A 125,365-nucleotide genomic window follows, 5' to 3' on the forward strand; every position below is an offset into this window, starting at 1 on the left:
CAAGAACAGATGGTCCTAAAACAGAAATAATCTCTTTAAAAAGAGAAGGTGGGACAACATCAAAAGGAGAACCTGAGGGCTTCAATTTACCAACAATCTCATATAGACAAGATAGAGTCACCGGCTCAAACTGATAAAAAACAGCAGAGCAGGGGAGAACGGCTAAGGGGTCATAAACAGTGAGAGGTATATGAGCCCTAACATTATTCACCTTATCCACAAAAAAGTGCAAACATTTCTCACATGTCTCAAAAGAGGGTTCCATGCAGGTATTATATGTGTATATAGCTTTGGTCACTGAGTGCAAGGGAAAAATAATAAAATGTAGTCTATAACTTATTAAACAGTAAAACATTAATGTTTTAAGAAGTAAAGCTACATTGAGCACTACTGGAGTGGTTTGGGTAAACTACATTTTAAAGACGGTGTCTATAGCTCAGGGGGAGGAGTAAAAAAATTATAAGTGCTCACTTTGACTTAAGGCTGAAGCACAGTCAGCGTCTCAGAGGCCATCACAGCTATGCACGCGCCAGCTGCTCGAGTTTTGCAGGAAAGGAGACGCCACCTTTTGCATGCACATTCACATGATCAAAAGTCTCCGCGCTCTTTGGAAGTCATTCATATATATATAACTGATCAGCCATTGGCCTCGCTCACTGAGTGCAAGGGAAAAAAATAAAATGTAGTCTATAAGCTATTAAACAGTAAAACATTAACGTTTTAAGATGTAAAGATACACTGAGCACCAGTGGAGTAGTTTCGGGTAAGCTACATTTTAAAGCCGGTATAACATAACAGGTAAGTAGTACAAACAGCAGCTAAAATGTATATGGATCATCTCTCGGTAGTAAATCCCTTTTGAAAGGCGCTACACGACGGCTGTGGTATAGAAATTACATTTTCTATGTGAACGTCCAAATTTCTGCCTGTGGTAATGTGCCTTACCGGCATTACCAGCAATTAAAAGAAAATTCTTTTTGTGTCCTCTGCGGTGTTAAGAGAGAAAGGCTTTGGTTGGGGATAAAAGGAAAAAAGGTGTAAAGAAAGGAAACTTGCCTTTTCCTTTAATATAGTGTAGAGAGAGGTCTTTGCTGATGATATGAGCATCGCGGTGGGTTTCGTGTAGACTGGAGAGACGACCCTGCCATTAACTGTCCGGGATGGCACTGTCAGTCCTCCACTCCTGTGCGTATCTACATAATCCGACCTGATGACCTCATAATCGTATACATGTAAAAGAAAGTGCGAAGCGCCTTAATATTAGTTTGCCGTGGTCTAGAAGTGGGATCCCATTTGTACAGTTGTCTGGGCTATAGCTCATGGGAAGGGGGAAAAAATTAAAAGTGTTTACTTTCACTTAAGGCAGAAGCGCAGTCAGCATCTCAAAGGCCGGCACAGCTACGCACACGCGCCGACTGCCTGACTTTTGTAGTATTTTTGCAGTGCAGGAAACGACACGTTCACGTGAGCAAAACTCTCTGCGCTCTTTAAAGGTCTTGCTTTCTCTGCGCTCTGTGCTCATAGTCAGTTCACGTGAGCCGCTCGGAGTACATGCATCGAAGCTTCTGAGCTGTGCCTGTGCTATGTCGTGCGATCTTGCGATGTCCACGGCATTATTTAATGTTAGCTAAGACCCGGCACTTAAAAGTTTCTCTCTACAGCAAGTTTAACTCCGTTACAAAGTGATCCAAAGTCTCGTTTATACCTCGTGTCTTCTCATTAAACTTGTATCTCGCGAATAAAGTATTTGGCGTTTTTCTTCAGCGCTTTTTGGGGGCTCTTCCTTCTTTTCTGGGTACTGTGGTCGTAGTCAGTTCACGTGATTACGTGGGAGGCGTGATGATGTCACACGCAGCTTCGCCCCCCCACGGCCATCTGGCTAACGTCCATTACAGTATATGCAGAAAAATAGGTTCCAGTTATGACCATTACGCATAGAATTTCGAAATGAAACCTGCCCAACTTTTGTAAGTAAGCTGTAAGGAATGAGCCTGCCAAATTTCAGCCTTCTACCTACACGGGAAGTTGGAGAATTAGTGAGTGAGTGAGTGAGTGAGTGAGGGCTTTGCCTTTTATTAGTATAGATAACCTCATTATATCCATTATTGCCAATCACGAAAATTTCTGTTTTCTCTTTATTTAGTTTGAGAAAATTACTTCTCATCCATTCAGAAACACAAGTAACACATTGTGTCAGTGAATCAAGAGAGTCGGGGTTGTCATGCGCTATTAATAAGTACAGTTGTGTGTCATCAGCATAGCTGTGGTAGCTCACGTTATTCCCCGAGATAATCTGACCTAACGGAAGCATGTAAATTGAAAAGAGCAGCGGACCCAGGATAGAGCCTTGTGGACCACCATATAAAATATGTGTCTTTGAAGTATAATTACCACAATTTACAAAGAATATTCTACCTGCCAGGTAGGATTAAAACCAATTTAAGACCCTGCCAGAGAGGCCCACCCACTGACTAAGGTGATTTTCTAAGAATGTTGTGATCAATGGTATCAAATGTGGCACTCAGATCTCAGAGGATGAGAACAGATAAACTGCCTCTGTCTGCATTTACCTGCAAGTCATTTACTACTTTAACAAGTGCAGTTTCTGTGCTGCGATTTGTTCTAAAACCCGACTGAAACTTATCAAGAACAGCAGGTTTATTGAGGTGGTCATTTATCTGCATAATGGCTGCCTTCTCTAGAATTTAACTTTAGAAAGGCAGGTTAGAAATGGGTCTAAAATACTCAAAAGCAGAGGGGTCAAGATTATTTTTCTTGAGTAGGGTTTTAACTACAGCAGTCTTAAGACAGTCTGGGAAGACCCCCGTATCTAATGATGAGTTTACTATGTCAAAAATACTATCAATTAGCACGCCTAATACTTCTTTAAAAAAACTTGTTGGTTAAGCACGCAGGTGGAGGGTCTCATTTGAGAAATTATTTTATGTAAATCAGAATTTAATTTTATTAAAATTGAGTACTGGGGTTTAAGTGGCTCAGTATTAGGGAGATGTAGTATATTATTTCTAATATCATTCATTTTTTATGAAAAAATACAGCAAAAGCTTTATTTTGAGGCATTCCATTGAGTGACTTGGATTTAGCAGACGATCAATCGTAGAGAATAAGACTCTGGAATTACTAGTATCTATACTAATAAAAGGCAAAGCCCTCACTGACTCACTGACTGACTGACTCACTCACTCACTGACTCACTTATCACTAATTCTCCAAGTTTCCGTGTAGGTAGAGGGCTGAAATTTGGCAGGCTCATTCCTTACAGCTTACTTACAAAAGTTAAGCAGGTTTCATTTCGAAATTCTACACGTAACGGTCATAACGGTCGATAACGGTCGACAAAGTCCGCCATGTTGAACTTTCTTATTTATGGCCCCATCTTCACGAAATTTGGTAGGCGGCTTCCCTGCGCTAACCAAAACCGGTGTGCTTACTTATTTCGGTGGTATGACGCCATTGTCGTCCGCCATATTGAATTTTCCACACGTCACTAATTCTCCAACTTCCCGTGTAGGTAGAAGGCTGAAATTTGGCAGGCCCATTCCTTACAGCTTACTTACAAAAGTTAAGCAGGTTTCATTTCGAAATTCTACGCGTAACGGTCATAACGGTCAACAACGTCCGCCATATTGAACTTTCTTATTCATGGCCCCATCTTCACGAAATTTGGTAGGCGGCTTCCCTGCGCTAACCAAAACCGATGTACGTACTTATTTCGGTGGTATGACGCCATTGTCGGCCGCCATATTGAATTTTCCACACGTCACTAATTCTTCAACTGCCCGTGTAGGTAGAAGGCTGAAATTTGGCAGGCCCATTCCTTACAGCTTACTTACAAAAGTTAAGCAGGTTTTATTTCGAAATTCTACGCGTAATGGTCATAACGGTCAACAACGTCCACCATGTTGAACTTTCTTATTTATGGCCCCATCTTCTCGAAATTTGGTAGGTGGCTTCCCTCCACTAACTGAAACCAATGTACGTACTTATTTCGGTAGTATGATGCCACTGTCGGCCACCATATTGAACTTTTCAACAGTCTTTGTTACTTATGGGCCCATCTTCAAGAAATTCTATCGATCAAAGAACTGTCACTTACCGAGTGGTTTCCATGCCTGGAGATACCACCTACCTTTTCCATTCTCTTTGTTACATATTGCACGGCCATATCAGGCTCACTCTTGATATCCGGAGGAACATTGTGTCTTATGTATTGAATGACTGGGACAGGTTCAAGGTGTGGACTGATGACGGTACAGGAGATAATTATACTACACAGGAGCACTAGAAGAGTGAAATGCTTAGGCCCTTCACCTATGGTTCTGCATGTAAGTTGATGGCTGCCGCTGAATTGTTCGGTTGTCGCTTTCAAGTGTACCGAAATGGCCAAATATTTTACACCTTTGGACAACCGCCAATGCCTCTTAAACATCTTAGATTCACAGGTGACGATTTCAGTAGTGGACACTTTGATGTTTATGAATGTTTAAACTCTCAAAAGCTGGATGTGATTTTATCGATGAAACCGGTTGTGTGCTTACAACGCTTGACAGATGCCAAATGTCACTTCAACACAACAAATCCTGCAAATACTGTCGTAATTGAAACAAACCATGAAACTCAAACCGATTATGACAGATCCAAGCTGTGAGATTTGAGATAAGATTACTGTTCACATGGCCAACTGTACGTTAAATGCTCAAGAGTAAGCTCAGCGCACAGCTTGGTCATGTTACACCGGAGGGCCGAACTGACAACATGGTATACAAAGAGATCCTTAACAAATAATTATTGGCATATTGTCCCACAGTTTAAAAAGGTTTAATTTTCTTTCTTAATAAAAATTTGAATGCAGTATTCACCGCTGCGAAGCGCGGGTATTTTGCTAGTTGTCATTTATAATTCTAGAGAAATAGCAGCGCCTCTCAAGACGGACCGTGTTATTGTTTTCTGTTATTTTAACCTTCAGTATCTCATAGTGGATAGTTAGTTTAGTTTTTCTCTATTTACGCTCAGCTCTCCGGCATGTTCTCTTTAAATCAGACACTCTTTGGGTCTTCCATGGTATAACAGTACTATGATTTCGATGACAGAGATTTGAGGCTTCCTCAAAGCCTCCCGCTGTTGCGCAGCTTATTTTGCTCTGCCTTGCCTACTGAGAAACCTGACACCGGGTCATTTGCATACTAGCAGTGATTGGATGTTTAGCTGGGGGTAGGGTGAGTGGGGGATCTCTGCCGAGTGCTGTGTGAGACTGCGCACAAACAGGGAGAGCACGGAGGGAAAGAGCGAACAAGAAGTGAAACCTATCATCTCATCTGTGCCTTTTCCTGTGGATGTTTCAGCTACTATAGTAAATCTTGTCCATATTCAGTTTGTGGGTAAATTATTACTTTCTTTCTCAACTTCTAAAAGTTTGATTTAAGGGGGCAGGACGTTTGTTTAAGAGGGCACTGCCCCCTCTTGCCCCAGCGTAGAGCCGGCCCCAGCGCACACGCTTTTTGATATTTCCTAAAGTCCAAAGTGCCTCTATTTGTTCATTAAAATATTTTGACAGTGTATTTTAATCAGAATTATTGTAAACATATTACCCATATTAATTTCCATTTAAATATGTAAAGTTTGATGAGAATAAATAAAAGAGTAACAACACATATACTAGTTACTGTATGTTGCATTGTTTGTAAATAAAAAAACTCGTCGTTTATCTGAAATGTCCTCCTTTGTATTTTTACGTTTGACACTGGAATGCTTAAGTGTACAGTCGATTTATTGCACTTCTGAAGGTGTACATTGTCAGTATTCTCCATTGCATTTGACCCCAAGTGTAAGTGAGGAGCGGCAGACGAACTCACGTAACGGGAGACAAGGCACCTCCTCACCCTGATGCCATGAGGGCTCTTCTCATAAATATGACCATCTTGAGCTTTTTCTCATTCCTTCAATATTCTGTTATTATTATTATTATTATTATTATTATTATTATTATTATTATTATTATTATTATTATTATTATTGGACTACACGTAGAGAGGAAATGTGTGTCTTATTTTATGTGTATAACAGGAAGGTCGGTGAAGCCTTGAATGAAACTCAGTGTTGATGCTTTGGGTAACACGACAGGTGAGGAGCAGGGAACGTTAAACGTGTCAGTGACTGCGGGGGATTGTGGGACTGAAGATGGTTTAAGAAAACAGAAACGACAAAAGCTTAGTCTTTCAAGAATTCTATTTCCATCAATTTTTCACTTCGGAAGATTACTTATTTACCCCCCTTTTAAAAGAAGCATTCACAAGGAAAGAACATTGCTGTCAGAATCTTATGTTTTTTTGAAAGTTTGGCTCCAGATGTGCTTATCCAGCTACTCCTTCTTGTCAGTACTTTAGTGATCTTTAAATTGCAGGCGACGCTGTCGATTGCACGGATTCTGTTTTAAAGACAGTTGTGATTAGTTATGCAGAGCTCGCTTTTCCTCACATTGCTTTTTGGAAATCAATAATACAAATCAGCTACAGATCTGGGAATCACTGAATAGTAAGAACGTTTAATGAGGAATGCCGTGCGATTATACAAGTCGGCTTTGGTGAAGCTTTTCTTAGCCTCTATGATATGATCGACATTGGGTATTAGAGGCACTGGATTGTTATAATACATGCTGCCTTACGCAAAATATGCTTATTAATTTGTTACATATTCTAGGTGCACATGCACGATTCTACATCAAGGAACGATGTGCCTCATGTGAATCGTTCATAATGTCCGCTAAACGTATTTGTTATCTTACAAACAAGTACGACATAACTCTTTTTAAAAAGTCCTTTTGTTAGAATTGGGCAGGGACCATACGCGAGCCCCAACTAGGATTTATATTCGCGTCTGCACATCTTACAAATGCAGCAGGGCCAACTGCTTTTACGCTGAGCCAAAGCCGTTCAGCAGATGAGGGGGCTGACAGCGCAGATATCAATGACGTCACGACGCTAGCGTGCCTCAAAATCACGTGACAGGCGCACTTCAAACAAGCATCATAGCGGCTCTTCGAAAGCTCGACACGTCAGTATCCTTCAGCACATCACTAGTTTGCTCTTATGAGACCCTCGCGCTCCGACTTCTTCACGACCATAGGATCAAGTAAAGGTGCGGATGGTGAGACAAAGTCGAACGTGGCGATCGCGTACGGGTGGGAATGCCAGCAGTGAGGAAGATCGCGACATGCAGAGAGGCTTTAACTTTGAGGAGGTGCCTGACGCCGCTTGGTTCGCTTTTAAGTGTTGGGGATTGGGCGCTACGTGGAGGATGAGGAGGCGACGGCGGCACCGCAAATCGCACCTCCAGGAGTTTACTGTGGATGGCGGGGGTCGCGCACTTTGTTTTGCTACTGCTACGTTACTTTATTTTCCGATCGGCGTCCCGTGAAATGTGATGCTACATCTGACTTGGCGGAGGCGTGTTCAGTCGGGATTGCTTGTGCTCTCTTCGCGCTCGTGCACTTTTCCAATACTTTCCACTTGCAGAGCCACAGCTATGGCCCATACGTCACCGCAATTGTAGACCCGCAGTTACAGACCCGGAAGTGGCGTCTCCGTCGTTTCAGGACAAACATCATAAAATCACTTTTGCAAGGTTTCGGCAGGTCTCGTCAAAGCCAGGAAAGTAACGTCGTGTCTGAGACCCGTTTGGAAACCAAATAATGCGAATCATTGTGAAGTTCAGAGGGTTTCTGCCATCACGTCGTGTCATGTATCAAACTAAACAAAACGGATCGTTTCTGTGAAATACATCATTAACATTTACGTTGTGTTCGGGTCTGTGGGAACCATTTAACATGTCGACAAAATGAAAATCATCCAGATCTGTGTTCATTGAAAAAAAAAGTTTTTCGTTTACATTCATGAAATGAAGTATACAATTTAATTATAATGTTTACACCACGTTTCAGTTTAGTAAAAAGTTAATAATAAAAGTAATTACGTTTTTTAAAATGTACTATGCATGTGCGCAATATTGTTTGTAAACCAATTTAGAATAAACATTTAAGTCAATCTAATATTTTTAAACATATATGTGAAGAAAACGACAATACATATTCTGTGCTGAATTATGCAACGTATTAATTGCCTTATATAGAACTGCTCAAGTTTTTGTCACTTATTATTATAAACAATGGGCCATCAAAAGGAAAAAAAAAATCTATTAATAAGAACACCATTTATTTATGTAGCACTCTTCCTATGCCCAAAATTCAAAAAGAACAACAGGACCGATATAACATTGGCTACAAATAATATCTTCACTAAATAAAGATAAATACAGGATACACAAAACATTCAAATAGAATAAGAGACAATAATGCAGACTAAAATACAACATCTAATACACAAAAAAATCTTGAACAAATAACATGAATTGTGATCAAAATTCAAACCCCGAGTACCTGGACAGACAGAGGGGGTAAACTGAAAGAAGGGGCCGACTGTCAGGTCTGTTTAATGTCCTCCTAAACTAATGAATGGAGTCAGCTGATGTCATTAATTTCAGGAGGTCAGTCCACAGTCAGGGCGCTATATACAGCTGAAAGCCATGCTGTCACCCACAGAGTGCAGGTTAGTGAGGGGCACAGAATGAGAGGACCTTAGTGGGCAGGATTTGATATTCAGTCCTGTAAGACACAGGGAATATGTGCTCCTCTGACACACTCCTAGTGGTGCCTAATAGGGCGGGTGGTCTGTCCACGGCCAAACACCGGCTGATATGAGCTGTACCCATAAATATTGTGCATGGTATTCTTTACCATTAGTGCCCCGTGGTGCTAATCTGGCACTAACCAGTCACATCCAGTATTCTTTATCACTTTCTGTATAATTTCTGTCAGTGTCTGATTGTGTCTCTCAGGTAGTCCATTACCCCAGGGACTGTAATGCTGCGGTGGTCTTTGTTTCAATGTTAACATTCTCTGCCATCTCTCTAATTCCCCACCATTATCACTAAGTAGTTTCTGAGGAGCTTCATGTCCACTTGTTTGTGAAGGAATGAACAAATTGTTTCACAATTTCTGATGGTCTCTGTCTTTACAACACATCCTGCACTGAAACGTGTGAAGGTGTCAATGATGTGAAGACCCCGTCCTCTTGTTTGATGTTTATATTTTTCTATAGCTGCAGTTTCTTTGTATTCACAGGCTAGCGGCAAACGAACAGCTGCTCTGAGTTTGGTTTTGCTGTATTTCAGGCGAGTCTCACAATTCTCAACAATTTATTTAAGTAAGGAAGCCCACTCTGCCTCTTTGAATCCTGAGCAGTGAAGCAGTTTGTGTAATCAGTCCAGTGAAGGAGGTCCACATTGTAGGTGAAGTTTAACAAAGCCTTTTGCTTCTCTCCTGTACTCCTGTTTTCTGAGACTCTTAGAATCTCACGTTCACAACAATGTTCATCATTTTTATTTCTTTATCTGAGATGTTTACACAGTAATGAGCAGAGCTGGTTAATTCAAGAATCACTGGCTGATTAAACATCACTGCTTTGTCATTTTCATTATCTAAAAGTTTCCCTGTCCTTTTAAGGATGTTTTACTGACAACATTGGCATTTCAGCTGGCACCACTTCTGTTTTAGTGCCACATCGTGTCTCTCCAAACTTTACAGGAATTTTCACTCGTTTGGTGGAATGCACAACTTCACCACCTCCAAATATGAAAGCTGTGCTGCTGGAAATGTTTGAGTTCCTCAGCTTTGTGACTTCATTCTGGTCCAGCTGACTAATGTCGTTGTCTAAGCATTTCTCTCCATAGGCTGTGAGTGTGTGTCAGTCTCATTACCTCTGACTTGGAAATTAAGGCGTCCGGCAGTTACTAATACTGGAGTATTATTTTTCAGGCCTTCTTTCGTTGTTGTGATGTCACAAGGCACTTGTCTTTTTTTGAATCCTTAAATTTTTCAAGGTGTCTGTTTTCAGCATGCAGAGTAAGGATCTCTTTTAGCTCCAACGTTGATTATCACCTTAGAATGCAAGCTGCTCATGTGATGGCTGCTGCCTTGGATGAAATGACTACTGGCAAGACTCAGATTATTTTATTTTCACATCCTCACTGTGATTGACTGCTTAACTATGTAATGTGAAGGACTCTGGATGACAATGCCAGCATAGCGATCTGTGCCGCCGCCACCACCACCCGATCAAAGCACTGCAATGTCCCTACATTGATGGATTAAAGGCCAGAAGTCCATATGACCGTCATCATCAAGTTCTTCCATGTCAAGCCTGAATACCATGAGGACTGACTGAGGTCATTGATGTTAGGTAGAATGTCTAGAAGGGGCTGGGTGGTCTCGTGGCCTCTGAACCCCCTGCAGAATTTTTTTTTTCTCCAGACGTCTGGGTTTTTTTTTTTTTCTGTCCTCCATGGCCATTGGACATTACTTTTATTCTATGTTAATTAGTATTGCCTTTTATTTATTTTTTAATATATTTTGTCTTTTTTCTCTTTCTTCACCCTTTAAAGCACTTTAAGTGACAATTTGTATAAAAATGTTTTATAGAAATAAATGTTATTGTTGTTGTGTAAGTAGAATCAATTACTGCTAATCCTAAAGATTTGACCAAAATACTAAATATTTCTGAGTTTGATTCCTTTGTAAATGACGTCATGTTTCATTCTTTACAGTCCTCTGTATTCCAGTCTCCTCTGTTATTGTCACCTGTTTTTATTTTTGTGCAGTCTTTAGCCCAGTGCTCTGACGATACATATTTTTCTAACAGATTATTGACTGGCAATTGTGACTTTTGGCTGCGTTATGAATGCCACCTGTTGTGTTGTTTCTGACTGGTGAAATATGCAGTTTCATGTGTGACAGTATTGCCCATTGTTAACAGACTTGACTTCATCCATCCATCCATCCATCCTCTTCCGCTTATCCGAGATCGGGTCGTGGGGGCAGCAGCTTGAGCAGAGATGTTCAAACTACCCTCTCCCAGCCACTTCTTCTAGCTCTTCTGGGGGAATACCGAGGCGTTGCCAGGCCAGCCGGGACATAGTCACTTCAGCGTGCCCTGGGTCTTCCCCGGGGCCTCCTCCCGGTTAGACATGCCCAGAAGGCATCACCAGGGAGGTGTCCAGGAAGCATCCTGATCAGATGCCTAAACCACCTCATCTGTCTCCTGCCGATGCGGAGAGACTTGACTTTACTACAACAATTGTCATTCTGCCAATTCCTTTGAAGCAAAAGTAAGTGCTATCCCTGCTGTTAATGCCAGCTACCTTTAGTTTGTATCTAAACACACCGTGTCCAGCAGCTTAAAAGCTCACACAGCATCAGGGACAGCCAGGAGCACATATATAAGATAAAGAATATAACAATTTAACAGAATGAAGCTCCCAATGTGCAGTTCAAGTCCAGTGAGGATATCCAGCAAAGCCCTAAATATGACTGCTTTAATAGACCTGCCATTGCTGTGTCCAAACATGATTGTGCCGTGTAGATAAAGTGTTGTGATGTCTCCATGTTGGCACTGAAATGTATGCAAATCCCCTTTAATGAAGGTCTGCAGTGCACTTTGATCACATCTGAATTGTTTGATTTGTAATTTTAAACTGTGAGGCAGAGGAGGAAATCAAGAAAAATGTGTCTTTGAATCAAACCTTATAGAGGGCACTGTGACCCTGAAGTGTGCTCATTATTTTTACTTACTTTATAAAGTTAATTCTACACTTTTATTTTCACAGGCTTTCCCATTTCTCTTGGCCATACACTGAGGTGTCTAATGGCCTCCAGCTCAGGGCTGTCCATGTGAGAAGTGAATCTGAGAAGAGAAGGGCAGACACTTAAAGAGAGATAAGAGTTTCCCACAGAGCATGGCCTCTGCCAAAGAAGATCTTGTGTATGAAAGAACGGTGGACATTAAAGAAGAGGACTGTGAGCGGCTCACACCAGAGGAAGTGTGTATGAAGCTGGAGGATCACGAAGAAATAATTTCAGTTTTTAAAGAGGAGGAGGAGTACAAGGGGGTGACTGCTGCCATTAAAGCTGAGGATTTGAATGATTTCTCTGTTGGTCTTGAACTTCAAAAGCATGAAACTGAAGATATTTTCAAGAAAGATGCCTGTGAAGAATCTCCATCCAGTTTAAAGCCCTGGTCCACTAATACGGGACGACTGGCTACGCAGGAGAATTCTGCAGAGCTGAAAACAGAGTTATCAGAGTCTGAAGAGAAAATCACCGAGGGAAATGAGAGAGAAGGAGAAGAGTCACCTGGGAGTGTTGGAATAAGTGAGTAATGTGATTAAATATAAAAGAAAGAGAGCATTTATAAATTCTCATGGTGGGTGCTTTGATGTTTCTAGAAGATTGAAATGAGAGTGGAAAACACGTTTAATTGAATTTTGATCAAAAAAAAAAAAAAAAACTTGAGTGAATAAGGAAAAGTTTAAAGTGTTAAACGCATGACTTGAACATCATGAAGCTTTGACTGAAGCTGTTTCGTATGTTAGGCCAACAGCACATTTTGTTCAATGAGAACATTTAAAGTCATATTTTGTGAAAGACATGTATATTTTTTAAGTTGTGTGGTAGTTAAGGCAGAAATGTCCAAAAATAGAAATATATTAGAATAAAATCCTCACCCCTGTGCACTAAATAAGAGTGAATTTACTCAAGGCAGTACACACCTAATATGTGCCTCATCCTTTTTTTTTTTGTAATCATTCCATACAAATAGATCAATTTTTACAAAAAATAAGATTGAAAACAAATCAACCCCCACCCCTGAGAAAGAGAGCATGGCCAACTGAGTAAAACTTAAAGGTAGTAAAAATACATAAATTGATGAGTTGAATAGGTGGATAAAGATAAATAGAGAAGAAAAAGAAATGGGAAGAGAATCTACTTCCTCAGTGCTTAAAATGCTTTTTCTAAAATGTTATTGATTAGATCCTGCCAAATTTTTAAAAAGTTCTGCACGGATCCTCTAACTGAGAATTAGATTTATTCCAATTTCAAATAATTTAAAACATCAGTTACCCACTGACTTAAAAGAGGAGAGTTAGGATTCTTCCAGTTTAGCAAAATAAGTCTGTGCGCCAATAGTGTAGTGAATGCAATCACAGTTTGTTTGTCCTTCTCCACTTTTAACCCCTCTGTGAGCTCACCAAACACAGCTGTTAATGGGATAGGATGGATTGTGACACCAAGGCTGTCTGAAAGGTACTTAAAATTTTGGTCCATAATGATGTTAATTTGGTGCAGGCCTAAAACATGTGATCCAGCGAGGTTGGGACTTGATTGCAGCGTTCGCAGGTTGAATCTCGCCCTGGAAACATTTTGGACAGTTTTAAGTGAGACAGATATGCTTGATATATAATTTTGAGTTGAATAATTGTATGCTTTGCGCATATTGAGCTCGAGTGAATTCTCTGCATTTCTACCTTCCACTCCTTTTCTGATATGTTGAGTGAGAGATCCTTTTTCCCAATTTCCTCTTGGATCTTTGAAAGGGAGGGACTGTAAAATAATTGTATATATTCCAGCAATGCTGTCTGAGTCCTCCAAACTGAGCAATATTTTTTGCAGCATAGAGGAAGGTGGGAGATGAGAAAATCTGGCAGGTTCTGCTTAACAAAGTTTCTAATTTGAAGATAGTGAAAGAAATGTGTTGGTGGAAAGTTTAATTTGGAATGTAATTGTTCATAGGATGCAAAGACGTTGTCTATATAAAGATCTCTAAGCAATTTAATCTCAAATGTTTTCCAGATATTACAAACTGCATATTTTTGCGAGGGTTGAAAAAGGTGGTTCTCATGCAGAGGTGCCACAGATAAAAGATTCTCCATCTTTTAAAATGCTTCCTACATTGGTTCCATATTCTGAGTGAGTGAAGCACAATTGGGTTGTTAGTATATTTACGATAAGTTACATTTATTGGGGCACAAAGTAGGGAATATTAAAAAGTACTGCAGGATTTTATTTCTATTGCGGACCAAGCCTGTTTATGTTCATGTATTTGTGTCCATGTCCAGGTTTTTATAGCTTGTATGTTTGTTGCCCGGTAATGGAACTGAAATTTGGGTAGAGCCGTGCCACCTTCTGATTTAGGTCTTTGTAGGGTCGCTCTTTTCATACGTGGATGTTTTGAGTTCCAAATAAATTATGTTATGGTTGAATCTAATTTCTTAATAAATGATTTTTTAATGTAAATTGGAATGTTTTGGAAATACAAAGAGAAGCTTACGAAGGATATTTATTTTAGTAATGTAAATTCTTCCGGCTAAAGACGGCAAAATTTTGTTGAAGAGGTTTATGTTTACTTGTGATGTTTACCCCTAGATATTTAAACTTATCTGCAATGATAAAAGGGAAGGTGTCCAATCTTATATTGTATGCTTGAGAATTCACTTGAAAGATCACACTTTTATTCAAATTAATTCTGAGACCAGAGATCGTTTGAAATTCTGTAAGTGCTGATAAGACTACAGGCACAGAATTTTGTGGGTCTGATATATACAATACCATATCATCTGCATATAGAGAAATTTTCTGTTCAAGTCCTTCTCTGATAACCCCTTTATCTGATAAGCATTTCCACAGTGAACTGCCAGTGGCTCAATGGCGATTGCAAAAAGCAGTGGTGACGAGGGGCATCCTTGTCTGGTACCACATTCTAGTTTAAAGTAGTCTGAATTAATGTTGTTAATATAAACTAAAGCTTCTGGATTAGTATACATTAGTATGATCCATGCACAAATGTTCGGGCCAAACCCTAACTTCTCTAACATAGTGAAAAGGTAGTTTCATTCAATTATGTCAAATGCTTTTTCTGCATCCAACGATAATATTATCTCTGGGGTGTTTGACTTTGCTGCTGAATATATTACACTAGCAAAATACCCGCGCTTCGCAGCAGCGAAGTACTGCCTTAAAATTTTTATTAAGAAGAAAATGAAACCTTTTTAAACTTAAGGAAAATATACCAATAATTATTTGTTAAGGATCCCTTTGTATACCACATTGTCATTTTGGCCCTCCGGTTGTAATATGACCAAGCTGTGCGCTGAGCCTACTCTTGAGCATGCAACGTACAGTTGGCCATGTGAACAGTAATCTTGTTTCAAATCTCACAGCTTGGATTGCTGCTGTCATAATCAGTTTGAGTTTCATGGTTTGTTTCAATTACGTTAGTATTTGCAGGATTTGTGATGAAGCGACATTCAGCATCTGTCAAGCGTTGTAAGCATACAACCGGTTTCATCGATAACTTCACATCCAGCTTTTGAGAGTTTAAACATTCATAGACATCAAAGTGTCCACTACTCAAATCGTCACCTGTGACTTTAAGATGTGTAGGAGGCATTGGCGGTTGTTCAAAGGTGTAAAATATTTGGCCATTTCAGTACACTTGAAAGTGACAAACTAACAATTCAGCGGCAGCCATCAACTCACATGCAAAACCATAGGTGAAAGGCTTAAGCATTTCACTCTTATAGTTCTCCTGCGTAGTATAATTATGTCCTGTACCGTCATCAGTCCACACCTTGAACCTGTCCCAGTCATTCAATACATAAGACACAATGTTCCTCCGGATATCAAGAGTGAGCCTGATATGGCCGTGCAATATGTAACAAAGAGAATGGAAAAGGCAGACGGCATCTCCGGGCATGGAAACCACTTGGTAAGTGACAGTTTTTTGATCGATGGTGATCACCTCGATAGACATGTTAATGGGGGTACGGTTGGAACGATAAAGGAAATGGGTACCTGAACAATGTAAAGTAAGTCTAAAATACCTACACAATAACTATAATTATAATAATTGAACAATAAAACAGCGGAGAAGCCGTGAATTAAATAAAAAGGCTGTAGTTGGAATGGGGGACCCAATGCCGCCTCACACGGTGACCGAGCTGCACGCTATGGACGTATATATGTACGTAAGTAGGATTCAATTAGTGTTGGGAACCCGCGCACCAAATTTCTTGAAGATGGGCCCATAAGTAACAAAGACCGTTGAAAAGTTCAATATGGCGACGACAGTGGCATCATACCACTGAAATAAGTACGTACATTGGTTTCGGTTAGCGCATGGAGGCCACCTACCAAATTTTGTGAAGATGGGACCATAAATAAAAAAGTTCAACATGGCGGACGTTGTCGACCGTTATGACCATTATGTGTAGAATTTCGAAATGAAATCTGCTTAACTGTTGTAAGTAAGCTGTAAGGAATGAGCCTGCCAAATTTCAGCCTTCTACCTACACGGTAAGTTGGAGAATTAGTGATGAATGAGTGAGTCAGTCAGTGAGGGCTTTACCTTTTATTAGTATAGACTAGCAAAATACCAACGCTTCGCAGCGGAGAAGTATTGTGTTAAAGAAGTAATGAAAAAGAAAAGGAAACATTTTAATAATAACGTAACATGATTGACAATGTAATTGTGTTGTCATTGTCATGGGTGTTGCTGGCATATATATATCTATATATATATATATATATATATATATATTTATGGACTCGATTAAAAAATTAATCTAATTAATTAGAGGCTGTTAATTAATTAATTAATCTTCATTAATCGAATGTAAGCACACATGAAAATTTGCCCCAAATCGCAAATGTTGTTTTTTATTTAAAAGGGTTTTAGTGAGCAACAAAATCAAATAATAGACATGGACAGGAATATTGTAAACTCAAGCTGTTTTCATTTCTGAAAAAAAAATGCATTTCATTTCTGAACAGAAACAAAAATAGGATCCCTGGCTAAAATTGGGCAGACTTTAAAAAAAAAAGAGGTACTTTAAGTACATTTTCAGAATGGTATTGTCTTTAAATAATAATAACCAAAATGTCAACATTAAAGTGCAGTTTTTCTTCTTTAAAAAATAAGGCAGAAACATAAAAGGTAATTTGACCAGCCTCACCTTTAAACTGTGAGTAACCTTAGCCAAAATTATTTTGTACATTAGGCTAAAACAGTGTGATCATGGAACATTTCGTAATTAGATGTAATTAGAATTACTAACGGTCATGGAAGTCCAATGATCCCCAGTAAGAGCCACAAAGTCCGCTTCCTGTAATGCATCTAATTTTGCTTGCTTTTCAATGTCATAAAGCTGTTAAATTTTACTTGAAATACGCTAACTGTAGCACATTTTCTAACCCCTTATCTTCCACCACTGTTAGTGGTCTACAGTACAAAGCAATGTATTTTGCGTGAGAATTTGTAAGTTTGACCTATATTAACGTACTAATTTTGGTCCTGAAGCCAGTCATTTCATGAGGTTTGGGCTGCCGACACCTTTTGTTGGTATTTGAACCCATACTGCTAGTGCTAACAGCATACACAGTTTCTGTGCTCGCTGTAACATGTTTTGCATTTAGATGGAACCGTAAGGTTGAAGTGCCTCGGTGGTATGCAAACTCATTTTTGCACAGTTTGCACCAAACCACGCTTTTATCAAGGCTTTCGTCGAGCAGTCTTTTGAAATGAAATTTGCCTCCGATCAGTGCTAGCAGCGTGCTTTCTTCTGACTCTTACATTTTTGTAGCTCTGATGTGTGCATCAATGTAATCGGTGTACCAGGAAATCATGCATTGACAAAAGTTACCCTTTGCTTGGAATGCAAAGTGTGATTAAATTCATTTTTTTTTTTTAACATGTTATGGGGTACATGCATCGAAGCTTCTCAGCTGTGCTTGTGCTAAGAAAAGGAAACATTTTAAAAATAACGTAACATGATTGTCAATGTCTTGTGACCGTTATGAGTGTTGCTGTCATCAAGGATTTGATTATCATTATTTCTTTCTATCAGGTTCGTATTTGGAGGACGTGTTGTGTTCAAGTTTATTCCATGTTTGTCAACCGTTGTAAAGATAACGGGTTTCATTCATCGAAATGTTTACCACCCAAATCGGAACTTGTGAATGTGAGATGTTGTTTCCCGCAGAGGCATTAGCTCTCTTGGAAATGTGTTCTTTTAATATTGTGGCTTATTAAATAATTAAACAATATCATAATATACCATAAAAGGCGATATCCCTCCCATAGTGATTACGGCGGTACAAGAATCACATGAGACAAAATATCTTTTAGCTTACATTTACTGGACGTTTTACGAGTTACAGACGGGGAGGCATATGGGCAGACTTTATCCAGGTGGGAATCTGGATCAACACAGTCAGCCATTTTCTCCGTCCCTACGCTGGGAGGTTTTTCGACAACTCTTTGTGTCGACGCAGCCTCGAAGGGTCTGGCCACTGTCCAGACCTTTTATATGGTTCTTGCTTCATTTGCTGGTCTTCTCCGTCTCCAAACAAGAGCTGAATTCCTCTCCCACAAAATACAGAAATATCATAGTGCTTACATGTCGATTCTCATTCTCCCAAGAAGGAAAGAAGGTTTGTGCTGATAGAGGACAGAAATACCCTAACCTGTGTTTAAGCTGACTATACAAGCCTCCAGTTGTCTTTGGCTATCTAATCCAATGCTTGGTCAGCAATTCTAACTGCTGAGCCCGTGTGTGCCACAGTTAACATGCACATGTGAATAAAACTCATAACAGTACTGTCCAGATACAGTGACATAAAGAAAAATGTAGTATTACAGATGTTCAACAGGCATTCCCGTAGTAAGTTGTGGAAATTGCCTGTGAATATTTAGCGGTAGCGTGTGTATGAACTTAATTTAATCTTTTCCAGTCCTGCAAAGTCAGTTGACGCGAGCCGCTCGGAGTACATGCATCGAAGCTTCTCAGCTGTGCTTGTGCGATCTCACGATGTCCTCAACTTTATTTAATGTTAGCAAAGACCCGGCACTTCAAAGTTTCTTGCTACTGCAATTTTAACTCCGCAACAAAGTGATCCAAAGTCTCGTGTCTTCTCATTAAACTTGTATCTTGCAAATACCATACTCGTCGTAGGCATGACAAACGGCAGCGGGAGTGTGTCTATAAACTTAATTTGAACTTACGGTTCACACCATGCTTTGTTTCCGCAGTTGTGTAATTCGGTTTTTGTTCAGCACTCTTTGGAACTGTTGCTTTTTGTCTGTGCATTGCGTCAGTTCACGTGAGCCGCTCTGTGTACATGCATTGAAGGTTCCCAGCTGTGCTGGTGCCACCTCGTGCGATGTCCACGGCTATATTTAATGTTAGCTAAGACCCGGCACTTAAAAGTTTCTCTCGCAGTTTCGCTGAGTTTGTGCCAAACACCACCCTGACCATCTCATCTTCGTCTGCATAAGCACAGTCCTTCATCCGTGAATATTTAGCGGCAGTGTTTCTATTGGATTGCCGCTGACGGACAGCCTTATATGGGCAGGCACTAAATTACATGGGAGGCGTAACTCCGCCTCCCACGGCCAGCGAGCAGACGTCGATTTTAGTTTATGGATGAAAAAATAGGTTCCAGTTATGACCATTACACGTAGAATTTCGAAATGAAAACTGCCCAACTTTTGTAAGTAAGCTGTAAGGAATGAGCCTGCCAAATTTCAGCCTTCTACCTACACGGGAAGTTGGAAAATTAGTGATGAGTCAGTCAGTCATTCAGTGGGTGAGTGAGTGAGTGAGTGAGTCAGTAAGGGCTTTGCCTTTTATTAGTATAAATTAAACAGGCGTCGAAGATTGGAAGCTAAGTGTTGGCCTTCAATAAATTCAGTTTTTGATCTTGTGATATTACCAAAGGCAGCACTTTCTCCATTCTCCTAGCTAGGACTTTGGAGAGCATCTTCACATCATTATTCAGAAGTGAAAGTGGTCTTGGTCTCATCCGTTTCGAGAGATGGACGTCTAACGCGGAGATCCATTAGCAGCGGTGTAATTTTTTATATTATTTCCTTATTATCCTGAGATATTCTGTATTTATCCAACCCGAGGATTTTACTACAGTATATGCAAGTGTATATAAACATGGGCGGCAAGAAAGGGGCTCAGAAAGACATGGAAAAGAAAACTAAAGCCACATCCAAGCCTAGATCGACAAGTTCAAACTCAAGGTACAGCCTTTCAGAGACTGACCTGGAACAGATGGGCGAAAGTCCAGACTCCTCAGGACCACAGTCCGTTGCATCATCTCCAGTTGAGAGCAAAATAGGGAGCGAATGTTCAAGTAATTCAGGTCACGATAGCTCGCTGATTAGAGAAGATCATTTGAAACTGGAAAATGCCTTGAAGTCCTTTGATTGTCTCTAGCTTCTGTAAATGATGCTAATAAGAGGGGAGCTAGCTGAGTGGAGAATTTATTATAAAATTCTACAGGGTAGCCATCAGGGCCTGCTGCTTTACTGCTTTAAAGTTAATTTATAGCATCTAGTAATTCTGATGGCATCAGAGGTTTATCCAGTTCCTCTGCACTAAAAGTATCAATTTGTGGTATCTGTAATGTATCCAGAAATGCATTAGATTGTGTGTTGTCTTCTTTAAACTCAGTAGAAAATAAGGATTTATAGTAGTCTCTAAATGTGTGCATTATATTTTTATGGTCAATGATTTTATCCCCGTTCGTGTTGGTGATTGCTGGGATTGCATTGCAAACTTCTTGCTTGTGGATTTGTTGAGCTAAGAGCTTATTAGCTTTCTCTCCATGTTCATAGTAATGATGTCTTGATTTAAAAATGAGTGGTTCCGTTTCTTTGGATGTTAAGAAGTTGAGCTCTGAATGCAGATCCTGCCTTTTCCTATGAAGAGCCTTGCTTGGACACCTGGCATGTTCTTCATCAATTCTAGTAATTTCGCTGGTTAGCTTTGATACCTTCTTGGTTTTTGATTTATTTCTGTGGGAAAGATATGAAATAATCTGTCCTTTTACGAAAGCCTTTAGAGTTCCCCAGAGTATTCCTGCAGAGACCTCTGAGAATGTACTTGTCTCTTGGAGGAAACTGATTTGTTTGTATATAAATTCTGTAAAGTCCTCGTCTGCTAATAGAAGTGGGCTAAGACACCATCTGTGAGATGAGTGTGTGGGGCATAATAATTTTAGCTCCAAGATCAGAGGGGCATGGTCGGAAATAACAATAGCGTTGTACTTGCAAGATTTAATCGTAGGCAAGAAATTATTATCTATAAAGAAATAATCAATTCTTGAGTAGCAATGATGCACTGGTGAGTAGAAAGAATATGTTCTTAAGTTTGGGTTTAGAAATCTCCAGGGGTCTGATAAGTTGTGATCAGTTAAAAACTGTGATTGTCTTTGCAGTGTTAGATGTCATCCCCCCTGTGACAGGAGTCCTATTTAAGAGTGGATTTAAAAGACAATTAAAGTCCCCAGCCATTATAATTTTATGAGTGTTCACATTGGGAATGGATGCAAATACATTTTGTATGAATTCCTTATCATTGACATTGGGTGCATAAACATTTATCAAAATTATTTTATAGTTCTACAAGTTACCCGTGACCATCACATATCCCCCTTCAGGATCCAATACTACATCTGATGCTACAAATAAGACTGTTCTATGTATGAGAATTCCCACGCCTCTAGTTTTCTTTGTAAAGCTGGAATGGAACATTTGGCCAGTCCAGTCTTTTTGCAGCCAGAAGTGATCCTTGCTTATTAAGTGGGTCTCCTGTAAAAATAGTATTTTAGCGTTTAAACCTGTTAGATGAGAGAGTACTTTCTTTCTCTTTAATTCGTGATTCAGGCCTTTAACATTCCAGCTCACAAAGTTAACTGTCCTATCATGGAGGCATTGATTCTGAATTTTTGATGTCATTTTGTAGTCTTAACTGGAAATGAAACAGCTTTAACCTTAATTTCCAATTTTCCCACGAGTTATTGCCATGCAGCGTTGTTGTTACGTTGGAAGTTATAATTATAAGGATTTAAAGCATAGATTAGATTTAGCCTGCTCTCTTTCTCTCTCTCTCCCCGTTATCCCCCAATTTTGCCTCCCCACGTGAGGCTGGACATACCTAGAGACAGAGCACATCCAAAACAAACCAAGCCCCCCAGCTACGGCGTTTGAGGATTAAAAAGTAGAGATATCTATTGACGATAAAGTCTATATACTATAAGCATAAATAATAATCTTCAACAAGCTTGAAATATTAAGAAACTAGCAAAATACCCACGTTTCACTGCGGAGAAGTAGTGTGTTAAAGAAGTTATGAAAAAGAAAAGGAAACATTTTAAAAATAACATAACCTGATTATCAATGTAATTGTTTTGTGACTGTTATGAGTGTTGCTGTCATCAAGGATCTGATTATCATTATTTCTTTCAATCAGGTTCATATTTGGAGGATGTGTTGTTATGAAGTTACATTCCGTGTTTGTCAGCCGTTGTAAAGATGACAGGTTTCATTCATCGAAGTGTTCACTACCCAAATCGCTACTCGTGAATCTAAGATGTTTAACAGGCATTCCCGCTCTTAACTTGTGGATTTGCCTGCGAATATTTAGCGGCAGCGTATCTATGAACTTGTGGAATCTCTTGCGAGTATTTAATGACAGCGTCTTGTAACGGTTGTCACATATTTTTTTATTGTGTGCTTTTAACTGTTTCTGCCAAGTGTTTCCTTTTAGAGATTATGTCCCAGTAATTAACTGTCTGTGGGATATCTCTTTAAGAAGAATTGGGGGCCATACTACACCTGTGGGTCCTTACTAAACGTACCATGGTGTGACGTAAGGGGAACTGACTGTAAAAAGGCAATGGAGGCGCGTATTTTGAAGGAAAAGGGAGAATGAAAACTGTTTAAATAAAGAGCTAGGAAGGTGAATGGAAAGAAGCAGCCAGCGGTAAAGCAAAGAAGACTCCGTAATAAGGACTGTTGGGTGCAGGTAGAAGGGGTGCCTGCTAACCTAAACGGGATATTTGGACCTCACAGCTTTACTTGTCTGTTGTGGAGCGGGCGTCGGCCATGGATGGACGGTAATGCTGAGTCACCCAGGTGAGACGGACTTCATTCTTCAATAAAGGAACTTTCGCCGAGCCGGTGAGATCGCTTCTTTACATGTAAATTAAGTAAAAGTGTCCGCGGCGTACATCAGGATTGGTAGCTGGATTCACTGCAGACTTCCCAGGCTGTGTGATTATAAACTTTTAAAAAAAAAGTTCAGATAAAGGACTGGGGAATGTGTGGGGATTGTGTGTGTCTGGGTGTAAGTACATGTGAATATATATGCGCCGTTTATAAATAAGATATTCTTTCTATTTCTTTACCTTGCTTTCTTTCTTTCCTGCTTTCTTGCATTCTTTTGTTTTCTTTCTTTTTTCGCCGTTTTCTGGGTAATATATTATTTAATATAGTGTTTAAGGGGGTGGCAGATTATTTAGGAGTTGTATAGTTATTATAGATTAGTTAAGGATTGTTTAAAGGGTGTTTATTGTTTTGTTTGATTTATAATAATATATATAATTATTTTGATTGTTTAAAGAATTGTTGGGGTGATTATTTCCTTTTCTCCTATAACTTCACAAAATCCAACTACAGCTGAGGATGTCAAACTGGGGCTAAGGTTCTGTCGGTTTCTGTTCCTAATAGAATTAATTTTCCTAAGAGTAGGAGATTTTTGTGTGTTGTGGGCTCCTCATTCAACTTAAGAGGAACTCACTACAGTCTCTATTAAGTTGTGGAATTGCCTGCGAGTATTTAGTGACAGCGTGTCTATTAACTTGTGGATTTTTCTGCGAGTATTTAGCAACAGCGTCACGAAGTTGTTTTCGTCTAGCTGCATCGGAAAATGTACCAAGACGTCTGACACGCCTCCTTTTTACTGTTTTCTCACAGCTTGGATTGCTGCTAACGGATGGCCTTATATGGGCAGGCAGTCAATTACGTGGGAGGCGTGGGGATGGGGGATGCAATATAGGTAGGCAGTCAACTACGTTATTTTCAAATATAATCTTTTGTTTCTGTCTGAGAAGTGCCATTACATTAAGCTTAAATTGTAATCTCTCACAGCGGACAATTAGAGTCCTAGGTTTAGAGGCATTTGATCCACGTATGCGATAAGCTGCCGCTATCTCGGTATCTATTTTAAAGTCCTCTCCAATTATTTTTGAGAATAGTTCAGCCAAGAATTTCACTGGGTTTGGACTTTCATGATTCTCAGGTAGACGTTCGATTCTAATATTATTATTCCTTCTCCAGAGCGTCTGTCTCAGAGTTTTTTGCACTCTGAATTCGCAGCTGTAGCTTTTCCATCGCCGTTAGATGCCAAATGTTCCACTGTTTCAATTCGAGTCGCGAATGTCTGCTTAACGTCTTCCAGCTGATCGGCACGTTCTCTCAGCTTAGATGTATTTTCCTGAATGTGTTTCTCAGTTTTTCACAGCATACTGTACCTTTTTAAAGGTTGCATGAAAACGATTATATACAGTAATCCCTCGCTATATCGCGCTTCGACTTTCGCGGTTTCACTCTATCGCGGATTTTAAATGTAAGCACATCTAAATATATATCACGGATTCTTCGCTGGTTCGCGGAATTCTGCGGACAATGGGTCTTTTAATTTATGCTACACGCTTCCTCAGTTTGTTTACCCAGTTGATTTCATACAAGGGACGCTATTGGCGGATGGCTTAGAAGCTACCCAATCAGAGCATGTATTACATATAAACTAAAACTCCTCAATGCTATAAGATATGCATCCCGCGCGGAGCTTGATTGTTTGCTTGTCTCTGCCTCTATCTCACCCTCTCTGACATTCTCTGCGCCTGACGGAGGGGCTGCTGTTTGCTTAAAAGATACTGACGCTCCTCTAAAAAAATGCCGCTTTATTGCGGTGCTCTGCATATTTAAAAGCACAAAAGCACACGTATTGATTTTTTGATTGTTGCTTTAATCTCGTTCTCTCTCTCTGACGTTCTCTGCGCCTGACGGAGGAGATGTGAGCAGAGGGGCTGTTTGCACAGAGGCTGTTTGCTTAGAAGATACTAACGCTCCTCTAAAAAATGCCGCGGCAAACTTAAAAGCACAAGTATTGATTTTTTGATTGTTTGCTTTTCTTTTGCGAGCACGAGCTCTCTCTCCCTCTGAAATTCTCTGCTCCTGAAGAGAAGAAGATCTATTTGCATTCTTTTAATTGTGAGAAAGAACTGTCATCTCTGTCTTGTCATGGAGGACAGTTTAAACTTTTGACTAAAGGGTGTTATTTCATGTCTAGAGGGCTCTAATAATGTTAACAGTGTGGGAGAGTTTATAAGGGCTTAAAATATATAAAAATAACTACACAAACATATGGTTTCTACTTCGCGGATTTTCGTCTATCGCAGGGGGTTCTGGAACGCAACCCCCGCGATCGAGGAGGGATTACTGTATACGTTTTTCCAAGTCTTTTTATTATCCTGCTGCAGCTCCAGCCGCAGCTTCTTTAGTCTTGAGCAAGCCATATATTTCTTTCTTCATATTTTTCTGAATGTCTTTCTTAAGCTCTCTTATGGCCTTGGCCATGGCCAATGCTGCAATCCTTTCCATCAGTTCTGACAAATCGTTTCGGCTTTCATGCTCCGTGGGTGAAGTGGAAATGCCGGTTGTATCCGATGTTTCCGGCTCGTGAGGAGTAGATAAAAGCATGGACCGTAAGGCCATTTCAAGTTTCAAGTGATCTAGAATCAGCGAGCTATCGTCATCTGCATCACTTGAACCTTCGCCCCTATTTTCGCTCTCAACTGGAGATGATGGAGTGGAGCAGGGGTCCTGAAAAGTCTGTGCACTCTGAAAGGCCGTACCTTGCACTTGGGCTTGATGTCTGCCTAGACTTGGGTGTAGCTTTAAGTTTCCTTTCCATTTTTTTCTGACCCCATTTTTTGTTACTCATGTTTATATACTGTAGTAGAAACTCCTCGGGTTGGCTAAATACAGGATACCTCGGGATAATGAGAAATAGGAGAGAAAATAAAACCGCTGCTAACGGAGCTCCATCTCCCATAACAGACGAGACCAACCTCCTCTGCCTCATCTTTCTAATGTTAATCTCGTGCACTTTGACGTTAACAGTGACAAGAGCTACCTGTATGAGCCATGATGACATTCAGGAGTCTCAGGGTCTTCTTTTAACATCTTGTGTTCTGGTCTCTGCCTGAATTTGCTGGGGCAGCATGGCCTGGACAAGTTGTTAGTGGTGTGAAATCTTCACTTGGAGATGATCTTGGGCCCATTCGTCTCCCACAGTCACATCGGGTCAATTTGTAGTCACCATTCCACTTCACCTGCATGTTTTTGGGGATGAGAGGAAGAATCAGAATAATCTAAAACGCCATTCAGAGCCCCTGTGTAGAACAACTGTGGGCAGGATTTGACCCCAGGGGACCTGACCAATGAAGCAGCTGTGCTAAACACTGTGCCCCCCTAACACAAGCGAATATATTTGTATGCTTATTTTTAGGCCAGATTAGGTTCTAGAGGATGTAAATATCATCACATACATTACCATTTAAGAAGAGACAACCCAAATTCAGACATATTATCGGGTAGGAAGGCTCTGATCGGAGTCTTTAGAGCTGATATTGATCACCCATTCCATTACGATCTGCTGATATCAAGAATAATAATACTGTTTTTCATTTTTTATCTTCATAATAATAAATGTATTTTAGCCGTGCATAAACTTCACATTCCATAATAAAGTGTTACTGCATACAGCATAGACAGAGAACATTTACCCATAATTCACACATAATGGAACAAAAACAAGCTAAACAAAACAAAAGCAAGGCCTTAATCATACTCCACATTTCTAATCAAATAAAATATTCAATTAGATATTTGTAGCCGTCGACTCCGATAAGAAGAAAGCCACACAGTCTTGAACGCTTTAGGTTCTCATCTAAAATTATATTAAGTATATATTAAGTATCTCTGCATGTTCTGAGGACAGTCTGGTCCTCCTGTCATCCACGACGTGTGCTGCTGTACTGAACAGACCCTCGCTATCCTCGCTTGTATAAGGAGGGCACAGGTAGGACGACGACTTTTATTGGTCCTCCAGAAAGCCAGTGGCCCAGCATCTCTTGTGGTATAAGGTTCACAGAGATAAAGATTCACCCCTGATGCTGCTGACTCAAATATCGTTTTTATCTTTTTTGACAGTTTCTTCATGCATTCTGCAGTTCTGTTGGCGGGGAGTTTCTTTGGATCTCTCGGCTGTCGTCTGTCACTCCGAGTGCGTCTGTGTGGTCGAGACACCGGCACTAAGCAGTTTATATGTTTGAGATTTTCAATCATCTGTGAAATACGTGTCCTTGTACAATTGTTTAATTTGGGTAAAAATATCATTATAATATTTGTTACAGAATTTGTAACTGTATAGGGATTATTCACACTCAATGCTTATTATGTATAATTAGTATTATTTAGGTCTAAAAACAAGGCTCGTACCATTTTAACCAACAAGCCAATATGAGGGCTGATTACAATTTCTAACTAATCCACCTCCACTTGATAACGATTTATATTTATGTACCAGCTCAGTTAAACTCTGCATCCCTTTCCTCCCATCTACCTACACAGTCACTGAAAGGCTAATCAAATGGATTTAAGTCAAAAAATCTAATGCCTAGGTAATTAACTATACAAATAAATCAGTCAACAAACACTCACTGGCAGATGGAATCGTGGATCTAAATGATCTAGAAGGTGACATCTTCTATAAGTGAAAGTAGCTGGTTGTCCAGGCTTGCGAATTCCACTGTTTTTGTGTCACAGTAAGTCTTTGGCGTTCTTACTGTCAGTATTATAAGGTTGAGTTTTCTAAGTGCTGCCATCATTGGAGGCCGAGTGAGAGTAGGCGACTGAGCTAGACTAAGCTTGCTGGTCGCCTCAGCCTTTGAACATCTCGTTCTTCACACCAGTCCCTTTTGTGTTTACTTCTCAGATGCTGAGTAAGGTTTGTATTGTTGAAAGTGTTAGCAGAGAATCCTCCATCACTGACTTCTTTTTGCGCATATATTACAAACCGAAAATTTGTTATCTCCCGTAGGAAGGCAATAAAATCGTTAGACTGGCGAGGACGTGTTTCTGTATTTTGGTAATGTTGGAACTTTGTCTTGCATGCTTTTTATCATTCAAGATCAGATGTTAAGATCAACTAATTTGCTGATCACGGTCAAGTCATTTGGAGTGAAAATTGGCTGATTTGGATTTGTGATCGATTGAACAGATCAGGCCTGTCTTTCACATGTGAGATAAAGGTGGAGAAATTGAGCAGACAGCAGCAGAACATGTAAGGACCACACATGGAGTGGCCAGACCATAAATGGCACCTCAGTATGAGAAAGGAACTTCAACCAAGTGTGCCACCACTTGTACTGTTTCATTTATTTTAAAAGATGGGTAGTGGTTAGGAATTTGGACATCAAACCTTGAAGTTGCAGGTTCAAATTTACAAATTTGACCTCTCTGTGCTCCAGTTGAAAGAACAAGAGACATGTAACCAATTGTGTCTCAAATGTTGTGAGTCACTTTTGATAAAGCTGTCAGGAAAAAAATAGTTAAAATGTTTGTTATTTTTTTTAGATTTACAGAAGAATGGAAGCTTCTCTCCACCTTCATTTGGTCAGCACTCTCTTCAATACAATGAGAAGGGTATGAAGAAATCAGCAAGAGGATCAGAGAACTTGACAGCAGCCTTTTTACAGTGCAGTTCTTACCCTGCTACTGGAGTAACACAGACAGAAACCATCAAAACTGATCGACAACAAGTGGAGAAAGAAATCCAAATTCATACTGGAAAAAAATGTTGTTTGGAAAGTGGCAAACAATTCACACACAAAAGTGATCTAAATGAGCATATGAAGATTCACAATGGAGAAAATACATATTGTTGTCATGAATGTGGTATGTCGTTCTCAAGAAAAAGCAGTCTTCAGAGGCACAGAAGAATCCACACAGGAGAAAAACCTCATTGTTGTCCAGAATGTGGTGAGTCGTTCTCATGTATAAGTGATCTTCAAAACCACAGAAGAAGCCACACAGGAGAAAAGCCTCACTATGAAGTAGCGGCCCTGAAGCACCACAAGCTGGTTGATCCTGATAGAAATCTGAAGGAGGAACTCTGTGTGAAACATCAGAAAAGTCTGGAGATGTTTTGTAAAACTGATGAGATGTGTGTCTGCAGGATGTGTGTAATGGCTGAACATGACGGTTATGAAAAGGTCGAGCTGAAGATGGAAAGAGAAGGAAAACAGGTGAGTGGAGTTTAGTGTTTGATGAAAGCTAAATAAAAAGGATTTAAGTGATACTTAGATATAGTATGTCATAGAAATCTATTCCTTCATCTTGAGGAGTCTCAGTCTGCATGTATAGGTCAGTAGGGAGCTGGAGCCAATCCTGATGAGACTGGGTGGAAGACATGAAACAGTCCAGGGCGAGATACACAGTGTGATCCATGGACAGTCGAGTGAACTGAGTACTCTCATTAAACTGAGCGGCGGTTCTTTGTGTTCTGATCACTTGTGTCTGGAGTACCTTGGGCCTCTCTAAGAGACACGTTACACTCACATGTCAGTTAAAATTGATGTCTGGGATTAGATCTAAAATTCTTACAATACGCATAAAGTTTTAATTGGCTTTATATTATAGATGGCATTTTTTAGTTTGCAGTATTTTTTGTGTTGTCCTCATTGCTGCAGGCTCAGTTCACTGGAGACAAGCTGACAAACTTTACAAATTACATGTACACACATAAAAGTAAAGATTAATTTAAACAGACATTAATCAAAGCACCGTCATCTGAGTAACATAAAAGGATCAAACAGGACACGTCCATTAATATCATCATCGAGATAACGCCAGCTAACAAAAGAGGAGAGGAAATCAGAAATAACAACTGTCAGCACATCTGGAGGAAATAAACCTTTGTAGGTTCAGCGGCCATTTTGAACTGAGAGAAATCATACACGTCTGAAGACCTCAGCCTACTGGCCACCCACCTCCTGGTGGTCCTTCTACCGTACACGTATGTGCTGGGCAGGCTAATCAGTCCTTTTATCTCTTCAATTCCAATGCTCCCGATGCCTCAGGTATCCCAGTCATGGGCTATTAAACAGCTTGGCGGTGGAGAAGTGGAACAGCAGAATACTGAAGTGAGAATAGAAACAGAATAGAGAAGGTTTAGTAAGAGTTCATGATGATTATATAACCAATAACACTTTTATGACTAAAAAACAGACGTAATAAGCACAGCTAACAGTCAGCACTACCAGCTATGCCAGACTAAAGTGGCAACTCGTAAGCCTGAGAGTGATGGGGCATCTCTTATATGAGCAGGCCGATCAGACCCCTCAGTGTGCATTTCGACCTCGCTCTGTTGTTTTATTAATCCTTGGTCTGTTTAGAAGACTGAAATCATGAGATCTTAATGTGCGCTCTGGTGTGAATGTGCAGATTAGTTCAGATACATACAGCAAGTGGGGCCTCGGCCATTTAAAGCTGTATTTGGCTGCTTATCTGTATTTGGTGGTCTATGGCCCACTCCTAATTTCAGGCCAATACCCTTGATGCTCTCTGCTCAAATCTCTGTACCCTCACAGATTTGAAGCAGTTGGTTGTTAATGAAATTCGACACCACCAACACACACTGACATTTCTAAATCTTGTGTATCCATTTCTGTTCTTGGCCTCCCTTGGCCTTAGTCAGGTTTCATTTTCTTCCATTCATTTGTTTTCTTTGTAATGACCTCATGTTTTCATATCTCCTATTTAAAATGTATTGCCAATTTGATTTTGATTTATCACATGTAGACTAGACATTTTAAAGTTACTTTTTACACTTTTATTATTATCAGGGCCTACTACATGGACTGTTAAGACTTTGTAAACTCACACTCCTATTATTTTTGTTCACTTTCACTCCCATTCGAGGTTTTCACTCTTTTGTAACTTACTCTTATTATTATAATCTTTTAATTTATTAGTCTTATGTTTTTGGTTTCCAGTTCTCTAGTTTGATTCTATATTTGTTTTTGTGTTAGTATATATTTTTTTTACTTTGTTGACTTTACTATTAATATCCAGCTCCGCTTATCCCTTAGTCTTATTAATATTACTGCCTGTTTCTGATTGAGTTATTAAACCTTGACTTCTTGATCTCCTTGTTAAAAGTCCACGACTGACCTCCTTGTTTGCCTTCCCATAACATCAGTGGATCCCATGCCAGGGGTGTAGCTGTCATCTGATGTTAAAATCCCCCTGATCCCCCTTAGCCCTGTGCCCCTCCATCTTAAAGCCAATGTGAGCCTCGTGTTGAACTCTTTGGTATCTCCAGTCCTCCCAGGAGTGTCTTGTGTCACAGACAGCACTTCTGATAAGACCACCGGGTGTCTTCTCCTCCTAATCTTAGCTCCTCCATTTTCACTCTTTTCTTACACAATTGCCAGCCTGCTCTCACTTTTGTCACGTTTGTTGACAATGACATCTGGATCTGCGCCCCTCTGTAAAATAGCCAAGCCACATGCCCTGCAAGCCATAAAGCAGCCCACTGTGTAGCGACTCGTTTGCTCTTCATGTTTGAACTCTTAGTTAGTTAAGTTTCATTTGTGTTATTATGTATTTCTTTGATCTTCAGTTATAATGTTTTCTTTAAGTATTTCTATTAGTGACTCCTTTGATTTCTTGTCAGATTTCTCTGAGCTCATTAAACTCCTTTTCAGATTTCACTTTTTCCTGAACTCCTCAGACTCACTCGTGTCTTCTCGGCCTCAGTTATCTCACTTGACTCCATAAAATGACCAAACACTTGACAAAGTTCTCACAAGTCTCAACTCCACAATGGCCTTGTTGGTCCTACAACTGCAGTCCTTAGCCATTCGAGGTCTCCTGGGTTTGCAGGTTTCTTCAGTTTTTATGTGTGAAGCTCTGATATCCTGGTTGTTGATGTGATGTCCTGTAAATCTGAAGGACTGATTTGTGCACCAGTGGGCCTTCGGACTGTCTCCTTTATTTGTAGCTCTCTTCAAGCCCAAACTCCATCTTGAATTGAACTTTTAAATGAAACCTTTATTTGAATGTTTTTGTGACATTCGTATTTGTTTAATTAAATCTCTGTGTGTCACCTACTGTGTTAAAATGAAGACAAGTGTGACAGAAACAGTAAGTTGTGTCATGGAATGTGAAACAAATGTGTTGTACAAATTTAATGACTCAAAATGACACCACAAGCTCAGAAAGTGGAAGTGAATTCTAATAAGACCCTCATGTGTCCTCTTGTGTGTCCAAACAGAAACAGCTGGGGGCAACACAGAGTGAAATTAGGAGGAGACTTGAAGAGAAAGAGAAGAAACTGAGGGAGACGAGGAAGACAGCAGAGGAGATGAAGGTTAGTGGAATTAAGACAACATTTCATATCAAAGAGAGGAAAAAAAATTCAAAGGGTTGTGAGAGTTTGTGGTGATGACGTATGAGGACAGGGAGATGGAGAAGCAGAGAAGATGGTTTATTGTGTCCTTCATGGCGTTTCACTGCTTACAGCATTTTATGTTTTAGTCATTAGGAGTTTAGACCACAAGACCCTCATGTCCTCAGGTTTCTCATTCCTCCACTAAAAGGTGACTTCACTTTCCCTAGCACTAACTCCATGATGAAGGTTGGCACTGATGTTCTGATTGGATCAGTCGACACAACATTCCCTAATGGACTTTCTCTGTTCATTCTGATTTATCGCAGCTTTATTGGACTCCATAAGTGAAGGTGTTAGGCTGCTGGACTGAGTGCCGATAACGCGCACCTCCACTTGTTTACATGCTGATCTGCTGAAACGAGCCGATTGCTGCCACTCGCCTTCCTAAACTAATATAAGAACAGGCCAGTAACAGCCCATGAAGAGTCCTGTCGTACATTCATCTATTGATATCATCAGTTCTAAAGTCAAATGAATATATACAGTATACGTCAAAAAGACAGTTATAAGGCAATTTCAGAAAAGAAGGAAAACATGAACAATTAAAAAAGAGAGACACAAAGATGACAATGACATTCAACACACAATAACCCCCCATACATGTGAATAAAAATATACAGAGTGAAATACACACCTCAGCCCATTCTAAAGTTCACACAACACTCCTGAGTTCAAGTTGTCTGACTGTATAATGTGGAAATGAAAGAATCTGAAAATTTAAATGTAAAATGTTTTCCCAGTCAGTCCTGAGCCATTATAATAAAAGGACTGCAGTGAGCTCACCGAGTCTGCTAGTTGGGATTAAATTCAAGATTCATGTCCCTGGAGACGATCGCTGATCTTCACCTATTTAGACTGGTCTTTAGAGCCGTAGTTCCTTTTCACAGATGCTCCTCTGTTTAGCGAGTTTTCTTGTCTTTTTCCTCCAATTGTTGTTCTCTTTCTCCTGTCATATAATGGTGTGATTTATGCAAATTTCTATTACAACCAATTGTCCTGCCTTCAGGTGTTCAGGTGTCAATAACTTGTCTGTTCCTCAAATAGGATGTATGGACTATCTTCATACCCACACAAGCAGACCAGACAGACAGAAGCGGCAAACACACATTTACTATGTAGCGGAAATACAATTTATCCATTCAAATTGTATGACAAAGGACAGTAAGGTGGTGTGATGGTCACTTCTGTTGCCTTACAGATCACCATTCATGGTCCTTGAGGTGTTTACCATTACTGGTATCTCCATTTTGTCTCCCACTTCCTCAAATGTCAAGTTGGTTAATTGGCAGTGACTGTAATTTGCCCCTTTAGGATTTCCACTGTGGATTTCTTTGTGACCTGGACGCACATTTGACTGGCACACTGTCCAGAATTGCTTCCTGTTTCATGCCCAGTTCTTCCAGGATCCATTTATAAGAATGTTCTCATCGGTAGAACAAGAACTCTTCACACACATTTATGTGCCTGGACAGACTAAACTTTTACAATCTGATTTATTTAGCACAGACTTCCATTATAAAGCTCAGCACCATCTGGTGTACTAAAATAATAAACACAGCAGAATCAGACAACTGGGGTGTGTCCTTCTGTTCAAAGTAATTGGGTGGGTTATAACTTGTCACTTAATATGGTGCAGTCCAGTAAAGACACAGAAGTGACAGTCAAGGATGAACAAGTGACTGAATGTCAGCCCTCCTGCCAGACTGACCTCCATACTGGTTTATGCTTTTCTTGTTTTATTATAGAATTCCAGCACATTATTGAAACAGGAAATCCTCATCTAAACCCACACTGACTGCTCACTGGCACTCCTCACCTAGATCTGTGTTGCTCAGTCTTTTCCTGATAATTGCTTTCATTAATTTATTTGTGACACATATTATGCTTACATTAGTGCCGCTCCAGTTGAAATATAACCCATCCCAACTTCTTCCCAGACAAACATTTCAGATGTGTATTAAGTCATCTAATCTTCCTAATCTCACATGGACTGATATGGCACAGGTAGAAGTCCTGAGATGACCACTTTGTCAGTTCTGCTCCTCAGCTTTACACTTAACTCTTAAATTTCTCCTGCAGAACTTGCAATCTGTCCCATCTATTTTAATTATTCTGTGACATCTGGACAAGCTTGATAATGACACCTGGATCTTCCTCTGCTCTGGCAGCCATCCATAGAAATTTTCTACCTGTGTACTCAAAAGACAACACAGCATGTGAGACTCTCTGTATCAGGAGCAGAACTTCATCTCAATTCTCAAAATAACTGAATTCCTAACTATGGCTACTTTTAGGGCTCCTCATCTCTACCTACTGTCTCAAAGATATCAGAGTGACCTTCCAGCTCTGCAAGGCCCTGAAAGCAGCTGAAAACCTCCAGCTTTGGGGTTGATGATCCTGGACAGTGTGCACCTCATACTCTACACTTACATCTGATTGTCCTTCTGGCCCACTAACCCTCATCACAATGACACCTGAGTGGGCCCTACAAGTATAAGTCATAGTGACAATGGCAGTTAGTAGTAATAATGAAAGTAAGATAAAGGATATAAAAATGCAGCAAACTGGTATATATAAAGACTCAAAACTGAGAATTATAACTGACATTTGATGGTAAAGGTTAATAAGCAAAAAGTTCATAAAATGAAATGAAATCAGAAATCCCTTGATCAACATCTAGACACTCATTTTTAATATCTCTGCCTCACAAGTTTGATAAGGTGACACCTCACACCCTAAACCAGAACACAACTATTACACACTAGACTCTGGTCCAACCCCTCCAACTCCAGCGCTACATGCAGTTGTGAAGATGGGAGATTAATGCACCCCAAGGAGACGTGGCCGATCCTCTGAAACCCCTCTTAAATGGTGATACAATGGAAAACAAATAACAGTTATTTTAATACCTCCTCTTTGCTCAATCAGCTGCTAGCTTGCTGCTGCTGCCGTGCCACATTTTTCTGCATTTTGTGTGACGCTTCGAACATTTAAAAGGTTGTACTGCAGCTGTCCTTTCTTATTCTTTTGCATGTTTGTCACACAAAATGTTTCTGATCATCAAACACATTTAACCATTAGTCAAATATAACACAAGTAAACACAAAATGCAGTTTTTAAATGATGGTTTTTATTATTTAGGGAGAAAAAAAAATCCAAACCTACCTGGCCCTGTGTGAAAAAGTAATTGCCCCCTGAACCTAATAACTGGTTGGGCCACCCATAGCAGCAATAACTGCAATCAAGCATTTGCGATAACTTGCAATGAGTCTTTTACAGCTCTGGAGGAATTTTGGCCCACTCCTCTGCAGAATTGTTGTAATTCAGCTTTATTTGAGGGTTTTCTAGCATGAACCGCCTTTTTAAGGTCGTGCCATAGCATCTCAATTGGATTCAGGTCAGGACTTTGACTAGGCCACTCCAAAGTCTTCATTTTGTTTTTCTTCAGCCATTCAGAGGTGGATTTGCTGGTGTGTTTTGGGTCATTGTCCTGTTGCACCACCCAAGATCGCTTCAGCTTGAGTTGACGAACAGATGGGCGGACATTCTCCTTCAGGATTTTTTGGTAGACAGTAGAATTCATGGTTCCATCTATCACAGGAAGCCTTCCAGGTCCTGAAGCAGCAAAACAACCCCAGACCATCACACTACCACCACCATATTTTACTGTTGGTATGATGTTCTTTTTCTGAAATGCTGTGTTCCTTTTACGCCAGATGTAACGGGACATTTGCCTTCCAAAAAGTTAAATTTTTGTCTCATCAGTCCACAAGGTATTTTCCCAAAAGTCTTGGCAATCATTGAGATGTTTCTTAGCAAAATTGAGACGAGCCCTAATGTTCTTTTTGCTTAACAGTGGTTTGCGTCTTGGAAATCTGCCATGCAGGCCGTTTTTGCCCAGTCTCTTTCTTATGGTGGAGTCGTGAACACTGACCTTAATTGAGGCAAGTGAGGCCTGCAGTTCTTTAGACGCTGTCCTGGGGTCTTTGTGACCTCTCAGATGAGTCGCCTCTGCGCTCTTGGGGTAATTTTGGTCGGCCGGCCACTCCTGGGAAGGTTCACCACTGTTCCATGTTTATGCCATTTGTGGATAATGGCTCTCACTGTGGTTCACTGGAGTCCCAAAGCTTTAGAAATGGCTTTATAACCTTCACCAGACTGATAGATCTCAATGACTTCTGTTCTCATTTGTTCCTGAATTTCTTTGGATCTTGGCATGATGTCTAGCTTTTGAGGTGCCTTTGTTCTACTTCTCTGTGTCAGGCAGCTCCTATTTAAGTGATTTCTTGATTGAAACAGGTGTGGCAGTAATCAGGCCTGGGGGTGGCTACGGAAATTGAACTCAGGTGTGATACACCACAGTTAGGTTATTTTTTAACAAGGGGGCAATTACTTTTTCACACAGAGCCATGTAGGTTTGTATTTTTTTTCTCCCTAAATAATAAAAACCATCATTTAAAAACTGCATTTTGTGTTTACTTGTGTCATAGTTGACTAATGGTTAAATGTGTTTGATGATAAGAAACATTTTGTGTGACAAACATGCAAAAGAATAAGAAATCAGGAAGGGGGCAAATAGTTTTTCACAATACTGTATATTCCTATCTAAATCATTTATATATATTAAAAATAGCAGCAGCCCTAGCACTGACCCCTGTTGGTCACCACTCTTAACATCTGCCAGTTCTGATGAGGTTCCTCGCACCATCACCCTCTGCTTCCTGTTTCTGAGCCAATTCTGCACCCATCTAAAAACATCACCCTAATCTGCCACTTCTTTTAGTTTCATGCCCAACTTCTCATGTGGTGCCTTTTTTGCTTTCTGAAAGTCCAGATAAATAATATCATCTGATCCACTCTCTGATATTAGTGAGACCAGCAATGTTATATGGTTTGGAGACGGTGGCTGAGTTAAAGATGCTAAGATTTGAATTGGGTGTGACGATCATGGACAGGATTAGAAATGAAGATATTGGAGGGTCAGCTCAAATTGGACGCTTGGGAGACAAAGTCAGAGAGGAGAGATTGCGTTGGTTTGAACATGTGCAGAGGAGAGATGAGGGGTATACTGGGAGAAGGATGCTAAGGATAGAGCTGCCAGGGAAGAGAAAAAGAGAAAGTAGTAAGAAAAGGTTTTTGGATGTGGTGAGAGAGGACATGCAGGTGATGGGTGTAACAGAGCAAGATGCAGAGGACAGAAAGATATGAAAGAAGATGATCCACTGTGGCGTCCCCTAACTGGAGCAGCAGAAAGAAGAAGAAGAAGTAAAACACAACCTCCCTCTTCTGAATCCATTCCAAGTCTTGCTATGTGCTGCTCAATCTTTTCCTTAATAATTCCTTCCATTAATTTCCCTGTGTTGCACATTCAGCTTACTGGCCTATCATTGCTTAGATTTGCCTGGTCACCCTTTTTAGATAATTAGATAATATTTGCCATTTTCCAGTCCTTCCTAATTCCACAGTATGTTCACTGGCTGTATTTTTTAATTCCTCTTTACTATTCCTGATGCAGTTCTTCTCCTCCTTGACTGATGCTTTATTACTAAAATAGTAAAAGAATCTTTTAGGGTCTTCTTTCATCTTATCTATTCTATTCCTCTCTAACTGTCTTTTAGCCTCCCTGATATCCTACTTAATGGTTGCCCTCATGTTCTCATACGCCCTACGATCCACAATGGAGTGTGAAGTCTTAATTCACCTTATCGTCTGTTTTTTTTTTTTCTCTACAGCTTCTTTTTTAACTGTTTATTAACCCACTGTGGAGATTTTTTAAATTTCCTTTGCATTCCAAATTCAGGTCTGTACCTGTCCTGCATTACATGTAAACCATTTTTAAACCTGTTGCACTGCTCCTCGACTGTCTCCACAAAGCTACTCTCAGTCCATCCTCCTTAGACTTTGCAGCATCTGCTTAAAATTTGCCCGACCAAAGTTAAACTTGACAGTTTTAATCTTTAATCTTCAAATAACACTATATATATATATTTTACTTTGGGCAGCACGGTGGCGCAGTGGTAGCGCTGGTGCCTCATAGTAAGGATGCCCAGGTTCACTTCCCGGGTCCTCCCTGCATGGAGTTTGCATGTTCTCCCCGTGTCTGCATGGGTTTCCTCCCACAGTCCAAAGACATGCAGGTTGAGTGTACTGGCGATTCTAAATTGTTCTTGGTGTGTGGGGTTGTGTGTGCGCGCGCCTTGCAGTGGGCTGGCACCCTGCCCGGGATCCCCTGTGACCCTGTGGTTGGATAATGGATGGATATTGTACTTTCACACAATTACCTTACAACAGACCAGCTTTTCGCAACAATACCTATTATTTTTCTTCTTCTTTTTCTGATTCTTCTTCTTTCCCCATCTGCCTTTCATTCTCCACTCCAGGTTAACATTGTCCTGCTCCACTCTAAAACCCAGGATAACCAGTTGAGTCTCTTTAAAAGACCACCCTGCGTAACACTACCAGGGTCCTCACATGACAATAGTGCTGTCCCCTTGTAGGTTGTGCCAATGGCTCTCATACATCCTACAGAGTTGCTTAAGAAGATGTTGCTACCCAGAGTACCAGGGGAACACTAGGCAGGGAATACTCCTACCACCCTTCTCCTAATTCAAACTCTCCTCTACATCATCAGAATAAAAAAAAAAAAAGTGTCATGTGACTGTGTCTGTGAATTTTTTTTTTTAATTAGATGACTCCATTCATTTTTTTTTTTTTCATATCCAAACAGCTTTCTGTGGAAAGAGTGATGGGGAAACATGAGAAGAGCTTCACTGATCTGATTCACTGCATTGAGGAAACCTACAAGAACCTGACTGAGAAGATCAGAGAACAGGAAAAGAGAGAAATTGAGAAGGCTAAAACAGTCATGGAGCAACTGGAGAAGGAGATTGAGGAGCTGAAGAGGAGAGAAGCTGAGCTGAAGGAGCTTTCAGAGACCAAGGACCATCTCCACTTCCTGCAGGTGAGAGTGACACTTCACAGGGTGTCTGATCAGACTGGGGTGTGAGGGACCTGAAAACATTTAGAGAGAAATTTAAAAGATCAGATGAGTTTGTACAACATGACAAGAACAGGCCTTTCAGTCCAATGTCATATTTGACTAATATTTCCACAGTTTATGCTAAAATCTCAAAGCTCAGCCTTCATTTACATGACAGGGAGGTAAATCTACAGTTGATTGTTTGAAGATACAAATTTATATGCCATTTATTCTTAATAAGACACATTTTAATTGACACCACCTGAGAAAATAAGACACCAACTCCTTCATATCTTTAAACACTTCTGTCATGTTAACTCCTCGTGTCATTTAACTGATGACATTCAAATCCTTCAGCATTTCTTCACAGCTCAAACCCCACAGTCCAGCCTGGTCTCTCACACAACACACAATATTCCTGATGTGGTCCCACATTTGTGTTCTACAGGGCAGATTACAGAACTGTGATGAGTGCAAAAAAGGCCCCCAAGTCTTTCTGACAAGTCACACACTTTCTAGCTGTGGAACTTCTCTTGTAAGATTATAATGAATAGTGTGTGTAAGTCTTTAATTTATTTGCCAGATTTTCTCCTTGGGACAAATTATCCATCTATCCATCCATCCATCCATCCATCCCTCCCCAATGCCTTGTTTTGTCTGCTAAGTCAGTTCTTCACCTGCCTGTCTCTTGCCCCCTCACTCCACTTATCTAGTCTGATGACTCATCTCTTGTGCACTTCTGTGTGAAAAGCAGTGATATTTCAGTTTTGATATTAATTTTAGATTTTAATTTATAAAATTTATTTTTATTTCATTCTAGTTTTCAGTGGAGTGATTTTTTTTATTTTTATTTATCTCTGTGTTTAAAAATTTTGTTTTTATTTTATTTAGTTCTGGCCTTTTTATATAATATTTGTGCAATTTTAGTTTTTTTTTTTGTTGCAAGACCACAAAGGTCTACACATATTTCAATGCAAGTTATGTTTCAGTCAACAAAATACACTCACAGTTCATAATGTAGTTAAACACAGTTTGACTATCAATGAGCAAACAGATGAAGTGGCCTAATGAGCGTAGTCAGCAAGATCAAATGTTTCAACCCAAGAAACCAGTCTGTGCGAGCACCTTGCTGTTAAGATTTAAACAAGCACGCATATCAAGAGATTGGTTCATGTTGAAACGGCATCCATTGCACAGATAGCCTCACAGTGAAAATATTCTCTTGACAAGCGCCTGTAATACAGTAGCACAGACGATGTCCTCAGCCACTATGAGGGGCACCAGCAGACTGTATGTTGACAATTTCTGGTGCCAGCATTGAAGCAGTGACGTGTGGTGATGTTCGTGAGGCACTGACTCCTTCGGAATCAGATTTACAAATATATGAACCCATATCGTATTCACTATTCAATTGGCAGCATGCACACTGACTACTTGTTATGTTTAATATGTCATCGGCATTCTTTACCCACATATTGGCTAAGAAAGAACATTATATTTACAGTGGCAAAAGAGAACAGAGAGAGCGCTTTTGCTCCTCACCCTCCATATGTTCTAAATTTGCCGTTGCAATTTCACAATTTATACTCATTTAATACAAATGAAAGTATAGAGAGGTGTATAAAAACGGATTTAAAATTTTGACCTTAATAGAAATATTTAGTTGTTTTTAAAAGATTTTAATTCTTATGCATTAATCAATTTTAATACAGACTGCTCAACAAAAGGATAACAGGAAAAGCAAAGGAATATTTTATTTAAGGTCAAAATTTATTCTTTAAAAATTGGATTTTTTTTCTTAGTCTGATCCCATTTTTTTTTATTAAATTGAAAACCGTTTATTGTCTTACCTTTATTTGTAAATAAAGTCCATGCACCTCTCCTTCTCCACGAAAATCAAAAATAAAAATAAACGGCCCACTGCAGTGCACTTGACTTTCTGAAATCGCTAACTTTATTGGTGCTGAGAGCCTCTGCATAGAAGAACAGCAGCAATGAGCACCTGTTAGGCTCACATCTGCTCCCTTCAGGGCAGCACGGTACTGTCTACCTCGCCTTGTGCCTTCTCACTGCGGTTTTATGTCCGATCAGCAAGACTAAATATGTCACACACATTCATTAAAGATATTAGCCAGACTGTGAAAAGTCATGGCGTATAATAAACGTGTCTGCAAACCTTATATTGGCGACATACAGAGAGACAGCAACAAGCACACACCAACTGCAGACATCAACCCCGTGTGTGAGGGACAGCGCAGTCCGAGGGGAGGTGAGGCTCGTCGCTGCCGCACCTCACGTTTCTCCCTTGTATTTGATTAGGAAATGCGCAAATTCAGCAATTTTGATGGTGAAAAAGATAAAAAATATTGAAATTATACAGAAATCAAATTTACAGCCAGAGAAGTGCTGGACCTCCACTAAGTGCTGATCCAGTTGGTCCTGCACTGAAACTCCGAGACTCTTTTCTTCTTCTTGCACGTTACATTTGCTTTTATTATCATCTGCTCTGTAATTAAAGTATTTCCACATGTTACTTTCTTGCTTTCTACCTGCAAACATCTGTGCAAAACTCGCCATCAGCAACCACACGTGCTGACTGCTTCAACCTGACAAACCAAATGTACTCAACAAACAAACAGCGGTCCTTACGGAAGCTGCACCACATGACTACAGTAAGCCCAAGGTACAAGATCACCGCATAGTAAACAGCACAACGTAACTGAAGGCTCAAGGCGACCTGCAAACAACTCCTCTGCACAAATGAAATGGATTGAATGAAAATGCTATTGCTGTTTTTTTTTTTTTTTTACTCTTTTGTTCTCTTTTTAGTTCATTGACATATCACTAATTTTTATTTTTATTTATTATTAGTTTCTCTGTTTGCTTTAATTTAATTTATCATTCTTGTAAAACGAAAAACACTATTTTTAGTTCTAGTTCTCATTTTCGTTATGAAAATATCGCTGGTGAAAAGCTTTTTAAGAGTCAAGGCCGATGACATTTTTTGGTCCATTATAATGAAACATTCTGCCGTAAATAACCAATGAATGAATGAGAAGTAATCTCTCTATCTAAACCCAAGATGAATGTCCACCACACTGATGTTTAGTTTAGAGGAGGTCCTTCTTATTAAGGTTACTTTTTATTCCTTCTTGTTCCCCCTCCTCTCCTGATGCAGAGTTTCTCATCTCGCTGTGTCCTTCCTGCTGATGGAGACTCGCTCAGCTTCACCGTCACAGCTAACTTTTCTTCTGAGGACCTGCTAAAGGAGCTGTCATGTCTGAAAAAGAGTCTGAAGAAGATCAGCCAGTGGGACATCCTGACATGGACTCCACCAGGTACTGTGACTCTTCATGTTTTGTTAAACTCCATTAGGAGGGCCAGGGTGACAATATCAGGGACAGTGAGATACCTGACGAAGGCCTGCTCTTTTACATTTATCTCTAAGCCTTTACTGTTACAGTGACTAGCTGAGTGATCTTATACTCTCATATTAAACAGAGTTCTTGAATGTTTAAGGTAAATATTTGATTTCTTATTAGCTTAGTGAAACACCTGTTTTTTAAACACAGTTAATGGTACAATGGTACGCCTATCTGTTTTGATCGTGTTGTACATTTATGAACCTCTGAGCACCAGACATGCAAGTCCTTACATTCCTCTTTCTTTGTGCTTCTCGTTTCTTCTGTTCCTTGGACATTGCTAACTTCTGGTGGACACTAGATGACATTATGCCCTGGCACAGATGTCACACGTCAGACAGTTTATCGCTTTATGTATATAGAGATACTTTTTCTGTTTACTCCCTTAAAAGCTACTTCTTCATTTCACATTTGGATTCTTTGCATTTGCTCTGCATTGCGACCAACATAAAATAAGGAACAGAAAGTTGTGTTAAACTGGCAGGACCCTCTCGGTGGACAACTGAAGTGTTGTGATCTTGAAAGCAGTAATGACCTTAATGAAATTTATATTGGGATCAACTTCAGTGCTTTGTGATGTCACGAAATCTGAATGAGATTCTGCTGTCTTCTCTGTCCTTTACATTTTATCAGATGGGCTCCACTTTAAAAGTTCACGTTAATTAATTTTTCCACCATGCTTCCCCAGACTCACGTGTTTTCTAAGTGTGGTGTCATATACTCAGACTCATTACACACACTGACACTAAAGAGAGTTTCACATAGCGAGAGTATTTCTTCATATATTTTGGTGAAAAGATAAGCAAATTAGAGGAGTGCATTAGAACCCTGACCACTTCAGGACCACTTGAACACTCCACTGAGTGCACATAACAAGTTCACAGGTGAAACACATTAACAGACTTTACAAATAATAAACTATATAAAGTTTACATATCATGATACTGTGTGTTTAAACAAATCTGTAAGCTAAAGCAGTTCTGCACTGATGAACATAAATGGAGCCTAACAATGTCTGTCCACGACCAGAACTGCTGAGCTGTGGCCAACTGACAACACAGGAGAGGAAAACAGAAAGTGAGGTGACGAGGGTTAACAGGTCAGACATGTGTGCGGCCAACTGCACCGGCACTGTTTACTACCTGGAAGAAAGTCTGAGATCCAATGGTGGATTGGACTATGCAGGCTGAACTCGGACAGTTTCTTATCATGGAGCTCTGAGATGTTGGTATCTAAAGCAGAGGTCAAGCCCACAATCAAGACCCTCACATCTGCCCTGGCTGATCAAGTTGTTGGTAAATAAAACTCGGACTTGGAGTCACCGCATCATCAACACACCGGTGGGCTCTGTGTGCAGACTTGATCCACATGTTTTGTTGCTTTATTTTAACTGCATTACATTTGTAATTAGTGTTTAAGAATTTAACATCATACAATTACATCTTAACTAGAGCTGTCAGCATTAATGTGTTAACACTTGAGCTTAATTTAAAAGCCTTGATCTATTAAAATAACACAATGGTGAGATTCCGGAATTTAGTGTCCCATTCCTTCTCTGGTCACCCCTTTTCTCATCCCTTTGTCATCTGAACTGCACTGATCTGCTCTCATCTCATCTGACGCAGTCTGCTGCAATGTCTTGAACTGAACTTTACCTTATATGCTATATACAAATGTTTTATCCCATACATATCACGGTCAGGAGCATTGCATTTCTTAATTCATGTGAAATTAAGTCATTAATATAACAATGGAGGAGACATCTATGATTCTTCTTGGTGTAAACTTTCATTTTAAAACTAACATTTCAGACATCACTCTGTGTAAAATCAAAGTAGTATACAGTACACACACGACAATGAAGAGCTGGCCATGTTAAAATCTGCAGAGTTTGGTAAACTAACCTGGCTGGAGAAAGTACTGGAACTGTGCAGGTGAGTTATGAGCTTCCAAAGGTCTGCTTGTGGATTGTAGCCTTGTAATTATTGAAGTAATGATAAAGTGTCTTGTTATTAAGCTAACTATGAACACAGAAAGGGCAGCTCTTTGTGGGTGAATTATTTGCAAGTAGATCAGATCCTGAGATTTTTAATCCCAGAATTGTAATTGCTGCTTTCAGGATTATTTTATGTAAGTGATCACATCTTCAAACCATACATTAAAAAGGCTGAGAATACTTTGTCACCTAAAGCTGTAATGTAACAACAGTTGCCTAAATAACAAAGGGTCTTCTTTTACTAGACATTCATTCTAGAGCTCCTGCAACTGTAAGCATTCGAAATAAACACAAGTAACCACCAAAGCAATTCAATGGTTTTCCGAATAATGTTATTTATTTCATAAAACAGAATGAAAATATTAATAAATACAAACAAGCAATAAAAACAAGCAAACTATTGGATTACAACCTGACAATATAATTAGGATGTAGTGACTCAGGTTGTTTGTTATTTAATTTCAAAATCAGTCTTTGATGCTCCTGTTCAATGCCGCATTGTGCAACTTCCTTTTTTCTTTTTCATATTGTGCAAATAAAATAGATCTACTATTGAATCTGAAAATGTGAACAAACTTGTGTGCCTTAGCAACTGGTTAAGAAGGTTGAAATAATGATGACAGTGGCCTTGAGCAAAGTTACAGACATGTCCAAAATACTGTCTGTTATTTGTCATAAATTTGAAAATGAATGGAATTTCTGAAATCCTCTGAGAATTATTTCAGGTATATCACAATACTGACATTATTATATTTATAGCTGTTTTAATGATGTAGTTAATAGGATATAATAATTAACCAAAATCAATTTAGATTAAGTATTCATAATTTTGCTGTATGTACCTTTGAATTTACCTGTATAATTACAAAGTAATAAAGTGCCCCTCCTTGAGCCGTCACCTTATCGTGGTGGAGGGGTTTGCGTGTCCCAATGATCCTAGGAGCTATGTTGTCCGGGGCGTTATGCCCCTGGTAGGGCCACCCAAGGCAAACTGGTCCTAGGTGAGGGATGGGACAAAGAACGGTTCAACACCTCCAATGAAGAATAAAAACTGTGGACGACGCTTTCCCTTGCCCGACGCTGGTCACCGGGCCCCCTCTGGAGCCAGGCCTGGGGGTGGAGCTCGATGACGAGCGCCTGGTGGCCGGGCCTGCACCCATGGGGCTCGGCCGGGCACAGCCCGAAGAGGTAACGTGGGTCCTCCTCCCATGGGCTCACCACCTATGGGAGGGGCCAAGGAGGTTGGGTGCAGTGCGAGTTGGGTGGTGGCCGGAGGCGGGGACCTTGGTGGTCTGATACTCGGCTACAGAAACTGGCTCTTGGGACGTGGAATGTCACCTCTCTGAAGGGAAGGAGCCTGAGCTAGTGCGCGAGGTGAGAGGTTCCGCTAGATATAGTCGGACTCACCTCGAGGCACAGCTTGGACTCTAGAACCAATCTCCTTGAGAGGGGCTGGACTCTCTACCACTCTGGAGTTGCCCCGGTGAGAGGCCGAGCAGGTGTGGGCATACTTATTGCCCCCCGACTCGGAGCCTGTGCATTGGGGTTTACCCCGGTGGACGAGAGGGTGGCTTCCCTCCGCCTTCGGGTGGGGGGAAGGGTCCTGACTGTTGTTTGTGCGTATGCGCTAACAGCAGTTTGGAGTATCCACCCTTTTTGGAGTCTCTGGAGGGGTGCTAGAGGGCATACCTTCTGGGATTCCCTCGTTTTGCTGGGAGACTTCAATGCTCACGTGGGCAATGACAGTGAGACCTGGAAGGGCGTGATTGGGAGGAATGGCCCCGATCTGAACCCGAGCGTGTTTTGTTATTGAACTTCTGTGCTCGCCACGGATTGTCCATAACGAACACCATGTTCAAGCATAAGGGTGTTCATATGTGCACTTGGCACCAGGACACCCTAGGCCTCAGGTCGATGATCGACTTTGTGGTGTGTCGCCGGACTTGCGCCATATGTCTTGGACACTCGGGTGAAGAGAGGGGGAGCTGTCAACTGATCACCACCTGGTGGTGAGTTGGCTTCGATGGTGGGGAAGATGCCGGTCAGACCTGGTAGGCCCAAACGTGTTGTGAGGGTCTGCTGGGAACGGCTGGCAGAGTCCCCTGTCAGAAGTAGCTTCAACTCCCACCTCCGCAGAACTTCAACCACGCCCCGAGGGAGGTGGGGACATTGAGTCCGAATGGGCCATGTTCAGTGCCTCTATTGTTGAGGTGGCTGACTGGAGCTGTGGCCGTAAGGTGGGGCAATCCCCAAACCCATTGGTGGACACCGCGTGAGGGATGCCGTCAAGCTGAAGAAGGAGTCCTATAGGACTTTTTGTCCTGTGGGTCTCTGGAGGCAGCTGATAGGTACCGCAGGCCAAGCGAACGGCCGGTTGTTGCTGAGGCAAAACTCGGGCATGGGAGGAGTTTGGAGAGGCCATGGAGAACGACTTTGGACGGCTTCGAGGAGATTCTGGTCCACCGTCCGCGCCTCAGGAGGGGAAGCAGTGCAGTGTCAACACCGTATATGGTGGGGATGGTGCGCTGCTGACCTCACTCGGACGTTGTGGGTCGGTGGGGGAGTACTTCAAGACCTCCTCAATCCCACTAACATGCCTTCCATGAGGAAGCAGAGCCTGGGGACTCTGAGGTGGGCTCTCCCATCTCTGGGACTGAAGTCACCGAGGTGGTCAAAAAACTCCTTGGTGGCAGGGCCCCCGGGGTGGATGAGATACGCCCGAGTTCCTTAAGGCTCTGGATGTTGTAGGACTGTCTTGGTTGACACGCCTCTGCAACATCGCATGGACATCGGGACAGTGCCTCTGGATTGGCAGACGGGTGGTGGTCCCCCTCTTTAAAAAGGGGGGCCGGAGGGTGTGTTCCAACTATAGAGGGATCACACTCCTCAGCCTCCCTGGAAAAGTCTATTCGGGGTTCTGGAGAGGAGGGTCCGTCGGATAGTGAACCTCGGATTCAGGAGGAACAGTGTGGTTTTCGCCCTGGTCGCGAACAGTGGACCAGCTCTTCACCCTTAGCAGAGTCCTGGAGGGTGCATGGGAGTTTGCCCAACCAGTCTACATGTGTTTTGTGGACTTGGAAAAGGCATTCGACCGTGTCCCTCGGGGAATCCTGTGGGGTGCTCGGGAGTATGGGGTACCGGACCCCTGATAAGAGCTGTTCGGTCCTGTACAACGGTGTCAGAGCTTGGTCCGCATTGCCGCAGTAAGTCAGCCCGCTTCCAGTGAGAGTTGGACTCCGCCAGGGCTGCCCTTTGTCACCATTCTGTTCATAACTTTTATGGACAGAATTTCTAGGCGCAGCCAGGGTGTTGAAGGGGTCCGGTTTGGTGGACTCAGGATTGGGTCACTGCTTTTTGCAGATGATGTTGTCCTGTTTGCTTCATCAGGCCGTGATCTTCAGCTCTCTCTGGATCGGTTCGCAGCTGAGTGTGAAGCGGCTGGGATGAGAATCAGCACCTCCAAATCCGAGACCATGGTCCTCAGCCGGAAAAGGGTGGAGTGCCCTCTCAGGGTTGGGGGAGATCCTGCCCCAAGTGGAGGAGTTCAAGTATCTCGGGGTCTTGTTCACGAGTGAGGGAAGAATGGAGCGTGAGATGACAGGCGGATCGGTGCGGCATCCGCAGTGATGCGGGCTCTGCATCGGTCTGTCGTGGTGAAAAGGAGCTGAGCCGTAAGGCAAAGCTCTCAATTTACCAGTCGATCTACGTTCCTACCCTCACCTATGGTCATGAGCTATGGGTAGTGACCGAAAGAACGAGATCGCGAATACAAGCGGCTGAAATGAGTTTCCTCCGCAGGGTGTCTGGGCTTTCCCTTAAAGATAGGGTGAGAAGCTCAGTCATCCGGGAGGGGCTCAGAGTAGAGCCGCTGCTCCTCCGCATCGAGAGGAGTCAGATGAGGTGGCTCGGGCATCTGATCAGGATGCCTCCTGGACGCCTCCCTGGTGAGGTGTTCCGGGCACGTCCAACCGGCCCCGGGGGAGACCCAGGACACGCTGGAGGGTCTATGTCTCCCGGCTGGCCTGGGAATGCCTTGGGATTCTCCCGGAAGAGCTGGAAGAAGTGGCCGAGGAGAGGGAAGTCTGGGCTTCTCTGCTTAAGCTGCTACCCCCGCGACCCGACCTCGGATAAGCGGAAGAGGATGGATGGATGAATGAATTACAAAGTAATGGATGTTATTACCTTGTAATACAGTGTAACACTATAATTAAGTACTAAATTGTAATTGTTATTCCACAATTTTTCTAAGGAGGTTTGCACATAAATTGTGGAATGACAATTACGGTTAAATACTTAACCACAGCATTACACAGTAAGTACAGGTAATAACACCTAGTAACTCTGTAATTATACAGGTGATTACATGGTAAAATACAACGTAATTATGGACACCTAATCTAAACTGATACCAATGAACATTTTAACATATGCAACATAATGTGTGATTAATCACGATTAATTTCATAAACAAAGTTTGATTAAACAAAATATAAAATATTAATCTTCTGACAACCATAATTTTTACATTCTCCATTCTTCCCTTTTCTTTGTATTTTCAGGTCGTGAAGCTCCAATCTTCACCTTACGGCATCCTGAACCTCAGAACAGAGAGGAGTTTTTACAATGTGAGTCTGTCAATTCATTAAATGTATCATCATTTCCCTTTTAATACCTCATGCTGGGCTTATGATATGAAAGTGTAGCCAGCAGAAAGCATTATGTGAGTGTGGTGTAACTGATGAGCTGAAAGTGACAGGGGTCCTGTTACTGGTGCATTATGGGATATTTAGATTCAGGACAGGGAAGCACCAAAGAATTCTATTAGACTTAAGTGTCAAGTGGACTCATGGGAAATAAAAATGATATCCTGCCAACTACGTCATATCGACCTAACAATAGTCTGACCTCCAGTGTCCCTTGTCCTTTTTCTATTCTCTTTTTTTTCTTAGCACTTCCTGCTGTTTTCTCTTTCTGTATTTCCAGTGTCTCCTTTCTGATGCTTTTCCACTTCAGTCATTCCCTTATAGTATTGATGATAATAATCCCTTTATATAGCACATGGCATTCAATTAAATTAGCTCAGTGTGTTTCACATAAAAAACACAATGCCCACCACCATTAACATATACATAAACAGTGTTTAGATATACAGACACAGCAACAAGAATTGGATTAAAAAAGAATCACAAATTTAAGTGAAATAAGTTAAAGCTGACAAAATTACTTGACATCCTCCATTCTTTTCTCAATAAAAAAGAAAATGTGTTCTTTATTCCCGACTTAACACATTGTAGGAATTAAACCAAAAGAAGATGACATGGAACGTTTTGTGGAAGCTATTAGATGTTAGAAAAACATCACTGAATAAAAATCAGTCCACTATGAGAATCACAGGGTTCTTCAGTCACGCACCCAAAAATTAATTTAAGTCATCATCCATGGGAAGAGCTGGAAGTTACAGTTGGGAGAAAAAGTCCATCAAAGCTGAAGAAGAGTGGGAAGAGTGGGTGGTGAGAGGAGTAGAAATTTCATCCATTGCTTCATGGCAGGTCTCACCTGAAAACATTCATTTAGAGAACATTAGGTGAGGGTCCCAATAATTGTGTTCATCTCATTGTCATTTATTTTATTGTTTTATTCAAAATTAAAAGCAAAGAGTCTGCTCTGTGGAATGAAGAATGGAAGATGACAATCTCTGTGGTCAGTTTGCACTTTACAGAAAATTGGGATTCTTGTTTAAAAAGTGGAAAGGGACAAAAACTATTGGGGGCATGTCGATGACACAAACAGTAGAGAGCCAGACATAACAGGTGACATATAATGATATAAATAGGATTCATTCAGGTCAGAGGACCATCATGGACATGGTGGGTTTACATTGAAGTGATTTATAACACAACATTGACAAACCGGTTTAATCCAGTTCCGGCTGTGTTGTGTTAAATCAGGTGCTCACAACCACACAAGGCCAGTTCAGAGTCGCCAATTCACCCAACATGCATGTCTCTGGATTGTGTGAAGAAAACCAGGAGTGACATGAGGAGAACACGTTGACCTGACAAAGACAACCACTGGGCGCCAAATTCAAAATCGTGAAGCTCAATCTGTGAGGCTGCAGCTGCAACCCCTCGCCCATCATGCTATCCTGAATCGAATTTTGCAATTTCTGTTTCTCTTCTTCACATTTCTTATTATTCTGATCCCAAATCTTTTGATTTTAAAGTTCATTTCTACTGAATCAGTTGTCTCTCCTTTAATGACTTAGTAGCTTCAGCTCACTCAATGATGATTTTCTTCATTAACTTCACATCTCTCAGCACTCAATGGCTGTCTTGTTTGCTGGCCAGTAAAGCATCAAGCTGTCAGTTTGTGTTGAAGTGTGACAGTGGATTGATTTTAAATTAAAGAGGTGGACTGTGACAATAAAACATATAATTTAATAAAGCCAGCGGTCTGTGTGGACAGTCCATTTGAACTCTGACCTCCGTGGTGACCTTGTGCTCATAATGATGGCGCTAATCAGGACAGCCAGAGTTGTTTGCTCGCTGTTGACGTGTTGTTTTTTTCTGTTAACTTTGCCTTTTGTAACAATATGAGGATTACATACACACGAGATCATCTCCTGTCTATTGGGATTGGACTTCATTTCTCCTCCACTGATTAAGAAAATTTTCATACGGATTTAGCACTTATGAACCACCAACTGCAGACTCGGACCCCTAGCCAGGTAACTCCCACCTGAAGAGGAGAAGGGGGAAGTGCTCAGGGTCTCTCATGGGGTTTAGGAGATGCACTTGTTGAGTGCCCCATCCCTTGCTAGTTTTATCAACTTTTCAGCCCCAGTAAGGATTATTCTCTCTGGTCAGCGTATTGCTGTGTGGACACCTGGCTTACTGCATCAGTTCCTGACTCCACATTAGAACTGCTAGGGTTTCTGCTTTACAGAGCAGTTAGAGATGCTGATCATCACACCAAGTCAAAGGCGCTGGAGTCTGCTGCTACATTAGTATGTCTGTGTGGACTCCCACCTCTCAGACTGTCTCTGTATCAGCACAGGTGCCCCTCAAGGCTGTAGACAGTCCTACTTCTTTACTCCTTGTACCCCAATGACTGCAGGTCCACTGATCCTTCAGTTAAATCATTAAGTTCACTGATGACCCCACCATTACTGGTCTAATAACTAACGGCAATGAAACACTTTCTAGAAAAGAGGGGTCTCGTCTTGTGTCTTGGTGAACTTCAAGACCTCTGAGAGAGTGGAAATGGCCATTGACTTTCACAAACAGCAGTCACAACCACTAACCCTAGAAATGATTCAGCAGTCAATATGGTGGACTCCTTCAAAGTTCTGAGCACAACAATCATAAACACTCTCAGCTGGGACATGAACACCACCACATCACTAAGAAGGCAGAGCGGTGATTGGACTTCATATGCCAGATAAAGAAATTAAATATTTCACAGCCAATCCTCATTCAGTTTCACAAAGCCGTAACTGAAAGTGTAATCACATTCTCCATTGGTGTCTGGTTTGGTTCACCAATGGCGCACACTATAAATAAATGAGAGTGTGTGGTGAAGTCTGCTGTGCTCTTCATCTGTGCAGACCTGTAGACATCTCGTGTCACTAACCGTGTCATAAGGACCACCATGGACTCCTCTCAGCAGCTCATCACTTCTTCACACAAACTCCCAAACGTTTCGGTCAATTCAAACTCAAACTAACAGACACCTCCAGAGTTTCTTAGTCAGAGTGACAGCCTCTCCCAGCAGTGACTTAGCCATCTTCTGTGTGTATTCATGTGTTCTGTCAGAGACTGTGTTTGTGTGTGTACAGTGTGAGGACGTGTGTGTGACACAGGAACACACACTCCGCACTCACAATCTCACTAGCACATCACTATCGGCACATCTCCTTTATAATTGAATTATTCTACAACTTGGTTTGAAGTTTGTCTTTTTAACTTCAGCTATTTCTGTTGTTTGTCTGTAATGTTGTGTTCCGTTATAAGGAGCTCCAAATCTACCAAGTCAGATTCCTGCACATGAAGTACTGGAGAATAAAAGGGATTCAGATTTATTGTGATTCTGGAATTTTATTTTAAATCCCCACAGATTCTGTCCAATCAGATGAGCTCTTTATTATTAATGTCTTGTCAGCGCAGCTCCTAATTGGTTCTTGTTAATTGTCTATGTTGTGCTCTGCCCCCAGTCCCATTGCACACTCCCAGATTTCCTCACTCATTTTCTTTTCTTTCCTTTCAGACTTCTGTCCCCTCACACTGGACATCAACACAGCACACAGACATCTCCATCTGTCTGAAGGGAACAAGAAGGTGACATGTGAGGGGACAAAAGCGGAATATCCTGATCATCCTGACAGATTTGACCACTGTGTCCAAGTTCTGTGCAGAGAGGCTCTGACTGGGACTCGTTGTTACTGGGAAGTGGAGTGCAGTGGACGCTTCATGAAGATTGGCGTCGCATATAAAGGACTGGACAGGAAAGGAGGCGTCTGGGAGTGCGGCCTTGGATACAACGACAAGTCCTGGAGTTTGGTGTGGTCTCTTTCCCAATACTCTGTGCGTCACAATAAGAAGAGGACTGTAATCGGCGCCCCCTTCAGCCCCAGAATAGGTGTGTATCTGGACTGGCCTGCTGGCTCTCTGTCATTTTATAGCGTCTCACACACAATGACCCTCCTGCACAGGTTCAACACCTCTTTCACTGAGCCCCTCTATCCAGGGTTTGGATTTGGTCTTAACTGCAGTGTAACAATCAGCCATCTGACACCATGTGACCACTGACCAGTACCCTCCACCGGTCACTTGATATCCCCACATGCGCAGGTCCTCTTTGTGTTTGTAGTTTGGGGTGAAATTAAATTTATAGGATGGGTGGGTTTGGGGCGCAGCACCTTTGTGATTGAATTTGTGGATGAGAATGCGGGGTGAGTGTGGCTGTCGGGGTCTCCATTATTATTGGGTTTGAGTAGCCAATCAGGTGTGTGTGTCATAATGAGGGGCGGAGACACCTCAGACCTACAAATACCAGTCTGACCAGCAGGGGTCACTGTTGATTCACAGCCACATGTCCTTCAGGTTGACACCCTAACAAGTACCGAGGCCCCCAAATGTCACAGAATGTCACTTGTTAAGTAGGGCAGGCATGTGGTCCTGCTGGATCAGCACAACTGAAAGGCGCTATACAGACTCAGTATTCAGAGCTCTTGAATAGTGACTATATGAAGGAGCAGAGAGTGGCAGAGGGGACTGGAGTGTTGTGCACTTAACAGACATTTTGTGACCCTCCATTGGTCACTAAAAGGGTCCTTCACTTCAGAATTAATTCACTGTGAATGTCTGAAGATGAGGACACACCGGTCAGTCAGATCTCGGTCATACTGAGAGTTTGGTGTTTTAGTTGATGTCACATTAAACTTTAAACTGCACCTCCTCTTTGTCCCCAGATTTGTCACTCTTGGTACCCTGAAAGCTCCAACATCTTCACAAAATGAATTCTTGGTCATTTGGCACACACTTGACATGGGGGCACATGTGTGGCTTTGCAGTGGACTGGCACCCCGTCCAGGGTTGGCCCACCTTGTCCACAAACCTGAAATTGAAACACAGATAAGAAAGACAAAGAATGGACAGAAGGGGTCACTGATTGGTCAGTCGCCAAACTACTGCCTCTTGTGGCCACTCTAAATTTTACACAGCAATTTATACAAAAAGGAAATCTAAAAGATAAAAGCAGAAACCATTCAGTGAAATCCTGAGCAGTGAAACATGAAAGGAGAGAATGAGAAACAATCAGAGAGTCCGACGAATGGAGACTTTAACAGGAGGACTGAGGGGTGGGACTGAAGTGGACTCTAGTGGACACCCACCATATTACACACATGGGAAAGGTCAGCAGTGAAGGGGGGAGAAAAGAATACAGTGCAGTGTACAAGAAATAAGAATAAAGTAAAAACACAAGAGTACAACACCTGAAATAAAGAACTTTAAATATTATATCTAAAACTAATTAAGATTTAAATGAATTAAGAGCAAAATAAGGGCGACAGGATCACACAGTCACATGACCTTCAGAGCTGACAGGTGAGCTGATTCTTCTGTAGCCAAACTGCCCCCTCTAGTGGCCACTCTCAATATTAAATGAATGGCAAGGCTGAGGGGCAGGAAAGATTTGGGTTTGATCAAATGGATATTTAGTGCAGATTTCTTAATATTGTCATTACCTTTAAGGACATAGCAGCTTTGTTAGGTTATGTAAGATTCTCTATGGGAACAAAAAATATTTTAATTAAGCTTTTTAATAATGGTTATGTATTAACAAAATACAAATCTAATAATCATTTATATTTTGTAAAATGAACTCCCAATGGTGTTTGGTGAATAAACAATAAGGATGACTGACATTTGTCAAATCTGCTCATCTGTGACCTTCTGACTTGTCACCACCTCTGGTCACATCTCCTGTGTTGTCTGATCTGAAGATATAACACTCCGTATTGATGATCCATTTCTTAGCAGCGCTGGAAAGTCAGAATATGCTTTTTAATTCTCAAGACAATGGGGTGAGTAACAAATAAGATGTTGAATTGGATTGAATATTTGATTTGTAAGTCTAGCAGTGAAATCGATCGTTTAGACCTGAGCAGTGCTCTCCATTCCACATCTGAGTATCTGTGCTCTGTCATGTGTCCTGTGTACCCCTGTGTGTCCCGTATGCCCATTCCAGCCTGACCCCCACATTATGGAGATGTTTATTTACTAATAAAGATGGAGATTAAATGGTGAAGTTGACACTCATGGACACCACAAGAAGCTGAAGTGCAGTGAGGAAAGAAATCAGCCGTGATGTTTCATTTTGGGTTTCATTTCTGCCTTAAATGTTTTTTCTTTAATCTTTTTGTCATTTTGTATGAGTTGTTTTGTAAATGGTATTGATTTTGTTGTTCTATGTATGGTGCGCTGATGAATATTTTCTTTGTAAGTCTTAAGTTTATGTATTTTTTTTTTTTTTGTGTTTCATATGGAGCCCAGGGCGGCGGGGCCACTTGACACTGCAGCTGGAGCTCCGCCCCCAGGGGTATTTAAGAAGAAGCTGCTGATGAAAGAGCCGCTCCAACACTGGGCACTGTCCTGTCTGGTGGGCTCTGCTTTACATTTTGATGTTTGGTGGTCCTTTTGATCTCCTGCTCTGGTTTAGATTTGTTGGATTTTGGTCACGAGGGTTTTGCTTTATTATGCCCGATTTATTTTATTAAGCATATTTTAATCCTTTCTTTAATTTTTTTATATAATTATTTACATGTTCAGTAAACTGTGATTTTATTCTGCCAGATATATTTTTGTTTTTCTACATTTACATTTTCTCTCTTAGGAGACGCTTTCATCTAAAAGACATTCAAAGTTAACGTCAGTCTGGGGACTGTTTGGGTACAAGTGTGACAGGGAGCAGTGGGCCCAATTGGTTCAAATATTGTTATCATTAATGTGCAGGACACCTTTTCTGAGTTAGTGACATTAAAAGTGGTGTCCCTCAGGGTCCGCACTGTGGCCACTGCTCTCTATATAATATATATAAATTAACAAGAGAGGAGAATCACAAAGAGAGAGGAGACTCAGACTGACGGGCTGACTTCATGTTGAAGTTGATGACGAGTAAAGTGTTGTGTGTCACTGCGGTGTGAGAGTTCACTAAAACACAACGTCTGCTCCTGAATGAGTAAAGAACTAGCGGCAGATAATATTCAGTCAGTGAATCATCTCATAACACAGAATTAGAGTGTAAAAAGGTCTTAGCGTCAGGACAGGGGGCTCTAGTAAGAGGTGGGCAGCACGAGTGTTCATGAATAGGAAGAAGTCCAAACGGTGTAAGCAGAGGCAAAGAGCTGACAAGAGGGGAACACAGACAGGAAAAGTCAAGTTGAATAACTTCATGGAGAGACACCAGCAGGCGTTCGAGCATCACAGAAGCTGAAGGGGCCAGCGGGTGTTACAGAACTGCACTGCTTAGCTAACCTGATATTCATCTGAACAATCGAACTTAAATAATTTAAATTTAATAAAAAGGGGCCAACCATCTAAGTAACCAAATCCTAATTTAAAATGAGGCCAGCACAACGCAAGTCCTGTTTGATGTTGGATTTTTGGAGGGTGGCTTGGACAGGTAAGTCCTCCTTGAAGGCCACATCTGCAGGAAACCCCCAGCTGGCTGAGCCCCTTGAGACTGGAGAAGGAGGTCACTGGCCTGCACTGTAGTAGACAATTGGTGGTCCTGGACCAGGGGTCCTTCATGGAGATGGAGTGCATGGTGTGAACTGCTGTTACTCCTGAATGCTTAGTGTGATATTGGGAGTGGAAATCTAAACCTGCTGAGATGTCTGATACCCCACTACTCAATTGTCACTTTATTGTATTTAACAGGTAAAATCTCAATCTACTGGTAAGAATAAAGTGTGAAGAGGACAACTTAAAGTTAGATGAAACTGAAATCCCCATCCAAGGAACTTCTAGAAGCTTCTTTAGAAGTCCTTGCAAGTGGGTTCACGTTGTCCTTACTTAAGAATGTTGAGCGCCTGTTAGCCCTTCAGATGCTTCAATATCTTCAAGTGACGACTGCATGTTGGGTCATCTGACTTCACGGCTCTCCTGATAGGATGTTAAGGATGACAGAGCTGAACTGAAAAGAGATGTGGGATTACTTTTTCTCTGGTTGATTACTGTGAGTCACATTAATGTAATGTAATCTTATAAAATGAATGCTGAGAAGAAAACTACAAATAACAGACAATGAACATAACACCATACATTACATACAACATCAGGTGATAAACACAAGAAACACTCCTGGATTTGTAAGTCTGCCCCAATGTTAAGTAGCCTGTCCCTGAACCTGCTGCTGCTGCCCACAGAAAATCTCAAAACTGTCTCAGCAGCCAAAGACAACAGTGGGGCTCGATATCTGACGTGGTTTACAGCCTCTATGGCATGGACCACCCTGCTCAAATTAATGAAGGACAGACGAGATGTAATGTCATTTATTTACTTAGCTCAGTCCAGATTTGGCTACTTCATGAACGTTACATGCATATACCATAGTGAGAGACCCCATAAATGGCACAGTGTAAGACCTCCGCCAGGTTTCAGCAGTAACAGGATCTCATGTTCATGTCAGATGCTGCTGAGAGATGGAAAAGAAAATACAAATAAACCACAAGGCGTAACAGTCAGGTGTTCACCTTTCACAGGTTGTGCGTTCAAGTACAAACATCAAATTCTTACATCAGATGACTGAATATTTATCTTGTGCCAGAAACATTCTGTTGAAAAGTCACAGGCATTAAACTTCATCTGCCACAAATCAGCCCACCCTGTCTGCTATCCAAGCCTAACTGTGATCATTCAAAGGATTCTCAATTGTTTGCCAATCCATCTTGGTATCATCTGCAAACTTAACCAGCTTGTTCCTTATATTCACTGCCCCCTGCTGGTCACCACTCTTAACATCGGCCAATTCTGATGAAGTTCCTCACACCATCACCTTCTGCTTCCTGTGTCTGAGCCAATTCTGCACCCATCGAAACACATCACCCTGAACTGCCACTTCTTTTAGTTTGATGCCTACCCTCTCATGTGGCACCTCATCAAATGCTTTCTGAAATTCCAGATAAATTATCTCATCTGCTCCACTCCAGTCATATCTTCTTATTGCTTCTTCAAAGACTTCCAGCTTGTTAGCAAAATACGACCTCTTCTTCTGACCTGTTTTGATTTGGGAAAATGGTTCAAGGGGTTCTTTAAAATAAGTGGGCAAAAATCAGAAAGAAGAGGTCCGATACTTCAATAAAATTTACTTATTCAATTATAACATATAAATACATATGAATAGTATAATGCAGTAACAATAGGTTATAGAAATAAATATATATGCTTACAGTAATATATTTAAAGAGACAAACTTATACTTACAGTAACATACATGAAAAGAAACAAACTCATGCTTACAGTATATCAAAAGACACAAACTTATGCTTACAGTATATCAAAAGAAACAAAGCTATCATCCTAGACCAGTAGACTGAGGGAGCCCGCATGTCAGTCTCGTCAGAGGATCAACTCATGCCTGGTCCCAAATACCAAACAGGTGTGCACATTCCCCACGATTGAGCTTTCAAAGAAACTGAGGGCGGAACCTTCCCTTATATACTAATTAGGTGTCCTTGCCCAAAAGCGGCCTACGTGAAAGCAGTGCATGCAGAAGTGATCAGTTTCAGCATACCCCCTCCTTTCATGGGACACAGCGCTATTTTTTCTTCTACTCGGCCTTAAGACTAGTGCCTAATACCAGAAGACACAGTAATATTCTTACATGTGAAAAAAGCCTCTCGAAGTGAAAAACAACTCCTTACATAGCCTTGGCTGCATCTTTAGAACATTCCCGGCTGTTTCTCCCAAAACATTAGTAATGCAGCTGGGTTTCACGCTGAAGCGACCAACGCCCATCTGCTCTCCTGATTCCCCCTCCCTCTCTTTATTTCACCTTTGCTTTTAACAGAGAAAAATCCTTCCATTACATGACCTATGCTGACTGTTCAGTAAAACTCCAGCACTTGCCATGTGTTGTTAATTCTTATCCATAATATTTACTTTAATTCATTTTCCTGTGATATGCATTATGCTCACTGGCCCATAGTTGCTTGGATCACTGCGCTGTTCACTGGATGTTCAAACTGTTCTTTATACAGCCTCCAGTTAATCCAAAATGCTGCTGCAAGAATTATTACAAGAACAAGAAAATACAAACACATAACGCCAGTTCTTAAATCCTTACATTGGCTCCCGGTTAAGTTTAGGGCAGATTTCAAACTCCTCCTTTTAACATATAAAGCATTAAATGGCCAAAGTCCGGCTTACTTGTCTGAACTTATCATGACTTACAAACCAGAGCGCACACGAAGATCTCAAGATGCCGGTCTGCTCAAGATTCTAAGGATTAATAAAATAACAGTCGGGGGTTGAGTTTTAGTTCCAGGGCCCCTAAACTGTGGACTGGTCTGCCTGCTACTATAAGAGATGCCCCTTTGGTCTCAGCTTTTAAATCCCGGCTGAAGACTCACTACTTCAGTTTAGCACACCCTGACTAGAGCTGCTGATTAACTGTACAGACTGCACCTCTGTTGTTCGTCATTAGCAGTAAAATATAAGTAACATGATAGTTATAATTTGTTACTAAGCCTCACCTATTCTGTTTCTCTTCTCTGTACACAAATGTGGCACTTGGTGCCACGGCCCATCTGCCAAGTTGTATTGTAAAGTCATCCCTGATGGAGGATCGCAGGAATCGTGGGGTAGAGGAGTCCTTTAATCGGATTGACTGGCCCAGCACTGGCCAAATGGGGGAGGCAGCTTGATGGCTGAGGTCTTCAGGGGGCTGTTCCACGAAGCGAGCTAACCTCAAAATCCAGGTTTATTTCGATAATCCCGGTTCAATTTCTCGAAATTCGGTTCCACGAACGAGGCTAACCTGAAGCTCCGCTTAATTACTATGCCAACATATGCTCTTGGACAAGCCTGCTCCGTGGCAGGTTAGTTGTGAAGCTTAGCTTAGCTTGATGAATATGATTGGACAAGCCATGTGATGTCACAGCACGACATTCTGCGGGGCTGGGATTATTCTGCTGCTGTTCACTCCCTCTTTCGCACACATCGACCCTCCAATATAAAATTATTACAGATTACATGCAGGCGATTCTAATTACTTAGAAAGTATAAAATGACAAGGAGTGCATTGAAGGCTTTTACATGAATAACCATGGCGTGCCCATTTATTCATAATCCAGTTGATGAGGGAGCGAGGCTCATTCGTAGAGCTTTAAGGCAACAGGTTCCACAATTACTTCGGCCCAGGATAGATCCGTTGCATTTTGCGGATGATTATTTATACGAACGCTATAGATTTAGTAGACACAGTATTGCATATTTGTGTCAGTTATTGGAACCGTACATTTCTAAAAACACACGTCGCTCTAAAGCCCTTACGGTTGCACAGTCTTTGCGTATCGCTTTGCGTTATTTTGCCAGTGGTTCATTTCTGTACAGTGTGGGGGATGCTGAACATTTAAGGATAGCTACGTAGTGCCGTGAAATCAGGAAGGTATGCGTTGCATTAAAGTCCTTTTTAAATATATTCATTACCTTTCCTGGCCACTGAGGAATTCTTGCCATTAAGGAAACTTTCTTTGGAATTAATGGTGCTTAATCTTTAAACATCTACTCATTTACAGCACATAAATCATTACCTGATAAGTAACTGAATTTAATTTGTCAGGCTTTCCTAACGTCATTGGAGCCATTGACTGTACACACGTGAGGATAAAGGCTCCAGCAGGTCCAACAGAGCCTGATTACATAAACCGCAAATCATATCACAGTATTAATGTACAGGTAAGTACTGATAATATCTCACATTTATATACAAGAGGTGAAAGTGTAGTCGTCCAACATTAGCAATGTATGTCATTACCATTTCCTAAAATGTTTCATATGGTATGCACTGCTGAACATCTAATTTCAAACATTGTGGCAAAATGGCCAGGATCAGTACATGATGCCAGATTTTTTGCGAGTCTTCACTGGCTCAAAGCCTCAGACAAGGCAAGTCAACTAAAATTCACAAATATACTATAGTTTATTATACTACAGTCTAATGTGTCTACTTTCCATTATAGGAATTTTTCCTGGTGTGCTGCTTGGTGACAGAGGATACCCATGTCTACCGTTTCTTCTCACACCATATACAGATCCTGCAACACAAGCAGAAAGACATTTCAACCATGCCCATTGTAAGACAAGGGCATGCATTGAAATGACATTTGGACAGTTAAAATCCAGGTTTAACTGCCTGCGGCATCTCCGAGTTACACCAGACAGAGCGTGGGACATTGTAGTAGCCTGTGTGGTTTTGCATAATGTGGCAATACTGCAGCAGGAGCGTATGCCAATAATGACGCATTCTTCACTTGCTGCCAGGACCTTTTCGTTCCACTCATGTTGCTCCTGAAACCAAGCATTATTAATAATTACAATTATATATCACTTTTTATCCAAGATGAACCCATATAATTAACGTGCTGTCCTGTTTATCAATGTGTTAAAATAACCTTAAAGTACCTTACAACTGGTAACAAAATGCACATGTAAAAGGAAATTTTAATGACTATACATTTTGAAGGCTTGAAACTGTTCTCATTTAGTTGTTAAATAGTTTGACATCCTTAACACAAAAGTTACTAAAATCATGTTCTTACGCATTTAACTTGTCAGCTATTTTCTGCCATGCGGCCTCACGAGCTTTGATAATACAGCTCGTGTTCCCCTTTCTGGTTATTATGGCTTTGTAGTCCTCATAGGCTTGTAATAATAATTCTTGCTCCGCCTGCGAAAAAAACGCAGCTCTTTCCTTAGTTTCCATTCTTACTTATCCAGCATTGATTAACAAGGCTGCCTTTTATATCGCGTGGACGCGCAAGACGAGCCTCGCTTATCAAGCTTGGCTTGAATTAGCGGAGATTAAATACACCTGAATTTTGTTCGTGGAACTCAATGAGCCTGAAGTGAACTGTTAGGCTAACTCAAGCGAGGCTATTACAAATAATCCTCGATTTTATAAGCTCGCTTCGTGGAACAGCCCCCAGGACTCTAAACAAATCCAATTCACATTATTTGATATCATCTACTGTTAAATTCTGCTCCGTACTTGAAAATGTTTTATTTTTATACTGTATAGAGGATTTGTTCTGTTTTGTGTATTGTATTTTATTGACACCCTTCTTTTTGACACCTACTGCAGGCCCATCCTACCTGGTAAGGGGTCTCTCTTTGAACTGCCTTTCCCAAGGTTTTCTTCCATTTTTTCCCTTCAAGGGTTTCTTTTGGGAGTTTTTCCTTGTCTTCTTAGAGAGTCAAGGCTGGGTGGCTGTCAAGAGGCAGGACCTGTTGAAGCCCATTGCGGCACTTCCTGTGTGATTTTGGGCTATACAAAAATAAATTGTATTGTATCTCTCTGGTCACCCTTTTTATACAACAGGATAATATTTTACATTTTCCCGTCCTTTGAAATTTCCCCAGTGCACAGCTATGTCCTAAAAATATGCATCATGAGTTTATATCTGTACTTGCTAACCTCCTTAATATCTTGAGGATAAATACAATAATAATAATAATAATAATAACAATAATAATAATAATAATAATATATTTTCATTTATATAGTGCCTTTCTCACGTTCATGGCACTTATTAACCCTTAAACTGCTGGCTGTAGTCTCTTCCCAGTGCCATTTGCCAGCACGCCGGAGCTGATCGGTCAGTGCCGTGTATTCATTAAACAGCCAGCTCGTGCCCACTGGCGCCCCCTGCAGCACTGCAGCCTCACTGTCCTGGGATTGAGCCGCTGCATTAGACTGGCCTGCCAGCATCAGCGCTTACCTCTGTGTGTTTGTGTTCAGCCCGTTCAAGCTCAGTTGGCTCGGTGATTTACTGAATGCCATCATTGGCGTCAGTTACACCTTGTACATGTAATAACTGATTGCTGCAGTAGTTTTTGAAATAGTTTTTACGGTTCATTGGCAGGACATAAAATGATCAGTGTTGCAGTAATTGTGATGCTCTTTGCATGTAAAAAAAAATGTTTCATTAAAATTTCACTTTTTCTTTGTGAATTGTGACGTTTACTTAAAAAGTGCAACAAAAAAGTATTTGGCATGCGGGGGTTCATTAGCTCCCAAGTATGTGGCAGTTTATATTTTTCACAGCTTTATTTAATACTGAATCGTAATTGTATTCTTTGCGGTATTTCTTCGTACTTGTTCTGCCCGATTTACATGTCAATTCACTGTGCTGTACGGTCGCTCTGGCACTGTGACTAATCTTTAAATTGAATCTGAAAGTTTGTTACTAGTCGTTACAGTTAATTGTTAGAATACAATATACGTCGCCATTATGACACAAAATCTGTTTCAACGTTATCGCAATTTAAAGAAAAGGAGCGTTCAGATCAACTTGAGTCATGATGTCGTTGTCTGCGTTCTCAGTAAGACTTATTTACGAAAGCAAACTGAAGCCTTAACCTTGGTAAGCTACAAGGCTGCTTGTGTTTTGGCTAAAAGAGGAAAGCAATTCATTGATGGCAATATCATCAAAGAATGTGTGATGGAAGCAGTGGCTGAGTTATGCCCAGAAAAACCTGATCTTTTTAAAATGATAAATCTTGCGCTAAATACTGCTGCTCGTCAGGTCGAAAATATGTGAAATAGCATATCGAGCAAGTTGTAGGCAAAGTCCAATGTTTAATTTGGGATTCTCTCTCACTGGATGAATCAACTGATGTCTGTAAGCAGGCCCGCTGCCAGGGGGGGGGACAAACGGGACTCTGGTCCGGGGCCCTAACGGAAGGGGGCCCCGTCACGCTTGATTGTTTTATGCAGATGTTGTGCACGTAGATATATATCCGCACAATTATTCAAGTTTGTAATAGAAAAGTTAAATCATTTAGCTTAAAACAATACAAGTGAGTGTTTTAATAGCCGCACATTCCACTCAAGTAGATATTGTGCTCGTGTCGTGTGAAGCAAGCTTGTTAAAGGGGGCCGGCAGTGGCACGCTTCTCAAAGACAAACGAGAGCTGACGCCGACGTCCTTGAGCTTGACGTTGAGTAGCATGTTTGTTGTACAGGGTATGTGGATAATGGATTGACTTCGCCGCTGTAATTGAATACTTGCGTTTCACACACACAGGCGCTGTTCTGTCTCAGACAACAGCGATATTGTTGTGAACTATCGTGGATGTTGACGTATGGTGTAGCAGAAGTCCGTCTCCGTAGTTTGATAATTCATTCGCTTGGGTGTTTATTGTTGCTTTTAAAGCAGTGACGAGTGTGCGTTGGTTTTGTGTGTATCACTAAAGATGCTGGATCACCCGGATTTTTTGAAAACTTTGAAGTTTGATACAGCAAGTTACCATACTGATTGTAGACCATGTAGAGAACCCTAACCGTTAGTATATATTAAAATGTTCAGATGTTACTCCTATTCATTGCATTGTTATAATTGTACCGTTACACGTTAGATAATACATAGGCCTATCTCATTAATGTATTATTTCAATTCCACTACAAGCTTCCTTGCTTTCCTTCTCGCAGTCAAACTTTGATGTGCGAGAAGGCTTAACTCATCAAGTATGGTATTCATAAATGCAGCATTGTCGATGTCGAATAAACTACATTTCGATCATTTTGTATACGTATTTGAAGGTCTTGGCATGTGGGGACCCGGGGGAAGGCAGAGGGGCCCACATGTACCCAATTGTCTTGGACCCAAATATTTCTGGCGGCGGGCCTGCTGTAAGACCTCATAACTATTTGTTCGTGGCGTCGACGACGAACTTAATGTCACCCAGAAATTAGCATCACTTCACAGCATGCAGGGCACTACAACAAGAGAGGATATCTTCAAAGAAGTTCAAAAAACACTAAGAGAATATAATTTGGACTGGAATCGTCTGCAGTGCGTGACAGCTGATGGAAGAAAAAACATGTCTGGTATAAAGATGGCTTTGGTTGGACAAATCACAAAAGCATGTGAGGATGCAGGAATATCAAACCCAATGTTTCTTCACTGTGTTATCCACCAACAATCACTCTGTGGAGAATACGTTGATATGAGCTGTGTCTTCAAACCTGTTATTTCGATGGTAAACTTCATTCGCTCTCATGCACTTCATCATCGCCACTTCATCATCTTTTCTCGAGGATTGCGATTCCGAGTGTTGACTTGACATTTTATACTAAAGTCCGACGGCTTAGCAGTGGAAACGGTCTTTCAGCTCAGGAATAAAACTGATATACAGTATTTCTTACTGAGAAAAAACTATTATGAACCACTTTTATCAGATACTGAGTGACTTTGGAAATTGGCATTTCTGCAGATCTATGAACCACATGAACAGTTTGAATTTAAAATTGCAAGGTGAAAATAACTTTATTTGTGATTTATTAACTGATATCAAGGCATTCAGAACAAAGCTACTTCAGGAAGGCCTAGTGATAGATTGTAACTTTGCTCATATGCCATACTGTGCCGAACTGCATAAAAAGGATGAAGCGTAACTTCCTTTCTCTTTAGCAAATTTAGTTATTTCAAATCTTAAACAACAATTTCAGAAGCGATTTGTTGATTTGGATGCCAATGTCAGGGAAATTCAATTGTTTCAAAATCCGTTTGACTGTGATGTCACTGATGTCCCAAGTCAAATTCAAATGGAAATTATTGAACTTCATGTAAACGAACATTAAAGATAAATGCAAGGATGGAAACTTGATCGATTTTGATAATTTTATTTTAACTCTGAGCAGTTTACAAACTTGAAGAAATTTTCTTGTAAATTTATCTCCATTTTTGGGACTACATATCTTTACAAACAAACGTTTTCCCGAATGAAACATATCAAGTTAAAATACAGGGCAAATGTACCTGATGGACATTTGAAGTCGCAACTTGTAATTAGCGTTTCAAAATTTGAACCTCAGTTTAATAAGATTTTAAAAACACAAAAACAGTTCCATCATTCAGATTAATGATTTTATTATAATTTGTGATGAAAATATAAGAATTTGCTGGAAGTGTTCGTCGTCATTAATATACGATTATTTAATTTCACATACTCTGTAATTAGTTTATAAAAAATTTTGCTTTCAATAAAACTCATATCTAGTTATTTATCTTTTATTTTAGTCCGCTGAAAAGTGCTGAATGTGGCCCTTGTGGCGAAAAATTTGGAGACCCCTGTAGGCCTACTAAACGGCAGCTCAAACAGCACTTAACAGTAAATAGTCTAACAACTCAATATAAGACAATGAAACGAAGAGGCCGCGCCGCCGACCATGAAGGCTCACGCTGTCCGCTGTGTGTTTGGAAGGCGCTGATTGGCTGAAACTGCTTATAGCGGATTGTCCCAGGGTGGAAGTGCCGTATAGCGATCAGAAACGAGAAGACACATTTAGGCATGTTGGACAGTAGTTTATCTTATGTTTACCTATAATACAAATTCAGTGCAACACCAGGGTCTCCAAACACTCAAATATGAAGCTTATTACGTTTTACAGTGAAATTCTTTACATACACGATATAATTAGGGGCGCGTGCCCCCTGACCGACTACGACGGCACAACCCTCCCTTCATAGCTCGATTCGCTCGCTGTTGGTCCACGGTGGGATTTTTTTGTTAAATCGAGGAATAAAAAAAAAAAAAAAAAAAATCAGCCAGGAGGATCAATGACGCGAACCTCTGCTGAGAGAGAGTTGCGATACATTGAGTCACCTAATGGGGTAATTAACGAGCTCCACACAACTGAACTACTACTACTGTTCTTAGCGAGGCGGATGGAGACAATAAATGATGTTTGACATGCACGTTAAATTGGTTGACACCAGAGTATCATTGCTGCATTCTCCTAATGAAAATATTATATTTACAGATGTATACTGCATGACGTACGGTTTTGAAGAAAATTAACATAATATGGAATATCAGTATATTTTGAATACAATTTTAATTAATGCATTTGAAATCTTATCAACAAACCGTGTTTTTTTATTTTTTGCGGATTCTGATTGAAAAATTAGTCCAATTGGCGCATTTCCGCACAATTCTTTCACGAGCCGTATACTTTAGAGACCCCTGGTTTAGTACATTAGGTGGCTTACTCAGTTCTTAAATCGATATTAAAATGCACACACAAGCCTCCTAAATTAGTTATTGAGACACCTACGTTTACAGTGTCCGTTTTAGGAAGTCGTAGTTTTTATTATGAATTTTAATTTCTCATTATCACATATTATTCTTTAAAACTAACGAGTCCCGCTTCATTGAGATTCTGTTTTATATTTTGTATATGCAAACATTTTAAACGGAGCGTTTATTGCACTGACTAAAGCAGACTTGTCATCTTCTTAAAATGACTTTATTTATATGATATTGACAACTAATCATAAGGTCAGAAATCAAGGAGGCTGTGAGTTTCCATGGACTGCGCTGTTTCTTTGTCTTCGTGACATCGCGTCAGTTGAGAGTGCGTGACGTTAACAATGCATTGTGTCCTAAATGACAGCACACGCTTTGTGATAAAAGGCCAATGTGTCTCAGTTTGTTCATTAATATGTTTTGACAGTGTATTTTAATCAGAATTATTATAAACATGTTACCCATATTCATTTCTCATATACAGTAGATGTGTAACGTTTGGTGAGAATAAATAAAAGAGTAACAACACATATGTTGCATTGTTTATACTTAACAAAACTCATCGTTTATCTGAAATGTTCTCCTTTCTATTTTTGCGTTTGATAAATGAATGCATCAGTGTACAGTCGATTTATTCCACTTCTGAAAGTGTACATTGTCGGTATTCTCCATTGCATTTGCCCCCAGTGGAACGCGGGCCACTGTAAGTGAGGAGCGGCAGACGAGCTCACATAACTGGAGACACTCTGATGCCATGAGGGGTCTTCGAATAAATATTACCATATTGAGGTTCTTCTCATTCCTGCCAGTTTACTATTATTATTATTATTATTATTATTATTATTATTATTATTATTATTATTATTATTATTATTATTATTGAACACGTATGTAGAGGAAATGGGTCTCTTATCCCCTTGGGATTAATAAAGTATCTATCTATCTATCTATCTATCTTAATTTATGTGTTTGACAGGAAGGACGGTAAAACCTTGAATGAAACTCCGTGTTGATGGGTAACACGACAGGTAAGGAGCAGGTAACGTTAAACGTTTCAGTACCTGCGGGGGATTGTGGGTCTGAAGATGGTTTAAGAATACAGAAACGACAAAAGCTTAGTCTTTCAATAATTCTATTTACAGTACATCAATGATTTACTTTGTTGTGCTGCACTTCGAAAGTCTACTTATTTAACCCCCTTTGACAAGATGAATTCACAAGGAAACGACGTTGCTGACAAAGTCAGATGGTTTTTGTAAGTTTGGCTCCAGATGTGCTTATCCAGCTGCTCCTTCTTGTCAGTACTTGAGTGATCTTTATGTTCACCTCTGGGTGAATTCGCAACGTTTCTTTACAACTTTTTTGTCTCATTAACGCAGAAATCCGAAGGCTTTCCCTAAATTGCAGAAGACGCTGTCGATTGCACTGATTCTGTTTTAAAGACAGTTGTGATTAGTTATGCAGAGCTCGCTTTTACTCACATTGCTTTTTGGAAATCAATAATACAAATCAGCTACAGATCTGGGAATCACTGAATAGTAAAAACGTTTAATGAGGAGTGTCTTGCACATATGCTGCTGTAAAGACAACGTCGGTAGAAGAGAGTCTGGATTGTTTCAGATATCATAAAATTATTTTTTTGATATTTTAAAATAGATGTATTTTAAGATAACTATAATTTCATAAAATATATTTTAAGATATCTCTAAATGTTATTGGCTTCCCCTAGAAACTATAACGTTTGTCGGCAAGGTGCTTAGAAATTAGTTACATTAATTTAAAATGTTTAAATAGCAAAAGTTTGTGACATAAAGACATTTCTGCTTTTCCCAAGTAACATCAATTGCTGTTGTTCTTACAGCGGCCGTCGCTTCAGTGATTCTTCCTTACAATAAGCGGGAAGTTCATTACAGTGGGCGTCCTGTGAAAGATGTTGTGGGCGTGTCGTTTTGTTATGGGCGTTCCGTGATGACGTAGTAGATATCTACCGCGTGGTGCAGTTCCTCTTAGTTTGCTTTTATGAGACTTCTTCAAGGCCACAAGATCAAGCAAAGGTGCGTAAGGGGAGACAAAGTCGAACGTGGGGATCGCGTACAGGTGGGAATGTCAGCATTGAGGAAGATCTTGATATGCTGAGCGGCTCTAAAAAACAGGAGGTCCCTTACGCCGCATGGTTCTCATTTATGTGTTGGGGATCGAGCGCTACGTGGAGGAGGGGGCACAGCAAATCGCACTTTCACGAGTTTATTGTGGACGACGGAGGTCGCGCACTTTTTAGCTGGTGCTGCGTTAATTTATTTTCCGGTCGGTGTCCCATGAAATGTAATGCTACATCTGACTTGGCGGAGGTGCGTTAATTCGGGATTGCTTCTGCTCACTTTACGCTCGTGCACTTTTCCGCGCTGCTTCCCCTTTTGATTACGCGCATGCTCCGAACTGTGCTGTCCGTCGGTCACGCGCTTGTTCAGCCGCTCACTCCCGCACGGCCCCGTCGTTCATTTCTGATTTTTCTCGAGCTCTGCGTGTTCTTTATGTTTTTTCCTTTAAAGCCGTCATCGATAAACTTTGTCAAAGTGGCGTCGAGCGATATAACTTTACAGGGCGCGTTCAGGTTTGATTTCCAGCAGTTGGTCTCATACTGAGACCTATTAGAAATAATTTAAACGATTTCATTTTTTGTTGTATTTTCTTATCAGTAGAGATGCTCGTGCGGTTTCACTGTAATTGGGAGACTTTGGTTTGTGTTGTGTTCAGTTGTAGTTTCTGCCAGAACGCTAGGGGGAGTGCTGATAAAATGTATTACCTGTTGAAGGGATAGCAAAGGGATATAGAAAAATAAGTCTTCCGGATTGGTGATAGTGCGTGTCTGACGCTAAAATAAAGTGAGTTAACGTTCTGAGTTATCCATGGCTGGCTAATAATTTCACCCTGCTCTGGACATAACAGTTTGCTTAATGAAAAATAAAAAATACAAACATTATACAAGCTAGTGCTGCTGGAGGATTACAGTAAAATCTGCAGCTGGCATAGCATTACGAGTACAATTTTTGTGATTTTTGAAACGGTATTGTTTTATTTAATGTCTTTTATCCTTTACAACTACTTTCAGTATTTCTGTACACTTTGATTCTTTAGCTTACTAGAGATGGCGTGTTAAATGAAGAACAGGACTCAAGACAATCGGGCTATTTGTGTCGGACCACATGAAGCGATTAAATACAAATTGTGAAAGCTGCAGAGCCGCGACTCGACTATTATGGGCTGGAGCTCAACTGTCTGTCCTCATTGTTTAAAGTGGTGATCAGGGGGTCAGTCATGGGGGGCTGAGAATGGGCCACAGTGTTCACAAATAAGGCGGCAGACCAACAGACGGCATTTACTGCGAGTGCAGGGCTTTGGAAGTTAGGGAAAATATTTTGTTAGTTTAAAATATGAAAGTTTATGTAAAGAAGTTATTTTAAAATGAGAGTAGATTACGTATCCACATGACTTTGAAGTAGAAGAGCCTTTAGAAATGTATTTTCTTTAAGTAAAGCGTGTTTGAGAGGCAATGCAGTTATGAAGAATATGAGAAGAAGCGTTAATGCAAATGGCAGGGACTTTAAAGTGAACCAATTGTTTACATCCCAATGACGTTACTTCCTATTAAGAATTGTGTTCTCTGAGAAAGTCTGTTGTAAGTTTATACAGATGTATTATAGCGTCCCGGCCAGGCTGAAGCCTTCTCTTTTTGTGTGTGTGTGTGACTGTTAGGTCCGACTGAGGGAGGGCGGAGTGTAGCACGGAAGACTGGCAGCGGGGGCCGGGATGGGAGGAGTTGGTGTGTGGGGGTGCTACAAGTTTTTTTTATTTATTTATTTTGTGGTGTTTGGGGTTTTCGAGGTCGGCGTTTCTTTTCTTAACTGTTCAATTTAAACTTTTGAGAGACTTTACTACGTCTGTCTGTTTTTTTTTTACTTCGTCTTTTTCGAGCCTGGTGCGGAGGTCTCTACAGTTTGTTAAAATACACCAGACAATATCTTAATTAGATTAATTACAGATAGCGGGGAATGGTGGAAGCACCTTTTTATTTATGTATTTTTATTCTCGCCTTCTCGACCCCAATGTTGTTGTGTTGTGAACTTTTGTATGTCTTTGTTTGTAAATTAGACACAGAAATGTGATATTAGTGTTCCATTGGTGAGAAGCTTTCATGTTTAAAGACCCCCAACCCATTCTTTAGGACTGGCTGAGGAATTTGATGGCTGATTTGGTTGAACTGCTTCAAACCGGTTTGTCAAGTGACTGTCCGCTGGACAGGAATGCCGCCCAATGGGAGAGCTTCAACTAATCAGATGGCCTTGGGTTAGGGGTGTGAAAGGCAGTGTGTGTGGTGGAGCATCAGAGCAGCTTTAGCAGGAGTGGCTGTGTTTGGAAGATTCTCCTTGTAGATTTGTTGCTGTACACACATTGCTCCATTGAGACTTACAAATTCCAGTCACACAGTCGAGGTGATCACGGCCTTCATGACAAACCGAAAAGTGTCCCTGTCCTTTTTAAGGACGTTTTACTAAACATCCATCCTAGGTATGATGTTAATCTCTCCAGCCACCGTAACTGTTCAGTGTTCTGCTGAGGTGTCACCAGCTGTACGATTGCACTCGAGTCTCAATCTGGGGGTCTTGTCGTGCGGTGGGTGTGACAGCTCACTGTAATTTGCGCCTGCTCACAACCTCTGCTCTCTTTACTTTACAACATTAAAGAAAAGTCAAGCAGAATGACCCCTTTTATTGGCTAACTAAAAAGATTACAATATGCAAGCTTTCGAGGCAACTCAGGCCTCTCTACATTCATAGTGGCTAACACGGTACAATGCCCTATACTTAACAACATTGGTATTTCAGGTGGCACCACTTCTGTTTCAGTGCCACATCGTGTCTCTCTATAATGGAAGGATTTTTCTAAAGAGAGGAAGGGAATCAGGAGAGCAGATGGGCGTTGATCGCTTCAGTGCAAACCCAGCTGCAAAGACTAATGTTTTGGGTGAAACAGCCGGGAATGTTCTAAAGATACAGCCAACGCTATGTAAGGAGTTGTCTTTCACTTCGAGAGGCTTTTTTCACATGTAAGCATATTACTGTGTCTTCTAGTACCAGGCACTGCTTCAGACATGGCCAAATGCCGTGTCTCATGGAAGGGGGTAATGCTGAAACTGATCACTTCTGCATACACTGCTTCCATGTAAGCCGCTTTTGGGCAAGGACACCTAATTAGGATATAAGGGAAGGTTCCGCCCTCAGTTTCTTTGGACGCTCAACCGTGGGGAATGTGCACACCGCCCGGTACGTGACAAAAGGCCACGGGCTGATCCTCTGATGGCTCTGGGTCTTTTGATGTATGTTACTGTAAGTATAAGTTTGTCTCTTTAAATATATTACTGTAAGCATATATATTTCTATAACCTATTGTTACTGCATTATACTATTCATATGTATTTATATGTTATAATTGAATTTTATTGAAGTATCGGACCTCTTCTCTCTGATTTTTGCCCACTTACTCTAAAAGAACCCCTTGAACCATTTTCCCAAATCAAAACACTCTCCAATCTTTACAAGAATTTTTACAAGAACTTTGCCAGCTCCAAATATGAAAGCTCAGCTCTTTGACTTCATTCTGGTCAGGATGACTAATGTCATTGTCTAAACGTTTCTCTCCATAGACTGTGAGTGTGTAAGTAGAATCAATTACCGCTAATCCTAAAGATTCGACCAAAACACTCAATGTGTCTGAGTTTGATTCCTTTGTAAATGACGTCATGTTTCATTCTTCACAGTCCTCTATTTTCCAGTCTCCTCTGTTATTATCACCTGTTCATTTACTTTTGTGCAGTCTTTAGCCCAGTGCTCTGACGATAATGCATTGTGATCTCCTACCATATTTGACTAACAGATTATTGCCTGGCAATGGCGTCTTCTACTGGCTGCGTTGCGAATGCCACCTGTTGTGTTGTATCTGACTGATGAAATACGCAGTTTCGTGTGTGACAGTAATGCCCATTGTTACCAGACTTGACTTTACTACAAAAATTCTCATTAGCGCGAATTCCATTGAGGCAAAAGTAAGTGCCATCCATGCTGTTAATGCCAGCTGCCTTTGGTTTGTATCTAAACACGCCGTGTCAAGCAGTTTAAAAGCTCACACAGCATTAGGGACAACCATGTTACATCTACACGCACGTCACTCCATGTCACATCATCACACTATTGGACCTCATCGTCACAGATTTTAACAAGACTTGGCCTGCTGATTTGGTCATCAGAGTGACCCATGGCACTGAAATTGCACATGTCTTGGATCAACAATAATAAGGAGAGTTAAGATAACAAAGTTTGAACACCGTGCTGGATTAGGACTTTGACTGGCTATATCTAGTAAAGGCAATGACGGTTTGTTTGTCCTTCTCCACGTTAAGCCCCTCTGTGAGTGCACCAAACACAGCTGTTAATGGCTTAGGGGGGATTGAGAACACCAAGGCTGTCTGAAATGCATTTAAAGATTTTGGTCCAGAATGATGTTGATTTAGTGCAGGCCTAAAACATGTGACCCAGTGAGGCTCGAACTTGGTTGTAATTTTCTCAAGTTGTATTCTGCAATGGAAACCTTTTGGACAATTTTAAACGAGAGAGAGAGAGAAGTGTTTGATATATAATTTTGTGTTAATTAATTGTATTCTTTGTGTATATGGAGCTCTAGTGAATTCTCTGTATTGCTACCTTCCACTTTTTTTCTGAGATATTGAGAGATCCTTTTCCCAGTGTACTCTGGGATCTTTGAAAGGGATGGACTGTAAAATGGTTTTATATATTAGAGAAATGCTGTCTGAGTCCTCGAGACAGATCAATATTTTTTTCCAGCATAGAGGTAGGTGGAAGGAAGTGAAATAAATGTGTTGCTGGAAAGTTAAATTTGGATTGTAATTGTTTGTAGGATACAAAGACGTTGTCTATGTACAGATCTCTAAGTGATTTAATCCCGAATGTTTTCCAGATATTAAAAACTGCATATGTTCGAGAGGGTGGAAAAAAGTGGTTCTCATGCAGAGGTGCCACAGATAAAAGCTTCTCCATCTTAAAATGCTTTCTACATTGTGCTGGTAGTATATTGGTAATAACTTGTATTTATTGGGGTACAAAGCAAAGAATATAAAGAAGTGCTGCAGGATTTTATTTCTATTTGTGTCCATGTCCAAGTTTTTATAGTTTGTATGTTTGCTGCCCAGAAATAAAACTGAAAGTTAGAGCCATGCCGCCTTCTGCCTTAGGTCTTTGTAGGGTCTTACTTTGGATACGTGGATGTCTTGAATTCCAAATAAATGAGTTTATGGTTGAATGTAAATTCTTAAAAATCTATCTATTGGTGTATATTGAAATGTTTTGAAATAAAGAGAAGCTTATTAAGGATATTCATCTTAACATCCTCATGTTAATTCTTCCAGCTAAAGTGAGATGAAGGAACATCTAGGCAAGTTTTGCTTTTTTTTTCCATACAGATGGCAAAATTTTGTTCATGAAGAGCTTTATGTTTACTTGTGATGTTTAGCCCTAGAGTTACTTTAGAGACCCCTGGTTTAGTACAGCAGGTGGCTTACTGAGCTCTTAAATCAACATTGAAATGAACACACAAGCCTCCTAAATTAGTTATTGAAACGCCTACGTTTACAGTGTCCGTTTTTGGAAGTCTTAGTTTTTTTTATGAATTATTTCTTAGTATCACATACTATTCGTTAAAACTAACGAGTCCCGATTCATTGAGATTCTGTTTTATATTCTGTATGTGCAAACATTTTTAAACGGAGCGTTTATTGAACTGACTATAGCAGACTTACCATCTTCTTAAAATGACTTTATTTATATGATATTGACAACTAATCATAAGATTAGAAATCAAGGAGGCTGTGAGTTTCATGGACTGCGCTGTTTCTTTGTTTTCGTGACATCGCGTCAGTAGAGAGTGCGTGACGTTAACAATGCATTGTGTCCTAAATGACAGCGCGCACATTTTTTTTTTTTTTATAAAAGGCCAATCTATCTCAGTTTGTTCATTAATATGTTTTGACAGTGCATTTTAATCAGAATTATTATAAACATGTTACCCATATGCATTGCCCATGTAGATATGTAATGCTTGGTGAGAATAAATAAGAGTAACAACACATATAATAGTTATGTTGCATTGTTTATAATTAACAAAACTCATCGTTTATCTAAAATGTTCTCCTTTGTATTTTTACGTTTGACAATGGAATGCTTCAGTCGATTTATTCCACTTCTGAAGGTGTACATTGTCGGTATTCTCAATTGTATTTGCCCCCCAGGGTAACGCGTGCCAGTGTAAGTGAGGGATGGCAGACGAGCTCACGTAACGGGAGACAAGGCACCTCCTCACCCTGATGCCATGAGGGCTCTTCTCATAAATATTACCATCTTGAGCTTCTTCTCGTTCCCGACGGTTTACTATTATTATTAATATTATTATTATTATTATTATTGAACACGTATGTAGAGGAAATGTGTGTCATATTTTATGTGTGTGACAGGACGGACGGTAAAGCTTTGAATGAAACTCCGTGTTGATGCTTTGGGTAACACGACAGGTGAGGAGCAGGGAACGTTAAACGTGTCAGTGACTGCGGGGGATTGTGGGACTGAAGATGGTTTAAGAAAACAGAAACGACAAAAGCTTAGTCTTTCAATAATTCTATTTCCATCAATGATTTACTCTGTTCTGCTGCACGTCGTTAGACTTCTTATTTGCCCCCCTTTGAAAAGATGAATTCACAAGGAAAGGATGTTGCTGACAAAGTCGGATGTTTTTTGAAAGTTTGGCTCCAGATGTGCTTACCCAGCTGCTCCTTGTTGTCTTTGCGAATTCATCCAGAGGTGGACATAAAGTTTCTTTTAAACATTTTTGTCTCATTAACGCAGAAATCCCGAGGCTTTCCCTAAATTGCAGAAGACACTGTTGATGGCGCTGATTCTGTTTTAAAGACAGTTGTGATTAGTTATGCAGAGCTCGCTTTTACTCACATTGCTTTTTGGAAATCAATAATACAAATCAGCTGGCAATCATTGAATAGTAAAAACGTTTAATGAGGAGTGTCTTACACAAATGCTGCTGTAAAGACAACGTCGGTTGAAGAGACGATGGATTGTTTGAGATATCATACAAGTATTTTTAAATACCTTAAAATAGATGTATTTTTGATAACTATAAATTCATAAAATATATTTTAAGATATCTCATGTTATTGGCTTCTCCTAGAAACAGTAACGTTTGTCGGCAAGGTGCTTAGAAATTAGTTACATTAATTAAAAATGTTTAAATAGCCTAAGTCTGAGGCAAAAAGACATTTCTGTTTGTCTCAAGAAACATCAATTGTCGTTCTTACAGCGGCCGTCGCTTCAGTGATTCTGCCTTTTAATAAGCGGGCAGTTCATACTTTTTGTGGGCGTGCTGTTGTGTTGTGGGCGTTCCAAGATGACGTAGTATATATCTATCGCGTGCTGCAGTTACTCTCTCTTTGCTCTTATGAGACCCTCGTGCTGAGACTTCTTCACTGCCACGAGATCAAGCAAAGGTGCAGAAGGTGAGACAAAGTCGAACGTGGGGATCGCGTACGGGTGGGAATGCCAGCAGTGAGGAAGATCGCGACGTGCTTAGCGGCTCTAAAAAAAAAAAGGAGGTTCCTCACGCCGCGTGGTTTTTATTTATGTGTTTGGGATCGAGCGCCACGTGGAGGAGGGGGCACAGCAAATCGCACTTTCACGAGTTTATTGTGGATGATGGAGGTCGCGCACTTTTTAGCTGATGCTGCGTTAAATTATTTTCCGGTCGGTGTCCCGTAAAATGTAATGCTACATCTGACTTGGAGGAGGTGCGTTAACTCGGGATTGCTTCTTCTCTCTTCGCGCTCGTGCACTTTTCCGCGCGGCTTCCCCTTTTGATATCGCGCATGCTCCGAACTGTGCTGTCCGTCGGGTACGCGCTTGTTCAGCCGCTCACTCCCGCACTGCCCCGCCGTTCATTTCTGAGTTTTCTCGAGCTCTGCCTGTTTTTTTTGTGTTTGTTCCTCTTTCCTCTAAAGCCGTTATCTGTAAACTTTATGAAAGTGGCGTCGAACGATGTAACCTTACAGGGCGCGTTCAGGTTTCATTTCCAGTAGTTTGCCTTGTACTGAGACCTTTTAGAAATAATTTAAATGATTTCATTTTTTGCATGTTCTTATCATGAGAAATGCTCGTGCGGTTTCACTGTAACAGGGAGACTTTTTGATTTATTTAACGGGAAATAAAAATGCAAACATTGCACAAGCTAGTGCTGCTGGAGGGGACACAGTACTACAGCCGGCATGCATTACGTGTACATTACGACTCGACGATTATGGGCTGGAGCTCAACTGTCGGTCCTGATTGTTTAAAGTGGTGAGCGGGGGGTCAGTCATGGGGGGCTGAGAATGGACCACAGTGTTCACAAAAAAGGGGGCAAACCGACAGACGGCATTTACTGCGAGTGCAGGGCTTTGGAAGTTAGGGGCGATTGGGAAAATATTTTGTTAGTTTAAAAATATGAAAGTTTATGTGAAGAAGTTATTTTAACATGAGAGCAGATTACGTATCCACATGACCAGGGGCGGCCCTAGCCTGTTTGGTGCCCTGAGCGAAGACCCCCCTGGCGCCCCACGTTGTAATAAACACTGAACAAAATCAGTGTAATAAAACAAACTATTGGAAATGTAATGTCTACCTGAGACAAAATCAAATTTTACATTTATACAGCACCAGAATATTTCGTTATAGTGTAAAGAGTTTTCACTTTAGTACCATCTCCAGTCATCGGTTCACCAGGTCACTAACAAACTACATAAACTTTTTCTCTCAGAGCTGCAGTCAGTTTATTATTTCGGGTTAACTGTCTGACCACTCTCCACTACGCGAGTCACTTGCATTAGTAAGTTAACACACAAACATATATATCCATACAAAAACACTCTTACTAACTCGAATCATTTTATCAACATTTTCAAAGTCTCATTGACGATATTTTACTGTTTTAAAGCCTGTAATGTGCACTCCAGTTACGGCGAATTTACTAACCTGTGATAAAGAACAGAGAGAGCACACGCATTGAGCTGGCGTCAGCTTCATACAGGAGGATTTATTCTTCCTGTTTGCTGTACTCTGCTCTATGCAAATTAATTGTGACATAATGGGCTTGGGTTGACAATATTATGAATGAAATGTGCTTTATTTGGAAGCACCCCGCCCCCTCCCCGTTCGACAGGTTGTGTGTAAGACTTCAGCGCAGCAGCGGCAGCAAGCAGGCCCTCGCGCTCACTTCCCGCATATATGGGTGTGATAGAATTGAGAAAACACATTGGTGCAGATTATAAGTCTATATCATAATGTCGGGTGCTTTTGTGGTTGTTTGTTTTTTTCTTTTGCGAGCTGGTTATTAGATGCCGCGCCACCCCGCCCCTCTCCTCCCTTTTCTGCAAGCAGGAAGCGCACCTCGCTAATGGAGGGCGGTCTTACTTCCCGCAAATGGGTAATAGAAAACCGATCGGTGCCCATGCAATCCCAAAAATAAGCTAGCATGATGTCGGGGCGGCATGGACGCGTCCAAAAATAAAGAAAATTCCCGATGCCCAAGATGCATCCCCCACCACGATGCCGCCCTGCTCTTTGTCTTACTATTTTAGAATAAAAACATACATTTGATTTCAGTCTGTAACAGCCGGTGCAATATATGATCCTTGTAAAGGTTAGCTAAGTTTTTTTGTTTTTTTATTCACTTTTCATTCTCTCAGTCGCGTTCAGAATCAATCCATACAACCCCATCTGACACGGCTGTTTTCACTAAAGACGCGCTATAGCTCTGCAGTGTACCACGATGCATATTAACGCCCCCGCACCCCCAAAGGTTCTGACACACAGACGCTGGCGAAGCTGCCTTCTTCGTATCTCACCGTCACTTGATTTTTCAGCCGTATGCTGTTTCTTTTGTACTCCGTGACATGCAGAGGAAAGAATGGTAAAGACCAGTAACTTCGGCGCTATATGCAATCATCAGACACTCCCCATCTGCCCGTGTCGTTCAAACACAGGAACATATATTGGTGTAAAAGTATAACAAAAGTGCACTTTTTCCATCGCCTTTTCCTGTAAGAAGCAGTGTACACACTTCTCTCTATGCTGTGGTTTCTATTACACACCTGAAAGAAAGAGACAATATGTGTGAAAACATCATCGCACTAATGCAATATTATTTGAAAACGAACAGCGTCAGATCGGGTGTGAATTTATTATTTATACAGGTAGTCTTGAATAAAAGTTCCCGATGCCCAAGATGCCGCCCCCACCACGATGCCGCCCTGGGCAACGGCCCATGTCGCCCATATCAAAATGAAACTGCACATAACTTTGAAGTAGAAGAGCCTTTAGAAATGTATTTTCTTTAAGTAAAGCGTGTTTGAGAAGCAATGCAGTTATGAAGAATATGTGAAGAAGCGTTAATGCAAATGGCAGGGACTTTAAAGTGAACCAATTCTTTACATCCCAATGACGTTACTTCCTATTAAGAGTTGTGTTCTCTGAGAAAGTCTGTTGTCAGTTTATAAGACGTATTGTAGCGTCCCGGCCAGGCTGAAGCCTTCTCTTTTTGTGTGTGTGTGTGTGTGTGTGTGTGACTGTTAGGTCCGACTGAGGGAGGGCGGAGTGCAGCACGGAAGACTGGCAGCGGGGTACTAATTGATGCGGTAAGGGGGGCCTGGAACCGGGATGGGAGGAGGGGTGGTTGAGGGTGCTAGATTTTTTTTATTTATTTATTTATTTTTTTGTGGTGTTTGGGGTTTTCGAGGTCGGCGTTTCTTTTCATGACTATTCAAGTTAAACTTTTAAGAGACTTTACTACGTCTGTCTGTTTTTTTTGTACTTCGTCTTTTTCGAGCCTGGTGCCGAGGTCGCTATGTTTGTTAAAATACGCCAGACAATATCATAATTAGATTAATTACAGATAGCGGGGACTGTGGAAGCACCTTTTTATTTATTTATTTTTATTATCGTCTTCTCGACTCGAATGTTGTTGTGTTGTGAACTTTTATATGTCATTGTTTGTAAATTAGACACAGCAATGTGATACAAGTGTTTAATTGGTGAGAAGCTTTCATGTTTAAAGACCCCCCTCCCCCCACTCCGCCAGTCTTTAGGACTGACTGAGGAATTAAATGGCCGAGTTGGTTGAACTGCTTCAAACCGGTTTGTCAAGTGACTGTCCGCAGGACAGGATGACCACCCAGTGGGAGAGCTTCAACTTATCAGATGGCTTTGGGTTAGGGGTGTGAAAGGCAGTGTGTGTGATGGAGCATCAGAGCAGCTTTGGCAGGAGTGACTGTGTTTGGAAGATTCTCCTTGTAGATTTCTTGCTGTACACACATTGCTCCATTGAGACTTACAAATTCCAGTCACACAGTCGAGGTGATCACGGCCTTCATGACAAACCGAAAAGTGTCCCTGTCCTTTTTAAGGACGTTTTACTAAACATCCATCTTAGGTATGACGTTAATCACTCCAGCCACCGTAACTGTTCAGTGTTCTGCTGAGGTGTCATCTGCTGCACGGCTGCACTCGAGACTCAATCTGGGGGTCTTGCCGTGCGGTAGGTGTGACAGCTCACTGTTATCAGTGTCTGGTCACAGCCTCTGCTCTCTTTACTTAACAACATTGGCATTTCAGCTGGCACCACTTCTGTTTCAGTGCCACATTGTGTCTATCCAATGTTTGCAAGAATTTTTACAAGAACTTTGCCAGCTCCAAATATGAAAGCTCTGCTGCTTGAAATGCTTGAGTTCCTCAGCTTTGTGACTTCATTCTGGTCAGGCTGACTAATGTCGTTGTCTAAACGTTTCTCTCCATAGACTGTGAGTGTGCAAGTATAATCAATTACCACTAATTCTAAAGATTCAACCAAAACACCAAATGTGTCTGTTTGAAACATGACTTCATTTACAAAGGAATCATTCTTCATAGTCCTCTGTGTTTTCCACTCTCCTCTGTTATTATCACCTGTTCATTTATTTTTGTGCAGTCTTTAGCCCAGTGCTCTGACGATAATGCATTTTGATCTCCTACCATACAGTATTTGTCTAACAGAATATTGCCTGGCAATGGCGACGACTTCTGGCTGCGTTGCAAAGGCCACCTGTTGTGTTGTTTCTGACTGGTGAAATGCACAGTTTCATGTGTGACTGTAATGCCCATTGTTACCAGACTTGACTTTACTACAAAAATTCTCATTAGAGCAAATTGCATTGAAGCAAAAGTAAGTGCCATCCATGCTGTTAATGCCAGCTGCCTTTGGTTTGTATCTAAACACGTTGTGTCCAGCAGCTTAAAAGCTCACACATAATCAGGACAGCCATGTTATATCTACACATGCAGGTCACTCCATGTCACATCGTCACACTTAGGGACCTCATCATCACAGATTTTAATGAAACTTGGCCTGCTGATTTGGTCATCTGAGTGACCATGGAACTGAAATTGCACGTGTTTTGGATCGACAATAATATAGAGATTTAACACTAGAATTACCAGAGCCTATGAAAAAACTCTTAAATCCATCCCACCTTTAATCACTTGTTAAATCCCTTCACACCTCTCCGCCAGCATCCTTTGTCCTCTAAATGTGCTGATAAAGAGAAGCTAGAAGCAGCCGACTGTTCCATCCCCCCCACCAATTTAGAACGTGCATGAACTTCTCTCAGCTCATGCCTTGATTGATTTTCTGGGAGTGAAGTGAAGTTTTAGAGTGGAAATAATAGATCATTTATTAGGACACACGCATTTCATGTCTGTTCTGTTTCTACAGTAATCTGTGTAAACACATTGTTAATACAGAAACGTTTTTTATATTCTAGTAGTAGATGACAAAATGTAGACATAAACTATATAATGTATGAAACCTGAAGTCCAGATATCAAAGAAACATTTTCACAAAAGGTACAAATATAACACCACAATTGAGCTTTTATTCAAAAATATAACTGCAGAAACAAAAAGCCGCCTTAACATGCGACATTGACAGCCGTTTATTGTAACTGTCTCCATGGTACAATTGAATCAGCTGCCAACTGGGAATCAAAAGGTCGCGGGTTTGAACCTGCACCACTCCATTTTGAGAAGTAAACTGCTCTTAGTCTTACTATTTTAAAATGAAAGCATACATTTGATTTCAGTCTGTAACAGCCGGTGTAATTTACGATCCTTGTAAAGGTTAGCTTTGTTTTTTTTTTTTTTTAAATTCACTTTTCATTCTCTCAGTCGCGTTCAGAATCAATCCATACAACCCCATCTGACACAGCTGTTTTCACATAAAGACGCGCTATAGCTCTGCAGTGTACCATGATGCATACTAACACACCCGAACCAAAGAATTCTGACACACAAACGCTGGCGAAGCTGCCTTCTTCGTATCTCACCGTCACTTGATTTTCTTTTTATTCAGTTTTATTGAGTGTTCCTGCCAGTCCCCGCATGTTGCTGTATGCTGTTTCTTTTGTACTCCAGGACATGCAGAGGAAAGAATGGTAAAGAGCAGTAACTTCGCCGCTTTACGCAATAATCAGACACTCCCCATCTACCCGTGTCATCTACTACTACAATATAAAAAACATTTCTGTTTTAACAATGTGTTTACACAGATTACTGTAGAAACGGAACAGACATGAAATGAGTGTGTTCCAAATACGATCTATTATTTCCACTCTAAAACTCCACTTCACTCCCAGATACTCAATCAAGGCCTGAGCTGAGAGAAGTTCGTGCACGTTCTAAATTGGTGGGGGGATGGAATAGCCGGCTGCTTCTAGCTTCTCTTTATCAGCACATTTAGAGGACAAAGGACGCTGGCGGAGGGGTGTGAAGGGATTTAAGAAGCGATTTAAGGTGGGACGGATTTACGAGTTTTTTCGTAGGCTGTGGTATTTCTAGTGTTAAGATCACAAAGTTTGAACACCGTGCTGGATTAGGATTTGACTGGCTATTTGTACATAAATATAAGTGAACAGAAATGGTTCTCATATTCTTTTATACTGTAGCTCTTTTCCAGCTCTGTATTTTGTGAAAATATCATGCTATCCCAAAAATGAAGAAATGACCATGTTATGAATGATTATAATGTTAAGATTTGAATAGTAAATAAACTCTACATTGTAAAATTGGCCAGTTTATTACTAAAGCTACCTTATAATGTCATGAACATCTCCAGAAAATTTGCTTTTGTTAAAATCTGTGACGATGAAGTCCAAAAGTGTGATGATTTGATGTGGAATTATCCATCAAAAGTATCTCTACTGCAAATCGATGATATCATCCAATATAGACTCGCCCTTTTAACTCTGTAAAATCTGAATATACCTCATAGATACGATCCTTTTTCTCCTTTAAGCACGACATCAAGCCTTTCTATCAGAATAGTCACATCTTCATCTTTATTCAGGTCTTCTGCTCATGTCCATATTAAATCTTTATTATTCCAGCTCTCATATTTCTTTTGTCAAATGCAGGCAGGATGCTATAATTATCCGCCATCCTCTACTATGAATGTTAAACTTTAATAACAACACAACACCTTTGATGTTAGCCACACACTTTTTATTGTTCTCTCCCATAAAACACACTCATCATGAGTAACCTCCTCAAACCCCGAATGTCCTACTCCAAGTCGGGATGCAGTCCCGTAATCGCACAAATAGCTCATATATAAGATGTAGAATATAACAACTTAACAGAATAAAGCTCCTGATGCGCAGTTCAAGTCCAGCGTGGATATCCAACAAATCCCTAAATATGACGGCTATAATAGACCTGCCATTGCTGTGTCTAAACATGATTGTGCCGTGTAGATAAAGTGTTGTCATATCTACATGGTGGCACTGAAATGTATGCAAATCCCCTTTAAAGAAGGTCTGCAGTGCACTTTGATCACATCTGAATTGTTTGATTTGTAATTGTAAACTGTGAAACAGAGAAGGAAATCAAGAGAAAAATGTGTCTCTGACCCAAACCTCATGGAGGGCACTGTAACCCTGAAGTGTGCTCATTATTTTACTTTATGAAGTTAATTCTCCCACTTTTATTTTCACAGGACTTTCCTATTTCACTTGGCCATACACTGAGGTGTCTAATGGCCTCCAGCTTGGAGCTGTCCATGTGAGAAGCGAATCTGAGAAGAGAAGGGCAGACACTTAGAGAGAAGAGTTTCCCACAGAGCATGGCCTCTGCAAAAGAAGATGTCATGGATGAAAGAACGGTGGACATTAAAGAAGAGGACTGTGAGCAGCTCACACCAGAGGATGTGTGTGTGAAGCTGGAGGATCACGAAGAAAGAATTTCACATATAAAAGAGGAGGAGTGCAAAGGGGTGACTGCTGCTATTAAAGCTGAAGATTTGAATGATTTCTCCGTTGGTCTTGAACTTCAAAAGCAGGAAACTGAGGATATTTTCAAACAAGAGGCCTGTGAAGAATCTCCATCCAGTTTACAGCCCTCGTCCACTAATACGGGACGACTGGCTACACAGGAGAATTCCGCAGAGTTGAAATCAGAGTTATCGGAATCTGAAGAGAAAATCACCGATGGAAATGGGAGAGAAGGAGAAGAGTCACCTGGGAGTGTTGGAATAAGTGAGTAATGTGATTAAATATAAAAGATAGAAAGAATTTATAAATTCTAATGGTGGGCTTTGGTGTTTTTAAAAGATTGAAATCAGAGTGGAAAACACGGTTAATTGAACTTGGATAAAGACCACCTGCTCAGTTGCATAATAACAAACAATAGGTTACTTAATAAATGATAAATTAGACAAACTTTGGGTGAATAAGGAACGATCTAAAGTGTTGAGTGCATGACTTGAACATCATGAAGCTTTGACTGAAGCTGTGACGTATGTTAGGCCAACGGCCCGTTACGTTCAATAAGAATATCAAAAGTCATATTTTGTTTAAGACATTTATATTTCTTAAATATGTGGCAGTTAAGGCAGATATGTCCATAGAAAGAAAGAAATAAGACTAAAATCCTCAGCCCTGTGCACTAAATAAGAGTGAATTTGCTTAAGCCAGTGCCCACCTAATATGTGCCTCATCTTTCTAATGGTAATCTCGTGCACTTTGATGTTAACAGTGACAAGAGCTACCTGTACGTGACCTGATGACATTTTGGGGTCTCAGGGTCTTCTTTTAGCATCTTTTGTTCTGCTCTCAGCCTGAACTTGCTGGGGCAGCATGGCCTGGACAAGTTGGCAGTGGTGTGAAATCTTCACTTGGAGATGATCTTGGGCCCTTCTGTCTCCCACAGTCACATCGGGTCAATTTGGAGTCACCACTCCACTTCACCTGCATGTTTTTGGGGATTAGGGGAAGAACCAGAATTACCAGCAACACCTTTGATTGTCCCTGTTTAGACCATCTGTGGGCAGGGTTTGACCCCAGGACATCTGAACAATAAAGCAGTTGTGCTAAACACCGTGCCCCCCCTAATGCAAGCGGATATATTTGTATGTTTATTGTTTAGTTCAGATTAGGTTCTAGAGGATGTAAATACCATCACATATGTTTCAATTGAAAAGAGAAAACCCAAATTCAGACAAATGATTGGGTAGGGAGGCTCTGATCAGAGTCTTTAGAGCTGATATTGATCACCCATTCCATCAGGATCTGCTGATATCAATAATAATTATAATACCTTTTTTTCTTTCAAAATGATAAATGTATTTTTAGCCATGCATAAGCTTCACCTTCCATAATAAAGTGCTACTGCATACAGAATGCACATAGAACTTTTAAATAGATAGATAGATAAATAGATAGATACCCATAATGCACACATAATGGAACAAAAACAAGCTGAACAAAACTAAAGGCATGTCTTAATCATACTCCACATTTCTAATAAAATAAAATGTTCAATTAGATATTTGTAGCCGTCGACTCTGACAAGAAGGAAACGAGACAGTCTGGGTGAACGCTTTAGGTTCTTATCTATGAATATAAACATCTCTGCATGGTCTGAGGAAAGTCTGGTCCTCCTGTCATCCATAACGTGTGATGCGTACTGAACAGACCCTCGCTGTCCCCATTCATGTAAGGAGGGCACAGGTAGGATGACGACTTTTATTGGTCCTCCAGAAAGCCAGTGTATGGAGGAATATTTCGGACAAAATGAAATAAATAAATAAATGCGTAAATAAATAAAAGTACTGTGAAATGTGAGCATAAATAAATAAATGTGTCATGAAATGAGAGCCTTAATAAATAAATATGTCATGAAATGAGAGCATAAATAAATAAATGTGTCACAAAATGTTTTCGTTGCTTATTTATTTATTTCATTTTGTCCATAACATTCCTGCAAACCGTCATGAAATACGGCTTGAAATAAAACTGTCTCTTTCACTCATCAAAGTTGAGAGCGTGGGCTCTAACACACCCTCTAGTTACTGATTGGTGAATCGATAGCACAAGAATTCATTAGAAAAATGGTTACTACTACCGATGAAATGGATTCTGGCGAAGATATTACATATTTCAGAGAGAGAATTGAAGATTTATCGGAAGAAATTACAATGTTGGCGGCCCTTTTAGAACTGGGTATTTGACCCTTGTTTTACAGTATAAAGTCAGTTGCATATTCGCAGCTACTTTTTCAAACAACTGTACAGCTCTGATCAGTGGCAAAGTTGTTCATCCATCCATCCATCCATTTTCTAACCCGCTTGTTCAGTTCAAAATATTAGTTGGAGCTGCTTTGGGCATTCCATGTCAAAGTACCTAAACTAATACAGCCGTTGCAACATTACCGTATATCAAACTGGCTCATTCGTCTTGTGATCGTCTTCTCTGATACATCATATAGATCTACAATCTGTTGTACTTTTAAACCGCATAACAGAAGGTGTTCTATTGACTCAGCTGGAATGTCAAAGGATGGACGTCCAGAGCAGGGAACTGCGTCACCAGAACTGGAGTGTAGTAGAGTCCGTTCCACCAGTTCTTCGATAATTTCAAAATCAGTTTCATCTATATCGGAGTCTAAAAGGGCCGCCAACATTGTAATTTCTTCCGATAAATCTTCAATTCTCTCTCTGAAATACGTAATATCTTCGCCAGAATCCATTTCATCGGCAGTAGTAAGCATTTTTCTAATTCATTCTTGTGCTATCGATTCACCAATCAGTAACTAGAGGGCGTGTTAGAGCCCACCCTCTCAACTTTGACGAGTGAAAGTGACAGTTTTATTTCAAGCCGTATTTCATGACGGTTTGCAGGAATGTTACGGACAAAATGAAATAAATAAATAAGCAACGAAAAACATATTTCGTGACACATTTATTTATTTATGCTCTCATTTCATGACATATTTATTTATTAAGGCTCTCATTTCATGACACATTTATTTATTTATGCTCACATTTCACAGTACTTTTATTTATTTACGCATTTATTTATTTATTTCATTTTGTCCGAAATATTCCTCCATACCAGTGACCCAGCATCTCTTGTGGTACGAGGTTCACAGAGATAAAGATTTACCTCTGATACTACTGACTCAAATATCGTTTTTATATTTATTGACAATTTCTTCAAGCATTCTGCAGTTTTGTTGGTGGGGAGTTTCTTTGGACCTCTCGGCTTGTCGTCTGTCGCTCCAAGTGCATCTGTGTGGTCGAGACACCGGCACTAAGCAGTTTATTTGTTTGAGATTTGCAATCATCTGTGAAATACGTGTCCTTGTACCATTGTTTAATTTGGGGCAAAAATCATTATGATAATAATATATGTTACAGAATTCATAACTGTATTGTGGCAATTCACACTCAATGCTTATAATGCATGATTAGTATTTTATTTAGGTGTATAAACTAGGCTCATACCATTCTACCCAACAAGCAAATAAGAGGACTGAGTACAATTTCTAAGTAATCAACGTCCACTTGATAACGATTTATATTTATGTACCAGCTCGGTAAAACTCTGCATCCCTTTCCTCCCATCTACCTACACATTCACTGAAAGGCTAATAAAAGGGATTTTATTCAAAACATCTAATGCCTGGTAAATGAATTAAACAAATAAATAAGTCAACAAACACTCAGTGGCAGATGGAATTGTGGATCTAAATGATTTAGAATGTGACATCTTCCAGAACTGAAAGTGGCTGGTTGTTCAGACTTTCGAATTCCACTGTTTTTGCTGTCACAGTAAGTCTTTGCCATTCTTGTTGTCAGTATTATAAGGTTGAGTTTTCTAAGTGCTGCCATTATTGGAGGCCGAGTGAGAGTAGGTGACTGAGCTAGACTAAGCTTGCTGGTCACCTCAGCATTTGAACAGCTCGTTCTTCACACCAGTCCCTTTACTGTTGACTTCTCAGATGCTGAATAAGGTTTGTATTGTTGAAAGTGTTAGCAGAGAATCCTCCATGACTGACTTCTTTTTGCACATATATTACAAACCACAAATTTGTTATCTCTTATGGGAAGGCAATAATATTTTTAGACTGGTGAGGATGTGTTTCTGTATTTTGATAATGTTGGAACTTTTGTCTTGTGTGGAAGTAACCCCCGAGGAAGACAGGAATAGTTCAATCAATCAGTCTTTGTTCAGTCACACACGAGTACATGGATTCCACTTTGCAATGCAGAAGAGCAAAGTTCCTCTGTTTCAGCTGGCTTTTAATAATAACTTTCCTCCCTCCGTCTTGCTTATGAAACATCATCTAGGTATTTCATCTTATATTATGCACATCAGCCAACGATTTTTTTTTTTTTGTGTACGTATCAAGAGATGCCCCAAAGAAGAAAAAGTCGACCTTTATTTGTCTAACGGGTGCATGCTTAATAAAGACGTACTCCTAGGCCAGCTTACTATAACCTGTTTCATGAAAAATGCCTGTATGAATAATCTGCCATTATAATAAAAACAGTTCAGTCAGTTTTTAGCATGCAATATCAAATGTTAAGATCAGTTAATTTGCTGATCATTGGTGAAGTCATTTGGAGTGAAAATTGGCCGATTTTAAATTTTTGAGTGGTTGATCAGATTATACGTATCTTGTGCATATGAGAGAGAGGTGGAGAAATTGAACAATCAGAACATGTAAAGACCACACACGCAGTGGCCAGACCATAAATGGCACCTCAGTGTAAAGAAGGAACTCCAACCAGTGTGCCACCACTTTACTTGTGCTATTTCATTAATTTTAAAAGGCAGATAGTGTTTAGGAACTTTGACATCAAACCCTGAAGTTGCAGGTTGAAATTGAGCTATTGAAACCATGTGAACACGAGCAAGTCACGTGAACTGCCTGTGCTCCAGTTGGATAAACAAGAGAAATTTAACCAATTGTGTCTCAAATGTTGTAAATCACCTTGGATTAAGGTGTCAGGAAAATAATTACAATAATAGTTAAAATGATTGTGTTATTTCAGATTTACAGGAGAATGGCAGCTTCTCTCCACCTTCATTTGGTCAGCCCTCTCTTCAATACAATGAGAAAGGTATGAAGAAATCAGAAAGTGGATCAGAGGACCGGACAGCAGCTTTTTTGCAGCGCAGTTCTCTCCCTGCTACTGGAGTAACACAGACAGAAGCCATCAAAACTGATCAACAGCAAGTTGAGAAAGAAAACCTAATTCACACTGGAAAAAAATGTTGTTTGGAGTGTGGCAAACAATTCACACAAAAAAGTGAGCTTAATAAGCATATGAAGATTCACATTGGAGCAAAAACATATTGTTGCCCTGAATGTGGTAAGCATTTCTCAACGAAAAGCCATCTTCAGAGGCACAGAATAATCCACACAGGAGAAAAAACTAACTGCTGTCCAGAATGTGGCAAAAAAATTTCTGACAAACGCAGTTTTCAAAAACACATGCGAATTCATAACGGAGAAAAAAAGAAGTATGTATGTTCTAAATGTGGCAAATGTTATACAAACCAGAATAGTCTTTATAGACACATCAAAATCCATACTGTAGAAAAATCTCATTGCTGTTCTGAATGTGGGAAACGATTCATAGATTTATACACACTTCAGTGCCACATCAGAACTCATACTGGAGAGAAACCTTATTCTTGTCCTGAATGTGATAAGCAGTTTTCACAACAAAGCACCCTACAGAGTCACATCAGAGTTCACACCGGAGAAAAACCTCACCAATGCTTGGAATGTGGCAAACAGTTCTCGCGCGTCAATTCTCTAAATAATCACAGGAGAAGTCATACTGGTGAGAAGCCTTACAGTTGTTCTGAATGTGGAATGCGATTCTCATATAACAGTTCTCTTCACAAACATAGAATAATTCATTCTGGTAAGAAACATGACTGTTCTGAATGTGGCAGGCTTTTCGCAGACCGCGGGACTCTTAAAGACCACATGAGAATTCACTCTGGAGAAAAACCCTTTTGCTGTCCAGAATGTGGCAAACGATTCCCACGTCAAACCACACTTAGGTGCCACAGAATGATCCACACTGGAGAGAAGCCATACACCTGTTCTGAATGTGGTAAAGGGTACTCTTCCAAAAAAAGTTTTCTGAGACACACACAAAGTCATATTGGAGTAAAGCCTGTCCCAGAATAGACAAATGATCTTTCCATTGGCTCCTCAATCAAAAAAACTGAAGAAAAACCTTCTGAGTGAGGTAAAGGACTCCCGTTTATAGTAGTTAATAAATACGTAAGAGTAGGGGACAAAACACAAAGTGGCAAACAGATTGTAGATGTAAGGTCACCTCAGAGCCACATATGAATTCACACTGGAATGAACACACTGGAATACAACAGATATTTCACAAACAGCAAGAATCTTCTTCAACAACTTATAGGTGCAAGAAAAAACCTCATTGTTGTTCTAAATGTGGTTAACGCTTTTCAGACCGCAGTGGCCTTCATATTCATAAATGACTGGCTTAATTGTGGTAAGCCTGCTTAGCTGTTCTGAATGTTGAAAGTGGTCCTCCTGTATCAGCGGTCATCAGCAACACGTAAGATTTCATGAAGGACTCAGAAACTGTACTGCCAGTATGTAAGCCATACAGGGGCTGGTCATCACTACACCAGTGCTGTGACATAAGATGGTGAAGAATACAAACACCAGACAACAGAATGAAGTAGCAACAGAAATGTGCAGTGATGATAACTTCAACCCCAGAGCACAAGTGAAAAACTTCAATGTAATAATGAAAAAATGGAGAAGTCAAATGAAATCCACAGTGCAGTGCCAACTACTAGGAGGTGCTACTGACAACAAGGGGAATATTTTTGTTTTTGGACTTTTGGAGATGGGGCCTTATCTGAATGGCAATGAACTTGTACCGTCTCTGGGATGTCATCTGATGGCTGACGCCTGGGCTGAGTGCAGACAGCTGTTCTTAACTCTGATAATGAAGAAGTCATTTAGTGACGTCAGCTGACAGCCAATGCTGTCCAATCAGATACTGGGGAGGGACATTCTAGGGGGATAGGAGACTAAAACGAGAGCCGTCACATGACAGACCAATGTAGAGGGCTTTATAAGAGTTTTACACTAATTTAGGTTATCATTTGTAAATGATGAGTCTTTCCAAACCAAAGACATTCATCAGCTGTGTGTCAAGGATGAGTCCAAAAGTGGGAATTTAAGAAGATCGAAAGACAAATAAAATGAAACATTCAGGGTTCAAAAAGAAATGTTTAAGACATAAAGAGGGTGTCACAACAGCATGCTAGGGTTAGCACAGGGACCACAGTTGTTAAAAATATCAATTAATGTATAGAAGGAATATTATTTTAAATAAAATAATAATCGGTTTATGAGAAATGGGACACCATAATGAATGCAGAACACAATGAAAATGATATGCACTGATTTTATTGTCTGATATATAAGAGAAAAAGGGAAGACAAAGCAGAAACTGACAGGGATCTCTGCTGCCCCAGCTCTTCATTTGATAAATTAACCTTAAAATATAATGGATGTTAGTTTGCTCCATGTCAGTATGTCCTGTGGTGGTGTGTGAAGGACGCTCTATACACCGAATGTGTTGGTTCAGGTTTCAGTTTGAGTTCAGCACCTTCTTCTTATCGATACCCAAGACAACGTTTCTTCACATAGAGACTGCAAAAAGGAGGCCACGGGAGCTCAATAAACTCCAACAGCAGGATGGACCATTAGAAAGATCTGATTTGAGAGAGTGTCAGCTACAAAAAGCTTCGGCTTCATTTACTTGACAGAAAACTCCAAAAAGCAGAAGTGGCCCCTTCTGTACCCCCACCACTGAAGGTCTGCTTGTACTTTCTGTATTTATTAAGTTTGTTTCATTTTTTGGCCACACTTTTTACATTTCATTTCATTGATGTTCTCAAATGTGTGAGTATAGCTTGACTTTTGCAAGGACTTAGCAAAAAATGGTGCATTGGCCATGAAATACAGGAAGGCAGAAAAATATGAAAAGTGGAGCCCACAAAATGAAGAGGTGACATTGATGAAATACGCTCAGTGGCAGAGGTGACGTGGACAAAATCAGAAAGGACAGCACAGAAAAGGCAGGTACCAACTGAAAACAAAAGAAAAAAGCTGGTTGGTGGGAAGGACTGTCAGTCACTCTTAAATGGACTGTTGAGGACAGCCGTGGCATGCAGACTTCAGAGTTCATGTGTTTTTGATTTTCAATCTGTGACCATGCACTGAATAAGGCTGTTATTTATAGGATAGCATTTTCTGAAACTGTAATGTCATCACAAAGATCACACAAACTCATAATGTGGCATTTGTGATCAATCAATTTTGTTGATTTTTATGTTACCATTCATCAGCCCTGTATAGAGTGCCACTTCCAGATCAGCAACCCCACTGCACCCCGTAGCAAATTTGGAGTTTGGGACTGGAGGACAAAGTATATGGCACTCTGAGAAGGACAGACTTGTAAGATGTGAACAAAGCCAGCTGCCCTCCCTGGACTGTCTTCATTCAGAAGGACTCGCCTCAGTGGTGGGATTGTTCTGTGGTGCTCCTGTTAGCCGACATTTCATCAGCTTGCTTTCTTTTTTTCATCTGATAACCAGCAGAGTTAATCAATGATGAGCCAGGCCTGTTACAGTGTGAATGTTCTTGACATTTTGGTTTGCTTTAAATATTTTTTCTTCTTCTTTACTTTGATTTCTTGGTGGCTTTGTACATTAGAGATTATTAATACATGAGCATTTGGTGTTAATAACGAATTGACAGTTAATAAACTGTTTTTTATTGCTAAATTGTAAGTGTGGCCTGTTTCCATTTTGTTGCTTTATCCTTCTTGACTGTTTTGCTAGGATGTGTTGCACTGTTGCCTCCCTAGAATTAAATGCCACATCACCGACGCTCGGCCTCACACCCTTCATCACACGTGAGGCAGAGTCCAAGATTGATGATCCAACTGTTAATCCCATTCCCTGCTTTGCCAGTCCCTTGGCTGTGTGTGTATCAAGGTGTATGGCTGAAGCAAACCTCTCCTCAAGGAGTCTACAGCACCGGTGAGATGAAGAACTTGACACTTTGGGTTTAGACGTAAAACTGAGAATACCTTATGCTGGATATGCTGTAGACGACTGAAAGGGAGTCCAGTGGGATAGACTAAGGTAATAAGGTAAGTACAGTTAGACACATTCATAGTCATTTTATCTTTTAATATTTATTTATTTTTTATTTTTTGCCTTTGTTAAACAAGGTACAACATTGTGCTGTTTGGTGGGATAGATGTCTTCTCCCTAATGGTGACTCTTCATTATACTGTATACACACACACACCTGCTTACCATCACCATTTTCAAGAACACACGAGGCACATGGAGACTTGACTGTTTCCTTGTTTAATTTTGATCAGGGGTGTCCAGCGTCGATCCTGGAGAGACACAGGTTTTCATTCTAACCATTTTCTTAATTAATGACTAATTTTTGCTGCTAATTATCTTTTTTCCCATTCATTTTAATTGACTTGCTATTTAAGACTCTGGTTCCTTATCTGTTTCTTTTATTCTTGAATTAACAACCAAACAGTAATGAAATACAAAATGACCCAACACACGATCAGATAAGCTGAAGGTCTCAGTGACGCTGATCTGCTTTCTGCTGCATTCAAATGAGAGCACAGCCATGGAATTAAATAATGAGTTCCATTAACAACAACAGTCGGCTTCTAATTAAGAAACTGGTTAGAGTGAAACTGGTGGGAGTTTGATACCCCAACTGGTCATGTTGATACCTCCTGGCTGGTCAATCATTGGTTTACTTCATATCTCATTTTTATTTGGCTGCCATTTAAGGAAGAAAAGAAGCAATTCAGAGGATTCTTCAATTAACAAAGTGGAAGGGAAAAGAAGTCAATTAATGGCAGAAATTGGTTACTGATTAAGAAACTGTCAGGAAGGAAAACCTGCAGCCACTGCGGCCCTTTGGGGTCAGAGTTGGGCACCCTGATTTAGATCAGGTATCGGCAAGAGTGAAAGGGAAGGTTTACAGGAGTGGAATGAGACCAGCTATGTTATATGGGCAGGAGACGGTGGCACTGACCAGAAAGCAGGTGGCAGAGTTAAAAATGTTAAGATTTGATTTGGGTGTGCCGAGAAAGGGCAGGATTAGAAATGAGGACATTAGAGGGTCAGCTCAGGTGGGACGGTTGGGAGACTAAGGCAGAGAGGTGAGAATGTTTTGGTTTGGACATGTGCAGAGGAGACATGTTGGGTATATTGGGAGAAGGATGTTAAGGATAGAGCTACCAGGTAAAAGGAGAAGAGGAAGGCCTAAGAAGAGGTTTATGGATGTGGTGAGAGAGGACATGCAGGTGATGGGTATGACAGAGCAAGACGACGAGGACAGGAAGAAATGGAAGAAGATGATCCACTGTGGCGACCACTAACGGGAGCAGTTGAATGAAGAAGACAAAGAAGATGTCTACCTGAGAACTGCACCTGACAATGTGACCTCAGTCACCCTGGCATTTTTAGAATAGGAAGTTTTAAGGTTTAAGTGACGTCGTATTTTAGTGTCTTTTAGCCCTTTGTTTATACATTTAATTTGCCTCATACTTCGTCCAATAATATAAAATTATTTCATCGACACTTCAGTCAGGAGCACAACATTAGATGTTTCCAGATATCTAGAATTACAGCTTGTCTATTTCTTATACGGCAAGGTTGAGGTATTACATTAAATTCACACAAAAACAAGGCATGTGTGTGACTGGGACAGGCAGTGGGTGCATGATAATGTGGACCTCCTCTTTTTCACTTACTGATTCAACTTAGAACCCTAATAGTATAATTTAATCTTATCCAAGATAAATATATTTATTTGAAGTTGATCTCCAGCTTGTCAGACAAGGTGAAATTTCAGACCATTACTGCTTGAATAAACAAGAAGCCTTTCAAACTGCCACTTCTGATTTTCCTCTGTCACCGGAGATCACAACCTTCACAGAGAATTCATTATTTTGAGAATGTCAGAATTTCCAGAATAGCAGATTTGACAATTCTGGAAACAAGAAGAAGGTGGTGAAGTTTGTCTAATGTGATGTCAAGTGACTTAGTACAACACAAAACTCTCGTCAATATGGCCAACATCTGACTGACCCATGAGTCCTCGGTGGATTGATTCAGAAATGAAGGGCCCCTTGAGTGACCAATAGAGGGGGGACTCTCTACAGTAGTCCCATCGGTCACTCGCTCCTACACATAGTCACTATTCCAGAGCTCCTGATACGTAGTCTATATAGTGCCTTTTAGCAGTGCTGCTCCAGCAGAATTTTAAACAACTGACTTTCAATGACACTCGGGGTCATGCGGTTGTGAATCAACATGGGGACCCTTCTGGCCAGACAAGTATCTGTAGGTCTGAGGTGTCCCCTGTGGAAGAAATCAACTTATTAATTAAAAACAGAAACGTTTCCTCTACTAGGACAAGTCTGATAAAACCCCTTTGAGTCAGTAATCAGGCAGGAGGAAACTCGTCCATTGCATCTTTAATTTACTCCTGATAAAATGCCGAAGACGAAGCATTCATCACAGTAGTCTGTTAGAGAATGGTCAAAAAGAAGGGACAGAGGACCATTTTATAAACAAGTGAATTTGCATAACAGTGCTGAATTAATAACTGAATATCATTCTCTGATTGGTTAAAAGACATGAGGTACTTTATCGTAGAACACAACCAGCCGAAGATAAAAGTCTTTCTCCATAATGTCCTTGTTCTTCAATATCACTTGAATTCAGCACATTTCCTGTTATGAAAACTGCATACGTGCCAACTGGCAAGACTTACTATGGGCATGAAAGAACATCATAGAGTTCCAGTTCCCTACTCGGCATCCCCCGAAACATTCTGCTTGTTTACTTAGCCATTTCCGCCATCTCTTTATGACATTTCCAAAACAAACGCTTATATATTTAACTGTGCACTGCAAACCAAAACACTTAACTGCTGCTACATCCACATTACTCTCTCATACCCCATCCCTCACTATTACACACACACAGCTGATTGGCTCCTCAAATCCAATAACAATGAAGACCCAGACAGCCGCACTCACCCTGCATTCTCAACACCAAATTCAGTCAATGACGTGCTGCCCCCCAAATCCTGTGAAATTCATTTTGACCCCAAACTACAAACACAAAGATAACCTGAGCTTGTGGGAACATTGAGTGACTTGTGAAGGGTACTGGTCAGTGGCCACATGGTGTCAGATAGCTGATTGTTACACTGGAGTTATAGTTATGCCCAAACCCTGGATAGAGGGGCTCAGTGAAGGAGGTGTTGAACCTGTGCAGGAGGGTCTTTGTGTGTGAGATGCTATAAAATGACAGAGAGCCAGCAGGCCAGTCTAGATGCAAACTTATTCTGGGGCTGTAGGGGGCGCTGATTACAGTCTGCTGGTTATTGTGACACACAGCACTGCAAACCCCAGTGCTTGTCATTCTATCCAAGGAGGGACTCCCCACCATCTTCTTTTCCTGCTCAGTCCTTTATATGTGACTCCAATTCTCATGAGGCATCCACTGCTCTCCACCTCCCAGTAACAGCGAGTCCCAGTCAGACCCTCTCTGCACAGAACTTGAGACCACCAGTCAAATCTGTCAGGATGATCAGGATATTCAGTCTTTGTCCACTCACATGTCACCTTTTTATTCCCTTCAGACAGATGGAGGTATCTGTTTGCTGTGTTGATGTCCAGTGTGAGTGGACAGAAGTCTGAAAAAGAGAAAAAAAAACAAGTAAGGACATCTGGAAGTGTGTAACAGGACTGGGGGCAGAACACAACACAGGTAATTAACAAGAACCAATCAGGAGCTGCACTGACCAGACACTAATAGTAAAGAGCTCATCTGATTGGACAGAATGTGTAGGAATTCAAAGTAAAATTCTAGAATTACAATATACGCTATAAGGTCGCCATCGAGGTTACAGTTCTAATGGACTGTCCACACGGACCGCTGGCTTTATTAAAATAGCCCTTTTTATTGTCACAGTCCACCTCTTTAATTTAGAATCAATCCTCTGTCACAGTTCACCACCAAAATGATTTTTCCTTTCCTCATAATACAGCCCTGATCCTCGTTCTGCCCTTCCATTCCCAGTCTTTTGATCTATCATTTCCAGTACTCGACTAAATATTTAGGGGGTCACACAAAATATGAAAATAAAAAAATAAAAATAAAATCTGAACTACCTGAAAATGAAATGTTTATTGTGAATTGCTATAAAACTTGTGACTAACAACTCAATGATTGCAGCAATCAAGATGGTCATCGAGTGCTGGGAGATTTGAAGTTCATGAAGAAAGTCATCATGGACTGAGCTGAAGCCCCTCTGGTAGTAAAGGGGACACTTTAAAATCAAAAGACGTGGGTTCAAAATAATAAGGAAAGGAATGAAGTTGAACTGAACTGTGAGGCCGAGGGTTTGGAGCTGCAGCCTCACAGACTTTGAATTTGGCAACCAGTCGTCGTCTTGACTTTCAGGCCTGCATGTTCTACTCATGTCACTCCTGCTTTGATTCATGCACTCCACAGATGTGCATGTTGGGTTCATTGGTGACTCTGAACTGGCCTTGTGTCCATCAGTTATGTTTTGTCTTTCACATTTCTCTGTCTTACAGTGTCATTCACATCTGTCTGCTGTATCTCTTTTATAGTGCCTGTCATAATAGTATAATAAAAATATTACAAGTACAGTGCAAATTTAACAGTAGATGATATCACATAATATGATTTGGATTTGTTTAGAGTCCTGGAGACCTCAGCCATCAAGCTGCCTCCCCTATTGGCCATTCAACAGCTGAGACAGCTCTGGGCCAGCCAATCCGATGAAAGGACCCCTCTACCCAATGATTCCTCTGATCCTCCATCAGAGATGACTTTACCTTAGGCAGGCAAAACAACTTGGTGCCACCAAGTGCCACATTTGAGTGCCGAGAAGAGAAACAGAATAGGTGAGGGTTACTAACAAACTATCATATTACATATGTCTTAGTGCTACTGACAGTCTGTAGAGTTAATCAGCAGCTCTAGTCAGGGTATGCTAAACTGAAGTAGTGAGTCCTCCGCTGGGATGTGAAAACTGAGACCGAATGGTCATCTCTTATAGTAGGAGGAAGGCCACTCCACAGCTTAGGGGGTCCAGTAATTAAAAGCTCAACCTCCCATTGTTGTTTTATTAATTCTTTGAATCCTAAGCTGACCGGCATCTTGAGATCTTCATGTGTGCTCTGGTTTGTAAGTCATAAAAAGTTCAGACTTATCAAGTTAAGGCTTTATATGTTAAAAGGAGGATTTTGAAATCCACCCTAAATCTAACCGGAAGCCAGTGTAAGGATTTAAGAACTGGAGTTATATGTTTGTACTTTCTTGTTCTTGTAATAATTCTTGCAGCAGCATTTTGGATTAACTGGAGGCTGTATAAAGAACAGTTTGAACATCCAGTGAACACAGCATTGCAGTAGTCAATCCTACTAGAAATAAATGCAGGAATTAATTTCTCAGAATCCTGTTTATTTAGAAAGCACCTTAATGTCCTAACATTTTTAAGATGGAAGAAACATGATTAGGAAAACATTGTAATATGCACTTTAAATGACATGCTAGAGTCAAAAATAACTCCTAGATTGCGGGCTGATTCAGTAAAATTAATGGTGATTCCAACTGAGTTAAACGATGACAAAATATTGTTGTGATCAGCGTCACTCGCTCCAATAATTAACATCTCTGTTTTATTTGTGTTTAAAGTCAAGTAGTTCTCCATCCACTCCTTTAATTCACTAACACAACAAATTAAAGACAACATCGGAGAAATGTCATTTGATCTAAAATAAAGGTATAACTGGGTGTCATCTACATGAAAATTAACATTATGATTTCTAATGAGAGATCCCAGAGGAAGCATGTAAAGTGAAAACAGTAAAGGTCCCAGTACTAAGCCCTATAGGACATCATATTGAACTTCCGTGTATAATAAGCACATTTCTATACATATTGGAATGGATTTGATAAATTAGAACTAAACCAAACGAGCACGGGGCCTGTAAGCCCAACATCATTTTCTAGCCTGTGCAGTAAAATAGAATGGTCAATGGTGTCAAATGCTGCACTTAAGTCCAACAACATAATTACAGTGAAGTTTCCTTCATCAGAGGATATCAGAATGTCATTTACAACCCGTGTTAGTGCCGTTTCTGTACTATGACCAGTGCAGAAACCAGACTGGAATTTCTCAAATAAATTGTAATGCGTAAGGTGTGACTGAAGCTGACTGGTGACTACTTTTCTAGTATTTTAGAGAGAAATGGTAAATTTGAAATAGGCCTGTAATTATTTAGTATGTGTGGGTCTAGGTCTGACTTTTTAAGTAAAGGTTTAATGACTGACACTTTTAGTGCATCAGGTACTGTGCCATGCAATAATGAACTATTGATAATGGTTAGAATAGGCGGCAAGAACATCCATTGCACTTTTTACTAGTTTTGTTGGCACTGGATCTAGGGAACAAGTAGTGGGCTTCATTTTAGAAATTAAAGTTAAGACTTCCTGCTCAGTTACAGGATTAAAATTATTAAAGTGCTGAATGCAATGTGCGGCAGGGTCTGCTAAGCTAGTATTTGGTTTGTACTGTGATGCTGAGATCTGGGATCTTATATTTTTAATTTTCTCATTGAAGAAGTTCATAAAGTCTGTACTGCTAATATCTGTTGGTATTTTGCACTGTTGATCTGAATTCCATTTGTTAATTTAGCCACTGTTCTAAACAGTACCCAAGGATTTTTATTATTGCTATCTATTAATGTAGAATAGTATTCTGAGCGAGCTTTAAAGAGGGCTTTTTTATATTTATTAACACTCTCTGTCCATGCAATTTGAAAGACATGTAGCTTTGTTGTTCTCCATCTGCGCTCCAGTTTTCGACACTCTAATTTAAGAGCTCGAGTATTTTCATTAAACCAGGAGAGTTTCTATGTGCTTTGATCACTTTTGTTTTAAGGGGAGCCACTGTGTCCAGAGCATCTCTCAAGGTCACATTATAATGTGATGTTAGCTGATCTAAATTGTTTTCCACTTTTACATTTGATGTTAACTGATCTAAATGGTTTTCCACAATTACACTCGACTTACTCAAAGTATATATAAATTTTGAAGCAGAATTACAATCTAGATGTCGCACTGTCTTTGTTTTAATCTGTAAATGTATTGGCATGGGCAGAACTAAATCAAATGTAATTAAGAAGTGATTGGAAATTACTTCATTTAATGGATGTAGAGAAAAGCCAAGCAAAATGACACCTTTTATTGGCTAACTAAAAAGATTACAATATGCAAGCTTTCGAGGCAACTCAGGCCCCTTCTTCAGGCAAGATATTTAAATTTTGAATTTCAACTTTGTAAGTTATAATTAAATCTAATGTATGGTTATGATTATGAGTTGGTCCTTTGACAATCTGACAAAGTCCTACTGAATTTAACAAATAAGTAAAACATTTGCTAAAAGTGTCAGTTTCCACATCAATGTGTACATTATAATCCTCCATCAGTACTAAGTGATCATAATTTACAGCCAAATCAGATAGAAGGTTGCTAAATTCAGTCATGAACAATGAATATGGCCTTGGTGGTCTGTAGACTAGCACTATAATTGTGTTGGAATCTGTTTTAATATTTAAAATGAATGCCTCAAAGGATGTAAAGTTGCCTAAATTTTTAGAAACGATTTGCATTTTGTTACAATGAATTATTCCAAGGCCTCCTCCTCGACCAGAATCTCTAGACTTATGAAGGAACGAGTATCCATCTGGTGACGCCTCAGCTAGGGGAACAGTGTCATATTTGGAGTTTAAAGGAACCGCATTTAAAAAGGGCAGTTTGTTGTCATTGGAAATGACGACTGCGTGGATTTTGGTGAACTTGTGCTAATTTTTATCAAGGAGGAGAGTGTGCATTTGTTAACACGAGTGTTTCTTAATCCGTATAATTTGTATTCTCTGAGAACTGCAAGTGACAGAATGCAATGTGTGAACATTGAAGACTTAGTTGACTTTTATCCGTTATTATCTTACATAATGCAGGGAAGAAGGGGAGTTCCACTGAAACACAGTGTGTTGTCCTTGTAGGCCGTTGTCCCCCTACACTCTCAATTTTATTGAGGTTTTTCAGCTGAAACAAAATATTTATTAAAATATGGGCAGTAAATTGCAAATTGTATTAATATGACATTATCTTTTCAGTTTGTAACAAAACACCAAACTGTATTCCTTCATAGAGACACCATTTGAGGAGGTCATATTTTTAAAGAGACAATACACCCTAAGGGTGTCATTATGCCCAATATTTGATTGGTCTGCTGCAACATGAAACACTGCATAGGATAACATGGTCATCCCAAAATAGCAAGTGATAATTTTTGACCTCAAGTTAATTTTTGGATTTGTAATTAACAACAGCAGCAATGATTTATTGATTCACACAAGTGCTAAAGCTAATAAACAACATACTACTTTCAAGAACGTGCATTGTTTATATTTTCTAAAAATGTGACATTAACAGAATTTATTTCTGGTGTTATGGATATGATACAATGCATTACAGTATATGACGGGTTCTTTTCATTTTTCAAATAAAACCTTTCTTTCAGATGTGGTTAGTTGTTTTCAGATAAATTACAATTGCTTAGTGATGGATTTATTTTTATCTTTAGATATGGATGAGTCTGAATAAAAATGCATAAGCAGCGCTATTGCTGATGTGCTCCCAGACATATCATCTTCAGTATTAAATTCGGTGGTAGATACACTGAAGTCACTTGGAGTAGACACTTCTCAAGATTTTCAGTATGTTCAGGAAGCAGACCTCCTGCCCGTACTGAGGCCAGGAAACTTGTGTCTGCATGAAGCCACATCAGTAAGTACATCTCATCACGTAACATTACAAGGTGTAAAATGTTGATCATGTAATTTGTGTTTGACAATGGTATTTATTTTGCCTGTAAAGATCAAAATCCAGATGCATCATCATCATGCTCCACAGTCTACAGTCTCTCACCCTAATGTTGTTCATCATCAATATTAAGCAGCAGTTCCAGATTTGTTTCAGACTGGGTTGACAGTTTTGAGATTTCTTGGAACAAGTTTCCTGAAGAACTGATTAACTGTTTTGAAAGGAAGAAAAGGCCAAATCCACGTTTATGACGTGAAATGGTCAGAATTATCATTTCTGAAATGATTAAGATCTGTGATTCCCCTAGTAAGCAAAGTACCACTGTTAGTGCCAAAAAGGTTGTGACCAAGTACCCAGCATCCTTGCAGGATGTCATTGAAGGAGATGTAGTTGGACCAGGATATCATTCACTGGTTAAACAGCTCCAGAATCGTGTTGACAACGTAAGAAGACCTGACATACAAAAAATCAGAAAACGCAAGCAAGGCAGTGGTTCAAGACACATATGGCTGTGTTAATTGGGAATTAAATGTTATGCCACTTTCTGAGACAGCAGAAAGCCAGAAGGATAAACAGTAGAAAATGTAGATACCATCTAAGAAGACAAATGTTAACAATGAAGAAATCGGAACCCTTGTGCAATCAACGTATTTACTCTCAGCATAAAGAGATAAATAAGGGAGCCAGCATGAAACAGCTTCTTGAGAACTGGCCTTTTGTATTCCAAGAAATTCTAATGGGTGTACACTTCAAACAGCTAACTGGGATTGATCTGAGAGACATGTTCCTTGCAAGCTTGGATAAAAAGGGAGCGCGACTCCTGAAGTTCCTAAAAAACCACCTGCAGAGAGAGAAAAAAGCAAGTTATGAGAGCTGCTGCTAAATTGGAGATGTCCAGAGGTCAGTTGGAGGGCTGTTCTGAAGATGTCAAGGACATGGTGATTCTTCTTCTTGCGTACTTTGAAGAAAGGCAAGAGGTAATGTTTCATCATGTGGAAGAGTCCTTCCTTGCTGAAGATGTAGTTGATAAGTTGCCAGTCACCCCCCGCATTATTGTTTCTGGTAAGTATATTTTCAAACTAAATGCAAAAATATTGGTGTAAACTAAGTGGGGAAACAGTTTTGCTTTAAGTGTCAAACGCTTGTTGAGATGATTGTGTATAAATTATTTATCTATTGGTCCTTCAATCTACACTTCAAAAATGTTCATGCTGGGTATCGACCGACAGATTACAACTAAACACATTCAGACCTTTATGTCAGCACACTGCATGATGTTCGGCATCTTTTACTGTTTCAATATTCAATATCCAGTGGAACTGGCACTGGCACCTACTCTTGAGTTCTTGCAACAGTGAGTATGACAGAATTTATTTCACATAAGACTATTGATAATTGATATTGTGTTGCATATATCAAGAAAACAAGCAAGTAAAAGGAAATGAATTAGTTTTTCAGATGCTTTTTCAACATAAATCCAGACAAGGGCACCAAAGATGAGTCAAAGAAAAACATGAAAGAGCTGCCAATCAATCCCAAAGTGCCCACTCTAAGAGCTGACCGTGCTGACCAAGACTGGAGAACCAATTCATAGAAGTGTCCTGCATACGAGAGGATTACTGAGCATTGCAATGAGAAGACATGGAACAAACAGGAAATCGGATTCCTTATTTTGGTTTTCTTAGTATTTTTGTTTGTTTGTTTTAGAAGGCATTGAAGCAATAATAAGTCTGAATCCTCATTTTAGTTTCATTAATATTTATTTTTATATTATTTATTTTCTTATTTATTTGTAAATGGTATGAAGCAAATAGGAAGTCTGATCCCTCTTTATTGTGGTTTACTTTTTTTTTTTTTGGAGGACAGGGGGTCTCAGATTTTGCCATAATTTACCTTTTTAAAACTAAGGAACATGGAGGACTTGTTTTTTTTTTTTTCACTTTTTGTTTTCTTTTTTTCAATTACAAACAAGGAATATGTTATAAAGTACTTTATAAAGTTGTAAATTAAATTTTGACATTTTTAAATTGTATTGTATGTATAAAGTTAACACAAAGGAAGACACGAGCTAATAATCATTTCATGGTGCCCATTTAGTGCTGGCAATGAAAAAATCACAATTTGGTTTATGATACAATATTTATTTTTCTTTAAAAATTCACCTTACTTCTTAAATGGCAGGTGTTCTCAATATCGGAGATTGTCAACATCTGAGCACTTTCTGTGTTGTTCTTTTTTGTTTGAAATACGTTAAATCTATGATAAACATCTTTTTTATTGGTTTATTGGCGTTTATACTGAAAATAAAATAATGAATGCAAATGATTATATTGTGATTCTTATTTTCTTATTTCACTCTGAAGTTGCACTGCTAAATTGCTTTTTCAAGATGTCACATGATTACATAATTATATTATGCTAGTGTAAATTTAACAGTTAAGAATAATGGAAATTAAAGTTTTAAGTTGTCAAACGCACAATGTTTTTATATATGCATTGTGCTGGAATAGCGTTGTAGTTCTAACAGTCAAATAACATTAATATTTCAGCAGAACATGCAGTTTTAAAGTACAATTTTATGACTGTCTAACTGTCAAATACGCACACTGTACCTTAAAGTAGATTACATCCTAACTGTATTTACTGCAATTTAATTTTAAATTAACACATTTACTTTAAATTAAAGTCTTTTACAGAAGACTGTAAAGCAATAAACATCTTTACCATATTTTTTTACAATAAAATTCTAGCAACCACAACTGCCAATTTTTTTACTGTAAATTTAACAGGATATTTTTTACAGTGTGCGTTAATGAGACATAAATGTTGAAAAGAAACTTTGCGAATTCATCCAGAGGTGGACATAAAGATCACTCAAGTACTGACAAGAAGGAGCAGCTGGATAAGCACATCTGGAGCCAAACTTTCAAAAAACATCCGACTTTGTCAGCAACATCCGACCCTTGTGAATTCATCTTTTCAAAGGTAAGGGTAAATAAGTAGTCTTCCGAAATGAAGTAAAAGACTGATGCAAATAGAATTCTTGAAAGACTAAGCTTTTGTCGTTTCTGTATTCTTAAACCATGTTAAGCCCCACAATCCCCCGCAGTCACTGACATATTTAAAGTTGCCTGCTCCTCACCTGTCGTGTTACCCAAAGCATCAAAATGGAGTTTCATTCAAGGCTTTACCGTCCTTCTTGTCATAAGACACACATTTCCTCTTCATACGTGAATAATAATAATAATAATAATAATAATAATAATAATAATAATAATAATAATAATAATTGTATGTGTGTGAAACATAATGTCTGTGGCAAAATTTGTTCAATGAATTTGACCAGTCAAAGAACTTCTTAACCAGAGGTTCTGATTGCATTGCATGTATCACTGCTAAATGGAGCTGCTGGTTGTAGCAGTTTATATATGGTATGTACTTGTAACAAAGCCTGGGCACCACGCCTTGCCCCAGACATGACATCAAAACACCGACACACTAAATTGCCTGGGCTGTAACCTATCTCAGAGAGATGTGACTGAATTTGGTTACAAATATATTCAGCATCAAGCTGATTCAGTTCAATTAAGCCAATCAGGTGTTCTTCAGGGATGGAGTTCTGGACAAATCTAATCACTGCAGACAAATTCTCAATGTTACAGCGATCCCTGGTACCATCACTTTTAATGCAAAGTCCAGGAGAGTCAGTTTTTTCATATTTGGTCCTGATATCTTTTACCACCATTTTGGCAAGAGTCTCAATTTTTTTATTTTGAATTACATTGGATGTGTATTTTGCGTTGTCTGGGATGTATTTTACAATTTCTGCAAGTTTGGCATCTTTAGATTGTGTAATCAAAGAACTTAGGAAAAGTCCGTCCTCCCCACCTACGTGATTGTGACCACGCAGAGCCAGTTCGTTGATTTTCACATAACATCTATTCTTTTCTATCTGGGTTGAACCCATTAGTTGAACTATACTTTCACCCGTCTCTGCCCGGCGCCGATACTCTTGCCATGCAGACATGGCTCTGACGTGCAGAATACTAGACACGTATCTGTGGAAGCCGCCTCCGTCTTTTTCCAGAGGTTTTTTCCAATTAGTGTAGCCGTGTTTGGTGAATATACCCTCGCGGTCCGAATTGGAAACACTAAATTTGCGGCAGGCAAAGCAAAAGCTGGCAGCACGGACAACAGAATATTCAAGCCATTGTCGAGACTGATACCAGCTTGCTCCAAAACATCTGAGTGACTTTCCGAATGCGCGCTTGGGAATGTACTGCGAAGTGAACTTTGAAAACTAAATGTTATTCTTCTCCAGAGTTTTCATTGGACAGACAGAGCATTTCGCAGGGTGGGCAAGGCTTGTCTCTGGGGGGTAATGCCCACCCAAGCACCCCCACCCCCCGTGATCACGTCTCCAATTTAAGCTCTCTTTTTTTAAATTAAGTTTCAAAAGCGTGATATAAAATTTTAACAACTCGATATCAAATTTAAAACCAACGATATTTGCTGATATCATGTAAAACGGATTAAATGTTAAAACGGCCTGCATATAATAAGCAGGCAGTTCATCCTTGCAGTGGGCGTGTCGTGACGTTATGGGCGTTTCGTCAATGACGTGATAGCTACTGTATCTACCGCGTGATGCTGTTGCTCTCTATTTGGTCTTAAGAGACCCTCGTGTTCAGACTTCTTTACGGCCACAAGATCAAGTAAAGGTGCGGAAGGTAAGACAATGCTGCTTTGCAGTAAGGATACTGTACAAGATTGTGGGTTCGCTTCCGGGTTCCATCGTATGTGGATAGGGCTTTGAGTACTGAGAAAAGCGCTATATAGGCCTAAATGTAATGGATTATTATTATTAAAGTCGAACTTGGGGATCGCGTACGGGTGGGAATGCCAGCAGTGAGGAAGACCGCGACACGCAGGGCGGCTTTAATTTTTAGGAAGTGCCTGACGTCGCGTGGTTCGCTTTTAAGTGTTGGCGATTGAGCACAACGTGGAGGAGGAGGCGGCGGCACGGCACAGCAAATCGCACCTTCGCGAGTTTATTGTGGATGACGGGGCAGTTTTAGCTGCTGCTACGTTAATTTATTTTCCGGTCGGTGCCCCGTGAAATGTAACGCTACATCTCACTTGGCGGATGCGCGTTAAATCGAGATTGCTTCTTCTCTATTCGCGCTCGTGCAATTCTCCGCGCCGTTTCGCCTTTTGATTCCGCGCATGCTCTGAACTGTGCTGTCCGTCGGAACTCACGCGCGGCCCCGTCGTACGTTTCTGATTTTTTTCGAGCTACTGCGTGTTGTGTTTTTCCTCTTTCCTCTACAGCCGCCAGCGGCAAACTTTATTAAAGAATTACGGTGTAACTTTACAGGGCGCGTCCAGGTTTTATTTCTACCAGTTTGTCTCATACCTATTGAAAACAATTTAAACGATTTCATTTTTGGTATTTTCTTATCAGGAAAGATGCTCGTGCAGTTTCATCGTAACGGAGGGCCTTTGATTCATTAAATGGGAAATAAAACTACAAGCATGACACATATTAGTACTGCTGGGTGCATACAATTTTGTGATATTTGAGACGGTATAGTTTAATAGCTTTTTTTCCTTTACAACTACTGTCAGTATTTCTGTACACTTAGATACTGTATCTTACTAGAGATGGTCGTGTTAAATGAAGAACAGGACTCGAGCCAATCGGGCTGTTTGTGTCGGACCACATGAAGCCAACAAAATACAAAACGTGAAAGCTGCAGAGCCACGACTCGACTATTATGGGCTGGAGCTCAACTGTCTGTCCTCCATTGTTTAAAGTGGTGATCAGGGGGTAGGTCATGGGGGGCTGAGAATGGGCCACATTGTTCACAAATAAGGGGGCAAACCGACAGACGGCATTTAGTGCGAGTGCAGGACTTTGGAAATTAGGGGCGATGGGGAAAATATTTTGTTAATTTAAAATATGAAAATTTATGTAAAGAAGTAATTTAAAAATGAGGGTAGACTACGTAGCCACTTGATATTGAAGTAGAAGAACCTTTTGAAATTATTTTTCTTTAAGTAAAGCATTTTTGAGAAGCAATGCAGTTATGAGGAATATGTGAAGAAGCGTTAATCCAAATGGCAGGGACTTTAAAATGAACCAAATCTTTACATCCAAATGACTTTACTTCCTATTATGATTTTTTTTTTTCTCGGAGAAAGTCTCTTCTCGGTTTATTCAAATGTACTGTAGCGTCCCAGCCAGGTTGAAGCGTTTTCTTTTTTTGTGATTGTGACTGTTAGGCCCGACTGAGGGAGGGTGGAGTGCAGCACGTTAGACTCACAGCGGGGCATTGATAGATGCGGTAAGAGTGGGGGAGGGGCGGTAAATGGGGCACCCGGGATAGGAGGAGGGGTGGGTGAGGGTGCTAGAAGGTGTTTTTTTTTTTGTTTTTTTGTGATGTTTGGGGTTTTCGAGGTCGGCGTTTCTTTTCTTGACTGTTCAAGTAAAACCCGGGGCCTCATGCATAACGCCGTGCGTAGAATTCACACTATAACAAGTCGTGTGCACAAAAGCCAACATGTAACGCACGCGCCTTCTGTTCCTCCCAGAATTACGCCTCTTTGAATATGCAAATCAATATAAGTAGCCCTTAAGCTCAGCGTTCTGTGAAAAGGTAATAGCAAAAGGAAGAGGAAAAATACAGTATATAAAATGTCAGCGAATACCAAGTGGAGGCAAGGAAAAACGTACAATTTGTTGGTTTAAACAGTGGTATAAACAACCAAAGGAAGTTGATCGAGTGACATAGCGTGTTGAAGAAACTTGATATCTCAAGTTCACAAAGTCGCACGGTGCCCGACATAAAGAAGTTGTCACATGTCAAAGTCGCCGTGAAAAGGCGAGTCGTAGCCCACCATCTGAGTGTCATATGAAAGCTTATTAGGGTACAGAGAAATAAAAATAGGCACACAGTGGGGAAAAAAGCAGGAAATGTTAACTTCAATCTCGAAATTTCTACTTTAATCACGTAGTTTATATTGTCATTAAAGTTGACCATCATAAACGTCATCTTAAAATCATTGAATTTACTAGTTTCTCATATCCCATCGTAACTAAAATAGCACGTTAAATGCTTTCGTTGTTTTGTATTTGATCTTCAATGTGCTCTATGTGTGTGCATCACTACGTGCTCCCGCTTTCTCTTTCTCCAAGTGGACACAGAATCCATTACATTCGTGATATTACAGCTCCCTGAATAATTAAAATACGGAGATGTATACGTGATATCTTTTTCATGGTAATAGGAGTTAAAGCAGGTTATTAAACATGGGAACACGGTGCGTGATTGTGTGCAACCTTCGATGAAATTATTGTAGCAGTACTGTCTCTTTCAAACGTACTAACCTCCAATTCCTGTCCTTGCTTTTCTTTCTCCAGGTAACCAATCGCCACACAATCAGCTCTGTAATAGACGTTAAGCCGTCTGTAAGCTTATAACGCCAATTCTTCAAAACTTTTAAGGAACATTGAAATATCTTCGTAGTACATGTTTAATTATTCTATCCATCTGTCCTTCCAGTGTCGCGTCAGCCCCAGAAAGAATACAGCACAAGGTAAGATAAATCTGTGAACTTGCTAACGCTGCAGCACCGTGTCCTCACATGTTTAATTATTAACAATACAGATTATTTAAATAAAGTTAAAGTTTTACCTGTATAATATAATCAACATATTTTGCTGCATTTCATCTTAAAAATGACATCGTCGTCATATGTAAGTACACGCTTTATAAAGTGGCGCAGGTTGTGCGATATTATAACTATAGTATAAGTTTACAGTGGGGTGATTGTACTTAGGTAGTTCTAAAAGGAGCACTTGATGGACTGATTGAGTGCGTTTTATAGTCCTTGGGATGAAGCTGTTTCTGAACCGCGAGGTCCGTACAGGAAAGGCTTTGAAACGTTTTGCCGTGGCCGAGGCAGCGTGTGCTTGATGCTGTATACCAATAATTCTCTTTCCGATCAGCTGCTGCTGTGATTCCCACTCAGATACAGTGATATACTGTAAATACTTCGAGTTGTGCAGTAAGAGTAATATGCAAAAAGATGATCCGCTGTGGCAACTCCTAACGGGAGTAGATGCGTTACACTAATAAACAATATGTGGTTAGTTTCAGTGTATTTATAAATCCGCATCAGGAGAATAAAGAGTAACCACACAGGAACAGAAGCACTGCTTTGACGCTGGGTGCCGCCAGTCTGCAAAACCGAGCGGAGAACTTGCGTGCGACAGGGTATGAGGTACCGTGGAAAAGTGTGTGGCTTTACGCCAAGTGTAGGTTTTATACATCGTGATTTGAACATGGAAAAGTTCTTACTCAACATTTCTGTGCATACGCACTGTTTATGCATGAGATCCCTGGTGCGGAGGTTGCTACAGTTTGTTAAAATACGCCAGACAATATCATAATTAGATTAATTGCAGATAGCGGGGACTGTGGAAGCACGTTTTTATGTATTTTTTTTTATTCTTGTCTTCTCGACTAGGCTTGACTGTTGTTGTGCAACTTTTGTATGTAAATTGATAAATATATTGTATGTCTTCATTTGTAAATTAAACACAGCAATGTGATATTACTGTTTCATTAGTGAGATGATTTCATGTTTAAGGACCCCCCAGCAACCACCCCCCAGTCTATCGAAGGACTGAGGAATTTGATGGCGGAGTAGGTTGAACTGCTTCAAACCGGTTTGGCAAGTGACTCTCCGCAGGGCAGGATGACCACCACCCAGTTGGATGGCCTTGTGTTGGGGGTGTGAAAGGCCATGTGTGTGATATAGCATCAGAGCAGCTTTGGCAAGAGTGACTACATGTATATGTCTTGCTGTGTACAAACTACAGTAACACAGTCAAAGTAATCACGGCCTTCATGACAAACCGAAAAATGTCCCTACCCTTTCTAAGGACATTTTACTGGACATCCATCCTGGATATGACGATAATCACTCCAGCCACCGTAACAATCCCCTGACTGTTCAGTGTTCTGCTGAGGTGTCACCTGCTGGACGGCTGCATTCAGACCTCAATCTGGGGGGGCTCACCGTGTGGTGGGCGTGGCAGTTTAATGTAATCGACACCTGCTCCCAACCTCTGCTCTCTTTACTTTACAACATTGGCATTTCAGCTGGCACCACTTCTGTTTCACTGCCACATTGTGTCTCCCCAAGCTTTACAGGAATTTTCACTCGTTTGGTGGAATGTACAGCTTTGCCACCTCCAAATATGAAAGCTCTGCTGTTTGAAATGTTTGAGTTCTTCAGCTTTTTGACTTCATTCTGGTCAGGATGACTAATGTCGTTGTCTAAGCATTTCTCTCCATAGACTGTGAGTGTGCAAGTAGAATCAATTACCGCTAATCCTAAAGATTCGACCAAAACACTAAATGTGTCTGAGTTTGATTCCTTTGTAAATGACATCATGTTTCATTCTTCACAGTCCTCTGTATTTCAGTCTCCTCTGTTATTATCACCAGAGCCCAGTGCTCTGATGATAGTGCATTTTGATCTCCTACCATATTTGGCTAACGGATTATTGAACTTCATCTGGCTGCGTTGCAAATGCCACCTGTTGTGTTGTTTCTGACTGGTGAAATAAGCAGTTTCATGTGTGACAGTAATGCCCATTGTCACCAGACTTGACTTTACTACAAATATTCTCATTAGCACCAATTCAGTTGAAGCAAAAGTAAGTGCCTTCCTTGGTATTAATGCTAGCTGCCTTTGGTTTGTATCCAAAAACGCAGTTTCCAACAGCTTAAACGCTCACACAGCATCAGGGACAGCCATGTTATATCTACACATGCAGGTCACTCCATTTCACATCATCACATTTATGGACCTCATGGTCACACATTTAAATGAGACTTGGCCTGCTGATTTGGTCATCTGAGTGACCCATGGAACTGAAATTGCACTTGTCTTGGATCAACAATAATAAGGAGATTTAAGATCACAAAGTTTGAACGCTGTGCTGGATTAGGACTTTGACTGGCTATTTCTACCTAAATATAAGTAAACAGAAATGGTTCTCATATAATTTTTAAAGCTCTTCCAGCTCTATAGTTTGTGGAAATACTATGCTATTCCTAAAATGAAAAAAATGACCATGTTATGAGTGATTATAATATAGTTTTTATTACATTTTATTTAAAACAACATTCCTTACAAGCAAGTCAAGTTTAATTTAACTAGGTTTAAGACAAATTGACCACCACCCATGAGAAGGAGAGCTTGGTCAGCAGAGTAAAGCTTTAATAATAGTAAAAATATGTAGATAAGTAAATGAATAAAAATAAATAAAATAAAAAATAAAAAAGGAGGATTGAGAACACCAAGGCTGTCTGAAAGGCATTTAAAGTTTTTGGTCCAGAATGATGTTGATTTGGCGCAGGCCTAAAACATGTGACCCAGTGAGGCTGGAACTTGATTGTAATTTTCTCATGTTGTATTTTGCAATGGAAACCTTTTGGACAATTTTAAACGAGAGAGAGAGAGAGAAGTGTTTGATATATAATTTTGAGTTAATTAATTGTATGCTTTGTACATATGGAGCTTGAGTGAATTCTCTGCATTGCTACCTTCCACTTTTTTCTGAGATATTAATTGAGACATCCTTTTCCCAGTGTACTCTGGGATCTTTGAAAGGGAGGGACTGTAAAATGGTTTTATATATTAGAAAAATGCTGTCTGAGTCCTCAAGACTGATCAATATTTTTTCCAGCGTAGAGGTAGGTTGAAGGAAGTGAAATAAATGTGTTGCTGGAAAGTTAAATTTGGAGTGTAATTGTTTGTATGATACACAATCGTTGTCTATGTACAGATCTCTAAGTGATTTAATCCCAAATGTTTTCCAGATATTAAAAACTGCATATGTTTGAGGGGGAGGAAAAAGGTGGTTCTCATGCAGAGGTGCCACAGATAAAAGCTTCTCTATCTTAAAATGTTTCTACATTGGTTCCATATTCTGATTGATTGAAGCACAATTGTGTTGTTAGTATATTGGCAATAACTTGTATTTATTGGGGTACAAAGCAAAGAATATAAAGAAGTGCTGCAGGATTTTATTTCTATTGCGGAACAAGCCTGTGTCTGTTCATCTATTTGTGTTCATGTAATGGTTTTTATAGTTTGTATGTTTGCTGTCCAATAATAATACTGAAAGTTAGTTTGACTTATGCCACCTTCTGCCTTAGGTCTTTGTAGAGTTGCATTTTGGATATGTTGATGTGTTTAATTCCAGATAAATGAGGTTATGGTTCAAAATGTAATATATGCAATATATATTGTAATGTTTTGAAATAAAAAGAGAAGCTTAGGAAGGATATTCATTCGAACATCTTCATGTTAATTCTTCCAGATAAAGTGAGATGAAGGGTTGACCATCTATGCAAGTTTTGCTTATTATTTTCCATACAGATGGCAAAATTTTCTTCATAAAGAGCTTTATGTTTACTTGTGATGTTTACCCCTAGGTATTTAAACTGATCTGCGATGAAAAAGGGAGGGTGTCCAATCTAATATTGTGTGCTTGAGAATTCACTGGAAAGAGCACACTTTTATTCAAATTAATTCTGAGACCAGAACTGTTTTGAAATTCTGTAAGTGCTGTTAGGACTGCAGGCTCAGTATTTTGTGGATCTGATTTATACAGTAGCATGTCATCTGCATTTAGAGAATTCTTCTGTGCCAGTCCTTCTTTGATAATCCCATTTATCTCATAAGCATTTCGACAGTGAACTGCTGGTGGCTCAATTGCCATTGTAAAAAAGCAGTGGAGACAAGGAGCATCCTTGCCTGGTACCATGTTCTACTTTAAACTAGTCTGAATTAATGTTGATACAGACTGAAGCTTCTGGATTGGTATACAGTTGTTTGATCCACACACAAATGTTTGGGCCAAACACAAATTTCTCCAATGTACTGAAAAGGTAGTTCCATTAAATCATATCAAATGCTTTTTCTGCATCCAACGATAATAATATCTCCATGGTGTTAGACTTTTTGGGTGAATATATAACATTAAACAGGCATCAAAGATTGAAAGCTAAGTGTTAGCCTTTAATAAATTCAGTTTGATCTTGTGATATTACCGAAGGCAACATTTTCTCCATCCTTGTAGCTAGGACTTTGGAGAGTACCGTAACATTGTTTTTTGAGAAGTGAGATTGGTCTGTACGGTCTTTTTCTTTTCGCTGCTCTCATTAGGGGCCGCCACAGCAGATCATCTTCTTCCATATCTTTCTGTCCTCTGCATCTTGTTCTGTTATACCCATCACCTGCATGTCCTTTCTCACCACATCAATAAACCTTCTCATAGGCCTTCCTCTCTTTACCTGTTACCTGGCAGCTGTATCCTTAACATCCTTCTCCCAATATACCCAGCATCTCTCCTCTGCACATATCCAAACCAATTTCGCCTCTCTGACTTTGTCTCCCAACCTTCCCACCTGAGCTGACCCTCTAATCTCCTCATTTCTAATCTTCTATATCCTCGTTACACACAATGCAAATCTTAGCATCTTTCACTCTGCCACCTCCAGCTCTGTCTTCTTCTTTCAGGTCACTGCCAATGTCTCCAACCCATATAACATTGCTGGTCTCGCTACCATCCTGTAGACCTTCCCAATCACTCCTGACACTCTTCTCCACCCATTCCATGCTGCCTGCACTCTTTTTCACCTCTCTTCCACAATCCCCATTACTCTGTACTGTTGATTTCCAAGTATTTAAACTCTTCCACCTTCTCCAAATCTACTCCTTGCATCCTCATCACTCCACTGACCTCCCTCTCATTCACACACATATATTCTGTCTTTTTCCTACTGACCTTCATTCCTCTCCTCTCTAGATCATATCTCCACCTCTCCAGGGTCTCCTCAACCTGCTCCCTACTATCACTACAGATCACAATGTCATCAGCAAACATCACAGTTCACAGGGACTCCTGTCTAATCTTCTCTGTCAACCTGTCCATCATCATTGCAAATAAGAAATTGCTCAGAGTCGATCCCTGATGTAATCCCACCTCCACCTTGAATTCATCCATCACTTCTACCACAGACCTCACCACTGTCACACCTCCCTTGTACATATCCTGTACAACTCTTACGTACTTCTCTGCCATTCCCGACTTCCTCATACAATACCACAACTCCTCTTGAGGCACCTTGTCATATGCTTTCTCCAGGTCCACAAAGATGCAATGCAACTCCTTCTGACTTCTCTAAACCTCTCCATCAACACCCTCAGAGCAAACATCACATCTGTGGTGCTCTTTCTTGGCATGAAACCATACTGCAGCTCACTAATCATCACCTCACTTCTTAACCTAGCATCCACTACTCTTTCCCATAACTTCATGCTGTGGCTCATCAGTTTTCTCCCCCTGTAGTTACTACAGTTCTTCACATCCCCCTTATTCTTACTGTACTTGGTATAATCAACCATAGAAACTACACTCACCCTTTCACCTCTGTTAAATCTGAATATCCTCATAGATACAATCCTTTTTCTCTTTAAACGCGACATCGAGCCTTTCTACCAGAGTAGTCACACCTTCATCTTTGTTCGGGTCTTCTGGTGAAAGTGACATCTCAATGCTGTCCCTGTAAGTGACAGTCCAACCCCAAGTGCGTGTTTTTTTATTTTTAAGAATAGTAACCCATGTCCATATTAAATCTTCATTATTCCAGCTCTCATATGCCTTTCTCTTGTCAAATGCAGGCAGAATTCTATAATTAGCAGCCATCCTCTTCTATGAATGTTAAACTTAAATAACAACACAACACCTTTGATGTTAACCTCACACTTTTTATTCTTCTCTCCCATAAAATATACCTCGTCACGAGTAACCTCCTACAAACCCACTCTCCTCAAACCCTGAATGTCCTACTCCCAGTCGGGATGCAGTCCCGTAATCAAATAGGAGCACATATATAAGATATAGAATATAAAAACGTAACAGAATGAAGCTCCCAATGCGCAGTTCAAGTCCAGCGAGAATATCCAACAAAGCCCTAAATATGACGGCTTTAATAGACCTGTCATTGCTGTGTCCAAACATGATGGTGCTGTGTAGATAAAGTGTTGTCCTATCTGCATGGTGGCACTGAAATGTATGCAAGTCCCCTTTAATGAAGGTCTGGAGTGCACTTTGATCACATCTGAATTGTTTGATTTGTAATTTGAAACTATGAGGCAGAGGAGGAAATCAAGACAAATGTGTCTTTGACCCAAACCTCATGGAGGGCACTGTGACCCTGAAGTGTGCTCGTTATTTTTACTGACTTTAAGAAGTTCATTCTACTACTTTTATTTTCACAGGGTTTCCCATTTCACATGGCCATACACTGAGGTGTCTAATGGTCTCCAGCTCAGGGCTGTCCGTTTGAGAAGTGACTCTGAGAAGAGAAGGGCAGATACTTAAAGAGAGAGAAGAGTTTCCCACAGAGCATGGCCTTTGCCAAAGAAAATGGTGTGGATGAAAGAACGGTGGACATTAAAGAAGAGGACTGTGAGCGGCTCACACCAGAGGACGTGTGTGTGAAGCTGGAGGATCACCAAAAAAGAATTTCAGTTTTTAAAGAGGAGGAGGAGTGCAAGGGGGTGACTGCTGCCAAAAAAGCTGAGGATTTGAATGACTTCTCAATTGGTCTTGAACTTCAAAAGAATGAAACTGAGGGTATTTTCAAGCAAGAGGCCAGTGAAGAATCTCCATCCAGTTTACAGCCCTGGTCCACTAATATGGGACGACTGGCTACGCAGGAGAATTCTGCAGAGCTGAAATCAGAGTTATTAGAGTCTGAAGAGAAAATCACCGAGGGAAATGGGAGAGAAGGAGAAGAGCCACCCGGGAGTGTTGAAATCAGTGAGTAATTTGAATAAATATATATAAAAACAGCATTTATAAATTCTAACAGTGAGTTCATTGATGTTTTTAGAAGATTTAAATCAGTGGAAAACACGGTTAATTAAATTTTGATAAAGACCACCTGCACAGGTGCATGATAACAAACAATAGGTTACCTAATAAATTGTAAATTAGAAAAACTTGGGTGAATACGGAAATATCTAAAGTGTTGAGCGCATGACTTGAACATCATGAAGCTCTGACTGAAGCTGTGCCGTATGTTAGGCCAACAGTCCATTACGTTCAATGAGAATATCAAATGTCATATTTTGTTAAAGACATGTATATTTCTTTAATTGTTCAGCAGAAATGTCCACAAAAAGGAAGAAATAAGTAAGCATAAAATCCTCAGCCCTGTGCACTAAATAAGAGTGAATTTGCTCTAGTCAGTGCCCACCTAATATATGCTTCATCTTTCTAATGATAATCTCGTGCACTTTGACGTTAACGGTGACAAGAGCTACCAGTACGAGCCATGATGACATTCGGAGGTCTCCGGGTCTTCTTTTAGCATCTTGCGTTCTGCTCTCAGACTGAACTTGCTGGGCAGCATGGCCTGGACAAGTTGGCAGTGGTGTGAAATCTTAACTTGGAGATGATCTTGGGCCCTTCTGTCTCCTACAGTCACATCTGGGAAACACATATAGACGTGTAGTTTCCTGTTGACCGGAAGTGAACGTTGCCGTTTCTGTTTGCCACTGTTTTTTACTTGGTTTTTTGCCTTTTGCATTGGATTTTCCTTCACCTTTGCATTGTATTTAAAAACTGAAAACACGCATTAGCATGTGCGTCCCTTGCCTTCTTCGGCCTCAACACGAGCCCTCCTAGAACTGTTCTTTGCTGGCTGCAACCGGTGTGGGAAGGTGTAAACTTTCTCACTTGTTTCTCTGCTCATGTAACTAGCTTGATGAATAGGTGGTTGAAACTGCCCCTTGTCAATTGCTGAGTGCTTGTAGAAATCCCAGAGGGGACAGTCTACTGGCTAACGTGTTATTTTAATTGGGCCGAGTAGGTACACAAGGGGTACATTGCTTTGCTTCCAATCTGGAATTTGCTTGGGTGACTTCTGGAAATTCACTATGATAAACTTCATTTTGTTGTCATGGATTATTATGTGTACTTTGCTATCTAATCCAGTCACATCCTCAAAACTAAAATATTCACCAGATGAATTGTATCAACTTCGATCAAACTTGGAAGTGCCTGCTGATCTCTTGCTGCACCACGGCATTCTCCGACAACCAAAGTAAGTTCACTGAGGCTCTGTCGTCGTTTTTGCCTCAGTAGGAGTAGCGGCGGGTCTACTCCTTCAATTTGGTCTGAAGGACGCACATGTCCACGTACTTCTGAGCGATGTGCTAATCACAATTTGTTGATTCCTTTGGTAAAATCACCGGAATATATGTCCATAGATGCTTTGAAGTTTGGATTATTTAATACTCGATCTATCTCTAACAAAGCTCTACTGATTGGTGATGTTATTATCATAGATACTAAGATGGACTGTTTATGTCTGGTAGCAACCCGGTTATTTTTTCCATCTAAATCAAGCGCTCCCTCCAGAGTTTGTCTGCATTTCCAAATCCCGTTCTTCGGGGAGGGGAGACGGTCTTGCAATAATATACCGTAAAGACTAAAAACTGTCGCCGATACCTCTTCCAGTGTGTCCATCCTTTGAACTGTTAGCTGGCAAACTCAACGAACCTTCACCTTTTATAATTGCTGTTTTATATAGACATTCTAAATTATCAAGTGTTTTTATTGCTGAACTTTTTACTGTTTTAACAATTTTGTGTGCAATGTCTGCTAATGCCATCCTCATGGATGATTTTAACAGACACGTTGACGTGACAACTGTTGCACTGACAACTGATTTTAATGAAATCCTTGACTGTTTTAATTTAATTCCATGTGTCAACTTTCCGACTCATAACAAGGGTCATATTTTAGACTTAATTTGCTGCTCTGCTGTCACACTTCACAGTCTTATTGCCACTGAATTGCCTATCTCAGATCACAGAATGATCGCATTTGATGTTGGCTTATCTCTCAGTAAATCAAAGGTTCCATGTGTGATTTCATTCCGTAAAGCATGTGCCAGAGACCCTTATAGATTTATTGCAATCCCAGTCTGCTTCTCTACACTACCACACCATCGGAATTAGTAGACCATTACAATGCTGCTCTGTCCTCTGCCTTTGATGCACGATTTCCATTAAAAACATGGACTGTCTCATTTATTCGCACTGCTCCCTGGTTTACATCTGAACTCCGTTAGCTCAAAGCTTCGGGCAGACAGTTGGAGCGTGTAGCTAAAAGACGGGACTTGTTGTACACAAGGAAATGTACTCGGATCACATGTTGAAATACAAAAAATGCTCTCTCTGCTTCCAAAACTGTACACTATCCTAACATTATCAATACAGGAGGGAATAATACTAGCGCTCTTTTTTTCAACAATGAAAAGGCTAATTGCACCACCAGAAAGTGCTGCTCACCATAACCTCTCTATTAAATACTGTTGCACTTTTTTGGATTTCTTCAACCTAAAAATTGAAAAAATCCACCAGCAACTTGCCTCCTCTATTCCTGCAGAAAAGGACACCCTATCCACTATCACCCATGTTCCCTTACCAACCACCCTATTCTCAGATTTCAGTTTACCAGCTGAAAATAATACCTCGGAGCTTGTAACAAAATCTAATTCTTCCACATGCCCATTAGTTCCAATACCTACAAGCTTTGTTAAGTCGGGTCTGTCTCATATTTCCCCCATGATAACTACTATAGTTAACTCTCCCCTTACTACAGGCACAGTCCCCCTCTCACTAAAAACAGCCTCAATTCTCCAATTCTGAAAAAAAAAACCTGGTTTGGACCCAAACATTCTTAACAATTTATCGGCCTATTTCAAATGTTCGATTTATATCCAAAATTCTTGAAAAGATGGTTGCCTCCCAACTACAGTTTCACTTTTCAAAAAATAACCTTTTTGAACAGATTGTTTCAATCTGGGTTTTGTCCTAAACACAGCACAGAAACTGCCCTCGTCAAAATCACAAATTATCTTCTCCGGGCAGCTGAAATGGGACTTTCTTGTGCTTCTTGACCTCACCTCTGCATTTGACACCATATCCCATCAGATACTTTTGAAATGTCTAGCTTGTCTTGGAGTCTCTGGCCTTGTCCTCCAGTGGTTTTCTTCCTTCCTCACTGATAGGAAGCAATTTGTTCAAATAAAGGGCTTGAAATCTGAGAATGCAGTCGTTACTCAGGGAGTCCCGCAGGGTTCTGTTTTGGGGTTTCTTCTTTTTCTTATTTATATCTTCCCAATAGGTAATATCTTCCGGTACCACGGTATTGAGTTTCATTGCTATGCTGATGACACACAGCTATATCTATCCACTAAATCCACTTCTGTTTTCCCTCCAGATGCCCTTATGGCATGTCTCTAAGACATAAAGACACTTGCTAAGATTAACCATTCTTCTCCTTTAATTACACAATATTAACACAAATATTTCTTCCCAAGTTAAGAGCCTGGGTGTTATTCTTGACTAGTACTTTATCTTTTTCTTCCCATATAAGTACCATTTCTCGTAGTGCCTTCTTCCATCTCCAAAACATTTCTAGACTTCATCCTGTTCTTACCTGGCACGATACTGACGTATCGGTTAATGCCCGAGTCACCTCACATATAGATTATTGTAATGCTATTCTATCTGGCATTCCACAAAAACGTATTCATCACTGTATTATCGTGGAATTTCCCTCCACTTGCCCTTTTACCTGTTTCCTCAAAGGTAAATGTTCTCGTCAAGTTCGTTATCGGGTTGGTCTACTGTTGCACTTTAAGATGAACACACACACACATAGATAAACACACACACAGACCCTAACCACAACAGTGCTCCATGAATGACACACACACGCTGATTAACCCTTAGCACTTTAAACCACACAAGTGCTATAGGAATAACAGCCTGTCATTCAGCACTTCAAGAGACTTACTTATTTTCGGCACGAACAACAATACGATGTTTTAGTGATATCTCAGACCTAAATATTACTTTTGGTCTACAAGAATACATTTAAACATACAAAGACTCAGCACTCTTGACTATATGCCATTCATCAGCCAAGAATACCTTCTTTATCGTATCTGTCCCTTCTGTTGAGTATAGCGCTCTTCACTCTCAGCCATATAAACCTCGCAGCACGGAAATAATGGCAAAAATCCGGCTGTCACCAGGTGCTCAAAGAAATCTAACTTATTACTTCAATCACTCTAGACATTAAGACAAAGCACTGAAAGTTAAAAGCAGCATGGTATTTATTACAAGAATAATAATAATACCACAAGAACAAAGAATACTAGAAAATAGGTAGTGATAGGAAAGTCTGAATATATATAGTCTTTAGAAAAAGCTTACGAAAAAGTTACAGATGACAAGGATGAATGTCCCAGGGAGGCGTTTGATTTAGCAGTCGGTGTTCATGATGCCTTTCTGACGACCAGGGCCGTCTTCGTCCGTTCCTCTTCTTCTCTCTTCTTCTCCCTTTGCTTCTCTTTCTTCTCTTTTTGCTTCTCTCCTCTTCTTTCCAAACCAAGGCATATTTATTATGAAATGTCAAGCCTTGGTTTCACAACACATGCACCTGATTGGCTGGCTGTCCAAATGATTGATGAATTAATTCACTGTCTGTTTTCCCACACAACAAAACCTTTGATGTACTTTGAGGAAATACTAGTTCTTCCTGTCCTAAGCCATAAAGCAAATTGTTGTTCCAGATGTCCATCCATCAATAGCCTAAGGTATCAACTCAGCATCCTTTCCCAGGCTATAAAACCAAATTAGCACTAAGCTATGAACAAAAGTAAGGTGTAAGGGAAGAAAACCTGCTTTAATTTGTCTTAGTTCATCTGTTGTCTTGTCTTGAACAAAATATAATGGAAACCAAAATGTACAGATTTTATACACCATAACAATCACTTATAGCTTATTCAGAATTCTGCTGCCAGGATAGTAACCAGCTGTTCTAAATCCACTAAACATATCACACTGATTCTCTCTCAACTTCACTGGCTCCCTGTTCACTACTGAATACGATACAAAATACTGCTCTTAACATTTAAAGCTCTCCGCAACCTCGCTGATCTCCTACAGACTTGCACTCCTCTCGCCCACTCAGATCTTCATCAGCAGCTCGACTTTCTGTACCACACATTAAACTCAGTGCTATGGGAGCTCGAGCGTCTCTCCTGGTGCTCCTCAACTCGGAAATTCTCTTCCCTCTCATATTTGTCACCTCGATTCAATAACACAGTTTTAAACTACCCTCAAAACGTTTCTTTTCAAACTGGCATATCAATTGTGAATTTTACACTGTTACTGCCTGTCATTTGTTTGTTCACTAATTATTGCTTTGTGATTTATCATTATCTTGTTTTATTAATTGTTGTTGAACTCTGTTGTAAGATGACCTTGAGTGATAAGAAAGGCGCCTATTAAATAAAATGCATTATTATTATTATTACTATATTGGGTCAATTTGGAGTCACCACTCCACTTCACCTGCATGCTTTTGTGGATGAGGGAAAGAACCAGAATAACCAGAAACACCATTCAGTGCCCCTATGTAGAACAAGTGTGGGCAGGATTTGACTCCAGGACACATGAACAATTAAGCAGCTGTGCCAAACACTGTACCCCCCTAACACAAGCGGATATATTTGTATTTTTATTTTTAGGCCAAATTACGTTCTAGAGGATGTAAATATCATCACATACATTACAGTACATGATTGGGTAGGTGGGCTCTGATTGGAGTCTTTAGAGCTGATATTGATCACCCATTACATTAGGAACTGCTGATATCAATAATAATAATAATACTGTTTTTCTTTTTTTTTTTAAATAATAAATGTATTTTTAACCATGCACAAACTTCACATTCCATAATACATTGCTACAGCATACACAAAGAACATTTGCCCATAATGCACACATAATGGAACAAAACTAAGTTGAACAAAACAAAAGGCATGTCTTAATCATACTCCACATTTCTAATAAAAGAAAATGTTCAATTAGATATTTGTAGCCATCTACTACGACAAGAAGACAATGAGACAGTGTTGGTGAAAGCTTCAGGTTCTTATCTATACTAATAAAAGGCAAAGCACTCACTGACTGACTCGCTCACTGACTCATCACTAATTCTCCAACTTCCCGTGTGGGTGGAAGGCTGAAATTTGGCAGGCTCATTCCTTACAGCTTACTTACAAAAGTTGGGCAGGCTTCATTTCGAAATTCTACGCATAATGGTAATAACTGGAACCTATTTTTCTCCATATAATGTAATGGAGTTGAGCTCGATGGCCGTGGGGTGCGGAGTTTCGTGTGGCATCATCACGCCTCCCATGTAATCATGTAAAAACAAGGAAGAGCTCCAAAAAGTGTGGAAGAAAACATGCATTATGCAGTTGAGAAGGCAGCGAAACAGTAAGTGAGTCACACATACAACCATATTCATGAGTGCAGCTACTTTGGAAACAAGGCACGATGTAAACCTAAAGTTTAAATTAAGTTCATAGACAGGCTGCCGCTGGCGTTTGTCATGCCCACGGGTAATGCGGGATACAAGTTTAATGAGAGGGCTTCAGGATATAAACGAGAGTTTTGATCACTTTGTAACTAAGTTAAAATTACTGGTGAAGGGCTGTGCTTATGCAAATTCCGAGAGACTGTATTTGTGGGGGGATTGACAGTTAAGGCGGGTGGGGGAGTCACGTCATCATCTCCCCTCCCATTCACCTCATTTTGCTCTGAGCTAAGCTCTGCAGCTAGCGCTGTCTTTCGGAACCAACTTTGTGACGCTGCCACCAAATACTCACAGGTTACATTGACAATCGTGTTACGTTATTTTTAAAATGTTTCCTTTTCTTAGCACAAGCACAGCTGAGAAGCTCTGATGCATGTGCTCCATAACACGTTAAAAAATAACGCATTTAATCACACTTTGCATTCCAAGCAAAGGGGAGCTTCTGTCAATGCATGATTTCCTGGTACACGGATTACATTGATGCACACATCAGAGCTACAAAAATGTAACAGTCAGAAGAAAGCGTGTTGCTAGGACTGACTGGAAGAAAATTTCATTTCAAAAGACTATCCGACGGAAACCTTGATAAAAGCGTGGTTTTGTGCACACACATATATATATACATATATACACACTTATATATATATATACATATATATAACAATATGACAGCTATGCTCATGACAATGTCAACCATGTTACGTAATTATTAAAATGTTTCATTTTCT

At 40.3% G+C, this 125,365-nt stretch overlaps 3 protein-coding genes across 4 annotated transcripts in view; all 3 read left to right on the forward strand.

Moving 5' to 3' along the window:
• The first annotated feature begins 11,176 nt into the window (after positions 1 to 11,176).
• On the forward strand, positions 11,177 to 66,741 carry LOC120528967 (tripartite motif-containing protein 16-like). Its single transcript, XM_039753036.1, has 9 exons — positions 11,177 to 11,238; positions 11,737 to 12,280; positions 28,461 to 29,131; positions 32,164 to 32,259; positions 39,068 to 39,301; positions 42,498 to 42,657; positions 49,297 to 49,362; positions 53,003 to 53,483; positions 66,543 to 66,741. The coding sequence occupies exons 2-9, from the start codon at positions 11,866 to 11,868 to the stop codon at positions 66,739 to 66,741; spliced, it is 2,322 nt and encodes a 773-aa protein (XP_039608970.1). The 5' UTR covers positions 11,177 to 11,238; positions 11,737 to 11,865.
• Positions 66,742 to 69,541: 2,800 nt separating this feature from the next.
• Positions 69,542 to 93,846, forward strand: LOC120528362 (gastrula zinc finger protein XlCGF26.1-like). Its single transcript, XM_039752509.1, has 3 exons — positions 69,542 to 69,605; positions 84,736 to 85,273; positions 90,076 to 93,846. Exons 2-3 carry the CDS (start codon positions 84,862 to 84,864, stop codon positions 91,227 to 91,229), a joined length of 1,566 nt encoding a protein of 521 aa, XP_039608443.1. The 5' UTR covers positions 69,542 to 69,605; positions 84,736 to 84,861; the 3' UTR covers positions 91,230 to 93,846.
• A 13,868-nt stretch (positions 93,847 to 107,714) lies between these two features.
• The window catches only part of LOC120528361 (gastrula zinc finger protein XlCGF26.1-like), a 28,348-nt gene continuing 10,697 nt past the window's right edge, over positions 107,715 to 125,365 (forward strand). Inside the window, exons 1-3 of one of the 2 annotated variants that reach the window (XM_039752508.1) lie at positions 107,715 to 107,808; positions 110,644 to 110,677; positions 117,446 to 117,989. In XM_039752508.1, coding sequence (XP_039608442.1) covers positions 117,575 to 117,989 — 415 coding nt within the window. In that variant the 5' untranslated portion in view covers positions 107,715 to 107,808; positions 110,644 to 110,677; positions 117,446 to 117,574. The remainder of the gene's footprint in view (positions 107,809 to 110,643; positions 110,678 to 117,445; positions 117,990 to 125,365) is intronic. The other variant, XM_039752506.1, reaches the window with a different exon arrangement.

Source organism: Polypterus senegalus, chromosome 4 (genome assembly GCF_016835505.1).
Source record: "Polypterus senegalus isolate Bchr_013 chromosome 4, ASM1683550v1, whole genome shotgun sequence".
Lineage (NCBI taxonomy): Eukaryota > Metazoa > Chordata > Cladistia > Polypteriformes > Polypteridae > Polypterus > Polypterus senegalus.

Excerpts from the sequence above, each read along its gene's own strand:
- LOC120528967 (XM_039753036.1), top strand. The coding sequence starts at position 11,866 with ATGGCCTCTGCCAAAGAAGATCTTGTGTATGAAAGAACGGTGGACATT. Across the intron at positions 29,132-32,163 it reads TGGAAAGAGAAGGAAAACAG|AAACAGCTGGGGGCAACACA; the intron begins GTGAGTGGAGTT and ends GTGTCCAAACAG. Across the intron at positions 42,658-49,296 it reads CCTGACATGGACTCCACCAG|GTCGTGAAGCTCCAATCTTC; the intron begins GTACTGTGACTC and ends TTGTATTTTCAG.
- LOC120528362 (XM_039752509.1), top strand. The coding sequence starts at position 84,862 with ATGGCCTCTGCAAAAGAAGATGTCATGGATGAAAGAACGGTGGACATT. Across the intron at positions 85,274-90,075 it reads ACCTGGGAGTGTTGGAATAA|ATTTACAGGAGAATGGCAGC; the intron begins GTGAGTAATGTG and ends GTGTTATTTCAG.